The 128827-nt window shown below is 35.1% G+C and overlaps 3 protein-coding genes across 3 annotated transcripts; 1 reads left to right on the top strand and 2 right to left on the bottom strand.

Moving 5' to 3' along the window:
- Window positions 1-14059: 14059 nt before the first annotated feature.
- Window positions 14060-60713, bottom strand: LOC128997322 (DNA ligase 4). The gene is given in 18 exon segments (XM_054422956.1): window positions 14060-14927; window positions 15968-16089; window positions 16472-16585; window positions 17686-17951; window positions 33741-33990; window positions 34583-34720; window positions 35349-35542; window positions 35769-35895; window positions 36620-36746; window positions 37426-37621; window positions 37960-38117; window positions 38978-39192; window positions 40056-40231; window positions 41315-41469; window positions 42514-42566; window positions 42568-42672; window positions 45235-45398; window positions 60367-60713. Coding segments are annotated over 17 exon segments (2664 nt in total). The 5' UTR covers window positions 45343-45398; window positions 60367-60713; the 3' UTR covers window positions 14060-14767.
- On the bottom strand, window positions 53568-56192 carry LOC128997620 (general transcription factor 3C polypeptide 3). Its single transcript, XM_054423259.1, has one exon. It carries the CDS (start codon window positions 56190-56192, stop codon window positions 53568-53570), a length of 2625 nt encoding a protein of 874 aa, XP_054279234.1.
- Window positions 60714-63908: 3195 nt separating the features above from the next.
- LOC128997316 (maspardin-like) lies at window positions 63909-82692 on the top strand. Its single transcript, XM_054422949.1, has 7 exons — window positions 63909-64216; window positions 66263-66397; window positions 67668-67773; window positions 69375-69495; window positions 71240-71348; window positions 80555-80806; window positions 81396-82692. The coding sequence occupies exons 1-7, from the start codon at window positions 64121-64123 to the stop codon at window positions 81480-81482; spliced, it is 906 nt and encodes a 301-aa protein (XP_054278924.1). The 5' UTR covers window positions 63909-64120; the 3' UTR covers window positions 81483-82692.
- Window positions 82693-128827: the final 46135 nt, after the last annotated feature.

Here is a 128827-nt window from a genome sequence, read left to right as displayed (position 1 = left end):
TAGGCTCTAGAGCAGAGTTAGGATTTCCTTTCAGAGAAATAGCTGTAAACTAGTTTACAAATGATACACCACTGAACAAGCCACAGATGGTTTGAGACAAACAGATGTAATTGTGTGCCCTGCAAACTTAACATCAGACACAAATAATATTTTTATAGTTGGTTGTTTGTTGAGGTCAGTTTACTTTGGAATTTTGGTGTTTCCAAAATCATCGGACTTTGGACTTTGTCACTAGTTTTGATATTGATAATCTCTTTACAGTTCTTCAAAGCTTCATTAGAGTTTAAAACCCAATTCAATTTTTATGGACGGTTCACAATCCATTATTTTGAATACGTTTGAACAGATCTGTTTGTACACATCGGCCAAAGTTCTGTTTTGTCCTTTTGGATCTTTTGTGAATGGTAAATTGTTCTGTTTAGCTACTCAAAACTCAGAAATATGAACTTTATTATTATTATTTCCACAACAAAATGATACAGTATTATTGTATTAATAAAAGTTCAGCAAACGGACACATACGTTTCCGAAGAGCTTAATCCTTATACTATCAACCCTTCATACTTTCCACTCTAAAAATCTTCAGAGCACAAATACGCTTGATTCAGAGGCAACACCAATTTCACTTAGATAAAAAATAATATCAATCGAAGAAAATAACCTGTTAGATAAGAGGCGTGGTGAAGAGTGACAATATTTTGATATCTACAGCATTATCTATTTTGTGAAGATTGCCGCCAAAGACCAAAGAAAAGTCCAAGGACAGCTGATGCAAGTTCCGCGCGTGCGCGAAATGTACAATTCCCCCACCCCTCTCCCAAACTCAAACACACTCACACACACATACACAAACTACAAACACGTTCACGTCTTACAATTAACGTAACCTCAATAATGGAATTCCGCACTTTAAAATCTTCCACTACTAAAACTGGCTTCCTGAAATTTGGGAATTCGTTTTGTTGCGAATGTTCTTAGGAATGCGCCAATTAAAATGTGGTGTAATTAATTTCTGGCTAATAAATAATTTGACAACGTAATATATGTCGAGTTTTTATAGTATAATATTAAGGCAATAATTAAGCTTTTACATTCAGTATCAAGGCTTAAACTTCAATTGTGAACAATAATTAAAAAAATGGTGTTAGTAAAGTAATTTTGTTACCAATGAGCTACAGTACTTTAGATCGTGTTAATCTGGTTATATTGCATGTTAAATTTATTTGAATTCAGTAGACACTTTGTAATATAAGATACAAAAAAACTGGGAAACGTGATCAATTCACACTCCAAAACATAGTTGAATCCACTGGATTTAATTTGGATAAACAAATAATAGGATTTGGCGAATATTATTGAAGATTTGGTGCATTGTATATCCTTATAATATTTAAATGCATTGCAGCGAAACCTAAATAGTGTTCCGGGGGGAATTTTAATTCAATGTAGACATTGTGTACACAGAAGACTACAAGATCGCGCCACTCATCCTACACTCATCTCCATTCATAATACCTACTTTATATGGTCGCCATTTCATTGAAATGTATAAAAAGTATAAAGGAACAAAACTTTTTTTATAATAAAGAGGGTTTTTAAGTTACTTCGAAGTTTCCAGTTAACCTAAGTGTTAAGATTACTCGACAAAATAAAAGTAAACTCGACTCTTGACTCCCAAATCCTTCCATTAACGGAGTCCTGCTCAGGAAGTAGCTTGGAACGCAAGGAATGCAGGTGTTTTGTGTGTGTGTGCGTGTGTGAGTGTGTTACACGGCCAGGTGTTTGTATGAGGTCGCCGACACACAAAAAACTGAAGAGGTTCGAGGAATACGCGCAAACAAGTAGGATTTACCACCTCATCCTTGGACGCTAGTCCGGAACCGATACATTACTTTTGGCTAGTCCTAGAGCTCAGAGAGTAATATTACTGTGCCCAGAGGGATGCGGCATTATCACATAACTGCTGGTGATTGGCCGGATTTGAACCTGGGACCCTGGGTACCGAAGCCGTGTCCTATTACTAGACCGACTCTATCACATCCTTTAAGTTCTATAATTTTTTGTGGTATTATTTATCTATGATTCAATTATTGGTACTATCAAGTATTTTACATAATATTTATTTGTCGAGTTTAGTTTACTTCCGATGTTTTTCAAACTAGTGGACTTTGTCACTATAGTTCGGCCGCTTAGAAAGCGACCTCCTCCAGCATTGGTTTAGCATTAGCGCGCAGGTCGTTTTCTAAGCGGCCGAACTATAGTTGAATCATTATGAACACAGCTAATAACGACTGGCAATAGGAAAACTCTTAGTAAAACATTTATTTTCAAGATAAGTCACATAATAACGTCAAAATGTCCTTATGGTTTTGAAGCTATTACGTGCTTGGCCGAATGAAGCATCCATGAAATCATTGACAACAATGAAACCCAAAAGCTCTCAAGACTTATCATTCTCATTCATACAAATTATTAAACACCACTGCAAGTGTACACAAACCGCGCAAAAATAATTTCTGACAACTCCGCCGTACTAGAAAGTTAAATAACTATTTCATTCCTATTAATTTAATAACTAACTTAAACATTTGGCTATAGATACTGGTGGATATTCCACCAATGCTAAAATGTATACAGTTTTTTTAAATGAAAATGTTCGTAGTATAAATGAGATACCGACTAATTGTTTTGTTTATTTCTCGTGATTAGAGTTTGTAATTTGTTTTCCACATTACTTTAGGCTAGATAGTAGAATACGGCGTTGTCACTTAAAATTCATTGGTGATTAGCGGGATTTAAACCCGAGACCTCAGGTCTGAAGTTCCTATTGCTACCACTTCACAGACCAGCTCGCTCGCTTATCGACGGAATGAGCTTATAAATCACGAATTTCTGTCAATTACGTCAACTTTTTACCCAAGTAAAACTTAAAGGATAACTTATTGTGAACTTTTTAATGGAAATTTCCAGCATCTGGTCCATATGTGGGATGCCCATGCACTTCAGTATATAAAACATTTACTTTGATTATGTTAGCGAATTTCCCTATAGGGAAGTAGCTATTACCGTAGGTGGCACGGTAAGACCTAGACCCGGGACCGATTTACTTTTTCATTTTGATGTTCCCAGAGGCCAAAAACACCATTCGTGCAAATTTTTATATGTGTATATATATATATATATATATATATATATATATATATATATACCTATACGTCCGTGAACGTGATAACTTGAGTAATTTTTGTCCGATTTTGATGAAATTTGGTTTAAAGGAGTAAAGCGGGATAAACTTGAATGAGTTCGCGAACCAGCATGATCGGACCATGGGAACGGGGGGTTTTATGGGGTAAAAATTGGTTTTTCTCACTTTTGACCCTTAAAAACACAAAATTTCCCAATTTCTTTTTAGACCTTTTTAAATAGCTTAAAAAAACAATTAATTTAGTATATAAAAGTATTTTTGTTCGGTTAATAGTAACGGAGAAAATTTAAAAAATTGTAAATTTAAAATTCCCATGTTATTCTTATGGAGAATATTGTCAAATGTTGTAGTTTGCTTGTTTATGGATATATTTTGTATTTTGATCAAATTTATTTATTTTGTACTAAGCTATCAATATTTTACAAAAAAACACACTTTATTAGTTTCCTTGTAGCAGCAAACCTAGGTACTACTGGTTAAACCTAATGTTATTAAAATATCATCAATTAAGACGAATGGAAATTCGCTTAGTCGACAGGTTTGCTGCGGCGGGGGTATTTTTACTATGCTTAGATTTAGGTTAATGAAAAAACCAAATGCTGTAAAACATGAATTGATCATATACCAGACTATATTGTAAACCTTTGCAATATATTGAAAAAATACTGCTCAAGTAATTTCTGAAAACTCGGCGTTCTAGAAACCGATTCAGCTGATGTTGTACATTTAATAGTCTGACTTGATCAAATAGTATAAAAACCGGATGAGTAACTATTACCTCATCGGTCATTGCAGGGTTAGGGTAAGAAGAACGAGAGGTCAAATTTATAGTTTGGAGAAATTCAGCGATTTTTATAACTGGCCTATAACAATGAAAATGAAAATCGTCTTGGTGCAAAGTGGCTAAGTACGGTCACAGAAAACATACTACTGTATGTTTTCTGTGGTACGGTTCACGATCGCTTCAGGTTGACTATAGTCTGTGTGAAGGAACCTGTCTCCTGACAGGTCTACCTGGTGACTGGTAAATGAAGGCCCGCGGGCAAGTCCCAGATCGACGGAGGGTTTGAGACAGGTCCCGCCATACAAACTATAGAAATTATACTACAAATATTAAGATGACAAGTTTAAATATATGATCTAGATGTTCTTGATCATTAATAATATGGTCATGACTGAACCAGCTGATTTTAGTCAGTAAAGTAAGCGAGCGAGCGAGCTGGTCTAGCTCGGGATTTCGGTTCCTGAGGTCCCGGGTTCAAATCCGCCACATCATCAATGAATTTGATCTAATTGATATTGCCGCAACTCCTATAAGCCTGAAATAATGTGAAAAACGGCCCCGTAATAGAACCTAGCGTCCTAGGAAAAACAAGTCAGTAATGCGATCATATTTTCACATCACATCCATTTTGCTCAGGTTCCAATCACCTTCACATATAAATACGCAATTTGGTGTTAGTGTCGTACAAATACGATTTAGTCTATTTAATTGAACTAATTATTATAAATGGAAGTGTATCTTACAGCATCTTTTAGCTAAGTAAGGTCTAGAACAGGGAACTGTAGTTTTCGTCAACGTTCGTTCATGACACTTCTAACATGAGATGTTGGGTTGTCAGCTTATAATCGCTTGTAGAAGCTTATCTTAAATTTGTAAGCGTTCTTATCGTAAATTTAGCTTGAGACAGATAATTTGGTCAATTGCATTAAAATTCTACACCTTTTGGCTACCTACCAAATTCAAGAAAAATAAACGCGTTGTTTTTAGTTTGTCGGACATTAACTAGCTTAGGTAATATGGATGAATATTCTTTAAATCTAGCGAATTTCTTCAACAGAATTATCTATCTACTATACCTATACTATTACTATTATACAATTTAGGTGGTGTCTGTTTGTCCGTGGGGTTGTCATGACTAAAATACTAAACCGATACAGCCAAAATTAAACTCACCGATAGTCCACATCTAGGAATGTCGTAAGCCTATTCACTTCCCTCAGTTACTCTCGGTCTACGCCCCTTGGATGTCCAAAGTTTTGAGGTGAGGTTTTCAAAAGTAAATATTAATTGGTCTCCACGGGAGCATGATAAAATTCACAACCTTTGTTTACCTTTGTGTTGACTTTTTAATGTAAACAATCATAACTGTTAACAGCTGATAAAAATTACACAATTATTTCTAAAACTATGCCATTGATTATGGAATTAAAGGAAAATTCTACGACAATTATTTCTAAAACTATGCCATTGATTATGGAATCAAAGGAAAATTCTATAACCGTAAGTTATGACAATTTATGTTATTGATCCTGTACATTTTAATGCAGTAAGACAGTTCAATGTGGGTAATACTTTTTTGTATACATTTGGTGGCTTTTTGTTTATAAATTCGAACTAGTTAACAAGTGTTTGGATAGGCGGTATAGTACATCTTGCCGTTGCGAAGCACGGGTATAGAAGCTAGTTTTAAATAAAACAAAAACCACGTGTGTATTATGGTATTATCAAGAACCATATAAGCATTAGTCACTATAGGATTTCCTTTTCTCGTATCAACCCCTCGAAATGACGCAAATCCGGCAACTCTAAGATAAGATTGTAGCATTGACTTTATAACTACACAGTTAGTCAATAGTCTTTACTCGTAAAATTGAACCCAATACAGTACCATTAGTTTACTGATTTTTTCATAGCTGGTTTGTTTTATAAAAATCTACATTCTCTTTTGATACGTCTTTATCTTGTCTTTATGGTATGTTTTTCTGAGACTTCCTAACTACAATCTACTCGTTATCAAATTTCCCTAAACATTTCTTGCAAGAATAACTTAGAACTAAGTAAACCGTAGTGGAATAATTCCAAACCCCTCCAGAAAAGAAAATGAGGAGGCACTGCAAAGGAAATCAGCATGCGGTTCTATCTGAGATCTCCTACAATGCCCCAAAGCATTTCAAACTTGGACAACCAGTCTGGCACTCCTCAGTTCTACCACACCTACAACCTGAGCGAGTTCAACATACCAGCTTCGGGCAGAGTTGTTTGGAGGAATTGCTGAGGTTAGGTACCGAAGTAGACATGTAATCTATTTGGAAGAGTTTTAGCATAGACAAAAAGAAATAAATATAGACTGTCAGCTGTGTTGTGGTTATCATAAGTTCTGGCGCACACCACTGGGAGCGCCGTAGTTACGTAGCGCATAGGCCGTAACTACGTGGCGCTCCCAGCGGTGTGCGCCAGAACCTATGGTAACCACAACACAGCTGACGGTCTATATTTAATGATTTTTATCTATGATTTTAGCCAATGCAGTAGTAAATGAAAATAAGTACTTGTATGAAAATGGGGTCAGGGCACAGGTTCAATCATACAGACTATAACGCGGGTACCGGTTGTCCAACGCCGCCAAAAATTACTCCAATTCCAATAGACTCTGAGACCGATTGTAATTTGCCATACAACCGTTCACTTGTGTTCGTGTGTGTGCTTGTGTGTGTGAGGCGCCTCGTCCGCCATTATCACACTTTCGCCGACCCGGACCTCGCCCAGGCAAACAAGATGAGTCATCGAAGGAAACGACACGGGATAAGACACGCAAAATCTTACACGACGTAGGAAATGAGAGTGGCGACGTTGCACGTGAAATAGAAACACTTGTAGAGACGTTGACCTTTGTTTAGTTAAGTTGACAAAGCATCTTCTGTATATTGGAAAGTTTTAGTAAATTTTGTATTAAAAAAACTTAAATAAGCTACTAACAAAGTGTGCTAAGGTAAAGATACTATTTTCTCTAGTTCTTGTCACTGAAATAGTTGATGGGACAAAAAAGGTTCTATAACAATTTCTACTTTTGGTTATGCTTGGTAAAAAATTAGTATTCCGACAGAAATCAGTAATTTAAATCGATTAGTGCACTCGATCGGTGGCGTTGCGTTGTTTTATTCTATAATTGGCTAAAACCATTGGTTTTTGGATAGGTGCTAGACTACAATTGGCACAGAATGATAGAATTGCGAGACGTTGGCCGCCGTTTTTACTTGGGGATAGCGGATAGAGTAAATTTGAATTAGGGTATTTTAAACAAAGCGTAAAAAGGATACGCCTTGTACGCACATACATAAATCCACGAGCCTATGAGTTGATTCCCCTGTATCAACAACAACTATCAACATCAATAACTATCAAATACAGCGTCTCGATTTTCCAGAAGAGTTGCCGTGTCATTGCTAATACCTCTGTGTAAGAAATACATTCTATCCATATGGAGTTGTAGCCAATTATTTATTCACAGCAACGTGTAGTTAAATGATCCACTCCCAGAATGTACTATTGACAAGATCTGTTGTCTTCCTTAGTTGTTAAAGTTGTGATATATGATCGATGGATACATAAAAGATGCGATTGATGCGATAGTTTATGGTATAACCTTTGTCTGTTTAACTTTCATAGTTTCGCACGGTTAAAATGTTTGCGTACCAAACAAAAATTGGGAACTACGTTAATGTTTTATTGGAATGTGATACTTCAATAGTAAAAACTTCAAATTTAACGAAGAATGGAATTTCTAGCATTGCAGGCTAAATAAGGAAACACATTACAAGCCCGAGACTGACGATCTTCGCACGAAATTAAATTTGAAACATAAACATCTTCCACTGACTTAAGAGGCCAAGGAAAGATGCAAATGTTGAACGGGATGACGGCATAAAGGAACGGTGACGTCATAGTTATTGGTTATGATAATGAGAGAAGGGAGACAAAACAGAACGTGAGTTTACAAGGGCGGCTATTGGGGTCAAGGAGTTGAAGATAAATGGTGAAGGAACTGTTGATCTGTTGATCAGGCTGAGAAATATGCTGTCTATGAAATGTTCCATCGAAATCGTGCTGAACCTTTGATTTGCGGAATCATCATATTTTATCTGGAGAATCTTCTTATCCCTTGGTAAAATCGAAATCTGAATCTTGTTTTTATGTTCATGTTGGTGTCTAGCGCTAGTGACTGTGTACTTTTTCTCCATGATAAAAATAGGAATTGTAGCATATTGTTCAAATAATGGTGCAATATTACGAACAATATAGTTCACACGGGCGAAAAAAGAAAAGAGTCACATATTTATATGCTCTAGGCCCTAGTTATGAAATATACTCTTTGGTTTGGCGCCAGCTCAAGAAGCCATTTCAGCTGACATCTATTGGGAAAAATATGAATATTTTTATAAAGGCGAACATTGAGTTGACTGCACATATCTACTAGTGCTACTACCTGGTGGCGATTCGAGGTACTAGTACAAGGAGAAGTAAACAAACAATACTAGGTCAAAAGCAACAAATTCTTCAAATAATTTTATTTTCCTACGTTTTGGTGAATTTAGTTTAGTATAAATTGCTCAAAGACTACCGGTAGTAGAAACTATATCAGAGATATACTGTAGTAAAATTCTGAAACCAGCAAAAAAATGCATATTTCATGCCATTTTTGAAAAAATAGATACAGACATAATATAATTTTATTTTTACCATGTAAATTTATTGTTTAAACACACTAAACCAACATATCCAAATATATCCGTCGGAGTTTGCAAATAAATTATGTTCATAAAGTTGGTTGATAAACAAAAACCAGATTTTCTTTAGTCTGACATTATAATTTTAACACAATTTTGAATTTTAGGTTAAAACTTTATTCTGACAATTTGCTTAAATTCTACACCTATGAATTTAATAGGATGGCTTGAATCAAGCCGCTTGATAGGATATAAGAATAGAGATAAGAAATAACCAAATTCTAGTGAACTTGTGACACATTTAGAGCTGGAAAATCACCAAGCACTATATATCTTTTCAACATTTTGTAAAGATGTCTTGCCAAATGAAAATTTCAGGTGTATGAAACTCCAACACTTAACAGTTTTTATAGGTTCATATAAAAATCATCTGACTTATTGAATCACCATAAACTAACTAACACAAGTAGATTTCTCACCCCATTGTAAATCTTTGAATTAAAGCTCGGTTTTTGGGCCTAGTTCATGTGGTTTTTTGCACTTTTGTAACCTATGTATTGGTAATAATTATAGTGTAAATAAATTTCTTGATTGGTGTGGATGACACTGATCACTAGTGTTGACGATTTTTTTTCTTTTATTTTAGGGTTAATTTAATGATTTGTGCTTTACTGCTTGGTAATACGTGAGGGGGCACATTAGCTTATGATTAGACCGTTTTATTTGGTCGAAAAAGGTTTTAAATGACAAAAATAACAATAAACAAATTGTAAACAAAACACAACCTCTACGGTCCACCGGGGTAGCGGATTTCTACCCCCGGATATTTACCCCCATGAAAAAACGCCTACGTCATTTTGACGTCACGAGGGGCGGGGCCTATACATGGTCGAGAAACTGCCCGCGACTGGAAATTTACCCCCAATATATTATTAAATAGTCAACATGTAATTGTTTGATTATAAAGTGATTTGCCATAGCACGGAAATCTACCCCCGGACATCTACCCCCAGAAATCTACTCCCGGACATTTACCCCCGGATATCTACCCCCAGACATTTACCCCCGTATATATACCCCCGGACATCTACCCCCGGATATCTACCCCCGGAAATCTACCCCCGGACATCTACCCCCAGACATCTACCCCCGGACATCCACCCCCAGTGGTTAAATCATAAATATCTGACCCCGGAATTATATTCTCGGAAATCAACGGCTCTTCGGTTAATCATTGTCTTGTAATATCCAGTATAAAGCATGCGATATGTCATTGTCTTGTTTAACATTATCTATCTTCCTAAATCAATAAGCTGTAACAGTCCTTTTTCACCCGACCTACTTCGCCGATTGTTTCGATTGAGGTGTCATTTTAAAGCTTAAGATCTTACGCAGAGCAAAATGGTAATTAAAAATGATATTTTGATTAGGGCTTCAAAAGGTTGACCCCTAAGCCTTACATGTTAATTTTCTATTAGAAAGGCGTTAAAAAGCGTTAAAAACTATCTTTTTGATTGAATATCCACCATTTTTAATTTTTCAACTTTTCATCCTTCATAGCTGTTTGTTATTTCATAGATGTCGTATTCTCCAAACAAATTATTAGTATTTCATAAATTACTGGTCATTAGGAGTAAACTAGACTAATGCAAAAAATTGGGGGTTTGAACAAAATTTATTTTAATTCAAAAGTAGTGAGGCCATATTTTCGTGTCAATCCACCGAATCCAAAAAAACTATTTAAATCGAATCACGATCGATGCTCTAGTTTTTGAGGAGAAGGCCACGTAAAATGCCTTCTGGGCCTTGACAGACAAAGCAGAAATTGAGATAAAGACTTGTATATCCAATATATACAAATATCCAATTTTATTCTTTTACATTATTCTCCGTTATTTCACAACCAGCATTGACAACCAGAATCAATCATAAAATATGTTTATGTTTTATTTTTTACGATTAATTATTTGTGTAAGCAACTAGACTTTTTGCCCAATGTAAAACTCCGGATAGTGTCTACGACATAGGGATTATACTATTTCGTATTACTAGAAGGTAATTGATAGTGAAAAATTATTAATTCATTAATCAACCTTTGGCAGGCTTTTTATCAACATTTAATTGCATTTTTTACCACTAGTAATCAGGAAATAACCTTCTTCAGTGTTATGTTTAAAATTTCACGATCTGCGCTCGTACATGTGCTGTTAGCTATTAGTGTATGTGAAAATTGGTCAACCATTTAAATCACTGTCTGATAAATCAAATGCTTATGGGTTAAACCTTTGAAGCCCTTTATCCAAATATCCTTTTAATTACAATTTGCGTTGCACTGAATCTTAAGCTTAAAAATGACACCTAAATAAGTTACATCTTAATGAATTGGGAAGATAGATGACATTAAACAAGACAACGACATATCACATGCTTAATACTAGATATTAGAGGGTAATTATTAAACGAAGAGCCATTGATTATTTTTATAAACCAATTACTGAAATCAACTACAACAACGAATATTTGCCGATACGTAGTGTAGCACGGGGGGTAGATTTCCGGGGGTAGAATTCCGGGTTCGGACATTTATGATTTGACCACTGGGGGTACATTTCTGGGGGTAGATTTCCGGGGGTAGATGTCTGGGGGTAGATATCTGGGGGTAAATGTCCGGGGGTAGATGTCCGGGGTAGATGTCTGGGGGTAGATTTCTGGGGGTAGATGTCTGGGGGTAAATGTCCGGGGGTAAAGTTCTGGTGTCAGGTTTATAAGCATTTTGATTAATTACAACTGTTAAGTAAACCGTGAAATGCGAGTTGATTGAATACATAATAATTTATCCATCCTAAAAGTTCGCGGCCGGAAATCTACCCCCATACATGTGACGTCAAAGTGACGTAGGCGTTTTTTCATGGGGGTAAATATCCGGGTGTAGAAATCCGGCGACCCGGTCCACCGGACAGAACTAACAATGGCTTCAGCCAAGGCAACACTAAATTTAAGCTGTTCCATTAGGATGAGAAATCTAGTAAGGGAGTTTGTTTGATCTATGGTAATAGCTTATGGTAAATTCACTAAGAGTTAACTGATTTTTTAAAAAGACATTGGCGGCCTCTCTCAACCTTGCATTTGCCCGTCCACATAGAACACAGATCTGTGCGTGGAACGTATCCAGCAAAGCAACGGGCGAGCCAGTCCAGTATATGGGTGGACAGTAGAGGGTGGGATTTTGGTTTAAGGAATCCAGGAAAAACTTTAAACAAATAAAAAATAACATTTAGATTATAACATATCATAACATAAAATAACATTAAGGTATAACAATTTTATTCTGTTTATTTTCTTATTCTTATATGTGTAGCTTTGTTACTGACTAAGATCAGCTGGTTCATTAGCGGGGCTCATTTGATCGGGAACAGCTGGGTCCAGTTTCAAACCATCAAAGAACTACTGACTTTTGCAATACCTTCACTTGCAACTAACTATGAAATATAAAAAAAGTCTGAAAAAATGCCTTATATATAATGCACGTGAAAGAATTTTGCTGCCCCAGAGTGTGGGGGTGTTTTAATCAATAGCGGAGCGGTCTAAAGCGATGTCTCCCTGGCCAGAAGGCAGCATCTGGATAGTAGATATAGGGCTCAAACCCCTTTTAAGTCACATATGGTAGGTGTGCAACTTATAAGAAGTTAATCATGAGTTTATCATGAGGAGCCTATCTGTGACAGAGAAGTTAGTGGGAGCGGCAAATCTCAAAATAAGAGGTTAGTGGGCCTCGCGGCCCTGGGCCAAATTCAATCAAGCGGCCCTCGCCCCTTAGGTGGAACATCACCCTGATTGCAGCAAAATCGTTATCATCTCTAACAACTGCGGAGACATCATCATCGTCACCAAATGGCAGAGAAATTGTGAACATCTCCCGTAACCACGAGGAATCTTTATCGTCACACACAATCATAGACAAATTATGAACATCCCCTGCAATCATGAGGGAATACTCATTATAACCCTTGATCGTAGCCAGGCCCGTTTTTGACCTTGTCAGCGCCCTAGGCACAACTAATAGTAGCGCCCCTTTGCAATATATATACAGGGTGTCCACTGACGGGGAAAACCAGGAATCTGAGAACTAAGATTGAGTTTTTTAACCGGGAATTATGCGTAGATTTTGTATATCCAACTGGAATTTTCAATTTACCGCCATCGCAAATGACAACTGTGATGTTTTCGTGACCACGGGAGACGATAATATGTCTACACACAGCCGGGAGGGATTATCAGAATTTCCGCGATCTCAGAAGACGATGTTGATATCTACAGAGCCGTGAGGGACGATGATAATGTCCACATGAACTCGGCAATGATTAAAATTTGGCCACAACCACCGGAAACAATAATTACGATGTCTTCACGGCCAAGGGAGACGATAACGATATCTACAGGACCACTTGAGATACAAGAATGATTTCTACATGGCCGCGAGGGATGATCAGAATGCCGCGATCGCGCAAGACGATGATAATCTCCACATGCCCACGGGAAAAAATAAGAATTTTGCCTCATTCACGGAAGACGATGATCTATAAATTATGTGGCCAAGGGAGTGGGAGATGAATACTATTTTGCCGCAATCGCGGGAGGCGATTACTATGTACAAACGACCGCAGGGGACGATATAATGATGTCTTCATGGTCGCGAGGGGTGATCAGACTTTTGCCACTACCGCGAGACGATGATAATCTCCTCACGACCGCGGGATATGTTCATATATTGCCGCGATCATGGAAGGTAATAATTATGTATACACGACTTTGGACAATAGTCAAAATTTTGCCTCAATCGGACAGACAGTTACAATGTCTACACGGCCGGGTGGGATCATCAAAAGTTTACCGCGATCATGCAAATACAACCACCAATTCTTTTTATTTTCCAATTATTTGGCGCCCCCCAAAAATGCCAATTGCCTCGCGCCCTAGGCACGTGCCTAACGTGCCTATTTGGTAAATCGGCCCTGATCGTAGCAAACTGCTAATTTCAAAAAATAAAAATTAAATTTTTGTTTACATTGTGGCCCTAGGCTGCGGTCTAGTCGGTCTATTGGTAAATTCGGCACTGGTCAAAATTACACTGGACAACTCGACTCAGAAAAAATTACACAAGGGTGGATTTTATCTAAGCTACACATCTGTGATCAAGTATACTTTTTACATACTGTGTTTTGTCTACTAAACATTTGTTTTTAGGAAATTTAAATTTTTTGTTCAATGGGGAAAATAGTTATAAAAATCACACAAAATTAGATAAATATATTTTATATAAATTATGTGGTACAAAGAGTATAAAAACATCATTTCAATACTTCAACTATCACAATGTAAACACAACCACCAAGTCCTCTTACTAAAATATAAAAATACTGTCCTATAAAAATACACAAACCAAGCATATAGATGTGCTTTTCATATAGTTTGTGATAGTTTTGAGCAAGTATATTTACACAACACAGTTTTTATGATGTGGAACATTTCATGACCAACTATTGCATCAGTTTTCTTGATGCAGATATTTCATCAGATAATGGATAAGATATTGGATCAGAGTGTCCAAGTTTTCTAGACGTAGAAAATTTCACGACCAATTATTGCCACCTAGTTTTCTCAATGTAGAAATTTCATGTTCAGTTAGTATCCATAGTTTTATAGATGCAGACATTTGATGTTCAGTTAAGTATCCATAGTTTTCTAGATGCAGACATTTGATGTTCAGTTAGTATCCATAGTTTTCTAGATGCAGACATTTGATGTTCAGTTAGTATCCATAGTTTTCTCAACGCAGAAATTTCATGTTCAGTTAGTATCCATAGTTTTCTCGATGCAGACATTTCATGTTCAGTTAGTATCCATAGTTTTCTAGATGCAGACATTTCATGTTCACTGTCTTAGTTTTCTCGATGCAGAACATTTTACGACCAATCGGTGCCATAGTTTTCTAGATGCAGAACATTTTACGACGAATTATCGCCTCTTAGTTTTCTCGATGCAGACATTTCATGATCAGTTAGTGTCGTAGTTCTCTAGATGCAGGAGATATTTGTACTCATCCACCCGAGTGTTGTTGGAGACACACTGTGTTATCCAATGGTGTTGTACAATGTACGGAGTCTTGTCTAAGGCCTGAGATCGGATAATCCACTCCTCCAAGCGCTCCAGATCACTGGGGGATAAAACTAAATTATCACAAAAGAAATTGATAAGTTAACGATGTACTGAGTATGGTGTTAGTGAGTAACTTACTAAATGGTTGTATCATCAAATTCTTTGGTATCTAAATAAATTTATTTCTACAAATTAGACTAAATTGGTTCTGAGTGACAACAGGGCAACCAAATGCTAAATTTATTTACACGAAAGTACATTTGTTCAAAGCTACTACTGTAGACTCCCTCTTATCTGGACACCTTTTAACCTGACATCGGTTTAACCCGACTACACTCGGTAGAAATGACATCTCTTTAACCGGACAATTTTGATCAGCACATTGGCTTAATCGGACTAGATCAGCAGGAAGTGGGCAGTACTGAAATGTCTGTTCTCGTGGGAAAGATTTGAGACCAGTGATCACGTGTCTAAATACAATGCTCTCCTAAATTTAAGTCAAATATCACAGTAAACAGTCCGTTTTAACAAGTTTTTGGGGACATTGGTTTAACTGGAAAAACCGTTATGCGGACTGAAATCGGTCCCGAGGAGTCCGGATAAGAGGGAGTCTACTGTAGAACACAAAACAATAAAAGAATATCCTCATAGACAGATCACCCTGAAGTGGGACCATAATTGAACATCTTCTGCAGTCTTGCAGACAACATCATTGTCTCCTGAGGTGACGGAAACATCATCATAAAATTCCGTGATTGCGGCAAAATGGTAAATATATCGCACTGTCGTGTAGGCATCATAATCATCTTCAGTAATCACTGTGAAAGCGTGAGATTTTTTACTGTGAAATCTTTGCAGACGCGTTCTGTGATCGCAAAAGTAAAACATCCGCTTCACTCGGCCTATTTTCTGTAAAACACCCAAAATTTCAGGGAAAAAATCTATCCATTCAAATTTTTTACCATCTGATTGTAATATGTTCCGTATTATTTTTATGTAATTCATCCAGCGGGACCTCTAGTTAGCATTTGACTATTTTCTGAATTTAGGGGGATTTTGCATGACCTTGCTAAAAAACAAGGTTGTACATAAACGTACCTGGAGTTTAGTATTATATGAGTAGTCTGTGGAGTTAGATCGGACGTTACTTCACCTCCGTGGAACTCAAAATCATATCTCAACATTCTGAGGCTATCGTTCTTGGGGGCTGAAGAATCCTCCTATGACAAAACAAACGTTGACAACACTCAAACAAAAAGTTGTTTTCTGGGCTTGCTTGACCAGCGTCCTATAGTTTCATGACGTCCCTTCCTGGTTACTTTATGTTTATATATTTTTTCTCCTTACTGAATAAGTATTCGGTATTTATTAAATATCAATTTTATTTTAAAAGTTCAGGTCTGACACAAAAAATTTTAATTATTAGCAGTCAAAATGTAAAACTGTTGTGCTCTATGTTATTTTTTTTAATCAGCTGACTTATTAAATCAGCTGATGCATTTAGTCACATTCAATTAATCCACATACACTGAGCTATTTAGCAGTATCACAACACATTTGATCAAACATACCAGCTTTTGCAAGTGTAATGGTCGTACTAACCTCGGGACAGTCAAAGCACGCCACACAACCACGGAACACTGAGAACGGACTGTACTTGTTGAACAGTATCTTATCAAGCTCAACCATTTGTTTCAACGAGATGTCCTTCTTTCCCTGTAAAATAAAGTACAATTTTCAATCGATTATCAAAATGATAGCAAATGAATTAAGCCACTGACAAAGAGTGTTAATTGTTAATGTTAGTAACTGACTTTCGTTGAATACCCCAACTTTCAACCGGAAAGGGCAACCTTTGGTAAACATAAACTATAGAATCTTTTGTTTAAAAAACGAAGATGTTCCAAATGGATGTCTAACCTCAAACTGATATCCAAAACAATGTCACACATAGTAATCCATATTTTTAGAATTTTTTGGGAGGATATCGGGCTTACCTGAACAGGAAAGAGTGCAAAATGACACAAGAAACACAAAACTTAACACTATACAAGGGGTCTTGTAAATATAGCAAAACTTCAGTTTAGTTGTAAAATGAGTAGAATAAGGCTAAGCAGGTCAGATTGCACCTCAATTTGTCTTATTTTATTTTACAACCAAAATTGTGATATTTCAGCAATTTGTTATGTGATTTTTTTTAACTTTGCTTCCTTTGATAGGAAATTTTAGATGCTAAATAGTAAATTCCAAATTTTTTTTCATAAAATCAGAATTTTTTTTAATTTTAATTATAAAAATTTAAATGACCACCATTTTGAAATTTTGAATTGGACCAAGTTAATCTTTTGTTTTTAACATAGTTCTCTTTTACCTTAAGATAAGTAAAAATTTCATAAAGATCAGTTGGAACAACACAAAGGTAAAAATATTTATGTAAAAATATTAAACGGCAGATATTTGATTAATGATGCGATTTTGAAAAAATTTCATCCTTGACTTTTATTTTACCTCGTAGAACCATTTCCCTGAGTTCAACTGTTTACTTTCGGGACACCCTGTGTACTTATTGAAAAGTTCTTTAATGAAAATTGTCTGGCTTTTTGTGCCAGAAACTAATGCCAGAAACTCTTCCCCATTCAGGTAAGACTATACTATAATAACAAAATTTCTAAAAACCTAGACTGTGCGTCACATCCGAGATCACTATCCTATTCGACTAGTCTTGGAAAAATATTACAATTCAAATATTTTACAAAATTGTAAAAAACAACTTGAAAAAAGTTGCTTTAATAATATAAAAATAAAAAAAACCTCACCACTTGAGCCATAGTGTGTTTAAGGCTGTCTAGGTTGGCAGGGTCTGTGTAGCTGTCGCCGTACTGGTCGAACTGCTGCGCCAGCAACACGGCCGTGTCTGGCGCTGCGCTGATCATGTCACGTGGTGTCCAAGACAGACGTTGGCCTGCGTCTAGGCTGTGGACTAGCCAGCTCGCTCGGATCACGTTGTACGAGCCTTTCTTCAACACGTTAGTTACTCGAATATTGTTTTCCTCCCCAACAATAACACAGTATGTTGTCTTACCTGCAAAATTTTATAACAGTGCAGGCAAAGTAATGCACCAATAGGAGTGATGTTTTCTTGACTTTAAAGTGAAATAGAATATTTTAAAACTTATTTTCAACTTTGGAAATAATCTCTAATCTCTAAATTACATACATTCAGTTAATAAACGGTATCAGCAAACCAACATATACTTTCTCCCATTAGCTAGTCAAAAACCCTTATTTTCTCCATATACTATGTGTAGGGGGGAAGTAAAAATGAGCCTTCAAAATCAATACATTTCAACCGCAGGTATTCAACTCGTAGTGATAATACTGTATTTGTATACTCCCCAAACACTGTATGACTATAACATAAAATTCCATTGTTTACTGGACTGAGATTGTACAATAATCATTCCTCATGCTACAAGTTATTGAGTAAAAACAAGTTCAAAGAAATAATACATAGCTTACGCCAACAGTTACCAAAACATTGATACTGACCACTGAGCTAAAATTATAACTGGAGGTAGCACTGCCATGGCAGAAGTCTGTCAAAAGCGAGTCGCTGATTTTGTTAGGTTGGTATAGCAGTAAGTTTTCTTACCATAGCAATAACATGGCTTCTTATAACTAGGTTGGTATAGCAGTGAGTATTTTTGTCATACTTAAATACTTTTAATACTTTAATAATTTTCTTTGAAATGGCGACCATACAAAGTAGGTATTTTAAGCCAAGTATAATAATAGTTATAGCAATAATATGGCTTCTTATGACACCAGACTCACGCAAACATGGCGGCTGGCGACACGCATCTTTGACATTCAGTGCTACCTCCAGTTAGAATTATAGCTCAGTGATACTGACCCACTCGTGGTGTTATATATGCTGTGTTGGTTTAACCTATAGTCAATGGTTTAACTTACTGGTAATTGCCAGCTGTTGTCAATGTTAATATTGTATGCTTCATAATAATTAAAACACATGTTATTAATTTAAAGGAGAGAATGTAAACAAATGAGTTGAGTTTATGTTAGCTTATAAAGAAGATGTTAGTCAAAATGGTTCAAATAAATTATTGTCACTACTTTCACTGAGTACTCTTGTTTTTGTCAGTTCCATTCGTAACATTGTGGCGCCCAACGTGTTGGCATTGGTGGAAGTAAGTTATTTGTTGGAAAAGTATAGATTTTATTTGAATCATGGAAGCCTTGTTAAAAAGAAGGAAGGCATTGAGAACATTTAGTAGATCAGTATCAAAGTTCAATGAAGTTTGTCAAGAAGAATTAGATGAAGCTAATGCTCTTTATGACGTATTAGAACAAAGATACAATGAGTTGGAAGAAATTGATAAAGAAGTATTGAATCTAATGCTTGTAGAACGACCTGATGAAGAAATTGAAGCTGAACTAGCAAAACAGGATGAATACAAGAAGGCTTATGGATTAATTAAATACAAGTTGCGAGTAAGTAACAGATTAGAAGATGAAGCTCGTTCTCTCGGCGATTCTGTAAGTAACAACAGCACTTTAGTACCTAAGCACAACACAGTAAGACTTCCAAAAGTAGAATTGATCAAATTTGGTGGAGATCCGAAGGACTGGCTACATTTCTGGAGTCTTTTTCAAACAATAGATAGGGAACCGACCTTAAATGCTGCAGAAAAGTTCCAATACTTGTTACAAAGTATGATTCCTAGGTCTAGAGCATATGAAGTAGTAAAGAGTTTTCCACCAACAGCAGATAATTATCCTAAGGCTCTAGAGGAACTTAAAGGTAGATTTGGGCGGGATGGACTTCTAGTACAAGTATATGTTAGGGAGCTGCTAGCTTTGGTACTGAAAAACACAGAACATAGTTTGTCTCTGATGCAGTTTTACGACAAATTAGAATGTCAACTACGAGCCTTGGAAAGCTTAGAGGTAACAACAGATAAATGTGCTTGTGTTTTGTTGCCTTTAGTAGAATCCTGCTTACCAGATGATCTTCTTAGAGCTTGGCAGAGATGCAGTTTGTCTTCAGATGGAGAGAATAAAGAATCATCAGAAACAGAAGAGCAGACATTGAAGAGATTGCGGCAGTTCATCAAATCAGAAGTTGAAGGTGAAGAAAGAATTGTTTTGGCTAAGACTAGTTACGGTACGAGTAAGAGGGTAAGCCCTAGAAGTAATATTGATAAAACATCAAACAATATGCCTTCAGCATCTTGCTTGACTAACAAGTCAAAAGAGTTCAATTGTATATTCTGTTCAGAAGCTCACAAAAGTGCAGATTGCCTTCAGGCCAAAAAAATGGATTTTAGTAAAAAAAGACAAATTGTTTTGGATAAAAAAGCTTGTTTTACATGTCTATTTCAGGGACATACATCAAAATTCTGTAGAAGGCCTTTAAAATGTAGTATTTGTTACCGCAAACTCCCTACCTTGATGTGTAATAAGGAACAAGAATTGCAAGAAAAATCAAACAGGAGTACCGGTAATGAGGTCAAAGATCTATCTAACTTAGGACAACAAACAAAATCACAGATTTATCTGCAGACATTGAGGGTCAATCTGATCCATGAAGGTTTGATTCGTCCTGTTAGAGCCTTAATTGATACAGGTTCGATGAGATCTTATATTCTTGAGTCCACAGCATCTGAAATTGGTATGTATCCCGAGGGACAAGAGAGTTTAACTCATTCACTTTTTGGAGGTGTTAAGACGGATGTTGTTTCACATAACACGTTTAAAATCATTCTTGCCAATAGGAATAATGAATATAAGTGTAGGTTCAAGGTTTTAGATCAACCTCTTATAAGTGAAAATATCCCTAGTATTAGGAGAGGTCCAGAACTTAAGGAAATAGAAGCTGCTAACATTGTTCTTTCGGATGTGGCTGGATCAGAAGGTAAAATTGAAGTTTTAATTGGTGCAGATGTTGCTGGTAAGTTGTTCACAGGTAACAAAGTTCAGCTGAATAGTGGACTTGTAGCAATGGAAACCTTTCTAGGCTGGACAATAATGGGTCGCTTATCTAGTGTTGTGGAAACTGATAACAGTAAGGCAGAATGCAATACATCATGTGTTAGTATGTTTTCTTTTAGTGATCCTTCTGAGGATATTTCGATGTTCTGGAAATTAGAGACACTTGGTATTACTGATCCCGTAGAACAGAAGTCAAAAGAAGAGTTACACGAGATGACACTAGAGCATTTTAGGAATACGGTGAGTGTTAACAACGAAGGTCGTTATGAAGTGTGCTTACCTTGGGTCGAGGATTGTAACATGCTTCCTAATAACTTGGAACTTTCAAAGAAACGGCTTCAATCAACGATTGACAAAACTAAAAATGGTGGTTACTTCAATAAGTATCAACAAGTGTTTAGAAGTTGGCAGACTGAAGGAATCGTTGAATCAGTTCCGAGTGACGAGGTAGATCACATCAAGCACTTCATACCACATAGAGCAGTTATCGAGGACAGTGCGACTTCACCAGTGAGACCCGTATTTGGTGCTTCAGCACATGTTAAAGGGTGGGAGTCCAACAATCAACATGCTCCGAAGAGAGCTTTAAAGAAAACTAGTTTGAACAACGAAGAAATGTCAACTACATTATGCGAATGTGAAAGTGTCATCAATGCTCGACTGCTTACTGACATGTCGGATGATCTGAATGAGTTGAGTCCCATTACTCCATCAATGTTTTTGAAAGATATAAGCGATGTGAGACAACCCGACTTAGACGCTATTGAGGAGATCAATTTACCAAAGAAAGCTGTATACTGAGCCGTGACTATTTCCACCGGGCGAGTGTCACGACTCATGATCAATGGTTCAAGTGTTTTTTTATAGTAGGCTAGTTCAGTGTTTCTCACTCCACGACCCCGAACAAGGCTGTGGGTTTTGTTCTTATTACTCTTTTTCCGCCAGCAACTCATAGGTTGTGTGGCGTTGCTCGACTCCGGGTCGGCTCTTTTGGTTATCCGATTTCATCTTAAAGTTTGTGGCATGGTTTTAATGTTAATTGCCCCTATTTGGTTCAAGAGGAGACAAACGTCGACCATGGAATAAATTTAGTGCGCCACGCGCGCCTTTTGGGTGAGTTTGCACTTTTTTTTTCTAAACTTAGGTTAGCTGCACATGGTTGCACTAGGTCTGGAACCTAGTCTTGGGGTCGTGGAAGACTTTTGATAGTTAGTTTCCCTGTTCTCTGTTGTTTTGTATAATTCAGGGCTTTGCCCGAAATGCTAGGCCTAGAATTGACTGAGAAATGTTTGTTGGAAAGCCGCTATTTGAGAGAAACTGCCAAGTCAGTTTTTGGGTCCTTCTGACTGTTTTGTGGTAGGCCTAGGCTTACAATTTTTGCTCAGTAAATGTAATTGTCTTAGGCTACTACCTTTGGTAGCCCTTTGCTCTGTGTCCCGTACAATTTTTAGTGTTGTTTTGTCTTGTAAAATGTTCAGTTTGTGTTACCCAGTCAAGTAAGGTTAAAGTCTTTTATTTTGCTTTGTCCTTGCCAAACTAGTTAAATTAAGTTGTATTAACTGCTCTTTAAGCTCCCCAGAAAGTTTGAGTCATTTTACTCAAGTTTTAAGAAAGTTACAGTAATTTTTAGTTTGGCAATTCTCCATTCAGGTTTGAACTGGGTAACACGGAAGGCCACTGGTTTCAGCCTTTGAGTTAAGGTTTGGGATGGTCTGGAGAAGCTGCTGGAACATTTCCCCCAGCTTTTAAGACCATTCCGAACAAATTCGGATCACAACTTTTGGAGAAATTAGCAAAAATACATGAGTCGTTGCGTTAGGCCTAAAATTTTTGTATGGAACGTTTTTTGTCAATTTTAAAGTATTTTTCTGTGTTTAAATGTCAATTGTTTATTGTTAACTTGTTCTTCTGGCCACTTTGGACCAGGCAATTTAAATATTTTCTCTCTATTGGTGAAATTTACCACTGTCACATACCTGTCTGGCCTGCTGACGGTTTTACCGCAAATATTAATGTTACCATTCTTGTACTGTTTAACCTGTTAGTTGTTTTATTTAAAAATTGTTATTGTTTGAAATGTTTTATATTGATAAAGAGCTGTTAAAGAGAGATAAACCTTTTAAAAATTTATAATTTTTTTTGAAAAAATTATGTTAGGCCTAATCTGTGGATTTTTGGAAGTCAGTGAAAATAGTGAAATGTGTGACAGTGAATTTTGCGGATATGGACTTGAACTCTTTCTGGTACTACTGTGTTTCTGGGTTTGTTACTCAGGGCCCGTGAGGAGGACTAAGATGGACATGTTCTACCACAGCAGAGGGGAAGTTCGCAACACCCTGGCTGCTTCTTGAATTATGGCCCCCTCTCCGCCCTGCTGCATCTCCCCTCCGGTGCTGTCCGCCCGAAAGTAGTGACATTCTACACCGCCCTACCGCAAGTTACCATTGTTGCTGTTGTTGTTATGTTTTATAGTTTTATTCTACAAAAGGAAGAGACTATTTACAGTATTAGTTGTCATAGGCCTACAAAGTTATATTTATTGTTATCTGTTTAAAATTTTATTTTCAGTGTATTAGCCTATTTGTTGACACTTTTAAATTCTATCATATTATCAAATACATATTCTATTAAATTTCAATTTTGGGGCCCCTAAATTTTCTATAGTTACCATGAAATGAATTTATTAAAAGAGTCATTAGATATTTCATTGTTGTAATTTGTTAATTTAAAGGTTAAAACTGATTAAATTTACTTTGACTGAAATTAGCCTATTTTGAATTTTTTTTAAATTAATGTTGTAAGTGAGTAGGTCAGAGTGGTATCAAAATTTTTTAAAGTTTTATTGAGAGTATTTAATTCATGTATTATTGTTAATTATTGTTGTGTTGTTCTTTTAAATGGTTAATTACAGCTCGTTTCTCTCAAATGGCGTGTTGTTCTTGAGCCTCCATCCATGGTTCTCATTTTGTTTAGTAAAGTTTTGTGAGCCGCTCCTCGGGCCTGCGCATGGATCACGCTTCCATTTCGTTAGTCTGGGGGCAGGCTCGAGGGCATGGTTCATCTGGTAGCAGAGCGTGGTTAGTGGGTTGCGTCCTGGGTGCCTTGTCGTGAAACTTGGTTTCACGACTCGGATACTTAGAGATGCGATCACTGTCCGCGTTCTGTTTTTTGTTTTGTTTTGAAGAGCCGTGGATGGATTGGTTTCTTGGAAATGTTCTGGCCTGGCAGTTTTGGAAAAAGGTCGTGTTGTTGTTGTGGTGGGGCGTAAACACATTTTATTAGGAGCTCGCCCTTTGGCCGAGGCACCGGGTGGAATCGGTGGTAATGACTTGCATCCTTCGGGAGCAAGAGTGTCAAAAGCATGGTCATGTGTCAAAAAAAAAAAAAAAAAAAAAGGTTTGTGTGTACACCCCATCACACAAGTGTTAGGTGTTGTCTAGTGTATGTATCGGTGTATGTTTGTGTGTGTGTACGTTCGTGGGTCATTTGTTGTTGTTTTTTCTTGCGGTACTTGCGGTATGAATGGGCAGGTTCTTCTTTTGGGCCCCATCAGGTGCGTAGGCATCAACGTCCAGAAGCCTTAGGAATTAAATTTCTGTGTTTGTTTTGTGAAACAATTTTTGTTGTCTGTTTTGAGTCAAGTACTGGTTGAGACTCGGTATGGCGTCAATTGTGCCGGAATATTTGAGGAAGCCGGAGCTGGTGTACGAGGTGCGGTCCCGGGGGGAGACTCCTGGAACTGATGTACGCACTTTGCGTACACAGTTCCGACAAATTGCTAGCATGCCTCAAGCTTGGGTTGAGTCGCTCAGTTTGGATGAGGAACTGGAGGCATGTAAAGAGAGGATGGAAGAGCTAAGTGGGGAAATTGATAGTTGGAGTAGTTTGCCTACGGGCTCAGCTAAGGGTTCTGCTATCACACAGCTGACGCACTGGCGTAAGCGTCTACTCTTGGTTTTGGGGCAACCTGAAATCCAAGATGAGGACAAGAGCTGGGTGGAAGCCAGAATTCTTGAGCTGGAAGGAATTTTGGAGAGTATTAAGGCAGGAAAGTCTGTCAAAGAGAAAGTTGAAATTTTTGAAGACAACCGTTCTTTGGAAATTTCAAACGAAGTGCCAAAGTCTGTTGTTGAAGTTGTGGCTCCAGTGGGTACCCCCCAGGCTCCGCCTACGCCAAGTTCACTGCTCCAGTTGCCTGCAAATGTTCAAATGTCAAATGCAAATGTTCAAATGTCAAATGCAAATGTCACACCGTCCCCCTCTCACACGTCCACCTTGGCTGCGGCTACGCTGAATGTCCAGTCCCCATCTCCCTTTCCTTCTCAAGTTCATAGTTCCCCTTCCATCTCTAACTCCTTTGGCAAACTTCCCCATCCCCTTGCCTCTGTCCTGAGTGGTTTCCGGCCGGTGGACGGGTTAGATGTGAATGGTCTTTGTTTTTTTCTGGAGAGTGTTTTGCGCATGCGTGAATACCCTGGCATGTCAGACGCAACTTTGATGGAACTCATTGCTCCATACTGTCTGAAACCGTTGGGGGACAGATTGCTTGATTGTTTGCGCAGAGGCGTCACCTTTGATGTTTTTCATAAAGAAGTTTTGGAGCTTTTCATGCCCCGTCGGGTCATGGAGAAGCTGAAAGTTGAGAGAGTTTTTCGTCCTCAGCAGCCAGCCGAGTCTCTCAGCCAGTACGTGGGGGACATTCGCACGGTGGAAAGGGTCTTGCGTTTGGGGATCAGTGAGCTTGAGCTCATTGACATTGTGCTTCAGGGGTTGAAGCCTGAGGAACGCTCCCGTTTGGTTTTTGCACCACGGCCTTCATCTTTTGCGGATCTGGACAGACTTTCCATCCTTTCGAGATCTGTCCAGGACGCTGATTTTCAGAGAGACCAAGCGGCGGGGCATCTTCCCCTAGCTGGTCATCATGCTGTCGTAGCACCCGTGGGAGTGTTGGGTCCTGAACCGCCGCAGTGGCAGAGGCAACCTGTTGTTTGTTTTGGTTGTGGGCAACCAGGTCACATTCGGCGGCATTGCCGTCAAGGTGGAAATTTTGGACGTGGTCCAAAAAACTAGTTTGCTCACAGGAGGAAAAATTGCCCAATCCTTCCTGTGAGGTTGTTGGTGATAATGTAAAGGGCAATAATTCGAAAGTTTTTTCAAGTAAGTCAAATTCTAAGTTAAAGTCAGTTAATGTTTCTGTTGCCTCCCCTTCTGGGAGTGTTGTGCCTGTGACCGAGCCTCTGCTGCGGGGGATTGCGGGCCTTGCTACCATGGGCGTGAAAGCGGCGCGCTCAACTTGCCCACGTCTCAACATCTTCATAGGTTCCACGGTGCAGAAGGCCCTAGTGGATTCTGGGTCAGCCCGTTGCCTCATTTCCTTGTCCCTTTTTGAAAAACTTGAATCGTCTGGGCTTATCAAGCAAGTTGAGCGAAAAACCCCTATCTGCTGGACTGCGTCAAATTCACCCCTTCCCATCATCTATGAAGCCCGTTTCAAGTTCAAAATTGAACATTTTTCTTGGGTTTGGAGTTTTTGGGTGGCTAAGGACCTTTGTTTCCCTGTCATTTTGGGAGCGGATTTTATCAAGCACACTGGCCTAATTTTGGATTTAGGCAGAGGTCAGTGTTTTTTCCGATTTGCGAGGCGGGTATTAGTATCTTTTGCTGATGAAATTGGTGGTGGTGCTGCGGTAGTCGAGCCTGAGATACCCAGCAAGCCAACAATTGATCCGTTAGGGCATCTGACTACTTGCGAGGCTGAAGCCATCAGAACCTTGTGTTCTCGTTTCCCAGATGTGCTGACGCCAAAGCTTGGAGTCACTAACCTGTTAGAGTACGAGATTCGTCTAACAGATACCCGTCCCGTTCGCTCTCACCCATACAAATTAGCTCCACCCAAAATGGAAACTCTCAGAAAAATCATTGACGAACTTCTGGAAAATGGTGTCATTGAACCTTCCCGTTCGAGCTACGCTAGTCCAGCCTTTCTCGTCCCAAAACCCAATGGCAAGTCCCGAATGGTTTTGGACTATCGCAAATTGAATGCGCAAATTGAAATCGACTCTGTGCCTCTCCCCGATTTGCATTCTGCGTTTGATTGGTTCGGTAAGGCCAAGTATTTTTCTGTTTTTGATCTGAATCAGGCCTATCATCAGATTCCTTTGAAACCTGAGTCTCGACCTCTCACTGCTTTCTGCGTTCCGTGGAATTTGTATCAGTTCACAAGAGTTCCGATGGGTCTTGCTGTGGGGGCCCAGACTCTCACCAGACTCCTTGATTCCATCTTTCATGATGTCAAGTTCAAGTTTGTGTTCAATTACCTCGACGATCTCTTGGTGTACAGTGAGAGCTTCGAAGATCACCTGATTCATCTTGAAGAAGTCATGAGTAGATTGAATAGGGCTGGCCTTACCGTGAATCCTGACAAGGTTAGTTTTGCAAAGCCGGAAATTTCGTTCCTTGGTCATCTTATCTCTCATAGAGGCGTCTGCATCGACCCCGCTAGAACCCAGGCTATCAGGGAGTTTCCTCCTCCCAGAGATGTCAAGGGTATTGCTAGGTTCATCGGCATGGTAGGTTTTTACCGACGCTTCATACCCAATGTTGCTGAATTGGCGGCTCCTCTCAATGAGCTTCGGAAGAAGGGCGCCAAGTTTGTCTGGGGTGAAGCGCAGCAGACGTCTTTTGACCTTCTCAAGGAGGCTATCATGCAGCCCCCTGTTTTGGCAATGCCGGATTTCAATCAAAACTTTGTCTTGCAAACAGATGCTTCCTCCGTCGCAATTGCGGCTGTGTTGTCACAAGAGGTGGATGGTGTTAGGCAGCCAATTGCGTACGCCTCACGCACTTTGAGTCCCTGCGAAAAGAAAAGCTCTTCTGTGTATGAACTCGAGTGTTTGGCTGTCGTGTTTGGAGTCAATAAATTCAGACGCTTTTTGGAGCACAAAGAGTTTTTATTGGAAACCGACAACCAGGCACTCTCGTGGCTTCTTGCACATCCACGCCAGCTTGGGAAAATTGGTCGTTGGGTTGTCCAAATATCGTCCCTTAAGTTCCAAGTGCAACACGTTCGAGGCACACAGAACGTGATTGCGGACACACTATCTAGGATGTACCATTCACCCGACGATCCTCCTTCTGACCAAGAGCAACCGGGTTGTGCCGTGCTCTTGGAGTTTCCACTCGCCTTTTCTGATTTCATTCCCCATCAGCTGAAGGATCCTGAGCTGGCAAAGATCATTGGTGAGCTTCAAAATGGGGGAGCCCACCCCCCATATTTTCTGTCCCAGGGTGCCCTTTGCTGTCGCGCTCGGCAGCGAGGTAAACCTAAAGTTGTGCTGCCTAGTCTTCTAATCCCTATGGTCTTTGAGTATTTTCATTCTTCTCCTGTGGGTGGGCATCTAGGTATCCACAAGACCATTGCGAAGGTTAGGGAAATCTTCATCTGGAAGGGTATGGATCGGGATCTTGCTGCTAGGGTGCGTTCTTGTCAAACGTGCTCACTGAGCAAGCCCGCTCAAAACTCTAAGTTTGGTTTGTTGTCATCTGAGGTGGCGGAAAGACCTTTGGAGAAGGTTTTCATTGACTATGTAGGGCCTCTCCCGCGTAGCAAGTCAGGAAATAAGTTCCTACTTGTTTGTGTGGATGCCTTCTCCAAGTTTTGTTGGCTTTTCCCCTTAAGGAATGCCACTGCACAGCTCACCGTGCAGGTACTTCGAACTCACCTCTTCCAACATTTTGGAATACCCGCCACCATTGTTTCCAACAACGGAACACAGTTTGTTTCCCATCTGTTCAAAAGAATGTGCTTTGGGCACGGAATCCGCCATGTGACTACTTCCCCTTACTATCCACAGCCTTCTCATGCTGAAAGGTTCAATCGCAATCTTCGTTCCGCTCTCATAGCTTTCCATGCTGACAAGCAGACCACCTGGGATCAGGAACTCCCTTGGCTTCAGTTTGCTTTCAATACTGCTCACCATGAGAGTCACAAGGCGGTCCCTTTCGAGCTGTTTCTAGGCTATCCGCCTAACAACCCGTTAGCGAATGTGTGGGGAATTGGCGACCTTCTGCCACCTCCTGGTGCGGCTGATGTCAAGGCAACTTGGCAAGCGGCCAGGAGAAACTTGATCAGAGCTAGGGAATTGGTCCGGAGGAAGCACAATCGTGGTAGAGTAGACAACCCTTTCCAGGTGGGGGATTTGGTGTTTTGTAAAGCTCATCCAGCCAGTTCGGCTGTGGACAAGAGAGCTGCAAAGTTGTGTCATCGGTGGTCAGGTCCCCACCGCTTCCTGAGGTTTTTGACGCCTGTCACGGCGGAGCTTGGAGATCCGCGGACTGGAAAAGTGTTCCGGAGGGCGCACATTTCTCATCTCAAGCCCTTCCGCGGAACTCTTCCGTAGGCAATTTTCTTTCCTCTTGTGTCTGGGTGGGAAGTGCACTGGGCCAGAGAACCTGATCACTTCTCCTGTCCCCTGTGTTCTGCGAAGGAATTTCCCTCACAAAATTTTCCAGCTCTGGCCAGAGCAAACCCTGGGGGTGAGTTTTCCCCTCAGTTTGGAAGTCCCTTGGCGTTCCCCACCACAGACACTTGAGTTGTCTTTCAGGTCAATCTCTTTTCAGGAAGTGGGGGAGAGGCTTGTTTGTTTGTCCCTTTTGGAGAGGAGTGTCCTCTTTTGGGGAGGGAGGTTGAGCCGTGACTATTTCCACCGGGCGAGTGTCACGACTCATGATCAATGGTTCAAGTGTTTTTTTATAGTAGGCTAGTTCAGTGTTTCTCACTCCACGACCCCGAACAAGGCTGTGGGTTTTGTTCTTATTACTCTTTTTCCGCCAGCAACTCATAGGTTGTGTGGCGTTGCTCGACTCCGGGTCGGCTCTTTTGGTTATCCGATTTCATCTTAAAGTTTGTGGCATGGTTTTAATGTTAATTGCCCCTATTTGGTTCAAGAGGAGACAAACGTCGACCATGGAATAAATTTAGTGCGCCACGCGCGCCTTTTGGGTGAGTTTGCACTTTTTTTTTCTAAACTTAGGTTAGCTGCACATGGTTGCACTAGGTCTGGAACCTAGTCTTGGGGTCGTGGAAGACTTTTGATAGTTAGTTTCCCTGTTCTCTGTTGTTTTGTATAATTCAGGGCTTTGCCCGAAATGCTAGGCCTAGAATTGACTGAGAAATGTTTGTTGGAAAGCCGCTATTTGAGAGAAACTGCCAAGTCAGTTTTTGGGTCCTTCTGACTGTTTTGTGGTAGGCCTAGGCTTACAATTTTTGCTCAGTAAATGTAATTGTCTTAGGCTACTACCTTTGGTAGCCCTTTGCTCTGTGTCCCGTACAATTTTTAGTGTTGTTTTGTCTTGTAAAATGTTCAGTTTGTGTTACCCAGTCAAGTAAGGTTAAAGTCTTTTATTTTGCTTTGTCCTTGCCAAACTAGTTAAATTAAGTTGTATTAACTGCTCTTTAAGCTCCCCAGAAAGTTTGAGTCATTTTACTCAAGTTTTAAGAAAGTTACAGTAATTTTTAGTTTGGCAATTCTCCATTCAGGTTTGAACTGGGTAACACGGAAGGCCACTGGTTTCAGCCTTTGAGTTAAGGTTTGGGATGGTCTGGAGAAGCTGCTGGAACATTTCCCCCAGCTTTTAAGACCATTCCGAACAAATTCGGATCACAACTTTTGGAGAAATTAGCAAAAATACATGAGTCGTTGCGTTAGGCCTAAAATTTTTGTATGGAACGTTTTTTGTCAATTTTAAAGTATTTTTCTGTGTTTAAATGTCAATTGTTTATTGTTAACTTGTTCTTCTGGCCACTTTGGACCAGGCAATTTAAATATTTTCTCTCTATTGGTGAAATTTACCACTGTCACATACCTGTCTGGCCTGCTGACGGTTTTACCGCAAATATTAATGTTACCATTCTTGTACTGTTTAACCTGTTAGTTGTTTTATTTAAAAATTGTTATTGTTTGAAATGTTTTATATTGATAAAGAGCTGTTAAAGAGAGATAAACCTTTTAAAAATTTATAATTTTTTTTGAAAAAATTATGTTAGGCCTAATCTGTGGATTTTTGGAAGTCAGTGAAAATAGTGAAATGTGTGACAGTGAATTTTGCGGATATGGACTTGAACTCTTTCTGGTACTACTGTGTTTCTGGGTTTGTTACTCAGGGCCCGTGAGGAGGACTAAGATGGACATGTTCTACCACAGCAGAGGGGAAGTTCGCAACACCCTGGCTGCTTCTTGAATTATGGCCCCCTCTCCGCCCTGCTGCATCTCCCCTCCGGTGCTGTCCGCCTGAAAGTAGTGACATTCTACACCGCCCTACCGCAAGTTACCATTGTTGCTGTTGTTGTTATGTTTTATAGTTTTATTCTACAAAAGGAAGAGACTATTTACAGTATTAGTTGTCATAGGCCTACAAAGTTATATTTATTGTTATCTGTTTAAAATTTTATTTTCAGTGTATTAGCCTATTTGTTGACACTTTTAAATTCTATCATATTATCAAATACATATTCTATTAAATTTCAATTTTGGGGCCCCTAAATTTTCTATAGTTACCATGAAATGAATTTATTAAAAGAGTCATTAGATATTTCATTGTTGTAATTTGTTAATTTAAAGGTTAAAACTGATTAAATTTACTTTGACTGAAATTAGCCTATTTTGAATTTTTTTTAAATTAATGTTGTAAGTGAGTAGGTCAGAGTGGTATCAAAATTTTTTAAAGTTTTATTGAGAGTATTTAATTCATGTATTATTGTTAATTATTGTTGTGTTGTTCTTTTAAATGGTTAATTACAGCTCGTTTCTCTCAAATGGCGTGTTGTTCTTGAGCCTCCATCCATGGTTCTCATTTTGTTTAGTAAAGTTTTGTGAGCCGCTCCTCGGGCCTGCGCATGGATCACGCTTCCATTTCGTTAGTCTGGGGGCAGGCTCGAGGGCATGGTTCAATACAGAAAGAAAATAAGAGAAGGACTGAAGTCAAGATTCAGAATCGAGTATCTTGGTAAATTATCACACCATAATAATGTCAAAAGTTACCGAGAACCTGAAGTGGGGGAAATAGTACTCATAGGTAATGACTTTGACAAGCGGATAAACTGGGTGATTGCCAGAATCATTGAAGTAATGAAAGGAAGAGATGGAATTGTACGCACAGTAAGATTGAAGACACCAACCAATGAATTGATTCGCCCAGTACAACGTTTATACCCATTGGAAATAAACTCTAAAGAAGAGAGAAAAGTAGTTACAAGAAGAAGTACACGATCCAAAGTACAAGTTAATCAACCATAAGTTAATTAACTTGGGTGGGAGGATGTTATATATGCTGTGTTGGTTTAACCTATAGTCAATGGTTTAACTTACTGGTAATTGCCAGCTGTTGTCAATGTTAATATTGTATGCTTCATAATAATTAAAACACATGTTATTAATTTAAAGGAGAGAATGTAAACAAATGAGTTGAGTTTATGTTGGCTTATAAAGAAGATGTTAGTCAAAATGGTTCAAATAAATTATTGTCACTACTTTCACTGAGTACTCTTGTTTTTGTCAGTTCCATTCGTAACACGTGGGTTGCACAAAGAGATAAACATTAAACAAGTTTTCTTCATCCCGGGTTGCACAAAGAGATAAACATTAAACAAGTTTTCTTCATCCCAACCAGTAATTCAAATTTACTATCTCGATTGGGTGAGCACCAGAAATAGTACCCGGCAGGTAGAAAAGCGGTAGCACATAAAAATGCTTTGGGTGAATTAACAATTCTACACGAGTAACATGATGATAGTGACTGTTACACCTAAAATAGGTATTCAAATTCCAAATGTTTTGTTAATCGTTACTCCACATTTTTTGTGTGGATTTAAATAATTTTTGGATTTTTTTGACGTGAATAACATTCTTAAGATTGGTATAGTGGACATTTCAGATTGACCTACTGAAATAAACCCTTAAATATGGTTTGTATTCTAATCTTATCTCAGTTAAACAATAATAATTACAAGGAAAGAGGTTTTAAAATACAAGGTTTAATGGTACATAAGTTAAATGGTTAAAATAGGGTTACACAAATTGTTCAGGGGTGGGGATTCGTGCTGGCCGAATCAAAAGATTTCAAATTAAAATTTTCAATAAGTAAGTTATGGTAAGTTATGAATTAAATAATCTTTTAGAAACAATGAGTTAAATAGGAAGGATTTTGATTTTAATTAAGAGAGGTAAATTGGGTCCAAATGGATGCTTGAAGAGTATAGTCTGAGTCAATAACTTAATAAAAATGGATTGTTCTCACCAATCTTCTGTAATAATAATTTTCTTCTTAGTTTAAAGGCTTAAATTCTTCTTTCTTCAGTAAAATTTGGAAATTTTGACACTACTTTCTTTTATAATATGACAATTATTTTCACAATTAAGAGTTTAAACTTTTATGTTCTTCTTGGATGCTTTTCAACTGCACACTCTTTTTCATTGTTGTAAATCATATCAAGTTATGGGGTTCACATAAATAAAAACATGGTTGAATTTTATTAATAATCTTGAACCCAGATGGATGGTGTTCTGATTGGAGGATTTGTTTTTGAATAATAATTTTTGAATAAGCCAATGAATAAATTTTTGATTTTAAATTATATATATGTTGAGACAATATGGTTTTAATAATATTAACAATGGACATGGATAAATATTGAAAATATAACAAGATTGAGATTGAAATTAAAATAAGGACTATAATTATAAACATTGAATTTTGAGTCATTACACTACCTACTTCATTCTGGAATAAATAATCTTGAGAAATAAATTGACTAACCTCTTTTACCTTGAAACAAAATCATACCAAAGCGTGAAAATCTCACCTGGGTTCAACACAACAGTGCCACCACTTTCCTTGACCTTCAGTTCCAACTGTTGTTTAGACATTTCCGGTGTTCCCGTAAGTACACAGATCTCCAGTCCGTTTAACATCTGACTGAGTGACGACACTGAGTGCAACTGATTGTTAAGGAACTGAGTGCCAATCGAGCGCTCGTCTCTTGGAGCTCGACGCTTCCTTGCGCGAGGAGATTGCTGCGTGATATGGTCGTTCACCAGACTCCCGTACGCACTCTGTAGCGATACAAATGCTATCGACTAATGTAGAGACTATATTATACATCATTGGGAGTGAGTTGGTCTAGTGGTAGAGCGCAGGACTTCTATTCCCGAGATCCCAGGTTCAAATCCAGCCAATCACCAGTGGATATTTTTTAAGTGATAATGCCACAACCTCCAGGTCCAGCTCAAAAAAAAAAAAAAAAATACCGGGCTAGAGCCCAGCATCCTAGGACGAAAAGAAACTATACACTATATACAGCAAAATCACACACACATTTCACCTACAGATTTTTCATCAAAAGTATAATGGAATTAATTTGTTCGTAAGCCAAAATTAGAAGCATGATGGAAAAGCAATATTTATTGTTAATATTTTTTGATTATTTAGTAAATGACCAGTTCATGGTTTCTTAAATTAAAGGAACAACATAGATTTTCTATACCTAAATTCAAAAATTATGGACAATTCTTTGCAAAAGGTCACTGAAGTCACACATTTGTACTAAAGCTTAGCAAACATCCATATATGCATTCGCATAGAAAGGCAAGACACAGTTTTTAATTTAAAGTAATAATTCATATTATCCAAGAGGAAAGAACTGACCTCTCTTAACCGTGTAAACTCCACGGTGGTGAGACAGTCGGACCACGGCTTGTCGTATCTCACTTTCTCAATCCGGGGGAAACGCAAGGTGAAGCCAGTCTGGTAAAAGTCGCTGGGCACCACCTCGGACGCCTTCACCTGGGACAACACAGTGAGTTGACCAAGGATAATGATAACTAGACGTTCTATTCCAATGTTAAAGATGTAGGCAGTTTTGGAATAAAAACGAACATCACTGAGCCGTTGACAGCGTACTGATGTAAATTCCTGATTTATGTTGAATACACCAACTTTTTAGCCAAGCTTTACTGAAAGGATAACTTTATGTAAACTATAGTAACTTTTAGGTTCTGTGAAGGCGATTAGATGGGATAGCTAGGGATATATTGATAAGTAGTTGTTACGGTTATTCATAATATAATATTCCTTCAGGGTGGATTGAACTAGCTCTTTTGACTGCAACTGGATTTCTCAAGAAACCTTAATTAACAGGCAACCCTCGTATTTATTATGTAGTTAACTACTATGACGAGACTAATTGTCACATAGGAGTAGGAGTTGGCTAGAATAATGGTAGATGAAGTAAAGAACACAGTAACAGTGTCAAAGTTGAACTAGCTCGTTTTCCCCCAACTTTAGCCCTTTAGGCTAAAGGGCTAAAGTTGGGGGAGCTTTAGGAACCTTAATTAACGGAGATCGATGTGTATGTTATACCATAAATTATCTCTAGCAAGATTTTGTGAACATTGTATTGCTGAGACCTTACTTGGACAATGACAGAATCCATAGGTTCAAGCCACAGTTCCGGTCTCTCCCTTGTCCAAAGGTGTGACGGAGGAACGTAGCCAGGTTTGGTACGACGCCAGTGCGGCTCCAGTTTACGACTCAGTTCTGACAACTCATCCAGTGTACAGCCTGAGCCTACCCTTGTCACAGACTCAAACACTACTGGCACCCCTCCTGTTAAACATGGAGTATATTTAAATTTGTATACATTTTCAATATTTCAGATTCCAGGTCTCAAAGAGCCATAAAAACTTCCTATTTTTTAAACGTGATAGAAAAATGACACAGGTTAGACAGTTGTTTTAGTTTGGGTGTTATTATGAGAAACAATTTAACTGAAGCTTCAATTTAAAAACTTTGAATACAGTATCTTTCATAAACAGTGGTAAAGTTACGTCACCTGGACCATCAGGTGGGGGTTGGGCGACCCCTAGTAGGAAGTGACTGATGAGGCCCCGTCTTCTGCCCCCGCCGTAGTAGCCTCCCACAATGAGCAGATCCAACTCCACCATGGCTCCTGCAGTGTACTGAGACAAAAAAAGCAAATAAAAGTGATTGATTCTATAATAATATCGTCCTAAAAGATAACTGTGATTATTTATACATTGTTACTTTCAAACCATTGGCATACTGAAATTGCACTACTTTATTACATGCTGGAATTACTATTTTTAGCTCTTTTAGTGACTTACAAAAACAACCATAACTTCCTTATTCATTATTATTTGTCTTGAATCTTGGTCTTCCTGCTCAGAAACGATGGAAGGACAATAACCTATTTATCGGATTATTTCCCTTGGTCATAAGCAATAAGGTCACATAAGGTGCACAATAAGGTAAGGCATTTTGATCCAAAACATAACCTCAAATCTCCCACTTGTTTACAAATATTTTTGTTTTCCAAATCAGGTTAGGCAACCTAAGTAACACACCATTGCTATTGCAGATACAAATTATTGACCTGACAAGAGTTGCGATTCCTCGAAATAATGTTGACCATCCAGGACGGAACAATTTCATCTAGGAATGCCAGAGCGCATTTGTGGTTGGGGTAAATTACATCCAAAACATCCTGTGTCCAAGCAAATCTTTAAAACTTAATTAATACAAGGGTTTGCCTCTTATAATTCAGCCTTTTGGTTTTTAAACCTTTCGCATAGTAAATTATTGCCTCGAAGACACTTCTGAAGTCTACATTATTTTTTACCTACAAGTGATTTTCTAAAGGCCGAAAGAAACAGTGATGCCTACCTCTGGTTTGATTTTTATCCAGTCCTCTTTCCTGGAGTTAGGTTTATAGATGGAGTTCGGGTCTTTGACCACAATCCCTTCCTCCAGACGGTCAATGGCAAGGTTCAGCTCTTGCAAAACCTCTTCTCTGTAAACATTGAGAAACAAAAAATTAATAAATACATATTTTAATAGTTTAACTACTTTTTTGGGTGGCAAACAAGGGAACCCAGAGGAAATATTTCCAGGGGGCGGATGTGATATCTTGCTCAAATAATCAGGAAAAGACACATTTTTGCAAATAATTTTAATATAAATATTTTTAAATATTTTTAAATATATTTAAAAAATATATATTTTTGGCTGTCTAAAAGCCCAAACTTTGTTCAAAATTTACAATTCACACCAAGAGCGTGTAGCATATTTGCTCCAAAAAGTGTTTGTACAGTGGTGGTCCAAGGCAGCGATGTCGTGGGTTCGGATCCTGGTGACTGCCACTAAAATTTATCAGTACAGTTCACCTTTGTACTGTACCGGCTCACCCCTTGCTTTGCTGTAAACGATCCACCCACAGGTCTGTAGTCTATGTGGACGGGCAAATGCAAGGTTAAAAGAAGCCGCCAACCTCATAAAAAAAACCTTAGAAGAGTTAGAGAATACAGGGAATATATGGATTAGGACACTGTTGGAAGAGCAAAAGAGTGAAAATGGAAGGCATCAAGAAAGCTGTAACAGAATGAAGTGGAGTGGGATAGTGGAGGTACCGTACTATTCTCAAAGAGTCTACAGGATTAAATCATCAAATCCGCTTCGTAATTTCTACGTACCCGTTGTTGACGACGGTGCGAGGTGTGCTTATGAAGATGCCCTCGCAAGGTGTAAACACTTGCTCCAGAGCTGCCAACCTATCACTGAGTGGACGGTTCGTCAACACTGCACCGTTCAAGTACAACAGGTCAAACACACAGAAGCATGGCTGGTGGACATTTCCAACCCTTAAAGACTTCACGTCCAAATTCATTCCTGCAATGTTACGACTCGGTGAGAATCATTCATGAAACATTAGTGTCATTTTTTGTGAAGGTAAGTTGTTTAAGAGGTTATTGTGGGCATTTACCATCACAATTAGCAAAAAAGTTTTTACAATGTTTTAGGATCTGGAATTTGATTCGATCCTACCCTCATGGCATCAAAACTACCACTTTGTATACTTATTGTTACTTTTGAGTAAGGTATACTTTAAAAGAAAACTTTGCAAACCTACACATAGATATTTTTCTGACGGATTTTTCCCATTCATTATCGCAGTCTTTTTTTCACTACCTACTAATTTCCGATTATTGTGGAATGAACTAGTGTACCTTTGGTTCCAAAACACCTGTACTTAGTGTTCCAAGGCATCATTTCTCCATCCAAGATGCAATTCTTCACTCCGGATTTGAACTGTTTGATCAGATAAGGAGTAATAGATCCTGTCGCTTCATTGCTTCCGAATGCATCCGTAAACTCGTATCCATTCCTAAGAGGTTTTGATAACATTTAAACACATATATTCCAGGGTATTTTTGATCAAGGAAAGGCTTTTGGCCAGGATTTTGAATTGTAGAATACTTTTGAATTGAAGGGGATAGCATCTAGCTTACCTCAGAAGTACAGGTAGGCCATAGAGCACACAGAAGACACATAAAACATAAAATGTGTTGTCCTCTAGGAGACTTAATCAAGTGAAGAGAAGGAAAAAGAGAGTTCATACTGAAAGTTGAACAGTTCAAACTCTCTTTCTCTACACTTCAAAAAGTCCCCTCAGGGAACGAACATTTTGTGTTTTATGGCCAACCTGGACTTCTTCTATGATAAAGTAGCTGCTATCTTCTTTATTTCAGTTTATGATATTTTCTATTTTCCCTAAAACTCAATCGTCAGTCGTGTTGTGGTCAAGGAATTGTGATGATTCTAATAATTCCTTACCAATTGAAAATCTCAATACGTTGAAAATAATTTTACATGAAAAGTGAGGGCTTCAGAACATAAATGTGGGAAAATAATATAATTTTTTATCTAAGCACACTTGTCAACAAATATGATTGTAGCAAAAGCCCTAGATCCCTTGTAGGTGACGATTGGCCCTCCTTTGCAGGTAGAAAAGGAAGCGGGTTCTTGAACTTTTACCAACCCATAGTGCAACTGCATTTAAAATGAGTTGATAAAGAACACTGTAAAAGCAGTAAGAAGTACATATTTTTTTGAAAATTCTGTCTGATCTTTTTTACATGCAGAATCAATGTGGTGTTTGTAACATGAGTTCTTGACCAACCAAGGTGCTGACTTTTATGATTGAACCCTCGCGATATAAGCTTATCCAATTATATAAACATGTACCTGGAGAAGAACTTGAACTGTCCGTCTGCGTAGTGGAGCTGACTCCTCTCTCCGTCCATTTTTGTCTCCACATATCGTGGACCCGGACGTCTGTAGAAGTAGCGAGAAATGTTCTGTACGTCGCAACGCACGGCTAACATGGGATGACACGAGTTGAACAACGTTACTTCTACTTCGTGTAACGGCTGTGTAGGATCAGTTAGCTTCTCACAGACCTAAGAGAGTGATTTGTATGTTAGCTAAGGTTACAAAATACAGGGTGTGCAGTAAATAAAGTGCCAAATTCCGGGAAAGGGTTTTATGGGTAAAAATGAAAAGGAAATCTAGAATAATATTTGTTCCAGAAGCTCTCATTATTAAAATTGCCATCAACTAGTTTATTTACTGACAGATTTTTACATTCAAAGTGCCATTGAATTTGTATTTAAAACTTCTTTAGATGTGATGTGCAAAATTTTGATTGAACCACTCGTTTTTGTGGAGTTTGACTTTAAATGGATGCATTTTGAAATTTTACAGTGGAACAAAAAAATTAATATAAAAAATATCATTCTTGATTTTAATTAATTTTACCGAGTTACACAAAAATAGGGAATAAGTTATGGCCGTAGGTCTGTCTCATGGTAGGCCCGGGACTGATTTACTATTTCGTTTTGATGTACCCAGAGGCCAAAATCACACTCGTTTACATTTTTGTATTGTACTTAGTTCTTTCTGAGAGTGGTTCATTCAACTAGGTTCTTTTTTATAAAGAATGGTCTTTATGAGATGTTTTCAGTACCCAAAAGTCAAAGAATTTGAATTTGAAGATTTAACATGGTCTTAAAGGTTATACTAATGGCATACAAGCCCAACCACGGTTTGTACCTCAACCACTCTAACATCCGCCCATAGCAGGGAACGAGCACGACAACGAGTTTGAATGCCTAGTTTGCATGTCAAAATTCCCGAGGTTCCGGTTTCAAATCCCACCAACACTGGGATTTTACCTAAGAGGTAATTCTGCAAAACCTGTAGGCTTAGCCTGAAGTAATGTGAAAAACAATCCTGAGCTAGAGTCATGTAAAAAACCTGTAACCTGTTGGAGACTGTGGGTGAAATCATAGACCTCCTGGGCATCCGGATGGTACACGGAGAGTATCCTCTTGGTTCCCAGTCCCAGCTTCATATCCTTCAGGACTATCCGGATGAGCCACTTCTGCTCCAGAGCTGTCATACGGTGCAACATTGCCTCCAGCTCCCTGTCCACGTCTCCTGGCAAAACAAGGGAAGTTATCAAACTCCCAAATAGGTAAGAACCTTTTTTTTTAGGGATGGACGAGATTGGATTTTTAGTTCGAGACGAGACGAGACGAGATTTTTATTTCTCATAAAATTTCGAGACGAGATCGAGACGAGATTTCTCTTCTCATACACAACGGGAAATGCACGTTCAAAATTTTTACCTGATTTTGTAACATTGTTAGATGACTGTTTAAATACTAAAATAATGATAATAGGCAAGAATATTTACAATCTTTCATTAAATAACATCAGCATAACATTTTTTTATTAATCACGCCTAACTTATTAAAAATGCCTACGATTAGGAAACATGGTGATATCAGTTAGGATAGAGTTCAACTTATCCTAAAATAAAATAAATCATAAAATAAAAGCAATATTAATTTTTATAAAATAGTTACTTGTTTTGACTTTTTTTATAGTAATAAAACATTCCTCACACTGCTTACACCTAACAAAACTTCTCAAATGTTATTAAAGTAATATTATTAAAATAATGAAAGTAATATTTACATTAAAAGAATTAAAGTAATATTTACATTAAAAGAATTAATTAAATAAGAACGCCTTCGAAAAGGAAACGCAACTACAACACGCTCCTGTATTGCGGGTATTGCATTGACTTTCTGCAGGCGTTTTTTAATTTTTTTTTTTTTTTTTTTATTCTCGTCTCGATAAAAATCTCGGCCAAAAAGTAATCTTGTCTCGTGTAACAAGATTGAAAATTTCCCGAAAATTTCCCGAAATTTCGAGACTTGACCATCCCTACTTTTTTTATAGAGGTTGGGAGCCTCTTTTTAAGAAAAATACAAAAAACACTATATGTGAAATTTAGTAGGTTAAAATTTTAAATTAAAAACTTAATTTTTGAGGTTTAAGACAGATTTAATCATCCAATGACAAATTTTGTTCTGTGCTAACATGCGTTGTGCAGATTTTTTCTATGCTGAGAAAAGTTTGGACATCCAGTCAACAGCAGAAAAGAGATGTATAAAAGAAGTGTAGAACAGCTTTATTTTCGGAATACCATAGTTTTACCCTTTGTGAACTCACTTGGCTTCCTGTCAGCGTGGTGGAGAGCGATATTATCCAGATGGCGGTGGACATCGTCCATTGACAGTTCTCGCCCTGTGGAGCATCGGCTGCGCAGCACCCAGTAAGCTACGTCCCCAAAGTCGCCGGCACTGTCACCTGCATTCTTGGGCGCTCTACATCGTAGCAATATAAATGTGAGCTTTACTTAAATATCTACTTAAACATGATTATAGACCCCACCTATCAACTTATTAAGTATACAGTATTTCAAATAAATTTTTATTATTAAGGATTCAAGTACAGTATAGGGTGTTTTTTTAAACGCAACCCAATTTAATTAGCGAAGGACAGTGTTTAAGGACTAGCTCATAAATTGGTATCCCTATTTCCATAACTTTCATTGCCGATCAGCTGATACTGCATATGAGGTTTTTATTGTGTGAATAAGAATCAAATGGTATTTTTGCAAGCTCAAATTGTATGCATTGTAGAAAAATACATTGAAAGTAAATTGCTGGATTGAAGGGTTCATATTGCTCAGGGTATTTAAAAGTTAAAAATTCAGCAAACGTTCATCATTGACATTGAAAAATCATGGATGAAAACCATCTTATCCATGGGCGTCCATCTGGGGGATATGAAATAATTACCATTAAAGAGACTTGGGGTTCCTTCTTGGAAAATATTTAAAATTCAGGTAAAACATGGCTAATTTAGGCCTACTAATTTTGAGTTGTAAATTTATTGTTTATTTTTCTGCTTTCAAAATTGAGAACTTACTGCTGTGGCCACTCGTAGCCCAAGTGGTACTTAAGCTTCCTAAATCAATGTTTCCATTCATCCCTATCTCTTGCTTCTTCCATCCTCTTTTCCACTCACCTTAGGTGTACTACTTGGTCCTAATAGCTCAGCTATGGGCTTTCCTAGGGACCTTCTGCTTCTGAATTATTTTCCAGATTGACTTCCTGGAGCATTCTTTTTTTCTTCGTTATCCTGTCTATCTCATCCTTCGGCTACGTACCTGTGCTACAATAGCTGGGTTTTAGCTTATGAAGGGAGTCTTAACCTCCTCCCACCACTCAGCCTATATAGAGGACGCCCATGATCTTACCCTTCCCCAATCATCTAAATTCATTATTTTTATAATATCACACACCCAGCTATGATTGGTAATATCTGGAGTTTTATATTTTATGACAAATAAATGAAAATATTACCGAAAGTTTTTCAATTTGAGAGCGTCCGTACTGTCCGGATGTAGACAGAGAATTACGGATGTAAATCCTGGCAAGAACTGTCTCTTTGATTCCATACGCATCACGTTGGCGGTCAAACTTGGGCAGTAACAGACGCAGCACTGGGTAGAAGCTGGTTGGCTATGAATGACAATCATAACACAATGTTGTGTATAAACATAGTACAAATATATACTAGCTTCTCTGACTAGAATAATAATACTGTATTGACCTGGGTATTTTATGTAGGTGAGAAAACATGTTTAGGCGATTTGCCCAACTGGACTCAAAGAATTTTTTTTTAGGATGATTTAAAGAAACATCAAAATAAATTATGTTTTTAATAATCAGCAAGGAGTTTGGATAGGTACATGTTTGGACATTTAAAAAAAAAATATATATTTTTTTATTGTTTGTACAAGTACAATGGACGTGTATAACAAACAGTCATAAATCCCATAAGTTTTAGAGGAAAATCTCAAATTTTAGAAATTATGTTAGAGAATATTGAGGGATGTATTCAATATTAATCTCTATCATAATGAATTGGTTCTAAAGTTTTAAATGATACAAGAGTTTAACTAATTGCACCATTTTAGGATTTCCAGACTATCCAGTATCCACTTATAGATAAAACTTATTTTCCTTAACTATGAAACTAAATTTATGTTCCTGCTTATTAGAAAAAAACTGTTACTTTTTGGGAGCTTTTGGTTCTGTCACAAATTAAATCTTACAACCAAACCTAATCCTGTTGCAATTTTTTAGATTCTCCTAGAATCAAGAACTTTAAATTATAGTTACTACTATTTTTAGTGGATTTTTCCTATTGGAAAGAAGCTTTTAATTTATATGACCTTGGGAACAAATAAAATTTTCATTTTGATGTCCCCAGAGGCCAAAAACACTGTTGGTTGAAATTTAAATACATTATCAGTGTGTGTGTCCATGCAAACAACAAATTGAGCCTTGTGTTCTCATTTTGATGAAATTTGGTACCTATGAAAGTTGGTGAAGAAGCTAAACCAGTAATATCAGACTTTGGGAACAGTTTCAAGCAGTGAAAATTTTTCCCATTTTTTATAATCAAAATATCAAATTTAGCATTCTTAAAATACATTATGTTAAGAAAAGAAAAAGAAAGCAAATAATTAAGTATATTGAAGGGTAATTGTACACTCAATAGTTAGGGAGGAAATTCCAAACTACAAAATTTAAAATCACCTTATTCTTATTGAGAATAAACAAGTAATCCTTTGAAGTTTGCTTGTTTATAGATATATTTTGATAAAATGTGGCAAATTTGTTTATTTCACACCAAATTATGTATTTATATAAAAAATACCCCCGCCGCAGCAAACCTGCCGACTAAGCGAATTTCCATTTGTCTGAATTGATTTTCAGTTAAATATATTTTAATAACATTAGGTTTAATGAGTACCTAGGTTTGCTGCTACAAGGAAACTAATAAAGTGTGTTTTTGAGTAAAATATTGATAGCTTAGTACAAAATAAATAAATTTGCCAAGTTTGACCAAAATATATCCATAAACAAGCAAACTACAACATTTGACAGTATTCTCCATAAGAATAACATGGGAATTTGAAATTTACAATTTTTTTAATTTTCTCCGTTACTAATAATCGAACAAAAATACTTTTATATACTTAATTATTTGTTTTTTTAAGCTCTTTAAAAAGGTCTAAAGAGAAATCGGGAAATTTTGTGTTTTGAGGGTCAAAAGTGAGAAAAACCAATTTTTACCCCATAAAACCCCCCGTAAAGCCCCGTTCCCATGGTCCGATCGTGCTGGTTCGCGAACTCATTCAAGTTTATCCCGCTTTACACCTTTAAACCAAATTTCATCAAAATCGGACAAAAATTACTCAAGTTATCGCGTTCACGGACGTATATATATATATATATATATAAAAATTTGAACGAATGGTGTTTTTGGCCTCTGGGGACATCAAAATGAAAAAGTAAATCGGTCCCGGGTCTAGGTCTTACCGTGCCACCTACGGTAATAGCTACTTCCCTATAGGGAAATTCGCTAAAAACACATTTTCCTACTCTCTAACAGCAAACCTACGTGCTCATTAAACATGGTTATTTAAAAGGGGAGAAATTTGTTATGTTCAAGGAAATGTTTGAGTTAAGAATCCAATCAGACAAATTAAAATCGCTTAGTCAGCAGGTATGCTGTGGCAGAGTATTTTGTGTGTTTTCTTATATTTCATGTTATGTGTTCTAGGTTGTTTATCACCCTATGCAAATTTCACCACCAGTGTTGCATTTTCATGGGGTCTTATACTACTTACTTCACTAACACTAACGTCGATAACATTGCAAATAATTTACACACAAAGTCACTGGTATTGAGATCCAGCCGAACGGGTATCAGTATCACTACTCAGCCGCCAACCGTGGCAAATACCAACAACCCTTGCCAAAGAAATGTAACTAATGAAGAAACACCTTCGCCACCATAATCCGTTGTTGTTTTACCTGTTCAGCCCAACTGTGACACCACAAAACATTGTGTGTAAATGTTTTGTAATTTTAGAGGTTAGTGTTGCGTAAAGGTGTAAGAAGATAGTATAAGAAGAAGACCCCCTTGAAGATGCCACACGGGTTGATAAAACAGGATGGTAAACTACTATATCAAGAACAAAGAAAGGGTATTACTAAAATTATACTTACATTTGTAGATCTGTAGTCAGAAATAAACTTCTGTAAGACAGCAACTCGTTTATCTCTTCGAGCCAAGCTTATTTTTTCACAAATATCACTGAACTCGTAGAACATCATGTTTACAGAATGTTTGTGTTCAGAATCTTTGACTTTTTACGATGCTGATATTCAATCTAAAAATAGTTTTGTGATTCAAGAGTGGAATAGATTTAAGACTAAATCTATTGTTTATAACATGTGTTTTAGACAATCCAAAGATATTTTGGTTTTGTTCAAATTGTTTAAACAGTTTTTCAGTGTTTACAAAAGTAATTAGATTTTCGAAAAGAACTTGTGAACAAAAGTTTACTGTACTTTTTTAAAGCCAAGACTTTTGTTGGTAACATTCTGTCTACGACAAATGTTCAATATTTACTACCCTGATAATTAGACCAATACGTTAATTACAAGAAAAAAAAAACGTGGTTCGGATTCCACTAAAATAAGCACATAGTGGCGCCCCCCTCTTAAATAATGGATATAATTGATTGAATGTTTTGTTAGAGAATGAATTTTCAAAATTGGGGTTGGTAACAACTTTGTTCCAAAAGAAGTAGGCCTATTAGTGTAATAATGACATCCATTCAGACATATAAACAAAAGTGTTGTCACTTATAGTATGGGAGGCAATTAATATGATGGTTTCACAATTAAGTTATAAGTTATATAATAGTCATAAATCATTGTAATCTTTTAAGTATGAAACTGTCAAGTGAAAAATTTACATTGCCTACAGTGAAGCTGGAGGCCTAATTTTGGAGAGGAGAAAAACTAGGCTATTAAATAATGTATTGAATAAAAAAGTTTATTGAAGCAACTTAGGCATAAAAAACTTAAAACAAGAATCCTTCTAAGATGTTTAGGTTAACAAAAACCGCTTCAATGCGAGATAAAATTCAGTCACAACAGTATACATAAAAAAATCTAAATATTACTAGAGTAGAACCTCGATAACAAGACCCTTGGAAACAAGACATCCTTGATAACAAGTGTCATTTTCAAATCACCTTAAATTTATTTTAAACCTAATTACATGTTATTGCAAACATTGATATAAGAAGTCAACTTTGTCTTATTTAATTATCCCCATTACAATATTGTTATCGAGGTTCTACAAAATCAACAAACAGGACTTTAAAAAACTGTCCAGATTAATTCTTCTTGTAAGGATTAATACTTCATTGAGCTTAACTGGTTCCAATAGTACCACTGCACAGTTCATAGTCTTATTAAAAACTAACACCATTGATCAAATTTACCTATTACAAGCATTATCCTAATAGTAATAGTTCAGAATGAAGCTTTCCTGAACCTTAAAATAAAATATTTAACAAAATAGCCAAATGTTTTCAGAAAACTGGACTGGAGAAATAAAACAGTCTTTGTTAAAAATGAAATAATATGTTACACAAGATCATTATTGACATCTAATAACAGTTAGTTCTAATCACCCTTGATTGAATTTGGTTCTATAAAGTATTTCCAGTAGTTCATACTTAAGCATTTATGTTTACAATAATTCCCAACATTATGAGAACTCTTTTCAGCTTGGCTATTCACCATTACTTTCAAAATGATAAAATTAGATGCAATTATAGGTTCAAAAGTCTTTGCCCTGACAACTCCCCATGGTGAAATGGGATAAGCGTTGAGATATTTACAGACGAAGTTTAATAACAACATCAGATCTGCTAATCCCTACATTAAATGACATAGAGTAGAAATTTTCTGCTTGAAAACAAGCGGGAATGTTACGGTACTTGTTCCTTTCGGATATCCATTTCTCAGAGGGTTGATTAGATTCAGTGAATTGCACACAACTCCAAGGACGGACTTGTTCCCAAGGTTCTGAGCATTTTAGATTTTCTTTCCACAAGTTAAGACCATAGACAGCTGAAATCCCGACTTCCACTTGTGATTCCTTACTGTAGCAATGCATTGTCATCATCTGATCAGCGGCAGCGAAATCTTTATTATAATCCTCAAGGAGTGGATGGGCTTCTATCAGCTGTGCTATATTACCTTCACTGGTCAAGTCCGAGAAGCAAAAGTTTCTAAATGCATTAACCCGTTTCAAATAATCGGATATGTCCATTATTGTAGATCGGCAAATTCCAGTGTTTTCTCTATCATCTTTTGTTATACCGAAGGTTTGCAAAGAATACGTCATATCACATAGTCTCATAGTTGATAACTGCCTATACCCTTGAAGATTAAAGTTCACTTCGAGATCAGAAGGGGCAAAAACAGACGCATATTGTGACTCAACCGGATTTTTGTTAGATGCTTTTTCCCTTAGTTTCACTAACGCTTCGTAAGCGGGACCTATCACAGGGTAGTCTTCATACCAGTGGTGATTTTCTTCGTCAACAACACCGTACGAACCTGGAATACCATTTGTGCATTTTGTAGCTAGAGGGGGGAATGTCGGCTCAAAAACCACTCCTGTCTTCGTAGTAATCTTTCCGATTGCTTGTAATCCCAAAAATAATGGTTCTGGTATTGTTAGTTTAGCTGATCGAAATAATTCACGGAGATGATATTCTTCTTCAGTGAGTTTATGACGAAACAACACCTTAAGCTTGATAGCTCTCAGCCAGAACAAACAAGAGCCATAATAACTTAAAGCCTCAATTGGTATTACTCTGTCTAGATCTCCATTACTCTGCGATAACTGGTGATAAATGTCATTTATTAAACTGGTGAAGCCAGTAAAAGATGGGTAGAATCTGTGTTCACGCTTTCTAGGGCATAGCAATGGCGCCTCAGCAAAAACTTGGTAGTTATACTCGGTTATCGGTTTACGCATACTATTGCGATTCATGGTTTCGATGGCTACCTGAAAAATCAATTTTAAACTGTGTAATATGAAATAAAATAACTAAATTTGTTTGAATCTTAAGTCTAATCACTTGTAATTACTAGGTTATCGACAGTTAAAGTGTATTCAATAAAGCCAAATAATTGTCGCAACACCACCAAAACTTAAATTCAAGCTTAAGATTTTTTGACGTTGTTTTGTACATTGTGTGGGAAAAAGCATTGACAATATTTTGCATTCATTACTGAATTACAGAATTGAGTCTGTGCACGTCTAGTTTTGAAACTCATGGGGAACTAGCACATTTTTTCTTGTAATTTCTCTTGTAAGGATTAATAATTCATTGAGCTTAACTGGTTCCAATAGTACCACTGCACAATTCATAGTCTTATTAAAAACTAACACCATTGATCAAATTTATGTATTACAAACATTATCCCAATAGTAACCGATCAGAATAAAGTTTTCCTGGACCTTAAAATAAAATATTAAACAAAATAGCCAAACGTTTTAAGAAAAATGGACAACAGAAATAAAACAGAAAAATGAAATAATATGTTACACAAGATCATTATTGACATCTAATAAAATCTAATAATCGCCCTTAATTGAATTTGGTTCTATAAAGTATTTCCAGTAGTTCATATTTAATCATTTATGTTTACAATAATTTTCACCATCATGGGAACTCTTTTCACCTTGGCTACTGATATCAGGATAAAATTAATAATACTTTCAAAATGATAAAACTAGATTAAATTATAGGTTCTTTGCCCTGACAACTCCCCATGGTGAAATGGATAAACTTGAAGATATTTACAGACGAAGTTTAAAAACAACATTAGATCTGGTTTTTCTTGCATCAAATGACGGAGAGTAGAAATTTTCTTCTAGAAAACAAGCCGGAATGTTACGGTACTTGTTCTTTTCGGATATCCATTTCTCAGAGGGTTGATTAGATTCAGTGAATTGCACACAACTCCAAGGACGAACTTTTTCCCAAGGTTCCGAGCATTTTAGATTTTCTTTCCACTGATTAAGACCATAGACAGCAGAAATCCCGACTTCCACTTGTGATTCCTCACTGCAACAAAGCATTGTCATTTTCTGATCAGCAGCAGCAACATTCTCGTTATAGTCCTCCAATTCAGGATGGGCTTCTACCAGCTGTGCTATATTACCATCAATGGTCAAATCTGAGAAGTAAAAGTTTCTAAATTCTTTACGCTTACTCAAATCATCAGATATGTGCATTATGGTAGATGGGATGAATCCAGTGTCTTTGATCTTTTCTAATACATTTCCTGCAACACCTATGTATTTAAAATAATTTAGGATTTGACGGTTTATCTTAGATGATGACTGTTCATAGCCTTGAAGATTAAAGTTCACTTTGAGATTGGGAGGAGCAAACGCAGAACCATATAACTCTACAGGCCCCGGAAAAAAGGCTTTGTGAAATAACGCTTCGTAAGCGGGACCTATCACAGGGTAGTCTTCATACCAGTGGTGATTTTCTTCGTCAACAACACCGTACGAACCTGGAATACCATTTGTGCATTTTGTAGCTAGAGGGGGGAATGTCGGCTCAAAAACCACTCCTGTCTTCGTAGTGATCTTTCCAATTGCCTGTAATCCCAAAAATAATGGTTCTGGTATTGTTAGATTGGCTCTTGAACAATAAAAATAAAGGTCTTCTTCTTCTTCAGTGAGTTGAACATCAAATAAGTCCTTAAGCTTAACAACTCTCAGCCAGAATAAACAAGAGCCATAATATCTTAAAGCTTCAATTGGCATTAGTTGGTCTTGATTTCTATCCATCCTAATTAAGTGGTAATGAATATTATTTATTAAACTGGTGAAACCAGTGAAAGATGGGTAGAATCTATGTACACGCTTTCTAGGGCATAGCATTGGCGCCTCAGCAAAAACTTCCTCATAATTGGGTTTCGGTTTACAATTACAATTGTGACTCATGGCTTCGATGATAATACCTGAAAAATAAACTGTGTAACATGAAATAAAAAACTTTAAATTTGTTTGAATATTAAGCCTAATTACTTGTACTTACTAGGTTAACAACAGTTTAAGTTTATTCAACAAAGCCAAATAATTGTCGTAACACCACCAACCAACTTTAAATTAAATTCAAGTTTAAGACTTTTTTGAAGAAATTGAACTTAATCTGGAAAAAAGGAAAAAGTTGATTTCATGTCAATCGCAGTACTAAAATATAATTGAGTATGCTATAGCTAGTTTCCTTATGAAACACATGGGGAACCAGCACATAAAAAAAGAAAGGCAGGAAAAGATGACTTGACTTTTTTTTTAAGTACATTTTAGACCGTAGTTCTTCATTTATATAATTAAGGTAAACGCACCAGTAGCTGACAGTATAAGAAACTATACGCACTTAATAATCCGTGGTTTTGAATAAATAGGAACTAAAGAGATATTATGGATTTTATGTGATTCTAAATTTAGTGTAGTTTTCAAATTTGTCATACATAAAGGGGTTTTTAAATATATTTTATAACATTTTTAAACTTAATTCAACCTTTGTACGTGTTCCAGTGGCTGACAGTGAAAAAAGTGCTTGTACCAGTAGCTGACTGTCAGTTGTCCCAGTAGCTGACACTGGAACTATAAAATGTACTATTACTATATAACTGCTAAACCTAAGGGTTTTATACCTAATTAATAAGACGAATAAAATCTAACTTAATAATTAAATTATAAAATCATGTAAAACGTTATTAAGAAAATGTATTTTACATATTATAAAATAAAAAATATTTACATTAAAAAATATATATATATTATATATATTTTTAAAAAATATAAATCTTTTAAAATAATTTGGCTTATTATATAAAAAATTAAAATGTGTGAAATAGCATGCAAGTTTTGATGGGTAAAACCAATTTAATATTGTGCATGTAGCAAATATCCCCTGTCAGCTAGTGGAACTTGTATGGCTTTTGTGTACCAAAGCCTGACATTGATATAATTTTAAATCCAAAACCCCTAACACCCCAATTTTGTCATGAAATTGACAACAAAGGTATAAATGATAAAAATAATGAGCCTAATCATTAATACTATTTAAGAAATTTTGCGAAATGACAAAAAACCAAACTTATCTTCTTAACAATTTCATTGAGGGAATCGACTAAATGTGATGTGTACAGACAGGGTCGCTTTCAAACCACCACCATTCAGCGAGTATGGGCTAAATTTCACCGATTTGTTTGTAAACAAATCAAGAATAAACATATGTTCTTCTAACAATGCAATCATGTGTACATATTTTTAAGAGACCATATTATAATGTAAAGAAAGTCAAACTGTCAGCTTCTGGAGCACTGTCAGCTACTGGTGCATTTACCTTACTTAAAAGATTTTATTTCAATATGTTTGTGTATCGTTAAGAAATAATAATTAGTTTTTTTTAGTTATACCTTGAGCATGACTTTTTCCCAACAGTTATCCCATTTCCAAAAGGAAATTTGTGCAGTAGGCGTGGTACTGAAAAGACTGAACGTCTCTCTAAACTCTAAAGATGTAGTTAATTGATTATTAAAACCATTGTGCAAGTACACAATCACTTTACATAATTTCGTTGTTACTTTAGTACTTTATATTTTGTATAAGAAAAGATTGCAAACTAGGCATTGATAAAAAATGCAGCTGAATTTTTCATTCAAATGTGGCTGGGTAGCTGAGTGGTTATAGTGCTCGCCTAGTAAATGCTCGCCTAGTAAATCAAAAGGTCGCCGGTTCGATCCTGAGAAAGGTTAGTAGCTTTTTGATGGTTCGAAACTGGACCCAGCTGTTCCTGATCATTGGGCTTTAAATAAATGATCCTGACTAATGAAACCGCTGATCTTAGTCAGTAACAAAGCTACACAGGTCATCACACACCATTCTACACTCATATTTGGGTTAAAATACGCTCCTAGGTGGCGTCCCCATCTCAATAATTGATTGATTGATATCACCAACTCATTCATTTACAAAATATTAGCATGTACCACGAGGCTTAGCCCACGAGGTTAAAACCATAAATTTCATACAACACAAGAAATAAACAGAATATTACAATTTAATTCAAAAAAGATGACACCTAAGGGTTTTTTGCAGTTTCCCAATTTTTTTACTGCAACTTTTTACTATGGTCTAGATGCCTTTGGTTTTGTTACTGTCTTGCTAACCATTTTCTAACCGTTTTGCTAATCATCTGTAATCCAGAAGATTCCCTAAAACTGCTTTACCTACAACGGTTTTTTTTAAAGTAGCTGTTTCTTCACATAAAAGCATTGTTTTACTTAACAACACGGGCCAATGACGTTCAAGGATTGAGAGAGAAAAAGTAAAATTGCAATGATTTGAACTTCAACTAATCAGCTGTTCAGGTTAATTTAATTGTTGAGTGGTGTAATTAATGCTTGGTACAATGTTTTGTTGCATCACTGTCAGGGCCGGGTAATGAGAGGTTATAAACAGAAACATAACCTCTCTTAGAAGTTAGGAGTAGGTAGTGATTTTTTTAAACACTGTCGTAGGTAAAGTAGTGTACACAACTCACTTAAATAGTGTTAACGATGCTCGTAGACGTTTTTTAGGCACTTGCCAAGGCTATTACCTTACATTTTCTAATTGTGTCGTTAACACTATTTTTATGCAATCGTTGGGTTCTTACTTATGTTCTGACCCTTAAGGTTATATGACTCAGGCCTCATCGGTTAAAATTGTGTTCTGTACTAAATCGGAATAAAGGCAAAATGTTATGGCGTAATTATATGAAGGCTACTATGTATTCATGGAAATCGCTGTTTCTTATGGCAGGATGACTGAGTAATTACATTGCTCCCCTGAAATGTGTCAATTAGACGTTTGCTAGTTTAATCTTGAGAAAAGTCTATTTGAATATGAATCTTAAGAGTGTTGCTGTCGTAAAGTAATGATAATGAAATAATTATGAGCAAACATATGGTTTCACAGTAAAATTAAACATAGAACAATGAAAGAGATGTAATAAATGCTACAACATTCTTCCAAAATGAAATATTTTATTAAAACTGCTGATTGAATTCCAATCTTAAAATCATAAAAAATTACAAAACAAGAATAGGCATACTAGTCGATAAATATTCTAGCCTATTTGTAAAAAAAGATGATTGCTTTAATGATAAATAATGCATTTGAATGACATTTTCTACTAGATTATGGATAATAGTGAGTTTATAAAGCATTTTGTAATAGGGTGTGTTACTTACAGCTTACATACAAGTAAAATTCTGCCCATAATGATTTAAACACATATTGAACTTTAAGCTTAGCTTTTGGTTATAATTGATTAAGATGTAACAAATTTTCAGTTTTGTTTGAACACTTTAAACATCACATAAATTCTGAGTTAATTACTAAATTTTAAAATTTTTGACAATATAAAGATGACCTGGTGTGCTTTTTATTAGCTTCACACAACAACATACTTCTCCAAGTACATCCTGGCTATGTCTCTAGCACCCGAAGCCATGTATATTAAATGCAGATTGAACGCAGCTTCCCTCTGAAGGTTCAGATGTTGAGGGTAGTTGTCGATGAACTTGCTTTTGAACTCCAGAGCCTTCTTGTAATGGTGAATGGCAGGAGGCAGCAATCCCAACTGATGGAATGCTCGGCCAATATTGTAGTAGGACTCTTGCAAACCCTCCCTGCCCCTTAGATCTTTGTACTTCCAAAAGTAAGCCACAGCCTGAGTCACCAGGGAATGTTTCTTGGCTGAGAACTTCTGGCAAGCCATTTGGCAGAGGGTTACAGCTATCAGAAATGCCATCATTGCGGAGTTATCCTTCTGGAAGACGGAAGTGTAGTCATTCAACGCGTATTTGTATGTCCCTGCGACCAAACAGTTGTTGGCGTGGAGGATTGTCAATGCTTTGTGATGAGGGTTTCTGATCAACAGCCTCATGAGAAAACGATTGTGCCGGCTGTCGTCTGCTCGCAAGATCATCATATTGAACATATTCCATGATCTTTCACAGTTCAGATTCTTCAGCACTAACGCCCGTACCATGTTATAGCCGAAGTAGGCATCGGCATTGTAGTAAGACGAGCTTAAACAAAGAAGATCAATTTCTTGAGAAAACTTTGCTGTGAACTTCTGTGATCCTTGAGCGGAAAACGCAAGCCGTTGTAATGTATCGAATTTACCCATTTCCAAACACATTTCACACACACACCAAAATAGATGCCATTCTTCTTCGACCGAAGGTTCATTGAAAGTTTGGCTAAACTCACCTTTTACTTCTTCCCCTTGGCTGAAACATTTTTGAAGATTTTTATTTTCCTTCAACACTGTCCTCTTTCTGTCAGATCTAAGTGTGGTGAGCGCATTTAAATCTTCTCTATTGTTTATGTATACGAAATGGCGTGAAAGAAATAATTGGGCTACCGCTATAAACTGTTCTTTTTGATCCGGCATTTTTTGAAGCAACAGGCAACGTTCCAACAACATCGCTGTGTTCAACATCTCACTGTCTTCATCTTGTGTGAGGACTTCCAAAGCTTGGTCTTTCCTACCAAGACTTGTAAGTAGTTCACTAACAGCTAACCTTGCTGCTAGAAGCTGAGGAGCTTTCTCCACTACAACCATGTATGCAGACACAGCTTCTTCAAGACGATTTAGGGCTCTCAAACACTCTGCCATTTTTAACCATATTGCTGGTAAGTTGTAATTATCACTAACTGTAAGTGGTGTCAACAACTCTAAAGCTTTTGAGAATTTCTTTTCAGACAACAGTGCTTCCGCAACGTCAAAGTAGACATCACCAGCTTCTTCTGGATTCATGCTCTTAATTTTATCCAAAAGATCGTCCAATACATTGAATCCCCCTAAGTGTATAATAACCATGGTGAGTTTAGCAAATATATCAATTTCTATATTTTCAGGTACGTGACAGGCTTTTACAATACATTTACCATTTACCTCGTCCTTGGCAATATTCACCTTACAGTACTTGACCAATAAATCTATACAAGCGTTAAAGTCTTTTAGCCCCATTAATACTTCTAACATAATATTAACAAGCACAGAGGAAATAAGATGAGGACATTTGTGAAAAGCAATCTGAAGGGCTTCTTTTGCTTTTTTCAAATCACCGTCTTTATGGTACCTCTCGGTCAACATTTTTGCTATTTCAACAATTTTTTCACCATGATGAGGTTCTACTTTTTGCAATAGCCTCATGTACGCCTTCAAGACGGATTTGTGATCACCAATTTTCTCCAACATAGCAATAAGTCTCATATGTAGATCGAAATCCTTGACATCTGCTTTGATAGCTTTACTATAGCACGTGCTAGCTTGTTTAAAATCTTGACGGTCCTCTGACTTCTCTGCTAGATTAATCCAAAGATGTTTTGAAGATCTAGGATTTAAGTGAGCTGCTAATAAAGACACTTGAAGTGATTTTTCTGTGTCACCTTTTTCTTCATATAGACTAGCTAATGTCTCAAAGGGTTCTGGAGCCCACGGAAACTGTCTGATCACTTCAAAACACATTGTTATAGCCATTTCATGTTCTCCTTTGGCGTATCTCAAATTCGCCTCACCCATCAAGCCTTTTAAAGCTGGAGGCAGATTATTCCGACTTCTCATTTGCTTACCTTTGCTCCTTTTTTTTGCTGAACTGTTTCCCTTTATTTCTGCAATATTTTGTTCAAATGTATGAACAGTAGGTAAAATAAGAGGTTTTTTATCCTTTTCAACTTTTTCAGTACTGCTTAAAACTACACCTTCTTCATCATCCTCAAAAGGTTCTTCATTTTCACCATATTGTGCTGCATACTCACTGAATGTTAATTCACCTGTTAGAAATTTATTGGTGAGAAGTTGCTCTTCTTCCTTCGTTCTTCTCATGGGAGTTAGTTCATCTTCCGAATCAGAATTAGTTGTCCCAAAGTTGGCCGAAACATTCTGAAGCGGCAAAAAGGATGTAGATTCAGAGGGCAGATCAACATCCATTGTAACTTCAGCATCTTGATTCTCACCACCCTCCGTGGGTTGCCTGCCAAGCAGTATTTCTTCGTCGACATCCATTTTGTCTTCAACTTCAGATCACTCCTGAAGAAAAATTCTCTGATAAACTCTTCTTTATTTTGAAACGAACACATAGGCTACTCATTTTTCACATGTTTGTATCTACAATTCAGTTGCATTTTCAAAAAATAGGAATTCAACCTATTATCTGTTTGTTTATGACTATACTTAAGCTTCAGCCTAATGTCCTAAGAATATGCTATGAAGTTACTTTGACTCAGTGCATTCGAAACCAACTGTGCATGGAACTTGTGTTTTTCCATTATTTTCAAATAATTACTAATCCATTACAGTAGAATCTCTACTACATGACCTTTCCTGTGGACGATCGAGGAACGTGAAATCTATTTTTCCTACAGTCACCCGACAAAGTTGGCTTCCTTGTACTGTTTATAGTACAGAAAGCTGCTAATTGCTGCATATTTATACTTTGCAGTACGGTTTATACTTTGTCGTACGGTTTATACTTTGCCGCACATCATGATTCCAACGAAACAACACAAAACAGCGTGGTTCTATTATGCACGTAATCCGTGTACGCTTGGAAATAGGTTGGCAACACTTAAAGATAATAATACTATGAGCAGCTGATTGACTATTATAACAACTACGATTTAACCTGTCATTTCGTGTTTATAGTTTCTGGATTTTTCTTTTAAACGTTTTTAAAAAATTCCTACGATCTTAATAAACAAGAAAACACCTTTAAAGCATTTTTTTAGGCGCGGAAACCACTTCAAATTACAAAATCATACGGAACTATATTCTCAAAATGCGGAGCACATTTCTTGCTGAGGAAAAATAGCGGAGTGATACGGACCGTGGGTACTACTTTCTCTAGGGCACCATTTGTGTTGCCAGCTGAACCTAAAAACGTGTTGTATAGTGTTTGAAAGACTAATTATTTATATGCTTTATAGTGACTGTAGGAAAAATATAATGTGTAACACAAGTGAAAAAGGCCTTTGCTGCACACGAGAGCAATGTTTACGCACGAGCCGCAGGCGAGTAAAGGCGTATAAAGTGCCACTAGTTACACAAATAACTATTGTTATACAGTACTAAACTGCTATTTCTGTATAGAAGGCCTATCATGAGTGTTTTTACGTACTTTTTTGTTGCCTTTTAGTTTTTCCTAAGTTAGCCTATGGATGTACCAATAGTATCATTATATGTTTGGATATGAATAGGCTTATTTGATAAACCCTTCTTATGTTTTGAAGATAAATTAATATGTGGACACACATTTTTGAAGTTAAGGCCTAGTCTGAGTTTTAGTTCATGAAATTAATGTGTTCCAATACGGTATGTGTAATGTGTGTGTGTCGTAAGACAAAATAATATATTTAGATTAATTTTAATAAACGTGTTTAAAACTACATTTATATTTAAAAGAGTTCGCAATGGGACTATGGGAACAGCGTTTTTTAGGGTAGAAAATGTTTTTTTCAATATTGTTGACCTTAAAAATAGCTATTCTGTAGAACTGGAACTTAAAAAAACAGGAAGTGTCGTTATACGCTTAATGGTTATGGAAAAAATAAAAATTGTCATTTTAAGTTATGCCTATTCTTATGGAGAATAAATATAAGCTTATTGTAACTTAGGCCTAGTTTGCTTGTGATGCCTATAGATTATGGTACAGACAACGGTAAATATAGTTTTGTAAACTAACCTCTGCTTGGCATTACATAATAGATGAAGAGTAGGCCTACCTACATGATTTTAATAATATTATTTTCTGAAGAAATTTAGTAAAAGTACACATTTTGTAAAGGCAATAACATTAGAAATTAAATGAAGTAGGATTGTTCATGGAAATGATCATTACAATAAATCTTTATGAATTTTATAAATCTTGTATTTTTGTTAGAAAAAATACATTTTGTTAGCCTATTCAAACATGTACCGTACCTACATGATATATTATATATATATATTAATTTTGAACAAAAAACCCAAATACCAACTAACTTAGGCCTATATAAAATGAAAGTAAATTTATGCCCCTACATTAATATAAGTAGGTAGTTACAAGTTAAAGGAAAATATATAAATAGGTAAATATTTTATACCGTAGTGTTTTAAATCAAATTCTACTGCGCCGTTTTTATGTGGCGATCAAATAGTTTTTACAATGATGAAATGTTTCAAAAACGGGCTAAATGTAATGACCCAAACCTCAAGTTTAGTAAGTCTATGCTCAAGAAACAGTTTACAAACTAAATAAGTTATGTAGGCCTACAAATTACAACTAATAAATAGCCTATGATTCAAAGTGAAAAAGTCACAGTCACAAACCGCGATATTCGTTGTTGGTAAACAGTATATACAGGCCTAAGTTAAGTTCTCAAAAACGGCTAAAAATAGTGTCTCCAGTTTCTAAAAAGTAATGTCACATTTCAGTCAAGGCACAATAAATAATATCCAAACTAAACATTTGTACAAATTTAAAACGGATAGACTTCCGTATAAAAACAACCGAATGAAAATAGGCTATTGAATATTTTTTATCTGATTGTTTCATTCGATATATATCGTTTGGTTGGTTAGGTTAACCTAACCTAAAAATGAAATAATCGATGTATCAAAAAATCTTTATATCATTCGATATTTTCATTAAGTTAGGTTGTTTTTGACAACAGATACGGAAGTTACCCTTTAAAACTTAACATGATGCAAGTTAAACTAATACGCATCAAAACCCTATACTTTAATGTTAAGTAAAATCACATCAAAACTCAACTTGTTTAATTATTTACTTAAGTTAGTTGTTGGTCAACACAGATTGAGGTTAGTTAATCAGACAAACAGGCCTATTCACAAAAAGTCTATAGCTTCAGCACAAGTGGTGCAATCTAAAACAATTAGACTTAAATGCCACAAGAATTTCATGAACTTTCGAATGAGGTGCATTATCATATGGGATAATTATATATTTCAGTGAATAAAATGTGTAACGACTACGACTATTAAGTTATAGTTGCTCTGCCACTTCACGAACACATACGGTAACAATTGATTGATTTGTTTTGTTGTAAGATCATAATTATGTAAGTTAATTACGTATCGCTTATTTTTGCAGACAAATAATATCCCTTGTTGAGATTTTTTGAAACATAGCCTAAGTTACCATGTTTGTCAGTTTTGTGACACGTAAGTTACATGACTTCGCTCAAAATGTTCGTTCACTTTAGTGCTCAATTTACAGTGATCCCTTTGTGAGAAACTTAATGTTCATCTATGTCATGGGTAACCTTGAAAAACGTGACCATTATAGTCGCTGCCACTACAGAAACCACCTAGGTACTTACCGCAAATATTAAATTATAGTCACGCTGCCAGTTGGGGGGTTGTTTTATCTGTTATTAACTTAGGCCTAGGCCTAGGCTATAAGTTATTCCCTAGATTTGCATCAGTTAGCACTAAGTTTAACTTAAGTTACATAGAGGATAGGGCCTACACCTCCGGTAACCGGACGTGGATTAGGCGTCCGGCAGTGACGTCACCGGGTTGTGGGGGCCCAGAACGCCATAACCACAACGATACGATGTACAGCCATCGGTGTTCGTGGTGTAGTGAATAGAGTGCTCGGCTGATGTGCAATGGGTCCCTGGGTTCGAACTTTTTGTCAAAGATTTTGCTTTGAATGCCTTTCTTCTTAACTGTCCATCTTTTGTTAGGATTATTGGCATTTAACTTATAATTTTATTTTAAGAACAGAATTTAACCAGCAAGTTTGGTTGGTTAGGTTAAGACAGTAACTGTCGGACGCCTAATCCACGTCTGGTTAACGGATGCATAACTTTATCTGCAAACTTAACAACCATGCACTTTTCTATCTTGGCATATAATAGGCCTACCTTAAGTTACCTAGCCTACTTTGTATGGTCGCCATTTTAGTGAAAAAGTATTAAAGTCTTGGATCCTAATTTCAGTCTCCCATGTGTTTCAACTCTTATCCTATTTCTTAAAATGACCTAAGTTAGGCCTAGTTCTAAGTTATACTAAGCCTTTATTATTAATTGTTCTTCATTGGCTAGCTAACTTGCAGTATCCTATTAAGTAAAGGCGGATTCCCCGTCAAATCAAGGTCTAACATAGAAATTTAGGCAAGGTTGAGTAAGTTAAGTGTAGGCCTAAATAATATGAACAAGAAAATAAATCATCTTACCTTTACAAGTAACACATGAATTTGTCACCTTTCAACAATCAATTAGGCCTTAGCCTATAGAGAAATTTCCTTATCCTAAACCATGAACAATAACAATCGCCTATGTTATTTAAGTCTTTCTTTCCTTTCCTTTCCTTTATTAAATCCTTTCCTTTCCTTTCTGTGGTTATCAGTGTTGCCAATCCCTTTTTGGCAAATTACCCTCAGTCCTGCCCAAAATTACCCTCGAATACTCTCGAAAACCACCAACGTCGCAAAACTAGAAACTTTTACATTACTAGGCCCTGTTTCGAATATAAATTATTGATTTTGTATTGGAAAATCGAATATTCAAACAATTTATTCAAATCAAGGGTAAATGCAGGTATTAAGTGTTGAAAATATAAACAAATTACAGAAACCTAATGGAATAATAATTTACACTCGACGTTCTGCACCCACAGGCACCTCAGCTTGTGCATGCGCTTTGTAGCACTTTCCGAGGTAACTGTTACTTCTGATGTGTATTAGCTTCTCACAGATTGCCTGTGAAACTCTACAATTTCACACATAGCTCAACCTACCCTAGGCCTTTATTAACAATCACTCTTGTTTCTTGAGGAATCCGAAAAAAATAGATTTAGTGAACAGTTAAAACTTCATGTCATAAATAATTCATGCACACAGAACACACAACAATTTGTCAATACTTATTTAACAAATCACTTCAGCTTCAGAATACTCAATGCTCGTAGCAATTTCATTTTCATAAATCATAATATTGACTTTCATTCAAGCAGCTCACAAAACAAACACCGGAACACCTTCACATTCACAATGCACAGTTCGCAACTTAAACTGTTGAAAACTACTATCTAACCTGGTTCAAGAAAAGAAAGATATAGATTGAAGCTATTAAACAAATAGCTGGTATCCCAGGAAATGTTCTAAGTTCCAAGGCTTTCTGTGTAAGTGGAAGCATAGATGCCCTTGGGTACAGAACGAGTATAATTAATTTACTAATAGATCGTACAAACACTCATAAATCATGTATCAGACGACTGTGCAACACATTCCATAGAGTAATGACAATTATGAACATAAATTAATTATTATTACTGTATTAATATGTGTTGCACTCGGGTTGTTCAAAATACCCTTTTTTACCCTCGAAAATACCCTCGAAGGCCCAAATTACCCTCGAATTGGCAACGCTGGTGGTTATGTCGCTGTCGGAACGGAATCGGTCGGACGTCGGTGACGGTCGGGTCTGACTTAGGGGAGGTACGAATGAGGCATTAGTTCAAAATTCCTCCGTGAACAGCGCTGTAGTAGAGAGTACTTTGGCAAAGAAGGTTTACTAATCGCAAAAATAGTTCTGTTCATAAAATAAAATTATTATAAATGCCTCAAATTCAATATTATTATTTTTTAATTATAAAATTAAACTATCATAACCTAACCGAACTAACCAAACTTGCTGATAATGAAATAATATAACAAAAGTTTATTAATAGAAAAAATAATTCTGTTTATTAAATAAAACTAGAAATTGCTCTACTAAAATTTTATAATGACTTAATAATAAAATTAAACTGTCATAACCGAACCAAACCAACCAAACTTGCTGATAATAAAAAAATCTTGGACAAAAAGATAATACCACGAGCGGGATTAGAACCCGGGACCTTCAGCATATCAGCCCGGCACGCTAACCATTAGACCACCGAGGCCGATGACTAATGATCGTTTTGTTACGGTAATGGCGTTCCCTCAGCTAATAAGAAGCCCACAGCTGTCATCGTAGCCTCTTCTATACCTCCCCTGAGTAAATACCGTGACGGTCTGTCTTTTTTTTATTGCTTTGTACTTTTCTTTCTCGTTCTTTTTTTCAATTTGTGAAAAGAAAACGGAAAAGCTGGCACAAATAAAATAACATGTATCCACACTATTTTAACTAGAGTGGTACCACTATTTATTTATTTATTATTTATTCATATCAACGGTCAATCCAATACATAAATATGACAAAACGTAATATAACATGATATAACCATATAACTTAAGTTAGAAAGGGACATTTTTAAAAGCAATTAACAGCCAACTTGAATCAAATATTCAATAAATAATAGAAGAATAACATAACATAAAAAAATATCAAATATAACAAGATATGTGATCATGTACTTTCCTTCAACCATGATTATAAGTTAACAAATATAACAAAGCTATTACAATATAAATAGGAAATAAATATAACAATATAATAAATAACAATATAAATTAAATATGAAGTTAGACAATAGTAGGATGTAAAAAATTTATATCTATTTAATAGACAATGGAATTAAGAAATGAATAAATACCCCCGTCGCAGCAAACCTGCAGACTAAGTGAATTTCTATTTACCTGATTTAATTTTCAATCAAATCTATTCAAATAACATTATGTTTAACGAGTACTGCATCTAGGTTTGGTGCCTACAAGAAGGGTAAAAAGTGTGTTTTTTAGTAAAATATTAATAGCTTAGTATAAAATAAATAGATTTGCCAGGTTTGATCAAATATATACATAAACAAGCAAACTACAACTGTTTGCTTGTTTATAGATATGTTGTTTATGAATTTGAACGGATTGTGGTTTTGGCTTCTACTAAGGGGAAGGGACATTAAAATGAAAAAGTAAATCGGCCCCGAGTCCAGGTCTTACCGAGACTTACGGCAATAGCTTATTCCCTATATGGGAAATTCGCTAAAAGAAAAGAATAACAACTCTGAAAATCATAACATGGACAAGAACAACAAAATAATATCATATTTAAAACAATGAGGAACGCATGCTGTTAATAAGTTTTGTCTTGAATGTTTCATTGTCCATGGTATGAACTATATATATATATATATATATACCTATATATATACCTATATATATACCTATATATATATATAGTATGGTTTTACTTCCACCATGTATATATAGCACGGCAACCTACTGCAACCTTTAACTTCAGGTGACGGCTTGGTAGAATTGGCAACGTTGCAAGTTGCAAGTAATGTTTAGCACCAGTGCCAGACAGACAGACCCAGACCCCACTGGCACTGGACTGGACATCCCATAAGATAACAGATAACATGGCATAGGCATAATTGTGACACCAGCTCATCATTAATTCGCGTATTATTCATCTAAATTATTTAAATTACTTTTGATTTTCTAGCAGAGTTGCTGTGCCAGTGCCAGTACCACCTCCAGGTCCAGAGTCTAGACCCAGTTGTATTTCCATAATTTCTATCTCAGTTTCTCAATGTCTTTTATGCATTGTGGTGGTAGTAGTGGTAAATTGTTGTGGTCTTTCTTCTTCTTTGCGAGAAAATGTGACTGGTGGCTGGCTGTCTTAAGTGTCTACAAGATAGATCTCTATATAATATAGAGATCAATGGTCTACACACTACTAACTCCTACTGTACTGTCTCGTGTGTCTCCTTAGAGAGAGAGAGAAAAGAAAACAGGGAAAGAGAAGCAGAAGCAGTGAGGACTGTGGAGACTGGAGAGGGAGAGAAGAGAGTGAGAGAGCGATCTGTCATCAAAGATAGCCTGTTTCTGTCAATGTCAACTACTTTTGTTTAAAACTGTCTTCGTCAATTTTCGGCAAGGCGCGAATGTTACTTAATTCATAAAAATATACAATAGGCCTATTAAATACTTCTTCATTAAGTCAAGTCCAACATTAAAAGACAATTTAAGGCCTAGTTTAGTTTTTAGGTCCTATGTTGAAATGGCCTTTTTTGTGGACATTTCCAAGTCCCAAGAATATATTAGTTTTAGAAGTAGTATCCCTTTAAAAAAAATTGTAGTGGATACAAGCAGCAGGGTAAGTACAATTTTAATTAAGATGGGTTGATTTAATTTAGTAGTAACTTATATGACCCTAGTCTAAAGTATTCTTTAGATTAGGGTTAACAAGAGGACAACACAGAAATTATTATGCATAGTAAGGTGCATAACAATAAGGCTTTAGGTACCTACTATAAAGCACTAGCTTGTCCTGTTAAAGTTAGGTTTATAAACATCTGGATAGCTGAGTGGTTAAGTGCTCGCCTAACTATTAAAAGGTCGCCAGTTTGATCCTGAGTAAAGTCAAGCTTTTTCATGGTTTACAATTACAAACAGCTGTTTGGATAAAGATTCCTTTTTCTAGCTGTCACGTTTAGACCTCTATTAAATCGCATACATTAGATTGCAATTACAATAATATACGTTACTGTAAATTTAATTTAATAACTAGCTATGATCCAGGTTGGGAACTGAATATTCTGTATTACACATCTCGTGTGCTGTAGCTAGACCAGTTGTCTTGAGTTTTGAAAATCGGGAAAAAGACTGTGAATCAGTGTTGTACAGGACTGGGAAGCATACATTTTTTAAATCATCAGTGCCAAAAGCCTACAGCCTAGGTTTCCACTCATTAACGGCGTTTCGAATGCTGTTGTATCAAGTAAAATCGCTTTTCCAATATGTCACTTATATGGCTACCGCTGCTATCGCTAGACCATACCGCCAATAGGCCTATGGCCCATATCCTATTGATACATAGGCCAACCCAATTATCCACAACCAAATTTCGAAGACGACTCTTGGCACCGATACTTTTTCCAGGAACCAGTTTAATGTTAAGTTAATTATTGATTATTAAATGGAACAAAAAAGATTTAAATCCAAGTGACATTTAATTGCAAAGCATTTGGTTTTAACCCTCCGAGTGTTATGTGTCGTAAAAGCGGAAAACGTTAGAATACAACTCATAACACATCCGCTGTATAGTGTTATGTGTCGCTTATGCGACTCACAAACACTGTTTACGGCGAGGGCTCTGGGACTGACTGAATCGGACTGAACTGGATCGAGTTAGGTATCGTTTTTTTCAGCAGATTCAGAGCTTTCTCCTGATGTCTGTTTCTATACGCTTTTCATTTTAGTTCCGAAAATATTGTAGCAGACAGCTGACGTGCGTATTTGTAAACAGCTTGGTTAACCTCGCACCCATGGCTGATGTGTTTTATTACGTTTATCATAGTTTTAGTGTTAAAAATCAAAAGTAGTGATATACGTGGTGCATTATAAGAAGATTTAAGTGATTTTGAAGGGCTGGTTGATGATCCTGAAGAAGTAGGTAGTGATATTGATGTAAATTATCAGCCAGATTCCTAGCTATGGTTAGGCTATGCATTCTTACCGAAATCTGTTTTTTGCCCATAACTTATTTATTTGCAAACCTACTTTCTTATATTATTATATTTTTGGAATCCTCATAAAATTCTGAACAAAGTGGCTATTTTAAAATATTTGTAGACCTATAAATTATAACAATTTATTGAGCGCAAACATACATTTTTTTCATTTTATTTTATAATTTTTGAGAAATCTTAACCCCACAAAAATTGTTGAACATTTTTTTTGTAATGTTTTATAGGCCTATGTTACATTGAAGCCCATAATTTTTCAAATAAAATGATATATAAAACAGTATACTTTACATAGTTTTTAAGTTTCTAAGATACATTTTAATAAAACCCTGCGATTGCGCAATAAATGGGCGAACATTAAGACCAAAACTAGAGACACTTGGAGGGTTAAACTGTCAGATATTGTGTTTTCTAAGTTGTGAGTATACCTATTCCTATAATAGGTTTGCAAGCATATCTGGAAAACTGCACACTTAATATGCAATCCGTTAAACTGAATAGGGTATAATAATTTTTCAACTGAATACAAGATCCTCGTCCATAGAACAGGCACACAGCTAGTAGCCTATAAATTTGTAGTCATTATTTAGTTGTTATAATTAGATGGTTGGTCTTGTATGTATTCTTTAATATTTAACTACTGGCATTTTTAGTTAATTTAATGAAATTTTCAGGGTTGGATAATCTATGATTCTGGACCCAAGACTGTGAAAACTCCCCTGGTCTGTCTCCCACCTGCTAGCGGAACAGCTGATGTTTACTTTAAACAAATCTTAGCCCTAAGTGCCAAAGGGTATAGAGTTATTTCTGTAAGTATCCTATGCAATAGGCTAGTAAGTTATCTTACTCAGTATTAACATTGGCTTTTGGATTCCGTAGTAGACATTCCATCTATATGGACCAGCTGTGGAAAATGTTTGTATTTAAAAGACATGGTAGATTGAGTCATTAGAGTGCTCTACAAACTAAAATTCTAGTTTTTGCCTCAGTTTTTTTACAAAGTAGTTTTTTGTTAAAATGCTATAGGTAAGTCGTTTTATGTTACTTATCTGATACTATTGTAGTTTTCATCTTTGACCGTCACTATACATGAGTTAAAATACTACTGTACATCACATTATACACAACTAAAACCAATACAAATCAACTAAAACCAATCAAATATTTGTATGGTGATTAGATAGAATTTATTCCTTAAAAATTAACGTTGCCATAATTGTCAGGGTAGGAAAAGGTGGCTCTTCAAGCTCGGCCATAGCTTTTTGAGGTCCCTTCCGTACTTATGGTGGTCTTCCCTCTGCCAAAGCTTAACTTTTCTTCAGAAATATAAGGATGTTCTAGAAGTATTAGTTTGTCTTGGTTAACAAGCGGCGCTTTCAACAGATAACAGTATTAATTTAAATCAGCACAGTCTGTCGGTAACTCAATCAGGACTGGAACCCCTAAAAGAGTGCTGCCTTTCACTTAAAAGAGGGTGAAAATCATATGGCTCTAGCTCCGGGAGGTCTGGATTATTCCCCAGTGAGAGAGGGGCCTCTGGGGTCTCTTCCCCGTGAAATTATAAAAAAATAGTCTGAAAAATGTTATTTGAGCTATTTTTTTGCTAGGAAACTGTATGAACATACTTGGTCATTTATGGCTAGATTTTTTATAGGTTACGTTTCTTCCATTAAGTCTAACGGAGGGTGTGATTTTATCATTATTTGCTATGCCCCAATGCTCTTGGAACGCCTTATATAAATTACGCATTAATAAAATATTTACTAATTAGGCTTTTTAAAAAGACAAAATTGTCGGGTTATGAGTTTATTGAAACCGGCGGACCGGTCTGAGCCTGAACTAATTTTAACTATGATAATTATTATTCAAAAAATGGCAACAACTTCAACATCAGGCTGGAATGTCTAAATTCCCCAAAAAGAAATTAAAGACATCGGAACTATCCACTATTCTTGTGAATCACGGTTAATCAAGTTGCCTCTTAGTTAGCCCAGTGCTCTGCTTGCTGAAAATACATCACACGATAGGCTGTATGTGTTTAGTGTAAAGTTTTACATTTACGTATTTGTGTATTTGAAGGCAGAACATCCTGTATATTGGACAGTAAAGGAATGGTGTGAAGGATTCAAGAAGCTTATAGACCACTTGGAACTGGACAAGATCCATCTGTTTGGAGCGTCTTTGGGTAAGTGGGCGTACAGAATAAAACTGTTGCTACCCGCTGGGCTATAAATCGCAAGAAAAAGTTAGTATCAAAAAATTTCTCATATAAGGAAATAAGCTATTAGGTACTGTGTTTGTGATGGTAAGACCTAGATGCGAGTCCCATTTACTTTTTCATTTTGATATCCCCAAAGGCCAAAACCACCATCAGTTCCAATTCATATAAATCCCATGTCCGTTAACACAATAACTTAGATAAAACTCATCCAATTTTGATGAAATTGATTTAAAACGTATAAACCAACATTAATTTGAACGAGTTCACAAACCAGCATGACCATAGGAGCATGACCAGCATAGGAACCCCGGTTGTATCCCCGGTTTATGGTGTAAAAATTGGTTTTCCCATTTTTCACACACAAAACATAAAATTTTACAATTTTTTCACCAAGCCATTTTGTTGATCTTGAGGCATTGTTGTACGTTAAATGGTACGAAGAAAATAACATAATAGGCACTAGGCACTGTAAATTTAAAATTCCCAAGTTATTTTTATGGAGAATAAGTAAACTGTTTAAATTTACTTTTTTATGAATCACCCTATATGTATTCTGATCTAAATTGGCAAATTGGTTTATTTCATCCTATTCCTAAGCTATACAAATTTCACTAAAAACACATATTTTTTCTGTAGAAGCAAACCTAAGTAGGCTAATTGTTTAACCTAATATGCTATTTATATGGATAATGAAATTGTCATAATATTTAAGGGAAAATCCAATCAGGCAAATGGAAATTTGTTTAGTCTACAGGATTGCTACGGTGGGGGTGTTTTATATTTCAACATACAACTTATTCCATTTCACTGACATAAGAGTTATGTAATCCAGGCTTGTCTTGGCTCATGAAACCAGTTGGAGAAGAATTTTAAGGTCATCCAACTTTCGGTATTTTAGGAAAAGTCTGTTTGAGATTTGGCTGCATTTGATTGATTTATATTTTTTTTGTGAAAATCTTTGTGATCAATAATAGATGCCACTTTCACAATATGTATATCCAAAACACAATTTACTTTTCATAAATACTAGGCTAATTAAACACTTATTTTTTAAAGAGTGGATACATCACATATTTTTGGAATAAATCTTTTACTCTATTACACATTTGAAATAATATTACAAACTTTGAAATAAGCTAAAAATAATTAATCTGTAGATTTGTTAAAATTTTGTTTGTAAATATTTATTTTGCTAACAACCACATCTTTTTGTATTACAGTACTATTCTAAAAGTGTTCTCTTTAGTTTTAAAAAGTTTGTTTGTTAAGTATTAATGTGTTGGGAGTGAGCTGGTCTAGTGGTTAGAGCACAGGACTTCGGTCCAAGAGTTCCTAGGTTCAAATCCCGCAAAATCATAAATGGATTTTATCTAAGTGATAATGCCGCAACTCCTAGGTCTAGCCTGTAGTAATGTGAAAAACAATCCCGGGCTCATGCCTAGTGTTCTAAGACAAATAAGTGCTAATTTATCCAACTAGGCCTATTTGTCTTCAAATACACCTTTAAAGTTTTAACCTGTAAAATTATGTATATACATGAGTATTTATATAATATGTTATCGCAGGTGGGTTTCTGGCCCAGAAGTTTGCCGAGTACACTGCTAACCACCCGAGAGTTGCCTCCCTTGTGTTGTGTAACGCGTTTGTCGACACTTCCGTCTTCACATACAACGAGTCTGCAGCTGTGTAAGTAACAAGATGGTAAAGTAGACTTTTATGTGAACCAGCTGTAGCCTGTTGTTTAATCAACACGTTCACTGTGAATGATAAAGTAATCTCTTCACCACTAGTGCTTTCCAGTGTATACTCGTCAAAGTGCCGTTTACAAACTATTGTTCCAGTGTGAGGTTAAAAACTGCCGTGAGGCGTTGTTTCGCTCGCCAGTTTTATACTTCAATCTGGTAAAATTTGTTTTCAGATCCTACTATTTTATCGGTGGTAAGGATTGTTAAAAATTATTGTAGTCTGGGGTTTAGGCTTGGATCTAATGATATGCAATAGAATAATGATAATGAATGTACTGTAGCATTGTGGATGGAACCTAACCTTAAAGTTGTGCTTGGCAGCCTTTTTGTGGTATTTTTTTATGGTGTATCCGAATATTTTACCCCTGCTTTTTCCCTCCACTTGGTAATACTGAGGGCCGGCTAGCAGTATTGTTTAGTGCTGCTATCTGTTGGGTTCTTGTAAAACAACGTCTACAATGACTGGCATGCAGTATATGCATCTCATTTGGAAGAAACTAAATTTAAACGTTTTTGCGCACACATCCATGCAGCACATTAGCTGTTCACGCCACTAGCAGTGGCCAGGCATCGTGCATCGAGTCACTCACAGAACCACTACAAACAGTCTTAAATTCTAGGCCTATATTTACCTTTGATTTCTGTACAGTAACTTAGTTGAAGTGACATTAAAGATGCTGATTAATAAGTCGTCCTATCGGTTCAGTTTGACTGGGTTAAGAAGTTGTCGTATACGACAGAAACCTGTAATTGACATCAGAAACCCCCTTGTGACCCAATTGTGTATGAATTTGGAATAGAAACAAGTAGACATCCTTGGCTAGAAACTAGAAACTTTTTCAATTATCTATTGATTTTTAAACAGTGCATTGCTATTAAAATGAATTCTCAAAGAAATTTGCTTTCTAATTGCTGACAGATTCTATTTATGACGCCTACAAACCATCATTCATATTTTTACTCTTCCTTTAAAAGCAATGAATGTAGCCTATACCATTTTATTACAATAGTTATTTATGTACGAAGAAGTGTTTTACACTTATTTTGAGTATAATTGTGTGAAAAGATCCCCAAATTTTAATCAATGTCTTTCATTTTTTGCCTGCACTAGGCTATTTAACCCGATCCGGAATGGTTAAGGCGAGGATGAGTGTTAAATGATAGGAATCATTGTTTTTTTTTTTAAGAGGCTGGTGACCTCTTTTAACTTTCCATTTGTCCGTCCACATAGACTACAGATATGTGCGTGGAACGTATCCAGCAAAGCAAGGGGTGAGCCGGTACAGTACAAAGGTGAACTGTACTGATAAAATGTTTGTGGTAGTGGCCAGGATCCGAACCCATGACATTGCTGCCTTGGGCCCGAATTCCGTGATGCTACCAAGTGAGCCACTAACTCACCACTGACCAACTGACTTGATTTGTTACTGACTAATGACTGCTGAGTCCAGCTCTGAACAGTTAGACATTTTCTGACTTTTCTCAGGATTCAACTACCGACTCAATTACTAGGCGAGTGTTGGATTTACTCATCTACCCGGCTATACCTTTCTGCAAGTCTACATTTATCGACGTAGATCTGAAAGCTGTCAGTCCTGGTTCATTTTAATGGCTCGAGTATTTTGAATGTCACTTTGTTGATTTAGATCATTTTTCTTGCCTGTAATAGTTTCATTTGCTTGTAGATTTTGGATGTTGCCTTCTCTGCTTCTAAAAAAGATGGTGATGGGAAACTTCACCGCTGAACACGCTGATCCTCGGATAATAGAATCCGTCGACTTCATGGTAGAACGGGTAAGTCCATGTTAATAGTCTCAGGGTATCTGCAGTTGTTAGACTTAATGGTTCAACAATTGTCATATTTTAACGTTGGTTAATTTTTTACTAAAAGATAAGTTAAGCAAGAGGGTAGACAGTTTCGAACCATATCCCCTTTCTTTTTTAAATCCAATTGATTAATGTATATCAGTGCTGGTCTCAGTATTCTATTTGGGGGGGGTGCTCCTCTTTTCCTCAGTAAAATGTTAAAACGTTCAGACAAAAAATATGGTCCACTATTTCGGTTGTGATGGGGGGGGGGGGGTCGTCGTCCCCAATCCTTTCCTGGGACTGATTGCTGTTGCTTGTTTACTGATGCTGATTCTACAAAAAGAACTACAATATTGAAAATTTATTTGGGTGCTCTAGATTCTTGCTTGTGGATTTCAGTGGAAGAAGTTGTATATTTTATTCCTGAGATTACTGATAAATATATGATTTTGTGACCAAATTTAATAGTTTATTTGTACCCATTAATGATCTACTTTCCTGCATTTGAACAGCACAACTATCTGAATTAAATTTTGAAATTTTGATAACGATTAACTCTTAAGTTCAATATAAGAATATCAGAGTTATATTCTTAACATCACATGCAAACTTTTATATTCATCTTTGAAGTCAAGTAACTATGCTCGTCAATTTAAACATACTATATGCTAACATATTTACATGAGTAGGTAGTATGTTTTTGTCATATTTTAATCAGGCCAAACGAACCACATTTTTTTTATTTTGGTCATCAAAGATCTCCACGTTTTGGATATAAAAACGTTTTTAAAATGCTTCAATAAACTGTACAATGTTTTTGTTTGATCGTCTAAACAAACAACTGTGTTTTGTGAGCAAGGGATTTCTCCGAAGCAGCTTTTATCAGCATTGATAAGACTTTAGGGTCAACTCAATCTGGAACTAATGGAGACTAAATTGTTATTAGTTTACTCGCTATTTTTAGAACTGTTGGAACAATTTTCCGTTTTAAAAATGGTAATAGCCACATATTGTAGGAAATTTTTTTCCGTTTTTGTTTCTAAGTGTTGTTTTGTACGTAACTTCTTTTGATATGTTGATTCCCATCTGATCACCAAAGTCAAGAAACATTGTGTTAAGTACTTTGAAAATATTGAATAATTGTCGCCAGTAGAAACAGATAAGATTGAAACCCTAATCTTGTTTTAGATACAAAGGAAGAACAATCAATATTTTCTATGTAAGTGAGTGAGAGTTCCTTATATTTATCGGGGAATGATTGGCAATTCTATCTGTGTTAGTTCCTGTCAATGTTCTTGGGGTTTCCAGGCAATATTTATACACTTGTTTTAGTTGTTTTGCAAGTAATTAAATTGAAAACCATGTTTCTAGCCCTTCCATCTTTGTCTTCTACCATGGTCACAAATACACTGTCATCTTTTCCTCAGCAATCGCAGCTAATATTTTAATTGCATAATCATTGTAATGTAAATACTGTAGCAACTAAAATACCACAATTTTTTCTAAAATTTCCTAAACTATATGAATTCCTACCATCCGAAAGTGGTATTGTATGGCCACAATCAATTCCGATGATTGGAGATCTACTGTAATGATATTCAATACAAATTTATATAGCAAATCCATCATTTGCACAGCACCAATCTTCGGTTAAAAGTGTTAAAGGGTCCGTTTTCTTCGCAATGTCGCTGAAAAGAATTAGTTGTTTTCAATTCAGGAAATATTAGTAACAACACTAACAACTAACAAGACTTGTGGCACACCCTGGAAATAATTGTGGGGGGGGGTCTGGTCATTTACTCAAAATGCTAAACTGAAAAATGCCAGGTGATTTGTCCCAATATAAGGATTATAGGTATAACTATGAGTTCAATATAGAAAATTAAAAAGATTACAAGAAGATTGCGAGGTTAGGTGAAAAGTCATATCTATCTTATTTTCCTCTTTAAGACAGATAATAGCACAAATGGTAAACGTAACTGTTTTTATTCAGTCTTGGAAAAATTACTAAAGAACAATACATAATACAGGTGGCTGCTAGTGAAAGTGAAAGAGCTGAATGAACCTGCAATTGATCATTTGAACATTTCCCAGCCAATATTTCCACTGGATTTTTGTGTACTATAAGAATTGCAAAGTTACTCTAGCAATACGCACTGAAGCCAATAACTACATCACTACTGTGACAGGAATTAACATTCATTGCAGTTTTACAGCAGATGTATTTCTTTTTTGCTCCATTGTAGAGTTTTTTGGGATTTTTTTATAGGAGAAGAGAAAGTGTGGTTATCAAACATTTTTGGGAAAGCGGTAACTGGGTTCTGAACCCATATTATTTGTGGGCGCTGCTACACACCATAAAGCTTTCTATAGGCTATTCATTAACTTAGGCCTACAAAATTCCTTTGGCTACCAAGTTAGCCCACATTGAACTGAAAGTCATTTTTATTTCTTAATAAAGATAATTCCTAATTTGTGTTTTGTTTCTGTCTAATAAGGTAAGTCTTTATCTTAATCTTATAATAGGCCTATATGAATTATTGAATAAAGAGATTTGGTATGTTACAATATATAATTTATTAATGAAATACAAAAGATAAGTTATTGGTTGAATTAGCTACAGGGTAAGTTAACAATGATGGTAAATTTTCAAAATGGTGGGGTTCCAAAGTGGATAAAAGATTCTCTAGGCTTATATTGGGCTGGTTTCTTCTAAAGTACTAATTAATATTCAAATAGATGACCTCTTAATCTCAGGGAGGGGTGGTCGTGCCGGTTCGAATGATATATCAGGCTTCTTTAAAATGTAGATAGGCCTAATTTAATTTAGTTATTATTCTGAAATACTAGGTTCGTGATGCTATTAATATAGGCTAATATGTTGATGTCCAAAGAAAGATTCCAAATGGTTTCACTGAATTTAATGAAATAAAATAGAATTTGAAGATTAAATTTTGAATAAAAGTTCAATTTGAAATATGTATGTCTTGATGAGTTAAGTTAATTAGGTCTATTAGGCTATGCTGATCAAATGTCCAATGAAGATTAAATTTGTCCTTAGTTAAATAAGATGAATGATGGTTACCAAATTTGGAGTGTCTGTCTTCTTAAAATTTGGTACTCTTCAATGCACTTGTCCAATACTTTTGGATGATAAGAAATTTAAAATATAATACTTTAGGATTATGAATTTAGTTTAAATCACACAATATCCAATAGAATGATGTTCACACTGTGAAGAGTTGGCAGGATCTGGGGAGAGGCAATGGTAGAAGCTCAGGAAGTCCATGTCCATTGTTGAAGTGATGTACAGCTGGTTAATTTACATGAATGACACTTGCCACAGTAATTTTGATTTTCTTTGGATAATTTTGAAAAGTGATACTATATTTAAGATGTTATTAATATATTGCAATTTTCTTACAATTATATATTATTCTAAATAAATGATTATTGTTGGTTTTTGATGAGTAATTAATAGGTATGGAGAGAATTTGGATAAATATTATATTGTAACGTAAAATATGATGATGTTTCTGTGGGGTGATGGGATATTATATAACATTGAACACAATTGGATAAAATAACACATTAACAAGAGGAACATATTAAATAACCGATAACACATTATCAGGGGCATTAACAGACATTGTGAGAGAAAATATACAAAATAAAGAGAAATTAATGTTAATGATGAATGAATGACATGTAATATTACAAATTATCCCCACAGAAATCTGTATGCTATGAAATGAAATACAGATTTCGACAAAATATGAAATGGAATCATGAATCATTAATATGAATGATACTTAAAGATAGGCATGAATAACATTAAATGATTGATTTTCTGGATGATAGAACATTGAGTGATAATACAACAAAATTATAATCTAAGTTAACAAATATGTAAGACAATAAAATTAAAATGGGGAAAATAGAATAGAGTGTTCATGGCCTGACATGGGAAGAAAGGGATATTATGGCTGTTCCATACTGTTCAATATCAGATAACTTTATCGTTTCTTTGTTATTAAGGAGATCACAGTTTATTAGTAAGTGAGTATTGTTTATAAACTTTATCACCTGGGTATCAGTTTATGGAAAACACAATTTATGGGGTCACGCACTCGCGATTAAGGTCCATGGCACAATTTGGTTAGAGATGATGATGCACAAAAGTCTGTTGATGGATGAAACACATTATGAAATTTATTGATATAGAATGTCTTCGAAGGTAGGGTCATCATTATCTATCTCGTCGATCACAGCTTCTATTGCTCGGGTTGGTTCCAAATATTTCTTGAGGGCTGATATATGGTAGGGGCCGTATAAAACATCTTCGTCTTCTTTAGTTGGTATTTATTTAATAAACTGCTTAATGTTTCACGTTCTTCTGCGGTTATGTACGTATATGTTGCTAGGGAATACTCTATTTCTTCTTGGGTCAATGTTTCGTCTTCGATTGGATCTGTTTTTCTATTTTTGAAGTTATTTATTGTGCTGTTAAATTTATTATATATTGGATCATCGTGATATACATCAAACGTTTCATCATTAAAATATTCATTATTTGGCCTATGGCTATCATTAACTATTAAGTGACATATTTGTCCCTCTTGGTTGCACATACAAAACTTCAAAGTAACATTGTGATTATTTATCTGCATATCTATTTCATTTGTGTTGAAATTCAGATCCATTTTAAGATTAGACAAAACATCTACTCCTAGTATTATAGGTTTTATTAGATTTGGTACAATAAGATATTCCAATGGCAAGGTGTGTTCTGCAATTGTGGTGGGAACGTAAATAATTCGAGAGACTCTTTTAGATCGCTCAGTTGTAGCAGTTTTGATTACTGTGTTATTAACTGGAAATTCTTCAAATGGTGAAATTTTGGATTTGTTTTCATTGAACCAGGATTCTGATATACAAGTTATTGATGAACCAGTGTCGACTAATGCGTTTACTCTAATATTATTAAGTTTGATGCTAATTTCTGGGCAACTTATTTGAGTGAAATTTAGAGATTGATTATTTTCTGAATCATTTTCTAATAAGAAGTTCTTATCGCACATTATACTTTGGGATTGAAGATGATTTATTTCATTACCGAGACTTTCATAAATAGGCGCTGTAATTTTAGAGTTAACTAATGATAATTGACCCTCTCGGTTGTCGCTTACAGCGCCGAACCGTTTTCCTGTATATTTGGTGCAGGATGAGTCTGTGGCTCGTAACTGTGTGATGATTGGTTGTTTGGAGGAGCACTTGGCACGTAGTTATTTTGTCTCATTACTGCGCAAAGCTGAGCTTGTTCTTGGGTTGGGTGGTTTCTGTAGGTCCGTTGGTTGTTGTCACCGTTACGAGGAGGATATTTGTCTCGTTGATATGGTTTGTTTTCATGGTTTCGGTCGTAAGTAGGATGATTGTAGTTAGGACGGTAATTTTGATGATTTGGATAATTTCTGTGTTGGTGATTGTTGTTGTATGGATTGTTGTGATATGAAGGTATCTTGGGTTGGTACGCTCTCTGATTCTCGTAGCGGCCGTTTTGATGATAAATGTGTGGTTGTTGATTTGGAGTTGTCGGTCGGTTGTTGGATGAGCTGTTGTGATTCTGGTTGTTGGTGCGTGTCTTCTTTGGTCCGTCTTTGAGGTCTTCACGTTGTAGAAGTCTTTCTAATGCACGTACGGTGGTTATGTTTTGTACATTGATGCAGTCTTGTATGATGGAGTCAAATCTCTCTGCCATCAGTGTCACAATTTCTTCTTCGGTTAGGCAAGGGCTCATAGATTGGAGTGAAATTACACGTTCTGTAAGGTATTCGCTGCGGCTGAGGGTACCATTTGACCGGTATTTTTCTGATTCGATTTTGGCTCTTAAGCTGCGTTGTACTTCTCTTGACCAGTATTTAGCTTCGAATTCGTTGGAAAATTGTTCCCAGGAACTTAAGTCAGTCTTTACAAGTTGTAGCCATCTTGAGGCGGGACCTTCGAATGAAGTTTCTAGCAGGTCTTTGAGATATTCAATCGGGTCATTATTACTGTTTCGCTCAAGTCCTCTGTCGTAATATCTTTTCAATTTATTAATATATTCTTTTGGGTTGCCACTTCGGCCGTTGAATTTTGGTAGTTGTCGGTCTTTCTCTTCATTTCCATTGCATATAATTTTGATTGGGCCTTGGAAGTTTTCAAATGTTTTGCTCTGTTTGAGGGTTTCCACTTCTTGTTCACATTTTATTAGATTGTGATTTAAATTTTCTATTTCAGCTTGCTGAGATTCTAAAGTTTTGTTTTGGATGGTGAGTTTTGGGAGAATTTTGTTTTGTATAATAGCCAAATTAGCTTTAGAATTCTGTTCGGATTCTTGCCTGGTTCGTTGAGAAAGTTCTTCAATTTTTTGGTCAAAATTCTGTTCATGCATTACCAATTGTGTTTTGACAGCAGATAAGATGTCATTTTGTCTCTGTTGATTTTTATTATCAGATATTGATTGTTGTTGTGTGAGATTATCAATGACGAATTGTCTCATTTGATCTTGTGATTCATAAATTTTTTGTGTGAGTTTCTCATTAAGTTTAATGATTTCCTCAGCTTGTGTTGTCTGAGTGATCTTAATTGAGTTTATTTCGATCTGGAATTTATTTTGACTTTCACGATTTTCTGAAATTTGAGTTTCTAGCGCGTTTCTGCAAGCTTGAATTTCTAGGCTATTAGCATCAATTTTATCATTGAAGCTTTGAGTGAGTTCAACTTTTAATTCATTGAGTTTGCTGTTGATTTTACTGTTAATTTTAGCATGGGATTCATTAATTTTGCTGTCAATTTTAGCATGGGATTCGTCAATTTTGTTGCTCAATTTAGTGTCTAGTTTAGTCATGAGGGCAATTAAAGTATTAATATCTGATGGTGCAATTAGTGTTGATGTGACAGTTGCTGTTGCACCGACAGTTGCACTAGGGTTGTTCCGTTGCCGTGTTGTTAGGTCTGGGTGACGTTCGTCGGCGTCGGCTATATTCGGTAACGATCGGCTGTGTTCGGGTGCGGGTGTCTGAGTTATTGATCCGCTAATGTGACCTTGGCTATCACCTGGCATTTGGGAAACATTCAGACTTTGTTTACTGGACAGTTCAGTGGCAACATTTGCAAACAGACTTGTAGGAATGGGGATACTAGTGTCTGATTGGTCCATGGACTCGTTGCTCTCTTCCTCTGTGAGTTCTGATGTCTGCTGTGGATGTGTTTTTTGTTCTGTGTCCGTGCGTGTGATGTCATCAAAATGGCGACCTTCTTCTTCAATCTCGCTCTCGCTGTCAGTGTTGTTGTAGTCGTAATTTGGGTTTAGGTTAGAATGTTTACGGTTGGGTCTTAAATTATAACCTTTCTCGGCCATGATTAATTATTGTACTAATTATGCGAATTGTGCGTGATTAGTTAGTGTTTTGTATAACGGCTTTGTGTTGTTATTGTGGTTGGGAATATTAATTACGGGACGTACAATAGGCTATGGGTTCTTACAATCTAGTACAACTTAAGGTTAACTTAGCTTAAATCGAAAATTGCAATATTTTATGACTACCGTAATATATCATTCGAAAGCCGACACGTTGGGTCGCCAAATTTGCTACACACCATAAAGCTTTCTATAGGCTATTCATTAACTTAGGCCTACAAAATTCCTTTGGCTATTAAGTTAGCCCACATTGAACTGAAAGTCATTTTTATTTCTTAATAAAGATAATTCCTAATTTGTGTTTTGTTTCTGTCTAATAAGGTAAGTCTTTATCTTAATCTTATAATAGGCCTATATGAATTATTGAATAAAGAGATTTGGTATGTTACAATATATAATTTATTAATGAAATACAAAAGATAAGTTATTGGTTGAATTAGCTACAGGGTAAGTTAACAATGATGGTAAATTTTCAAAATGGTGGGGTTCCAAAGTGGATAAAAGATTCTCTAGGCTTATATTGGGCTGGTTTCTTCTAAAGTACTAATTAATATTCAAATAGATGACCTCTTAATCTCAGGGAGGGGTGGTCGTGCCGGTTCGAATGATATATCAGGCTTCTTTAAAATGTAGATAGGCCTAATTTAATTTAGTTATTATTCTGAAATACTAGGTTCGTGATGCTATTAATATAGGCTAATATGTTGATGTCCAAAGAAAGATTCCAAATGGTTTCACTGAATTTAATGAAATAAAATAGAATTTGAAGATTAAATTTTGAATAAAAGTTCAATTTGAAATATGTATGTCTTGATGAGTTAAGTTAATTAGGTCTATTAGGCTATGCTGATCAAATGTCCAATGAAGATTAAATTTGTCCTTAGTTAAATAAGATGAATGATGGTTACCAAATTTGGAGTGTCTGTCTTCTTAAAATTTGGTACTCTTCAATGCACTTGTCCAATACTTTTGGATGATAAGAAATTTAAAATATAATACTTTAGGATTATGAATTTAGTTTAAATCACACAATATCCAATAGAATGATGTTCACACTGTGAAGAGTTGGCAGGATCTGGGGAGAGGCAATGGTAGAAGCTCAGGAAGTCCATGTCCATTGTTGAAGTGATGTACAGCTGGTTAATTTACATGAATGACACTTGCCACAGTAATTTTGATTTTCTTTGGATAATTTTGAAAAGTGATACTATATTTAAGATGTTATTAATATATTGCAATTTTCTTACAATTATATATCATTCTAAATAAATGATTATTGTTGGTTTTTGATGAGTAATTAATAGGTATGGAGAGAATTTGGATAAATATTATATTGTAACGTAAAATATGATGATGTTTCTGTGGGGTGATGGGATATTATATAACATTGAACACAATTGGATAAAATAACACATTAACAAGAGGAACATATTAAATAACCGATAACACATTATCAGGGGCATTAACAGACATTGTGAGAGAAAATATACAAAATAAAGAGAAATTAATGTTAATGATGAATGAATGACATGTAATATTACAGCGCGCCGGGACTCAAACACGCCCCTCCCGCAGCGAAGTCTGAAATGTAACTCGTGAACAGTGTTTGTTAGGTGATCTGTGCAGTATTGGCAGATATAAAGGCTTACAGCTTGGAGGTTGGACAGTTGGACAACCTGTAACAGCAATACTTTTATTTATCAATTATCGGTGGTAATTTTTGTTTCGACAGTTGGACAGCCTGTCTCAGCAAGACCTGGCCAGCCGGTTGACGCTTAACTGTGTCACTTCGTATGTGGAGCCGCACAAACTGAGGTACATCGAGCATGTCACCATCATCGATGTGTTTGACGAGTACGCACTCTCCAGCCCTGTTCGGGAAGAAATTTACAAGTTTTACCCCAACGCCAAACTTGCCCATTTGAAAACTGGCGGAAACTTTCCGTATTTGAGTCGAAGCGATGAAATCAACCTCCATCTCCAGGTAGTGTCACATATTTTATCACTTAGCTATAGTGTTCCAAATATATTGTAGGTTAAGAATATACTAAAATAATTAATCTTGACTTCCGCAACCAAGTAAAAACTTTTCACTTTTGGATACCTTGACATTCCATCTACATGGACTAGCTGTTGCAAATTTTTGTTGAAAGTTTTCCTTTGAGTTTCGATTCATTACAATTTTGGTGTATCGAATCAGCAATTGACACTAGTGTATTTTGTCAGAGGCTCATTTATTAAGCTAGGTTCATTTTTATTTTAACTCTGACTATAGCTCTAACTAAAGCTTACACTAACTAAAGCTTACTGGTTGCTTACTTTTATCAGTGGTCAAAGATACCAATTACTTAACTTGCTAGATACATTTTTACTCTGTTAACTATCATTTAAATAAACCAGGTTTTAACTAGTTTTAGATTTCCACATTATAGGAATCTTTCTATTTCTATCTTGTAAGCCTAGTTTAGACTCTTTTGGGAATAAAAAATACCTAATAGCATTTATTTTACGTACTTTAAACTACAAATCGTAATTAATTACTGTAAAAAATTTTTGTCGGAAATTCGTTTCAGATTCACCTCAGGAGGTTCGAAGGCACTCCTCTCACTGCCAGGGAGATTGATCAGAAACAAATCGGAGCATTAGACGCGACGGACTGATAGCTACGCAAGCCACTCGTTGCCTTTTCTCATTGTGATCTTTCGTCGTGATGCTGCAGTCGATGCCTTTCTTTGGTAAACACGTTGTATTGTTAAATAGTCAAACTATTTTTATAGCAGATTTATTATAGCTGTATTTTACTCGCTACGAGGTGCTGTAACTCTCTAGTCGTCACAATCGACAGATATTTAACCCTCGGGTTTGCAAAGATTTGTGGTTTTTTGTTCTGTTGGAAATCGGTTAACAGTGGTTTCCTGTGCTGGATTTTCAGAGCTAGTGAAAATGGTAAATATTGTCTTGTATTGTTACTGTATCTAGGATTTTTTGTGTGAAAAACATGTTATTTTTTATATGTTGGAAATATATATTTAGGCTATTTGGGGCAAAGTATGATCTCTAAGAGGTAATGTTGAGGGGTAATTATATTTTAGGATTCGTTTTAACATCTTTTGCTGTTCAATTCAATCTGGTTGGCCTACATACAAGAAATAATTTCAATTTAATGTTAGTAGAATAACTGTAAAATAGGTAGGTAACCATATATTTTGTGTCAACAAAATGAAATAGGCCTACTTTAATTGGTTGTTTCAACGAAGAGCATTTTGTTAAGCAATTACACAGTGGAGTCCAAAATTATCTGAATAAAAAATTGTTGTTCAAGCCTAACCATTCTTGAAATAAGCATTATTATGAAAACATGATGTTTTTACAAGCTCATTATGTATTGTTGGTCTACGTTTTTTCTTCTATATATCTGATTTCCTTAACCCTCCAAGTGTTATGTGTCGTAAAAGCGACTCATAACACACTTTGTGTAGTGTTTTGTGTCGCTTTTGCCACTCACAAACACTGTTTACGGCAAAGACTGAAAGTATGAAATTTACACAGCCGAAAGCTAAGAGACACATTTCCTAAATTAGATTACTCATTAGAATCTTTAAGCCCCTGAATAAATTAGAGACACCCATCATTGAAAATTTATGCGTGAGTAATTTCACACAATTGGGTATGATATAGTTGGGTTGCTGGTAATGGCAATATTACTTATAATAGTTATTACTTATAATATAAAAGTAAATGGCTCTATGACTGACTAAATCGGATTAAACTGGATAGAGTTAGGTATCGTTTTTTTTCTAAGCTTTCTCCCGAGTTCTGTCTCTAAGCGCTTTTTTTTCTCGAGCCGATCATAATTGTTGTAGCAGACAGCTGACGTGCGTATTTGTAAACAGCTTGGTTAACCTCGCACCGATGACTGATGTCAGGGGTGCCCATCCCCCCCTAGACTCATGACGCACCCCCCCCCCAATTGAACAACAGCCCCCCCACCATAAATGAGGGACACAACAAATGTGAAACATTATTCCCCCACCCAGCATTATTTGTAAAACTAAAAGAAGTTTGATACATTTTTTAGATATTGAAAATTCAAACCCAGTTAATCTATATAAATAAAGTTATAGTTTCGTCTATACATTGCTGAGAATTATCCATATTTTGGGTTTTTTTTTGTTTTATACATTGAAGAAGTTGAAACATGTCTTATCTCAATTTATGTCTGTCTGCCTCGGCCCAGAAGGCATTTTACGTAGCCTACTCTAAAGAAAACTAGAGTACTAAATATGATTGTAATGGTTTAATTGTATTCACAGGATTGGCGAGAGTGTCCTTAGCCATTAAAATATGTCCTCACTATTTTGGAAATAAAATAACGGACGATCAAAAACCCAATTTTGTGTGATTTTCAAGTTTTTTTTCTCTATGTTTACTACATACGTCATTTATGAAATACTGATAATCTGTTAAGAGAACACGTCATATATGAAATTACGAACAGCTGTTTTGATCAAGATTCCTTTTTCTAGCTGTCACCGATATGTTTACATAAATGTTGTTTACGAATACTGTGTAGGTAGGCCCTAACCATTTTCGATCACGTTTGTAACCATTTCCGATCAAGTTTGTAAGCAAATCCAAAACCAAGTGAGATTAATAACCGTGTGGCTTTGGGTTAAATATCTAGTTTGATTTATCACGGGTACTAATATGTAACTGTAAATTAAATTAAATAACTAGCCATCATCCAGGTCGGGAACCGGAGATTCTGTGTATCAAGTTGTGCTTGAATTTTGATTACCGGGAAAAGTCCGTGAATCAGTGTTGTAGGACCTGAAAACTCATCTTTCTATATAAATAAAATTAGAGTTTTATAAGTCACCTCAATTTAAGGAATTTTTATTGCCAGAATATCTGTATAGCGTTCTTAACCTCTGCTTAACGTATTGTCAGCGTCTTTCTCTTGATATAACGACCCCCTCTCCCTCCCTTTGGAAACATCACAGCTCCTTTGATGAAAATTAAATGGAAACAACGCTTGCGCCAACAATCGTCTGCTCCGTTTTAAACTTCTGTCTGCTGTGCGCTATGTTACAACAGATTTCAGATAAAACAGCTGGGGAATGATGACGATATAATGCTTAGTAAACTGTGATTGATTGATTAGTAACCATGGTACCTAACATAAGTAAGGCTGTGATTGGGCAATGATAGGCCTAAATATGGCGACTTGTTGAATTTGTGTATGAATTAAAGAGAAACCTAATTAAGAACATAAGAACAAAGAAAAGGAATAACAAGATTGTTCTCGTTACATACTTTTTTAAGAGTGTTTTTATTATCTCTAAATGTAATTTTACACTTTTTTATTACTTATCTATTAATTTCTATGTTGTGATACAGCACCTACCGATAGCCTATCTGTCTATCATGAGCAGTAGTTTATAACGCTTTCTAAGGTTTAATATTTACATTATTTATAGCAATGCAGTGTTTGGCCAGTTATTAGTTGAGCTTGAGTGAGCTATAATTTTAAACGTTGCCGTTTGTACAACTGAACCAAGATAATTTGAATATATATAATAATTTGAAATATCATTATTGCATGATAATAAATGATTGTGCAATATTGAATTTTGTTTATAAAAATGCAAATCGTGACGTTAATGGCTGTTTAAAACGTTTTAATGGGTTTGTCATCTGTTTTTATACTATATTCGATTAACCGTATTTTTGATTACACCCCTCCCTATTAACTCAGGTAATCGAGTATCTACACAACAGTGTAAAGAATTGTAGCCAATGCTACTTGATTGTATTTTAACAAGCTTTATGTCAAAAAGCGTTCTGTGCTAAGTCGCGGTGTAGCTGGATGTGTCTGTACCACGCGTTATCTTTATCTATCTCAGCAGTTGAGCCATTCCGTGTCCTCCCTCTTAGATCTCACGTCTTGTTAATCTTGAATAATAACTTCCTACACGAATCCTAAACTATCCTATTTTAACTAACTGAATTAACTAATTAGTTATGTCATTAATTAATCGACTTTCTATCTGGTGACTTCGTAATACATTTTTGATTGTAGTCACGTTGAACACTGTTGCTATTAACGTTAGCCACCCCCCCCCCTTTTGATTTTTTGCACCCCCCCCAAGAATTTCAATGACGCAGTCTGCGTCACAGCCCCCCCTTGTGGGCACCCCTGCTGATGTGTTTTATTACGTTTATCATTGTTTTAGTGTTAAAAATCAAAAGTAGTGATATACGTGGTGCATTATAAGAAGATTTAAGTGGTTTTGAAGGGCTGGTTGATGATCCTGAAGGAGTAGGTAGTGATATTGATGTAAATTATCAGCCAGATTCCTAGCTATGGTTAGGCTATGCATTCTTAGCTAAACACTATGTACCGAAATCTGTTTTTTGCCCTAACTTATTTATTTGCAAATCTACTTCCTTATATTATTATATTTTTGGAATCCTCATAAAATTCTGAACAAAGTGGCTATTTAAAAATATTTGTAGACTGATAAATTGTAACAATTTATTGAGCGCAAACATAAATTTTTTTAATTTATTTTATAATTTTTGAAAAATGTTAACCCTACAAAAATTGTTGAACATTTTTTTTGTAATGTTTTATATGTTACATTGAAGCCCATAATTTTCCAAACAAAATGAAATATAAAACAGTATACTTTACATTGTTTTTAAGTTTCTAAGATACATTTTAATTAGGCCTATACCCTGCGATTGCGCAATAAATGGGCGAACATTAAGACCAAAACTAGAGACACTTGAAAGGTTAAATTTTTGACAATCTATAAACAGGTGATTTAATAGGTACTGGATTTACACTTGGAAACGTAATTTCTAACCTCTCTTGCCAAAAAACCAGTGATTTACTTTTAACGTATTTTTCTACAAAACATGCTCCTTGAGCTTGCAAAAACACCATGTTGAGTCTTATTTGCGATAAATTCCCAATAACACTAAACCTCATAGATAAGTGATAACTATGCAACAATGCATATTAGCTGATCATGAAGTAAAACAGAGATACCAACATATGAACTTGTTTTGTTGTTAAAAAAGTGCCTCGTGGTACTAGTAATTTGGATTGTGTTAAGAAAAATCATCCTTCTACAATGTGTAACAACATGAAGTAGTGAAAGATGGTGTGATAGTTCAGTTTATTGTATTTCATCTATCTGAACATAACCAATTGTGCGTGTGAAGTGGGTATTTGTGACAAGGCGAAATGATTTTGTGTCGTAAAAGCACTTTTCTGAGTCTATAAGATTTTAAAATACCAACATTGTACCCATGCAATCTATTGCACATAACCTAATAATAACATACTCAGGAAACTATTTTACACCGATCTCCAAGCATTTTAAATGTTTTTGAGCTTGAAGCAATTTACTTAATGACTTTGGTTTTGGTTTATTGAAGTTTGAATTATTTGGACTCCACTAGACTGATTTTAGATTCCCTAAATTTACGAATTCCTTTGTACTTGTGGCGCAAACCATGGCTGTACTAAAATTAAGCCGGATTTCCCTAGGTATGGAAGCAGAATGCGCTAGGTAAGCGATTATCATGGCTTTCTACTCCGTTTCTAGGAAATTAAATTACCTAAGACAAGAGATGTCCGTTCTTGTAAAAACGTTGCTTTAGGATTAATAATGATTGTTAAGACTAGGCTTATTACATTCATTTAGGGATTCTTATAATGCAGGTTGTTTTTTATTACATGGATTAATTAACTTCTAATAATCCATACGATTTATTATTAGGATTTTACCGCATCGAAAAGTAAGCATTGTATTTTTACCTCATTGTTCGTTGAATTTGTTACTGTTTTAAATTTTAAAATTGTTAACTACGATATAATATGCTGCCTACAGTAATGTGCTATATGGTTGTAAATGTAACTAAAATGTTCTTGTGAATTTAAAATTTAACTGTTAGGTTGTTTAGAAATATTTTTTGTACTGTCTTAACCCTATTAAGTTTTTTCAAGGATATGTTTATACATTATATTTCCCTTTCACAAGCTGACTAACAATTTTGATACCTTGCGATATATAATTTTTTGTTGAATGGGACTGAAATAATCAGCCTTTAAAATCAAAAATATTATTTCTCTCACTCAATTCAAATATCAGCTGGTTCCCCTCCCCCCCCCCCCGCCCCTCTAGAGATGGTCCTAGTAGGTAACTCCCCTCAATTCACTTCCATTAATTTATCCAACATTAAACAATTCGGGAAACAACTTAAATTTTCCATACATTTCACAATAATTTGTTGATAATAGCAGAAAAGACAAAAGATAATGATTCACTAAGTCTAGTTGTTTGTTGTTATAAAATATTAGTTTTATTCAAGCTTTTGCTATGCCTTGCATCTGTCTTTAAAGTAGTTGTTGGTTGTAGTGATAAAAAATATGTTATCATTTTAAAACTTTTATCAGGCTTGTAATTAATTGTTTAAAACTTTACTTATCAACCTCCTCAGTTAGTTTCTATGTTGTATTGTAATCATTGCATGGATTTAAATAATTTCCCTTGTATAATTTTTCAATTGAAAAAATGCTTATCTTTCAGAAAATTCTTTGCAAATATTGTTATTGGTACATCCTATCTTAATATTTTGTGCAGAAATCATGAGAGCATTTATTTTTGTGTGATTTAGCTCGTAAGTAATTTTAGCTTTTCTACTGTTTGTATTGTAATTTTGTACTTTTGCTTATTATTATCGACTAAGGGTATTTTTGTGTATAACACTTAGTAATTTAGTTTAGGTCCAAGCTATATAATAATAAAAAGTGTGAAATAGTACATCTAAAATTTGGTGGATTTTAGAATCTATTTTTACTCTTTTGCATCAAAGTATGCCTTTTAACGTTTTAATCTAGACAATTTTTGCATTTAATGTTCTAGCATTATTTCTACCAGAATATTCCAATAAAAACCACCAATGAGAAAAATTTGTTGTTTAATCAATTGTATTAATTTTAAATTTACAATTTGTTTTCATGTCCAATAATCTTTTCAATTTTATAAATGGGTCAAAACTTCTGATTATATGGGTATAATCAGTATAATCTAATTTAATGTGATCCATGTTAATTATAGGCAGTTGGTTTTATACATTTTTGTTGTATGTTATTGCATAATTATATTTCACTATATTACATGTAAATAAATTTTGTTTACCACTTACAATATAATTTACTTTTTTGTCCAGTGTTGCTCAAAATTATTTCACCATTATCATGCCCTCCTGTTGTACAAGGCCGTGGCGAGACGAAATTGGCAACACCACTGTCTCATCAAACCGAAACAGCTGTTGTACTAATTTATAAGGGACTGTATAGACAATGTTTATGTTCACACTTTTGTTATTTCTGTTTTACCATTGCAATAGGCATGATGTTGCGATGTTGCCTCACACCAACGTCTTTATATATTTCAAGTAATCCGGAGGCTAACATCGAAAATGAAACCTCAGGGTTTTTAAAAGCATTCAGTCATTCTCTGTAACTTAGTAGGTCAAACATAAAAGGCTAGAATGACAATTGATTTGATACATGAGTGGATAGTATGATTAAGTCAACATCAGTGAACGTAAACCAAATCGTCCTTAAACAGAACTAGACAAAAAATAGACAAAATCTGTTTTCAAACCTAAAAGCTACATAATTAATCAATATCTAGTCCTCTAGCTGTTATTGTATAACTGTCATCCTACTAATATTATAAATGAGAAAGTTTGGATGTATGGATGGATGAATGTTTGTGACAAGTGAACGCGAAAAATACTGGTCGGATTGGGCTGAAATTTGGCATGATGATAGCTCACATTCCCGATTAACATATAGGCATATTCTAATTTCAAAAATCCTTTCGGGCTCCGCCCCAGTGGCTCTGGAGTTTCCTATGTTAACCTTATGAGAAATGGAATTATTGAATCTTAACAGCTGTTTCAATTAAACAAGTTGGTTCTGTTCTATGATGTTCAATAGCATTAAAGTTACAAGGATTAACAACAGGGTGCAGCACTATTATTTTTTTAAATTTATGACTACAGCCAATTTGCAACCAAAAGGTGAGTGAGCGTAGCGAACAAACTTCAACCTGGAAGCGAGTTAGCGTAGCGAACAAGCTAACCTGAAGGCAAGTGAGCGGAGCGAATGAGCTCCAACCTAAAGGTGAGTGAGCGTAGCGAACAAACTTCAACCAGCGAACGAGCTCACTTGTGAAGTTAAACGGGGCAAAGCCCGCGGGTACAGCTAGTATACTCATATACTGTGATTCCTATCTATCTTCATTGTAACAGCTGTACAAATCATTGTTTTTGTTTATTCTGCAGTTATTTGGGTCATATATTGTTGGTTTTATTTCATGCTAGATTATTTGTTCAATAAAACCTAACAACGAATACTAGAAAAAACCCGGTATGGATCATAAACATATACAAATGACGTTTTTGGCCGTAAGTAAACAATATTTAACATTGTTTAAATGGAACCGTCTAAACCATAATGCTATTAGTATAGGAATCGGGCCAAAAAAGTCATTTGTTTAAAGTCATTTGTTTATGTTTTTGATCCATACTGGGGGTTTTTCTAGTATTCGTGAGCCTAACTAAAAGTAAATCTATATAGTAATTACGTAAGGCGATTCTTTGTGTAAAAATTGTGGGCGACTGAGAAGTTGTAGAACGACGGGAGAGGGCTCAAATTAAAGGTCTCGATCCCGTAACGGCGGGATAAATAGCAAAATTTCCCAAATTTTAACACAAAATTAGATATAGCGTAAAATGTTCTCCATAAGAATAACATTAGAAGCCATTTACTGCTGATTTTATTTATACTTCAATCAAGCCAGTGAGAAATATTACATTAGAATACTCATTTGCCAGTCAATTCTGCATTGATACTGTATACTATATGAAACCAGGTATAACGTTACCTATAATAATTAAGACTTTTTAGTTACTCTAAGAATGTTAAAAACAATTGTTTAACTGTGCAATTTGCGAACTTGTGTATTTCTATTTCTAAGCAAATTAGTTCAGCAATGGCCATTCTTAGAAGAAAAAACTGGGTATAAAGATGAAATAGGTTCATACAGGCAATATTGAAGTCTTTTTGCAGTATTCAAAGTCAAATGTTTAACTTTGCGTCTCATCTATATCTATAAAAGGAGGAACTATGTATGTGTGTGTGTATGTATATACGTTATGGACTCCGAAACCGCTCGACAGATTGTAATGAAACTTTCAGGCATTATTAAGCATCTTTCAAGGATGGTTCGAGTGAAGTTTGGTGCAGATCTATCAAAAGGGCTCTGCCCCAGAGGGTTTTAAGTGGGCCAATGTCAGACTTTTTGATCTACAATGTTTACAAATAAATATAATTTAAAAGCAGATGTTTACTTTTACCAACTGTTTTGTAGGTTTGAATAATTACAACATTCTGTATTAGCATTAGTCATGATTTGAAATAGTGCCACAGTGTTTCTACAGAGTGCAGCACAGAAAACTATTTTACTTTTGAATAAGTCCAAATGTATTAAACCCCAATCGCAGCACACCTGTGCACTTAACAACGTTTAAATTCTCCAATGTTAAATATTAAAACATAAAAACCTTTATCAAAGTATTATAAACAATTAAAAGGGATTACTTTTTAAAATTTATGACAACAGCTAATTTGCAATTAAAAGGTGAGTGAGCGTAGCGAACGAACATCAACCTGGAGGCGAGTTAGCGTAGCGAACGAGCTAACCTGAAAACAAGTGAGCGCAGCGAACGAGCTCCAACCTAAAGGTGAGTGAGCGTAGCGAACGAACTTCAACAGGGACGTGATTGAGCCATGCGAATACTTATGAAGTTAAACGGGGCAAAGCCCGTGGGTACAGCTAGTTAATTATAGAGGAAATTATACTGATTCGGACAAACAAAACCAAAACGTGAAACCTAACATTTCAAAAGATCGAGAAAGCTGAAAAAGAACTGTTTTGAAATTAATTTCAACTTGAGGAACAAGCTTTGCTCGGGGAAAGGTAGTTATAAGTAAAAGGTTAAATTACTACTCAAAGGTTCTTAAGGTGTCAAGGCTATGGGCAGTTTCGAGTGAACCCATATTACAATAGAAATTAATTAGAATAGAAATTCATTTAAGTTAGAAAGATAAGTTTTCCAGTCCTGTGTAACACTGATTCACGGTCTTTTCCCGCAGTGTTTTAATTTCCCCCTTTTAATTAGAATTACAATAGAAATTCATCGGTTATTAATCTATGGCACTAACAGCAAGAAATACTCGCCATCGTGGAATTCAAATTAATCCATCTATATAGGCTAGTTAATAAAATAAGAATTTCCTCTGCAACATACCTTTTCCAGCTGACTTTTACGATTGAGGGGTAATTTTAAAGCTTATAAACCAATGCACCTGCAAATGGTAACGAAAAAGGTAATTACCAAAAGGGTTTTGTCCCATTTATTTCTAGAAAGATCCAGTGATTCTGATTGACATACTTTGTAGGGTTAAATAATTGAAATTGTAGACCTAATTCAATTCAACAGCTGATCCTTCCCCAATCCATATTCAGATTCTCAATTTCCCAACTATAATTAGTAATTCAACTGGTATATTAGTTAGTCGACTACAACTACAGGTAGTCCACTTGTTACTATTTTATAGATAATATTAAGCCAATTATTGGTCCCAGGCTAGAGACTCAACTCTCGGCTTTACAAATAATGTTGTTTTGTTAGTTGTAAATTAATAAGGTATATTGGTATGAGGCCGAGTAAAGGTATCGTTGTTCGAGCCACCCAAAATCACTGCGAGAGTCAACGGACACAAAAGTGTTTCTTACTTAATTATCATGGCTTTAAATAGAAATTTGCACTTAAAAGTAAATGTACAGCTGATAATGTCACTATCTTCAGCCATTTATGTTTATAATTTTGTTTACAGTTTAAATAATTTATAAGTATATGTTAAAAACTACGGCGGATTGAGTATGTCGATACCAGTGACACCTAGTGGTGAATAGGCGAACCTCGAATGTACCTGCGACTGGTGGAGACTAAGTGAACTGTTGGGAACCTCGACGGCAGTGTCATCTAGTGGTGATTGACAGAATTAGCGTTTTAGAACTATACCAACTTTGTTTATTTAATATATTTATTTTGAATAGGAAATATATAAGATTTGTAACTACATTTTTTACATAAATTGACATTACAACCGTCAAAAACTAGATAAAACGGACAACAGATTTCACAATAGCGCGAGAAGTCGAATTACATCATTTAGAGTCAATGGCGTTTACTTTGCACCAATTACAGGGACAAATCTACTGTTCCTGACGAACACAATGTAAATACCCAACATTGCATAACATCGAGAGACCTGAAAATAAACTGTATCAGCAATCTAACCTAACAACCTAATTTAAAGTTCTTAAGATCTTAAGGCTATGGACATTTTCGAGTGGACCTTTATTAGAATAGAAATAGATTAGATGAAATTAGTATGAACCTACTTGTTTATTGAACTATGACACTATAAAATCCGTCAAGCCCAGCCGGACAATGGAGTTGTGACTGTGAAAAGAAAACAGCTTGCGTATTAAGATATAGATACTTTATAATAACTGTAGGAAAATATAATGTGCAACACGAGTGCAAAGTGCCTTTGTCGCACGCGAGAAACTTCCCACTTTCACCTGCGGCACGTGCGTAAAAGATATTAGCCATCCTGATGAGTTTTGTACCAATTTGATTTGTATTTGTATTGTAAAATGGAGATGTTCATTGGTGGAATAAATAAATACATCTCTCTCATGTGCAGCAAAGTACCTCTTTGTCTATTTGTAATAAATTTCATGTTATAAGCCGATTGTCAGTCTCAGGTAAGAGACACAACTCTCGGCTTGTCAAAGTCATTTTTTAATACGTACTTATGTTTATTATTTAATTTGACGAATTGTTTGAACGAATTTAGTTTGTGCGTAAGAGTTACACATTGTTTCTTGCTCCACTAGAAAGCCAGTAAAAGTGACGAATGACGCCAGACATCACCGCTTCATGCTAGCTAATTCAACTTAGCTTCTTGGCTGATAAATATTACTATCTAAATTAAGCCAATTGTTAGTCCCATGTATGAGACACAACATTCGACTTTTCAAACAATGAACAGATTTTTGAAATATATTGATAAATCAATAGGTCTGTTGAGGTGACGTACTTGTATGAGCAACCCAAAATCAATGCGAGAGTCAACTAATACAAAGGTGTTTCTTAGCTAATAAGCACGGCTTAAAATCAAAATTTAAACTTTAACTTTAATGTATAGCTTATTTTCTTTCTATTCAAGCACAATTATGTTTCTAATATGTTTATAGTTTAAATTAATTGTAAATAAATTAAAAACACAACGGACGGATTGAGTATGTCGACGTTAGTGACATCTAGCGGTGACTGGTCAAACTGTTACGAACCTCGATGGTAGCTACACCTAGCGGTGTTTCGGATAAACATAACGTAAGACCCAACATGTCAAAAGAGCAAACAAGCTAACAAAAACAGATTTAAGTTATGCACGTGAATTAACTAATTTACATGGGGACCGAGCTTTGCTCGGGGAAAGGTATAAATAAATAAGTTAGCAACCTATTAACAACCTACTTTAAGCTTCTTAAGATGTCAAGGCTATGGACATTTTTCGAGTGGACCTTTTATTAGAATAGATTAGATAATAGATTATGATTTGAATAATATATTAGATTATTAGAATAAATTAGTTTCATCCTAATTGTTTATTGAACTATGACACTATAGGTAAGAAATACTCGCCGACGTGTAGTTAAAATATAATCTATCTATTTACTTAATACAATAAATAAGTGGGTTTTCTGTAACACTCCTTTTCCTAGCCATCTAACCGAATTTTAAGATAAAGGTGTCATTTTAATTAAATCTTGTGATCAAGCTCACCTGCGAATGATAAACGAAAGAGACGTAAGTAATTTCCTTAAGGACTTCGCCCTTCCAAGTTAAATTCATTTCTAGTTCAATTTCAAGGATCCAGTGATGATATGACATGCTTTATAACGGTGAATTATAGACCAATTTAACAGCTGGCATTTTGAATGATTAACCATAGTCAGGTAGTAAACAGGAGACGGGACGGTTTATGAAAATGGAAATTAATAGGCTACCTAATTTGAAAGATTGTAACTTGAATCACTCTTTTGTTGTACTTCTATAATTGACAAATTTAATTTATTATAATTTAACTTAGTAGTTTTATTTACCTAATTCTATCGTAGTATTTTTATTTTTATCTTAGCTTTAGAAATATTATTTGCACATTCACGGGAAAATACCTTTAATTAGACCAAACGTTAAATAAAATCCATTAAGCCGTTATGGAGTTATGATGATTAGAATTTCATATTATAAGCCAATTGTCCGTCTCAAGTAAGAGTAAGAGACGCAACACTCGGCTTGTCAAATAAAGTTAACACATTTTTCACAATAATAATAATTGATATTGATAAATCGATGCACGTATGGTTGTATGAGCCACCCAAAATCACTGCGAGAGTCAAAGTTTACAATTGTATTTCTTACTTAATTATCATGGCTTTAAATTGTAATTTGCGCTTAAATTTAAATGTAGAGCTGATTATGTTTCAATCTTCAGCCAATTATGTTTATAATTTTGTTTACAGTTTAAAAAATTTATTAGTATATTTTAAAAACATCGTTGGATTGTGTGTGTCGAAACCAGCGACACCTAGTGGTGAATAGGCGAACCTCGAATGTACCTGCGACTGGTGGAGACTAAGTGAACTGTTGGGAACCTCGACGGTAGTGTCATCTAGTGGTGTTTGACCGAATTAGCGTGTTAGAACTATACCAACTTTGTTTATTTAATATATTTATTTTGAATAGGAAAAATATAAGATTTTTAACTACATTTTTTTACATAAAATGACACTAAAACCGTCAAAAACTAGACAAAACGGACAACAGATTTCACAATAGCGCGAGAAGTCGAATTACATCATTTAGAGTCAATGGCGTTTACTTTGCACCAATTACAGGGACAAATCCACTGTTCCTGACGAACATAATGTAAAGATCCAACATTGCATAACATCAAGGGACCTGAAAATAAACTGTATCAGCAATCTGACAACTAATTAGAAATTCTCCGATTAGCTCGCCAACGTAATTTGCACAGCAATGTGGTGTTGTCATTTTGGATTTAACATGAGTGTAACAAATAAATGTTAGTTTTTCAATTTCCGTTGTTTTATGGGTTTGTATAGAAAAATCACCGTAAAAATCTAAAATGAAAAAATCTAGAATTACCACGAACACAAATACAAAATTTCATCAAAATCGTACAACAATGTACAATATTGTTTGTTTATATCTACACAATGGTTTTAATGAAATTGGGAAAGGGTCAGGTAAAGAGTTTGAAAAGGCACTCAGTGAAAGATTTGTGTTGTTTGTTTTTTTTTTTTGTTTACTGTCAAATTTAAATTAAACATAAATTATACCTGGAAATTATTATAAGATTAGGCATACTCTGTTCTAAAATAATAGAAAATGAGAGAAAGCATCCGTCGACTTCAGTTATCTAGAAATGAACTAGGCATAAACACAATAAAAGCCTTTAACACATCGAAAAGCTACATAATTACACAAATTACCTTTCTTTTGTTATTATATCATAACCAAATGTTAAACACAAATCGTAAAATATTAAACGGTACAACTGAATAATTTATAGTTGACATATGCGTATAGTACAATAATAATTGTACTAGTCACAAACATGATACAGATTGTACATTTTACAATAGGATGATAAGAAATTTTGCAGTATTTAAAGTAAATTAATTGTGAACTGTGCGCCACATTAGTATAGAGAATATTATACTGTTTCTAATAAATACGCAACATGTCAAAAGAACGAGACAACAGAAAAGGATTTAAGTTATGCACATGAATTAACTTTAATGTACACGGGGACCGAGCTTTGCTCGGGGAAAGGTATAAATAAATAAGCTAGCAACCTATTAACAACCTAATTTAAAGTTCTTAAGATCTTAAGGCTCTGGACATTTTCGAGTGGACCTTTATTAGAATGGAAATAAATTAGATGAAATTAGTATGAACCTACTTGTTTATTGAACTATGACACTATAAAATCCGTCAAACCCAGCCGGACAATGGAGTTGTGACTGTGAAAAGAATACAGTTTGCGTATTAAGATATAGATACTTTATAGTAACTGTAGGAAAAATATAATGTGCAACACGAGTGCAAAGTGACTTTGTCGCACTCGAGAAACTTCCCACTTTCACCTGCGGCACGTGCGTAAACGATATTAGCCGGATGAGTTTTGTACCAATTTGATTTGTATTTGTATTGATGTAAAATGGATGTTCATTGGTGGAATAAATAAATACATCTCTCTCATGTGCAGCAAAGTGCCACTTTGTATATTTTATTATTATTTAGTTACAACTTGATTTTCATGTTGTTTCAAGCCAATCGTCGATTTCACTGTAATGATAGTTTGGTATCATATCAATACAGTTGTAGTTGTATGTATTACAGTAAGCATCGACTTTTGTATACATTAATAGTCGAAGGTAATAAGCCAATCGTTGGTCTCAGGCAAGAAACGCAACTCTCGGCTTTTCAAAGAAAGGTTTTATTTAGTTATTATGGAATTGTAAAGTCAATTGAAATCGAGGCAGGTATTGTTGTACGAGCCACTCAAAATCAATCCGAGAGTCAACTGATACAAAGGTCTCTCTGTTAAATACCACGGCTTTAATTTGAAAACAAGTGTAACATTTTTTATCTATAACTTATTATTATCTTTCTAGCTGAATGAAATTTCTTTTGTAATAATTATATACTATAAATTAATATTAAATAAACAAACTGCAGCGGATAACCAGCGGAGACAAAGCAAACTGCTAGCGCTACACTTGTAAGCGGAGAATACACAAACTACTACGGAAGTTGCCTCTAATCGCCGCAGAAGCGCTAGCTGTTTCCGTCTTGTCTCTTAGTTCAGATAAAAAAATACTACGATATAATTAAATGTAAAATATATCCAACAAAATAATTTAATAAATAGATAATTTGCATAAAATTTACTTCCTTTCAACATGAAATAAACATGTTTAGCCTAATATACTCGTACAGAGTTTAGGTATATTAAAGATAAGAATATTAAATCCATACGAACATACATAGTTAGCACAATGACTTGAACAAGACTTCCGATTTTAATTAATTTGGTAAAAACACGTAAATCAACATGTATTCCAACGAGTATAAAAGTAGTCAACGCCTTGAGAAGTAGTTTTGAGAGGCTATATTTTTAAACGCAAACTTAGTTTTGTGAAATCTTTTGTTCAAATTATGATGAAAAATATAGTTCATCACACGGGCAAAAAATTGTCTTTAGACCCTAGGGATATAATATACTACTAAACAGCTGTTAGTATATTATTTGGTTTGTTAATGTTTTACATGTAGTCATGAAGTTTTGATTGTTTCAATGAACAATATGTTTGCTGTTCTTAACAAAACATTATTTAAATTAGAGAAAACAGAAAAATAAACTTGAATTGATTTAAAATAATTATTTTACTAGGGTGGTCTGCCGTTACACTTTAGACGCATAAATGAGCAGAAATGGCTAAAGCAGCTAACAACCTACAATACGTTCCCTTTCAACAGATTCGCCATTTGTTTGCCCGATATTATTGAAGTTCTAAAGCAGACAAATTTATCTGTTTGTTTTTTTGGATTTTTTATTCACAATGTGATTTGGACTACCTGCAATGTCCTGTGTGTCAATAACAAGATGAAAGTAAACATTGAAATGTAAACAAAACAGTTACAAACAATTAACATATGTTTATCTTATTTAAATGAAACGGGATAAGCCCATACGTCATAAACTCAATATAATTTTTCTTTTAACATATTAGCATAGATAAAACATACTCCCTTAGTAGATTTCTCATCCTTATGGAACAGCTGAAGACAATTTTATTGTTAGTTCTGTACGGTTTTCTGTAGAGGTCGTGTTTTGTTTACAATTTGTTTCCCGTTATTACAGCCATTTAAAACCTCGTTTAACCAAATAATACGATCTAATCATAAACAATAACCTGTCCCCTAGTTATATAACCAAACAGTAAAGCACAAAACAAGAAATTAACCCTAAAATAATAGAAACAAAGTTTCGTCAACACTAGCGCCCATGTGTCACGTACATGAACTAGACACGAAAAACGTGGTTCAAAATTTACAATGGGATGAGAAGTCTACTTGTGTTGGCTAGTCTATGATATTAGTAATCAAACGGTATTTAACAAGCCGAGCGTTGCGTCTCTTACCTGAGACGGACAATTGGCTTATATGAAATTGAAATCATAACGCCATAACGACTTAACGGATTTAAACTTTCGAGGTGATAGTTTAACAATCGCCGATTTCACTGTAATGATAGTTTGGAATCAAATTGTATCATATCAATACAGTTGGAATTGTAATAAGCCAATCGTTGGTCTCAGGTAAGAGACACACTCTCGGCTTTTCAAACAATGTTTAATCTATTGTTTAATCTTAGTTGTTCAATTGAGAGATCGTTGAGGTGACGTACTTGTATGAGCAACCCAAAATCAATGCGAGAGTCAACTAATACAAAGGTGTTTCTTAGCTAATAAGCACGGCTTAAAATCAAAATTTAAACTTTAACTTTAATGTATAGCTCATTTTCTTTCTAGTCAAGGCCAATTATGTTTCTAATATATTTACATGTTAATTAATTGTAAGTAAATCAAAAACACGACGGGCGGATTGAGTGTGTCAATGTTAGGGACACCTAGCGGTGACTGAGCAAACTGTTACGAACCTCGATGGTAGCTACATCTAGCGGTGTTTCGGATAAACATAAAGTAAGACCCAACATGTCAAAAGATCAAGCCAACAGAAACAGATTAAAATTCTCAATCCTTAAATTTACCTGGAATTTCTCAGAAGATATTGTTACTTTTTTGGATGTTGACGTTTTTGTTAGAGATGGTATGTTAAAATCCAAAATCCATGTAAAGGATACGAATACAATGGATTACTTAGCTTACTCAAGCTGTCATCCTGCACACATGAAAAAATCCATACCAAAAAGCCTATCAATACGAGCAAAAAACCTTTGTTCTGAAAATCGTGATTACCAAAATTATATTGAAAAACTCAGCAATTCACTTAACAGAAGAGGTTATCCTAAAAATTTAATAGACAGTCAAATAAAAAGCTCAAAAAATCCTAACACAGATAATTTCAAAAAAGATCCAAAATTCATCACCCAATACTTTCCTGGCCTTTACAAAGTTAATAATGTTTTAAGAGTGGCACATAATATTCTTTCAAATTCACCTCTGACCCATAATTTGTTTTCCAAACCCCCAAGACTAATATACAAAAAAGCTCCTTAATTAATAGACATTCTTTCAAAACCCAAACTACCTCCCACTTCCCAACCCTCAGCAAAACCTTCGGGCTGTAATCAATGCAACAAACCACGATGTGCCACTTGCAAATTAATCATCCCATCAAAAACTTTCACAAGCAGGCAAACAAAAAGATGTTATAACATAAATAGTAACATCACCTGTGAGTCTACTAATGTACTAATGTAATTTCATGCAAAAATTGTCCTAAAGACTACATTGGCAAAACCACCAATGCTCTAAGAGTTCGTATGAATGGCCACAGATATGATGTAAACCATCCTGATAAACTAAAACCTGTGGCTATTCATGCGAGAGAGCATTCTCAAAATTTTGAACAATGTTATTCATTAAAAGGAATAAGAAAATTGGCAAAAGACGCACCAGACTTGAAATTAAGACAGCTTGAGCAAGCTCATCAATTAATACTTAAATCTAAAACACCTTCCGGTCTAAATTTGAGATAGTATATATATACATATATATATATATAAAATTTTTTCTTTCTTTCTATCAAAACATTTTCTTTTTTACTTCTTCATAAATTATATGTATTTTGGATTTATACTAAAACCATATGATTCAGAGTGGTAAACACTTCTATTTGTTATTGTGTTTGTTCCTGAAGAAGGCTAATGCCGAAATATAGAAATTTCTATAAAAGTGTGTGATAAGTTTATTTTGAAAATGATTAAGCCGTTTGGCAATTTTATGAAGAAACAATGTAGAAACAGATTAAAGTTATGCACGTGAATCAACTAATTTACATGGGGACCGAACTTTGCTCGGGGAAAGGCTTAAATAAATAAGTTAGCAACCTATGAACTACCTAATTTACTTCTTAAGATATTAAGGCTATGGAGATTCGAGTGAACCTTTATTAGAATAGAAGTAAATTAGATTCATCTTAATTGTTTATTGAACTTTGACACTAACGGTAAGAAATACTCGCCGTCGCGCGTGTCGGTAAAATTGAAGTCTATCTACAGTATATACCTAATACGATAAGTGTATTTTCTGTAACATTCCTTTTCCAGCCATCCTATTTAACGGGTTTTAAGATAGATGTGTCATTTTAGGAAGTTAATAGGCTACCTACTTTTAAAAGATTGTAACCTGATTCACTCTTTTGGTGTAGATCTGTATTCGACGAATTTAATTTATAGTAATTTAGTAGTTTTATTTACCTAAATCTATCGTATTATTTTTTATCTAAGGTATTCTTAGACGTATTTACACATCATCGTAAAGACCTTCAATCTGACTCGTCTAACGGTCAATCCGTTATGGAGTTATGAACTGATTTTCATGTTTATAAGCCAATCGTCGGTCTCAGGTAAGAGACACAACTTTCGGCTTGTCAAACAATTTAATAATATTAGCTAATGTATTCACATTCACCATCAGCGCCGGTTAAACTTTCACGACTGCAAGTGAGATACTTATCTTATAATAACCAAAATTCACTCCGAGATTCAACTGATACAAAGGTGTCTGTTAAATAGCACGGCTTTAATTTGAAAACAAGTGTGACATTTTCAATCTATAACTTATTGTTATCTTTCTAACTGAAGCCAATTTTGTTTCTAATACTCATGCACTATAAATTAATATTAAATAAACAAACTACAGTGGATAACCAGCTTAGACAAAGCAAACTACTAGCGCTACACTCGTCAGCGGAGAATACACAAACTACTAGGGTAGTTGCCTTTCATCGCCGCAGAAGCGCTAGCTGTTTCGATCTTCTCTAAAGTTGAAATACAAATTCAGTACTATGATATAATTAAACGTAAAATTTAAACGTAAAATAAAATAAATTCCAACGAAATAATTTAATAAATAGATAATTTGCGTAAAATTAACTACCTTTTAACATGAAATCAACTATGTTTGTTCAAATATATTATCTGTACAGTTTAGGTATATTAATGATACGAGTATTAGATTCATATATCATACACAGTTAGCACAATGACTTGAACAAAACTTCCGATTTTAATTAATTTGGTAAAAACACGTAAATCAACATGTATTCCAACGAGTATAAAAGTAGTCAACGCTTTGAGAAGTAGTTTTGAGAGGCTACATTTTTTAAATGCAAACGTAGTTTTGTTATAGTTTTTGTTCAAATTATGATGAAAAATATAGTTCATCACACGGGCAAAAAGTGTCTTAAAACCCTAGGGATGTAATATACTATTAAACAGCTGTTAGCATATCATGTGGTTTGTTAATGTTTTACATGTAGTCATTAGGTTTTTTTTTTTCAATGAACAACATGTTTGCTGTTCTTAACAAAACATTCTTTAAACTAGAGAAAACAGGAAAATAAACTTGAATTGATTTAAAATCATCATTTTACTAGTTATATATTGGTCATTGGTTATTAGTTATATATAATTAGATCGAGTAACCTATATCAATCATTCGCCTATGTTTAGGTATTATTAACAAATAATCGCAATGTTATATAATATTCAGATAAATAAATTACACATACAGTGACACAGTTGTGCAGGGTTAGGAAGTCTTGTATGAGCATTAGTATTATAATGGTTTTGCATCCTTAGTCCTTAGTCAGGTAGTAAACAGGAGACGAGGCGGTTTATGAAAATGGATGTAAAATAGGATACTTTTTAAAGATTGTAACCAGAATCAATCTTTTAGTCTAGATCTATAATACACGAATTTAATTTATTGTAATTTAAATTTGGTAGTTTAATTTACCTGGTGAATGTTTCTACAACCACTGACATTTGAAAGGGACAGCATTGTATTCCTTTTGCTATTCAAACTGACGTCCAGCGATTTATATTGGCGCCACTAATATGTCGAAAGTCGAAACATATATCATGTGGCAGTGGTGTCACTTCCGATCCGATTGCGCCATTGGACCTTAAATTATAAGGGTTTACTAGTCAGTTACGTTTTAGTGCCATTTCCCAAATTATAGTCAGTTTAGAGAGACGCCTGACGCCATCGCTTCCAGCTTGCTAAATAAGTTTAACTAGCTAATCACAATTTATAAGCCAACCGTTGGTCTCAGGTAAGAGACACAACTATCGGCTTTCCAAATAATGTTTTTTTTTTTCAAAATTATTCACAATTCAAATAAGAGTTTGTCGTTGAGGCGGCATACTTGTATGAGCAACCCAAAATCAATGCGAGAGTCAACTAATACAAAGGTGTTTCTTAGCTAGTAAGCACAGCTTAAAATCAAAATTTAAGCTTTAACTTTAATGTATAGCTCATTTTCTTTCTATTCAAGGACAATTATGTTTCTAATATGTTTATAGTTTAAATTAATTGTAAGTAAATTAAAAACACAACGGGCGGATTGAGTGTGTCGATGTTAGGGACACCTAGCGGTGACTGGTCAAACTGTTACGACCCTCGATGGTAGCGACATCTAGCGGTGACTGGGCGAACTGTTACGAACATCGATGGTAATTTAAATTTCCGTTGTTTTATGGTTTTGTATGGGAAAATCTTCGTAAAATTATGAATTAAAAATCCGGAAATACCATGAACACAAATACAAAATTCCATCAAATTAGTATAACAATGCTTCAATGTACAAGATTGTTTGTTTAGCTCTACACAATGGTTGTAATGAAATTGGGAAAGTCTCAGGTGAAAGTTTTGTAAAGGCACCCAGTGAAAGATTTGTGTTATTTGTTTATTTGTTTACTGTGAAATTCAAATAAACATAAATTATACCAGGGAAATTATTATAAGATTAGGCACACTCTGTTCTAAAATAATATAATAGATGAGAGAATGCATCTGTCGACTTCAGTGATCTAGAAATGAACTAGGCATAAACACAATTAAAAGCCTTTAACACATCGAAAAGCTACATAATTACACAAATTACCTTTCTTTTGTTATTATATTAAAACCAAATGTTAAACACAAATTGTAAAATATCAAACAGTACAACAGAATAATTATTTTATAGTTAACATTGGCGTATAGTACAATAATTGTACCAGTCACAAACACGAAACAGACTATAAATTTTACAATAGGATGATAAGAAATTTTGCAGTATTCAAAGTCAATTAATTGTAAACTGTGCGTCACATTAGTACCTATAGAGAAAATTATACTGTTTCTAATAAATATGTAACATGTCAAATGATCGAGACAACAGAAAAGGATTTAAGTTATGCACGTGAATTAACTTTAATGTACACGGGGACCGAGCTTTGCAAGGGGAAAGGTATAAATAAATAAGTAAGCAACCTATTAACAACCTAATTTAAAGTTCTTAAGATCTTAAGGCTATGGACATTTTCGAGTGGACATTTATTATAATAGAAATATATTAGATGAAATTAGTATGAACCTACTTGTTTATTGAACTGACACTAAATAAAATCCGTCAAACCAAGCCGGACAATGGAGTTGTGACTGTGAAAAGAAAACTGCTCTCGTATTAAGATATAGATACTTTATAGTAACTGTAGGAAAATATAACGTGCAACACGAGTGCAAAGTGCCTTTGTGGCACTCGAGAAACTTCCCACTTTCACCTGCGGCACGTGCGTAAAAGATATTAGCTATCCTGATGAGTTTTGTACCAATTTGATTTGTATTTGTATTGTTGTAAAATGGAGAGGTTCATTGGTGGAATAAATAAATACATCTCTCTCATGTGCAGCAAAGTGCCACTTTGTATATTTTATTATTATTTAGTTACAACTTGATTTTCATGTTGTTTCAAGCCAATCGTCGATTTCACTGTAATGATAGTTTGGTATCATATCATTACAGTTGTAGTTGTATGTATTAAGCATCGACTTATGGATACATTAATAGTCGAAGGTAATAAGCCAATCGTTGGTCTCAGGCAAGAAACGCAACTCTCGGCTTTTCAAAGAAAGGTTTGATTTTGTTTTTGAAGATTTGCAAAGTCAATTGAAATCGAGGCAGGTATTGTTGTACGAGCCACTCAAAATCAATGCGAGAGTCAACTGATACAAAAGTGTCTCTGTTAAATACCACGGCTTTAATTTGAAAACAAGTGTGACTTTTTCAATCTATAACTTATTATTATCTTTCTAGCTGAATGCAATTTCTTTTGTAATAATTATATACTATAAATTAATAATAAATATATAAATTACAGCGGATAACCAGCTGAGACAAAAAAACTACTAGCGCTACCCTTGTAAGTGGAGAATACACAAACTACTAGGGTAGTTGCCTCTAATCGCCGCAGAAGCGCTAGCTGTTTCCGTCTTGTCTCTTAGTTCAGATAAAATACTACGATATAATTAAATGTGAAATATATCCAACAAAATAATTTAATAAATAGATAGTTTGCATAAAATTGACTACCTTTTAACATGAAATAAACTATGTTTGGCCAAATATTTTGTTTACAGGTTAGGTATATTAATGATACGAGTATTATATTCATATATCATACACAGTTAGCACAATCACTCGAACAAGACTTCCGATTTTAATTAATTTGGTAAAACACGTAAACTATCATGTATTCCAACGAGTTCACGAACCAGCATGATCAAACCATGGGAACGGGGCGGGTTTATTAGGGTATTTCTTTTTAGTTTTTCCCTTCAAAACACAAAATGTTTTTATTTCTCTCTAAATAGGCCTAAGTATAGGATAGTTCGACATATCGATAGTATTATGTACACAAACGTAATATTTCTAATATTATAAATCTGAAAGTTTGTGAGTTTGTGTGTGTTGTGTGTTGCTCAATCACCCATAAACTACTGGACGGATTGAGCTGAAATTTCGCATGATGATAGCTCACATTCCCGATTAATATTAAGGCATATTCTTATCTCAAAGATCCTTTCGGGCACCGCCCCAGTGGCTCTGTAGTTCCCCATATTAACCTTATGAGAATTCATATTTAAAGGGAAGAATTTGGCCAGCTGTTTCAACTAAAAAAGTTAGTTCTATGATATGAAAAGCATTGAAAAGTTATAAGATTTACCAACAGGGTGCAGCACTATTATTTTCTTGCATTTATGAAAACAGCTAATTTGAACTAAGCAGTAACAAAAAACTGTGATACGCAATGAGAACTGACAAAGTAGGATTGTTTACAGTTATATTTATGATTTCAATTTCATTAACAATTATTGTGTGATACTTTGCAATTTTTTGATAATTTAATATTCTCTATTGTTTATGTAAGTTGGTAGAACATTATGGCTATGGTAGATGTGTATGGTATAGTATACTGTAAACTTAAAGAAGTAAATTTTATCAAACTGTGTTCTCTCCCATTGCAAATGCAAAGCTTGAGTATAACTGCAATAAGCATTTTATACTTATATGCCAAGCCCTTACGAAGGACGGGTATTCTGCTAGTATATTATAATTGGTGACTATAAAACGATTGAATCACCAAACAGCTGTTTGTTTTTATTAGCAAATTAAATTCATAAAAGTAGTCAACGCCTTGAGAATTAGTTTTGAGAGGCTATATTTTAAAATGCAAACTATTAGTTTTGTAAAATGGTTTGGTCAAAATATGACGAAAAATATAGTCATCACACGGGCAAAAAGTGTCTTTAGACCCTAGGGATATAATATACTACTAAACAGCTGTTAGCATATCATGTGGTTTGTTAATGTTTTACATGTAGTCATTAAGTTTTTTTTTTTCAATGAACAACATGTTTGCTGTTCTTAACAAAACATTATTTAAACTAGAGAAAACAGGAAAATAAACTTGAATTGATTTAAAATAATTATGTTACTATGGTGGTCTGCCGTTACACTTTAGACGCATAAATGAGCGAAGCAGTATTTAAAGATTGTTAATGGCTAAAGCAGCTAACAACTTACAATACGTTCCATTTCAACAGATTCGCCATTTGTTTGCCCGATATTATTGAAGTTCTAAAGAACGACAAATTTATCTGATTGTTTTTTTATTATTTTTTATTCACAATGTGATTTGGACTACCTGCAATGTCCTGTGTGTCAATAACAAGATGAAAGTAAACATTGAAATGTAAACAAAACAGTTACAAACAATTAAAATATGTTTATCTTATTTAAATGAAACGAGATAAGTCCATACGTTATAAACCCAATATAATTTTTCTTTTAACATATTAGTAATCAAACGGTATTTAACAAGCCGAGCGTTGCGTCTCTTACCTGAGACGGACAATATGGCTTATATGAAATTGAAATTGAAATCATAACTCCATAACGACTTAACGGATTTTAACTTTCGAGGTGATAAATTAGAGGCATTTTCTCGTGGAATTGCAAATACTGTACGTCTGAGAATGGCTAAGATAAAAATAAAAATACTACGATAGAATTTGGTAATTTAAAATACTGGCACTCGAGAAACTTCCCACTTTCACCTGCGGCACGTGCGTAAACGATATTAACCATTCTGATGAGTTTTGTACCAATTTGATTTGTATTTGTATTGTAAAATGGAGATGTTCATTGGTGGAATAAATAAATACATCTCTCTCATGTGCAGCAAAGTGCCACTTTGTCTATTTGTAATAAATTTCATAATGTTATAAGCCGATTGTCAGTCTCAGGTAAGAGACACAACTTTTGGCTTGTCAAAGTCTTTTTTAATACGTACTGATGTCTATTATTTAATTTGACGAATGGTTTGATCGAATTTAATTTGAGCGTAAGAATTACACATTGTATCTTGCTCCACTTGAAAGCCAGTAAAAGTGACGAATGACGCCAGACATCACCGCTTCATGCTAGCTAATTAAACCTAGCTTCTTGACTAATAATAAATATTACTATCTAAATTAAGCCAATTGTTAGTCCCATGAGTGAGACACAACGATCGACTTTTCAAACAATGAACAAATTTTTGAAAAATATTGATAAATCAAGAGGTCTGTTGAGGTGACGTACTTGTATGAGCAACCCAAAATCAATGCGAGAGTCAACTAATACAAAGGGGTTTCTTAGCTAATAAGCAAAGCTTAAAATAAAAATTTGAGCTTTAACTTAAATGTATAGCTTATTTTCTTTCTATTCAAGGCCAATTATGTTTCTAATATGTGTATAGTTTTAATTAATTGTAAGTAAATTATAAACACAACGAGCAGATTGAGTATGTCGATGTTAGTGACACCTACCGGTGACTGGGCGAACTGTTACGACCCTCGATGGTAGCTACATTTAGCGGTGAATGGTCAAACTGTTACGAACCTCGATGGTAGCTACATCTAGCGGTGTTTCGGATAAACATAACGTAAGACCCAACATGTCAAAAGATCAAACAAGCTAACAGAAACAGATTTAAGTTATGCATGTGAATTAACGTTAATTTACATGGGAACCGAGCTTTGCTCGTGGAAAGGTACGAATAAATATGCTAGCAACCTATTAACAACCTATTTTACTTCGTAAGATGTTAAGGCTATGGAGATGTTCGAGTGGACCTTTATAAGAAAAGAAGTAAATTAGATTCATCTTAAAATATAATCTATCTATATAATTAATACAATTAAGTGGGTTTTCTGTAACATTCCTTTTCCAGCCTTATTATTTAACGATTTTTAAGATAGAGGTGCCATTTTAATTAAATCTTGTTAAAAAGCACAGCGAATATAAATTATAGTAATTTAGTATTTTTAATTACTAAATTCGATCGTAGTTTTTTATCTTAGCTATTCTTAGATATTCTTTCTTCTACGTGAAAATACCTTTAAATGACACCTTAAACGTTAAAATCCGTTGAGCCGCTATAGAGGTGTAATTTGATTTTCATTTCATGATTTTATAAGCCAATCGTCGGTCTCAGGTAAGAGACACAACTTTCGGCTTGTCAAATAATTTTATAATAATAGCTTAAGTGATTCGGCGTTTGTCCAACTTACACGACTGCAAGTGAGATACTTATGTGTTTAATCCCCAAAATTCACTGCGAGAGTCAACTGATACAAAAGTGTCTCTGTTAAATACCACGGCTTTAATTTGAAAACAAGTGTGACTTTTTTAATCTATAACTTATGATTATCTTTCTAGCTGAAGCCAATTTCGTTAGTAGGTAATATTTATACACTATAAATTAATATTAAATAAACAAACTACAGTGGATAACCAGCTGAGACAAAGCAAACTGCTCGTCAGCGGAGAATACACAAACTACTAGGGTAGTTGCCTCTAATCGCCGCAGAAGCGCTAGCTGTTTCGATCTTCTCTTAAGTTGAAATAAAAATTCAGTACTATGATATAATTACACGTAAAATTAATCCAACGAAATAATTTAATAAATAGATAATTTGCATAAAATTGACTACCTTTTAACATGAAATAAACTATGTTTAGCCAAATATATTATGTTCACAGTTTAGGTATATTAATGATACGAGAATTATACTCATATATCATACATAGTTAGCACAATGACTTGAACGAGGTAATTTGGAACGAACGCGTAAACCAACATGTATTCCAACGAGTTCACGAACCGGCATGATCGAACAATGGGAACAGGGTTGTACGGGGCGGGTTTATGATTGGAAATTTAATTTTTTTAATTTTTCACTTCAAATCATGAAATGTTCTGATTTCTAACTAAATAAGTATAGGATAATTCGACAAATCGATAGTATTATGTACACGAACTTAATAGGCTATAATTGGTGACTATAAAACGATTGAATCACCAAACAGCTGTTTGTTTTTATTAGCAAATTAAATTCATAAAAGTAGTCAACTCCTTGAGAAGTAGTTTTGAGAGGCTATTTTTAAATGCAAACTATTAGTTTTGTAAAATGGTTTGCTCAAATTATGACGAAATATATAGTCATCACACGTACAAAAGGTGTGTTTAGACCCTAGGGATGTAATATACTACTAAACAGCTGTTTGTATATTATGTGGTATGTTAATGTATTACATGTAGTCATAAGGTTTTTTTTTCAATGAACAACATGTTTGCTGTTCTTAACAAAACATTCTTTAAAATAGAGATAACAAGAAAATAAACTTGAATTTATTGAAAATCATTATTTCACTAGTTATATATTGGTCATTAGTCATTAATTATATATAATTAGATCGAGTAATCTATATAAATCTAATTCACCTATGTTTAGGTATTATTAGCAAATAATCGCAATTTCATATAAGATTCAGATAAATAAATTACACACAGTGACACAGTTGTGCAGGGTTAGGAAGTACTGTATTGTATAAGTATTAGTTTCATAATGGTTTTGTAACCTCAGTCAGGTAGTAAACAGGAGACAAGGCGGTTTATAAAAATGGATGTAAAATAGGTTACTTTTTAAAGATTGTAACCAGAATCAATCTTTTAGTCTAGATCTACAATCAATGAATTTAATTTATTGTAATTTAAATTTGGTGGTTTTATTCACCTGGTGAATGTTTCAACAATCACTGACATTTGAAAGGGACGGCATTGGATTAGTTTTGCTATTCTAACAAGATTTAGATTCAAACCTTTGTACAGTGTGCAATATACGCACAAGTCCACTCGTTAACTGACGTCCAGCGTTTTATATTTTATGACCTTAAATTATGAGGGTTTACTAGTCAGTTACGTTTTAGTGCCAATTCCCATTTCATTTACCAATAGGCCCCTGAATATATGGTTTGACCTAGAAATAATTAGAACACAGATGAAACCATTGTTGTTCGATAGTGAAAAGTATTGTGAATAACATATCAAAAGTCTCCAAAAATATCTTTGGTGGAACACCACCATTTTTCCAAAATGGCGGCCAAATCCAGTAGTTTTTTGCTTTTTATTGAAATTCTGACTTTCCAGTCAATATTGGTGAAAAGTCGTCAATACATTTAATGTTCCTCCTGAAATTACCTTTAAAATGATACCAAATACATGTACCTACAACAAAAAAAAAACCCCGTAGAAATAATAAAATATTTCAAATAAAAATATTTGTTATAAATTAATGTAATAGTCCATAAGCAAACTAAAAATAACGTACACAGGGATCGTATAAAAATTTGCAAGTAAACATTTTATGGTTTTATTTTTATTGTTGTGGTGTGCAGAATGTGACATACCAAAAGTTGCAAAAAATCAGTCCACCGGAAACCCCTATATTAAGGAAAAAATGGCGGCTTATCCCAATATTGGACAAATTTTGCAAAAAAAAAAGATATCACATGTTTTTTGCACATTTTTCGAGATATTGACTTGGAACCACAACCGATATTTTTTTGGATGGTCCGTACTTAATTTCAATAGGGGACGCTTTTTGGGCCACCATCTTGGATCTGCCATATTGGATTTAAATATTTTTAAATGTAGACTAATTATAGTGTTGTGACACAACATTATGAACTAGATTTCCACGCTGATTTCAATGCTGAAATCCGTTTTTAAATAGGTTTTTTCGTTGCTTAAGATATATTAAAACGAAAACTCTCCCCTATACATCACTTATGGACGTATCGTACTTTGAAAATGTGTTCGGATTATTCTTCTCCATGTATTATTAATGCTTGCAGTTCGTTCTAGCCTTAAAATATTCAGTGATAAAAGAGCTGTCATTTTAGTTAGCTTTCATTTTGTTTTATTTATAGTTAAAACAGACTAGTTGTAGACGAGGCACAAACCCAAACACAAAATTAAATTTAACTTTTTTTATCAGTTTCTGTTAAAAGATTTATATGAGTTGTTAATATGTTAACAAGTTCGTTCTGGTATCAAAGTATACTCAGTAAATGTTTGGCTTTAATTTTATTGATTATTAAATGACACATGACAAATTTAAAACGAATCATGTAGGCCTACCTTCAATGAACTATTGAATGAATTATTGTTATTTTGAAATTTGTCTTTAGTTAAAGACATTTATCCCCAATTCTAAATAACTCCCAATAAGGAATCCATAGCTAAAATAAATGTCAATACTTGAACGAATAGCTATGGCGAGTTTTTCCCCTTTTCACTCTGCACAACACTACAAAATAAAACCATAAAACGTTTGTTGAAATTTTTTAAAGGCCATATCCTATGTTTATCTAAATATAATTTCCAAGTTACACAGTTACAGTTATTTATAAGTACAGTTATTTATAAGTAAGTTAGTTATAGGTACCATCAGTCAACACCACTCCCAATCTGTTGGATCTGCTGGTGAACTATTTCCACGCCATACTTGAACCTGATGGTACACCCTTAGGCCGTGGTAGTTTTCAATGTGTTTTTAAATTGTCAAAGTACGAAACGTCCATAAGAAATGTATGGGGGAGAGTTTTCGTTTTTATATATCTTAAAATCGTAAAACGCCATTTAAAAACTGATTTCAGCATTGAAATCAGCGTGGAAATCTAGTTCATAATGATGTGTCACACTATAATTACATTTAAAAATATTTATATCCAATATGGCTGATCCAAGATGGTGGCCCAAAAAGCGTCCCCTATTGAAATTAAGTACGGACCATCCAAAAAAATATCGGTTGTGGTTCCAAGTCAATATCTCGAAAAATGTGCAAAAAACATGTGATATCTTTTTTTTTGCAAAATTTGTCCAATATTGGGATAAGCCGCCATTTTTTCCTTAATATAGGGGTTTCCGGTGGACTGATTTTTTGCAACTTTTGGTATGTCACTCTGCACACCACAACAATAAAAATAAAACCATAAAATGTTTACTTGCAAATTTTTATACGATCCCTGTGTACGTTATTTTTAGTTTGCTTATGGACTATTACATTAATTTATAACAAATATTTTTATTTGAAATATTTTATTATTTCTACGGGGGTTTTTTTTTGTTGTAGGTACATGTATTTGGTATCATTTTAAAGGTAATTTCAGGAGGAACATTAAATGTATTGACGACTTTTCACCAATATTGACTGGAAAGTCAGAATTTCAATAAAAAGCAAAAAACTACTGGATTTGGCCACCATTTTGGAAAAATGGTGGTGTACCACCAAAGATATTTTTGGAGACTTTTGATATGTTATTCACAATACTTTTCACTATCGAACAACAATGGTTTCATCTGTGTTCTAATTATTTCTAGGTTTTGCTATTTATTTTCTTATTTTAAGGCGCCTACAAATTAAAGTCAGTTTAGAGTGACGCCTGACGCTATCGCTTCCAGCATGCTAAATAAGTTTTTCTATCTAACTAACTGATCACAGTTTATAAGCCAACCATTGGTCTCAGGTAAGAGACACAACTATCGGCTTTCCAAATAATGTTTCTTTAGTTTTCAAATATATAGCAATTAAGAGTGTGTCGTTGAGGCGGCATACTTGTATGAGCAACCCAAAATCAATGTGAGAGTCAACTAATACAAAGGGGTTTCTTAGCTAATAAGCACGGCTTAAAATCAAAATTTAAAATTTAACTTTAAAGTATAGCTCATTTTCTTTCTATTCAAGGACAATTATGTTTCTAATATGTTTATAGTTTAAATTATTTGTAAGTAAATTAAAAACACAACGGGCGGATTGAGTGTGTCGATGTTAGGGACACCTAGCGGTGACTGGTCAAACTGTTACGACCCTCGATGGTAGCTACATCTAGCGGTGTTTCGGATAAACATAACGTAAGACCCAACATGTCAAAAGATCAAGCCTACAGAAACAGATTTAAGCTATGCACGTGAATTAACGTTAATTTACATGGGAACCGAGCTTTGCTCGTGGAAAGGTACGAATAAATATGTTAACAACCTATTAACAACCTATTTTACTTCGTAAGATGTTAAGGCTATGGAGATGTTCGAGTGGACCTTATTAGAATAGAAATAAATTTAATTCATCCTAATTGTTTATTGAACTTTTACACTTAAGGTAAGAAATACTCGCCGTCGTGTAGTTAAAATATAATCTGTCTATATACTTAATACAATAAATAAATGGGTTTTCTGTAACACTCTTTTTCTAGTCATCTTATTTGGTTGATTTTTAAGATTGAGGTGTAATTTTAATTAAATCTTGTGATCTAGCACACATTGCAAGTGATAAACGAAAGAGGTGTAAGTAATTACTTATTACAATTACAACTGTATTGATATGATACAATTTGATTCCAAACTATCATTACATTGAAATCGTCGATTGGCTTGAAACAACTTAAGGACTTCGCCCCCCTCGAGTTAAATTAATTTCTAGTTTAACTTCAAGGATACAGTGATGCTACGTGAAAACCCCTTTTAATTTGACACCTCATCCTCAAACGATAAAATTCGTTAAGCCGATTTAGTTACAACTTGATTTTCATGTTGTTTCAAGCCAATCGTCGATTTCAATGTAATGATAGTTTGGAATCAAATTGTATCATATCAATACAGTTGTAATTGTAATAAGCCAATCGTTGGTCTCAAGTAAGAGACACAACTCTCGGCTTTTCAAACAATGTTTAATAATGTTTTCATGAAATTGTTAAAATGTTAGATCGTTGAGGCGACCTACTTGTATGAGCAACCCAAAATCAATGCGAGAGTCAACTGATACAAAGGTGTTTCTTAGCTAATAAGCATGGCTTAAAATCTAAATTTGAGCTTTTACTTCAACGTACAGCTTATTTTTTTTCTATTCAAGACCAATCATGTTTCTAATATGTTTATAGATTAAATTAATTGTAATTAAATTAAAAACACTACGAGCGGATTGAGTGTCGATTTTAGTGAAACCTAGCGGTGATTGGGCAAACTTTTACGAACCATGACGGTAGCTACATATAGCGTTATAATATATACTCAGGGCTACAGATGTACTATTCCTTTTAAAATTATTTTATATTTGTGCCTTACGTTCTAATAACTGTCGGTATTTGTTGTTACTAAAATGAGGTTATTAAAATTTGCAAAATCGAGGTAGTAGAAATTAATGTATTTTTTAACGAATTTCCCAGGGAATAAGCTATTACCGTAGTATTCATGGTAAGACCTGGACACGGGTCCGACTTAATTTTTCGTTTAGAGGTCCCTAGAGGCCAAAAACACCATTCGATCAAATTCATATATATATATATAGGTATAAGATGTTACAAAAAAGTGTGATGGAAAATACAGGACCTAATTATCCATTAGAAAATAAGTCAAAAATGAAGGATAATATTTTTTTTCGGCTTAGTTTAGCCGTAATCCGCCATTTTGTGTTTTGGGGAAAATATTTATTATTTCAAAACCCCTATGAGATATTTTTACGAAACTTGGCAAAACTGTTGACACTATCGAATCGTTAAATCTAATGTTATTTTAATCGGGAAGAAATATGTCTGATTTATGGAAATATTTTAGTGAAAATGTAATCGGACAAGTTGAAATTCGCTTAGTCTGCAGGTTTGCTGTGGTGGGGGTATTAATTTTTGAATGTTAAAAATCGTCCAAATATTTTTTTTAGGTATACATACATGATGATTGATAGAATCCAGGGAAACCATAGGGAGATAGGGCTAAACTCTATTTTATTCTCCAAATAAGAGAAATCATAAATAGTCGACATCAGTGAACTTGACCATTTCTAGTTCAATTTCAAGGATCCAGTGGTGCTGACCGACATGCTTTATAACGGTGAAATATAGACCAATTTAACAGCTGACAAAGTTTAATGACTAACCATAGTCAGGTAGTAAACACGGGACGGGACGGTTTATGAAAATGGAAGTTAATAGGCTACCTACTTTTGAAAGATTGTAACCTAACCTGAATCACTCTTTTGTTGTAGTTCTGTATTTCGTATTTGACGAATTTAATTTATAGTAATTTAGTAGTGTTATTTGCCTAAATCTATCGTATTATTTTTTATCTCAGGTATTCTTAGACGTATTTACACGTCATCGTAAAGACCTTTAATCTGACTCGTCAAACGGTAAATCCGTTATGGAGTTATGAACTGATGTTCATGTTTATAAGCCAATCGTCGGTCTCTCTCAGGTAAGACTGGTAAGAGACACAACTTTTGGCTTGTCAAACAATTTTTTTATTAATAGCTATTGTATACAGCATTCAGCGACGGTCTAACTTACACGACTGCAAGTGATATACTTATCTTTATAATCACCAAAATTCACTGCGAGAGTCAACTGAAACAAAGGTGTCTCTGTTAAATACCACGGCTTTAATTTGAAAAAATTGACATTTTCAATCTATAACTTATTATTATCTTTCTAGCTGAAGCCAATTTCGTTAGTAGGTAATATTTATGCACTATAAATTAATATTAAATAAACAAACTACAGTGGATAACCAGCTGAGACAAAGCAAACTGCTCGTCAGCGGAGAATACACAAACTACTAGGGTAGTTGCCTCTAATCGCCGCAGAAGCGCTAGCTGTTTCGATCTTCTCTTAAGTTGAAATAAAAATTCAGTACTATGATATAATTAAACGTAAAATTAATCCAACGAAATAATGTAACAAATAATTTGCATAAAATTAACTACCTTTTAACATGAAATAAACTATGTTCGGCCAAATATATTATCTGTACAGTTTAGGTATATTAATGATACGAGTATTATATTCATATATCATACACAGTTAGCACAATGACTTGAACAAGACTTCCGATTTTAATTAATTTGGTAAAAACACGTAAATCAACATGTATTCCAACGAGTATAAAAGTATAAAAGTAGTCAACGCCTTGAGAAGTAGTTTTGAGAGGCTATATTTTTAAACGCAAACTTAGTTTTGTGAAATCTTTTGTTCAAATTATGATGAAAAATATAGTTCATCACACGGGCAAAAAAGTGTCTTTAGACCCTAGGGATATAATATACTACTAAACAGCTGTTAGTATATTATTTGGTTTGTTAATGTTTTACATGTAGTCATGAAGTTTTGATTGTTTCAATGAACAATATGTTTGCTGTTCTTAACAAAACATTATTTAAATTAGAGAAAACAGAAAAATAAACTTGAATTGATTTAAAATAATTATTTTACTAGGGTGGTCTGCCGTTACACTTTAGACGCATAAATGAGCGAAGCAGTATTTAAAGATTGTTAATGGCTAAAGCAGCTAACAACCTACAATACGTTCCCTTTCAACAGATTCGCCATTTGTTTGCCCGATATTATTGAAGTTCTAAAGCAGACAAATTTATCTGTTTTTTTTTATTTTTTATTCACAATGTGATTTGGACTACCTGCAATGTCCTGTGTGTCAATAACAAGATGAAAGTAAACATTGAAATGTAAACAAAACAGTTACAAACAATTAACATATGTTTATCTTATTTAAATGAAACGGGATAAGCCCATACGTCATAAACTCAATATAATTTTTCTTTTAACATATTAGTAATCAAACGGTATTTAACAAGCCGAGCGTTGCGTCTCTTACCTGAGACGGACAATTGGCTTATATGAAATTGAAATCATAACGCCATAACGACTTAACGGATTTAAACTTTCGAGGTGATAGTTTAACAATCGCCGATTTCACTGTAATGATAGTTTGGAATCAAATTGTATCATATCAATACAGTTGTAATTGTAATAAGCCAATCGTTGGTCTCAGGTAAGAGACACACTCTCGGCTTTTCAAACAATGTTTAATCTATTGTTTAATCTTAGTTGTTCAATTGATAGATCGTTGAGGTGACGTACTTGTATGAGCAACCCAAAATCAATGCGAGAGTCAACTGATACAAAGGGTTTTCTTAGCTAATAAGCAAAGCTTAAAATAAAAATTTGAGCTTTAAATTTAATGTGTAGCTCATTTTCTTTCTAGTCAAGGCCAATTATGTTTCTAATATATTTACATGTTAATTAATTGTAATTAAATCAAAAACACATCGAGCGGATTGAGTATGTCGACGTTAGTGAGATCTAGCGGTGACTGGTCAAACTGTTACGAACCTCGATGGTAGCTACATTTAGCGGTGAATGGTCAAACTGTTACGAACCTCGATGGTAGCTACATCTAGCGGTGTTTCGGATAATCATAACGTAAGACCCAACATGTCAAAAGATCAAGCCTACAGAAACAGATTTAAGCTATGCACGTGAATTAACGTTAATTTACATGGGAACCGAGCTTTGCTCATGGAAAGGTATAAATAAATAAGTCAGCAACCTCTTAACAACCTACTTTACTTCTTAAGATGTTAAGGCTATGGAGATATTCGAGTGAACCCTTATTAGAATAAAAATAAATTTAATTCATTCTAATTGTTTATTGAACTTTGACACTTAAGGTAAGAAATACTCGCCGTCGTGTAGTTAAAATTGAAGTCTATCTATATACATAATACAATAAGTGGGTTTTCTGTAACACTACTTTTTCCAGCCATCTTATTTAACCGATTTTTAAGTTAAAGGTTTATCAAACCTGCGAATGGTAAACGAAAGAGATGTAAGTAATTTCCTTAAGGAGTTCGCCCCTCAAATCATTTCTAGTTCAACTTCAAGGATCCAGTGATGCTATGACATGCTTTATAACGGTGAATTATAGACCAATTTAACAGTTGACATTACGTTAAATGACTAACCATAGTCAGGTAGTTAACAGGGGATGGGACGGTTTATGGAAATGGAAGTTAATATAGGCTACCTACTTTTGAAAGATTGTAACCTGATTCACTCTTTTGTTTAGTCCTATAATAGACAAATTTAATTTATTGTGATTTAGTAGTTTTATTTGCCTAATTCCATCGTAGTAATTTTATCTTAGCTATTCTTAGACGTATTTGCACATCTACGATAGAATACCTTTAATTTGACCCTCAAACAAATCCGTTATAGAGCTAGGTTTTGATTTTCATAATGATGTACGTCAATCGTCCGTCTCAACTTAGAGACACAACTTTCGGCTTGTCAAATAGTGTTTTGTAGTTTTACAATAAGTGATCCAGATCCTGTTCTATGGTGTATTTCTATAATTGTTAAATTTAATTTATTATCATATAGTCGTTTTATTTACATAATTCTATCGTAATATTTTTATCTTAGCTTTAGACATATTTTCACATTCACGTGAAAATACCTTTAATTAGACACCCCAAAGGTTAAATAATATCCGTTAAGCCGTTATGGAGATATGATTAGAATTTCGTGTTATAAGCCAATTGCACGTCTCTAGTAAGAGAAAGAGACGCAACTCTCGGCTTGTCAAATAAAGAAAGAAGTACCTGGGGACCGAGCTTTGCTCGGGTAAATCGTTAGTTTACTATTAAAGCAGTCTTAGTATTGCAGATACATTAATCCATTCCCAAAATCCACACTCCTCGCCTTTACTAATTCCTTCACCACTTCCTACGTCGTGGGCCTGTTCCCTCCCTTCCCATAGCATTTTAAGATTGCAGATACCTTAATTTAATTGTCATAAATAGTTACCACACTCCGGACTACTCGCCTTGACTACTTCCTTCACCACTTCCTACGTCGCGGACCTGTTTCCCTCCCTTTCCATAGCATTTTAAGATTGCAGATACCTTAATTTAATTGTCATAAATAGTTACCACACTCCGGACTACTCGCCTTTACTACTTCCTTCACCACTTCCTACGTCGCGGACCTGTTTCCCTCCCTTACCATAGCATTGTAAGATTGCTGATACCTTAATCTAATCTTCAAAAACAGTTCCCACACTCCGGACAACTCGCCTTGACTACTTCCTTCACCACTTCCAACGTCGCGGACCTGTTTCCCTCCCTTCCCATAGCATTTTAGGATTGCAGATCCCTTAATTTAATCGTCATAAACAGTTCCCACACTCCGGACTACTCGCCTTGACTACTTCCCTCACCACTTCCTACGTCACGGACCTGTTTCCCTCCCTTCCATTAGCATTTTAAGATTGCAGATACCTTAATCTTATATTCAAAAACAGTTCCCACACTCCGAAAAACTTGCCTTGACTACTTCCTTCACCACTTCCTACGTCGCGGACCTGTTTCCCTCCCTTCCCATAGCATTTTAGGATTGCAGATACCTTAATCTAATCGTCATAAACAGTTCCCACACTCCGGACTACTCGCCTTGACTATTTCCCTCACCACTTCCTACGTCACGGACCTGTTTCCCTCCCTTCCCTTAGCATTTTAAGATTGCAGATACCTTAATCTAATCGTCATAAACAGTTCCCACACTCCGGACTACTCGCCTTGACTATTTCCCTTACCACTTCCTACGTCACGGACCTGTTTCCCTCCCTTCCCTTAGCATATTAAGATTGCAAATACCTTAACCTAATCGTCATAAACAGTTCCCGCACTCCGGACAGCTTGCCTTGACTATTTCTTTACCACTTCCGACGTCGCGGACCTGTTTCCCTCCCTTCCCTTAGCATTTTCAGATTGCAGATACCGTAATCTAATCGTCATTAACAGATCCCACACTCCATACACCCTTGACTACAATGTATCGAGTAATCTTCAGTATAATCTTTGCTCAATAGTAACAACTGATGTTTTTCCTTTTGTACTGTATTTTATTTTGCTAGTATACTGTGGATAGACAACTTACAAGTCTTTTGTTTACTTTTTCCTTGTTATTTAATTCAGCCAAGATGGTTACTTAGCAACCCATAAGACTAATGTTAAAAAAATGTGACTTTCAGTTTCGTTTTTCTACGTAATTAGATTTTTGTTGGCAGTTCCAACTGCATGAAACTCGTTTTTAGGCCAAAAATAAACTATTTACAAGATTTGAAGAAAATCGTCGGAGCCGTTTTCGAGATCTTTCTGCAAGCAAGCAAGCAAGCAAGCATACAAGCAAACATTGCTCGTATTAGAGTATAGGATTTGTTGGTAATGGTAGTTAGTAGTAGCATTGACTATAGTAGCCTCAAATCAATGCAGGTATGGTTGTACGAGCCACCCAAAATCACTGCGAGAGTCAACGGACACAAAAAAGTTTCTTACTTAGCTATCATGGCTTTAAATTGAAATTTGCGCTTAAATTTAAAAGTGCAGCTGATTGTGTTTCTATCTTCAGCCAATTATGTTTATAATTTTGTTTACAGTTTAAATAATTTATAAGTATATTTTAAAAACTACTACGGATTGAGTGTGTAGATACCAGTGACACCTAGCGGTGAATAGGCGAACCTCGACTGTACCTGCGACTGGTGGAGACTAAGTGAACTGTTCTACCACGACGGTAGTGTCATCTAGTGGTGATTGACAGAATTAGCGTTTTCGAACTATACCAACTTTGTCTATACGGTATATTTATTTTGAATGGGATGAATATAAGATTTTAACTACATTACTTTACATAAAATAACACTATAACCGTCAAAAAGAAAAACATGAATATAACAGACTTCAGATTTCACAATGGTGTAAGAAGTAGAATTACTTAGGGTCAATGGCGTATACTTTGCACCGCATTAAATATCAATTACAGGGACAAATCTACTGTTCCTGACGAACATAATGTATATACCCAACATTACATAACATCAAGGGACCTGAAAATAAACTTGATCCACAATCTGACAACTAATTAGAAATTCTCCCATTACCTCGCACACGTAATTTGTACAGCAATGTGGTGTTGCCATTTTGTTTGGATTTTAGGAGTATAACAAATAAATTTTAGTTTTTCAATTTCCGTTGTTTTATGGGTTTGTATGGGAAAATCACCGTAGAAATCTAAATTAAAAATCCGGAAATACCACGAACACAAATACAAAATTTCATCAAAATCGTACAACAGTGCTTCAATGTACAAGATTGTTTGTTTAGATCTGCACAATGGTTGTAATGAAATTGGGAAAGTCTCAGGTGAAAGTTTTGTAAAGGCACCCAGTGAAAGATTTGTGTTATTTGTTTATTGTTTACAGTGAAATTTAAACTAAACATAAATTATACCTGGAAATTGTTATAACTCTGTTCTAACATATTAGAAAATGAGATAAAGCATCTGTCGACTTCAATAATCTAGAAATGAACTAGACATAAACACAATTAAAAGCCTTTAACACATCGAAAAGCTACATAATTACTCAAACTACCTTACTTTTGTTATTATGTATAACCAAATGTTAAATATAAATCGTAAAAATATCAAACGGTACAACAGAATAATGTTATTGTTAACATCGGCGTATAGTACAATAATTGTACCAGTCACAAACACGATACAGATTGAACATTTTACAATAGAATGATAAGTATTTTTGCAGTATTCAAACTTCAAAGTCAATAATTGTGCATTTTGCGTCACATTAGTATAGAGAAAATTCTACTGTTTCAGATAAACATAACGTAAAACCCAACAAGTCAAAAGATCGAGACAATTGAAAAAGATTTACAAACGTGATTTAATATAAATTCACATGGGGACCGAGCTTTGCTCGGGGAAATGTATAAATAAATAAGTTAGCAACCTATTAACAACGTACTTTAAGGTTCTTAAGATGTTAATGCTATGGACATTTTCGAGTGGACCTTTTATTAGAATAGAATAGATTATACATTATAATTAGAATAATATATTAAATTATTAGAATATATTAGGTTCATCCTAATTGTTTATTGAGCTTTGACACTTAAGGTAAGAAATATTCGCCGTCGTGTAGTTAAAATATAATCTATCTATTTACTTAATACAATAAATAAATGGGTTTTTTGTAACACTCATTTTCCAGCCATCTAACCGGATTTTAAGATAAAGGTGTCATTTTAATTGGATCTTGCGATCAAGCTCACCTGCGAATGATAAACGAAAGATACGTAAGTAATTTCCTTAAGGACTTTGCCCTTCCAAGTTAAATTCATTTATAGTTCAATTTCAAACCAATTTAACAGCTGACATTAAGTTGAATGATTAACTATAAGTCAGGTAGTAAACAGGAGACAGAACGGTTGATAAAAATGGAAGTTATTAGGCTACCTACCTACTTTTGAAAGATTGTAACCTGAATCGCTCTTTTGTTATAGTTCTATAATCGACGAATTTAATTTATAGTACGTGTAATTTAGTAGTTTTATTTACCTAAATCTATCATATTATTTTTTATCTTACGTATTCTTAGACGTATTTACACGTCATCGTAAAGATCTTCAATGCTGACTCGTCAAACGGTAAATCCGTTAATACGTTATGGAGTTACGAACTGATGTTCATGATTATAAGCCAATCGTCGGTCTCAGGTAAGAGACACAACTCTCGGCTTGTCAAACAATTTTATAATAAAGCTAATGTATTCACAATCAGCCAGCATCATCGTCGGTTGAACTTTAACGACTGCAAGTGAGATACTTATCTTTATAATAACCAAAATTCACTCCGAGATTCAACTGATACAAAGGTGTCCTTGTTAAATAGCACGGCTTTAATTTGAAAACAAGTGTGACATTTTCAATCTATAACTTATTGTTATCTTTCTAGCTGAAGCCAATTTTGTTTCTAATACTCATACACTATAAATTAATATTAAATAAACAAACTACAGTGGATAACCAGCTGAGACAAAGCAAACTGCTAGCGCTACACTCGTCAGCGGAGAATACACAAACTACTAGGGTAGTTGCCTTTCATCGCCACAGAAGCGCTAGCTGTTTCGATCTTCTCTAAAGTTGAAATAAAAATTCAGTACTATGATATAATTAAACGTAAAATTTAAACGTAAAATAAAATAAATTCCAACGAAATAATTTAATAAATAGATAATTTGCATAAAATTAACTACCTTTTAACATGAAATAAACTATGTTTGGCCAAATATATTATCTGTACAGTTTAGGTATATTAATGATACGAGTATTATATTCATATATCATACACAGTTAGCACAATGCCTTGAACGAGGTAATTTGGTACGAACACGTAAACCAACATGTATTCCAACGAGTTCACGAACCGGCATGATCGAACAATGGGAACAGGGTTATACCATAGATGTTTATTCTATGGTTATACGGTGCGGGATTATGATTGGAAATTTAATTTTTCCCTTCAAAACATGAAATGTTCTGATTTCTATCTAAATAAGTATAGGATAATTCGACAAATCAATAGTATTATGTACACAAACTGAATAGACTATAAATGGCGACTATAAAATGATTGAATCACCAAACAGCTGTTTGTTTTAATTAGCAAATTAAATTCATAAAAGTAGTCTACGCCTTGAGAAGTAGTTTTGAGAGGCTATATTTTTAAATGCAAACTATTAGTTTTGTAATATGGTTTGCTCAAATTATGACGAAATATATAGTCATCACAAAAAGTGTGTTTAGACCCTAGGGATATAATACTACTAAACAGCTGTTAGTATATTATTTGGTTTGTTAATGTTTTACATGTAGTCATTAAGTTTTTTTTCAATGAACAACATGTTTGCTGTTCTTAACAAAACATTCTTTAAAATAGAGATAACAGGAAATAGTTATTTGTGCAACTAGTGAGCAAAGTGAGCGATTGACTCACTCGAGCTCGGAGACGAGCTCACGCCTCGTGAGCCTCGGAGACGAGGCGGTTTATGAAAATGGATGTAAAATAGGTTACTTTTCAAAGATTGTGACAAGAATCACTCTTTTAAATGTATATCTATAATCAACTAATTAAATTCATTGTAATTTAAATTTGGTGGTTTTATTCACCTGGAGAATGTTTCAACAATCACTGACATTTGAAAGGTATGGTATTGTTATAGTGTTCAATGAAATGGCGACCATACAAAGTAGGTATTTTAATCCATGAATGGAGATGACAAACATTGAAATATGAAAGGTATTGCATTGGATTCCTTTTGCTATTCAAACAAGATCTGGATTTAAACCTTTGTACAATGTGCAATATACGCACAAGTCCACTCGTTTACTGACGTCCAGCGATTTATATTGGCACCACTAATACAGTATGTCGAAACTCGAAACATATACTGTATTAGTGGCAGTGGCGTCCCTCCCGATTTTGAAATTGGGCCTTTTAAAGGGGGACGTAATGTAATGAAAGGGGTTAAATATTGTAAAGAGGAAGTGTTTCGAAATGTTGTGTGAGTAGGCTGGAAAAGTTAAACGATAACTTGTTGTTGAACTTGAAGGCTGTTGCTTTTGGTAGGCCAGTGCACTTGATCAAGGGGTCAGTTTTGTGTGTAGTGGTAAAAGCTGCGTTGTCCAAGGCGCGTCTGTTGCGTCTGACGCAGAGCGATGATCGCCGAGCGATGATCGCTGGGCGTCGATCGCTTGGAGGCCCGTTGTCCAAGAACGCGTCTATTCAGTTCAACAGTTGGTTGCTGACTGTGTTAAAATTTATTTTGCTCTCACTATTAGCGTTAAGAGCCAAGTCTTGAAGATCCTATTCATCGAAGAGATAGAAAACGAGGAAATCCTGGACCTTTAGTGAACCTCGATTGTGTACCCACAGTGTTTTCAAAAAGAGAAGTGAGGAAGGATATTTTAGAATACTTATCAAAAACCACTTTAATGCAGACAAGAGTCTGTTAAGTGGGTTTTTTTTTTTACTTTTAATGGAAACAGTTTAAGTTCCGTTAAATCCCTTGAAGTTTAAATTGTAATAATTTAATTTAACACTAATTTATTATTATTTTGAAATTTTGTCTTTACTTAAATACAGATATCTCCTATTCTAAATAACTCCCAATATGTAATCCATAGCTAAAATAAAAGTCAATACTTTGGTGAATTATTTTAGACTGTAATTTTAATTTAATTTTGTGTTTTTCTTCGTAGCGGGTCTCTAACTCGTCTGATTTTAATTATCAATAACTCAAATGGAATCCCTTACATTACTGAATATTTTAAGGTTGATACGAACTGCAAGCGTTAATAAGAGCTGGAGATATTAAAAAAAATACCCCCGCCGCAGCAAACCTGCAGACTAAGCGAATTTCCATATGTCTGATTGGATTTACACTAAAATGTCCACCGGTACTTAAAAATTTAACATTTATTTTCTATTTAAATAGAATTAGTTTAACAGGTACTTAGGTTTGCTGCATCAGGGAGGGTAAAACTGCTTTTTTTGTAAAATGTTAATAGTTAGTAAGAAATAAAAACATTTTCCAAATTTGATCAAAATATGTTTATAAACAAGCAAACTACAACAGTTTACTTATTCTCCATAAGAATAACATGGGAATTTAAAATTTACATTTTTTTGGAATTTTCTCCGTAACCATTAGGCGCATAGTAACGCTTCAATATACTAAATTATTTGTTTTTTTAAGATCTACAAAATAGTTTGAAAAGATTTTGCAAATTTTTTTGTTTTTTGGGTCAAAAATGGGAAAAACCTATTTCTACCCCATAAACCCCCCATAAACCCCCGTTCCCATAGTCCGATCATGCTGGTTCGCGAACTCGTTCAAGTTTATCCCGCCTTACACCTTCAAACCAAATTTTATCAAAATCGGACAAAAATTACTCAAGTTATCGTGCGGATGGACACATATATATATATATAGATATATAAAAATTTGAACGAATGGTGTTTTTGGCCTCTGGGGACATCAAAATGAAAAAGCAAATCGGTCCCGGGCCTAGGTTTTACCATGAGACCTACGGTAATAGCTACTTCCCTATAGGGAAATTCGCTAAAATGATAAAAGTACGAAACCTATAAGAAATGTATGGGGAAGGGTTTTCGTTTGAATAACTTTAAAACGAAAAAAAATAAAAACGGATTACCTTATTGAAATTAGCATGAAAATCTAGTTTTGTAAATGATGTGTCACAAAACTATCATTACATAAAAACAATATTTATATCCAATATGGCGGATCCAAGATGGCGGCCATAAACGTGTTTCCTATCGAAATGAAGTACTAACCACCCAATAAATACTGGTGGTAGTCTTAAGTCAATATCTCGAAAATGTGCATAAAAAATGCATGTGGAATCATTTTTTATTATTTTTCCAATGTTGGGAAAAGCTACCATTTTTTATAATGATTTTAGGGGGTTTCCCATGGACCGATTTTTGGCAATTTTTAGTATAACACTCAGCAGACTCAACACTACAAAATAAAACCCTAAAACATTATCTTGCAATCTTTTTAGGTCATATTCTATATTTCTTTGACTATAGCCATTACATTAAGAATCTGTATATTATGGAGTATACGGGAGAACACAGAAACAACAATGCAATAGACGCAATAGACGCTGGCCGTCAGCGATCCCGTCTGCTCCCGGAGCAGTGCCCTGCGTCAGACGCTCAAGCGTCTCAAGCGTCTGACGCTAGAGACGCTCCCTTGGACAACAGGCCCATAGAAACCAATGCTTAGCAGTCACTGAGCGTCCATCGCCAGCGTCTATTACCCAGCGTCAGACGCAACAGACGCGTTCTTGGACAACGGGCCTTAAGTGTGGTCCACCAGAGGACGGGGTCCTGTTGGGGGAGTTGGAGCCCAACCCCAAGGCCCTTGTTAGGCCTTGGGCCCAAGTAAGAATTTCTAAATTGGGGTTTCAGTTTCGAACTAAATGATTTATACAGTTCCAGTCTACTCTACCTTTTTGATTGTTAGTTTAGTTTATCCTTGTGTTCTTTGTTTTGTTTTGAGTAATTAGTAATGTTGGGTTTTGAAAGCGAGTGCTGAGTTTCATTCCTGACGTCACCCGTAGTAACGGTGAGTACCTCCTTTGAGGAATACCTACCGGCTACCGTTATAGTAAGGTTTACAACACGTTTTTAGCGCCACTTGAAAGCCAGTAACAGTGCACCGCTGCTAGTTAACTAAACCTAGCTTTCTAAGTTTCTAATACCTAATAAGCCAATCATTGGTCCCAGGTAAGGGACACAACTCTCGGCTTTTCAAACAGTGATAGCGATATTACGCCTTGCTAGACCAGCAACAAACATTGAATAACTCCGGATCGTTGAGGTGACATACTTGTTTGAGCAACCCAAAATCAATGCGAGAGTCAACTGATACACAGGTGTTTCTTAGCTAATAAGCAAGGACTAAAATCAAAGTTTGAGTTTTAACATAAATGAAAAGGTCATTTCTTTCAAGTCAAGATCAAATATGTTTCCAATATGTTTACAGTTTAAATTAATCGTAAGTAAATTAAAAACACAACGGGCGGATTGAGTGTGTCGATGTTAGTGATACATAGCGGTGACTGGCCAAACTGTTACGAGCCTCGATGGCAGCTACATCTAGCGGAGACTGGGCGAACTGTTACGAGCCTTGACGGTAGTTGGATCTAGCGTGATAATAATCAGGGCTACAGATGTACTATTCCGTTTAAAATTATGTTATTTTTGTGCCTTACGATCTAATAACTGTCGGTATTTTTTGCTACTAATATGAGGTTATTAAAATTTGCAAAATCAAGATACTTTAGTAGAATTAATGTAGTTTTCAATTTGGAATGTTGAAATCGTCCAACTATTTTTTTAGGTACCGGTATACATACATGATTGATGGAATCCAGTGAAACCATAGGGAGATAGGGCTAAACTCTATTCAAACTCCAAATAAGAGTAATCATAAATAGTCGACATCAGTGAACTTGAATCATTGGCCTTAAAAGGAACTAGACATAAATAAAAAGTACAAAAGACTTTTTTGAATTGAAATGTTTTCGTATTAGTTTTATTTCATCCTACCACTTAAAAATGTTTCATAGACCTATAGTACTCAAAGTTCTACCTGATTCTGAAAATTACTTTCTTTTCTTTGGGAAAACCCCTTAAAAGTAAACTATTAATACGCTTATTCTGCGCAACGGGATGAGTGAACGTGGGCGCAACAGGTCTTCCACCTAGCAAATATCCTACTTACCAGTGTCACTGGTGAACACAATGTAATTTGTATAGGCAAATAAACCAAATCTCAGTGATCAAAAATCCTAACTTCTCGTCCATTAATTAACGAAAGTCATACTAGTTGGTATACGTAATGGATTTCCAACAGTTATCGATAGGAGGTAAATCCATCGTTCCTTTATAAAATGTCTTTTAATTAAATTAACCCTACCATTTCACGATTGCCTTTTGAGTTTGTAATGATGTCCCTGCTTTTCAAAGTACTTAAACCAACATTGCTTATGACTTGAAGGGGTTCAAGTCATAATGTAGCAATCTGTGATCTCAGGGACTACTTTATGAACTATAGTAGTTTTTATTGCTCTGAAGATGGAAGCTACTACACATCTAAATCGTCAGCCTCCAGTCTAACTGGTTCACCTGAAGACCTGGATTTGACATCAAACCTTCAGGTTGTGATCCTAGATTCAGTTACAATTAATTTTACTTCAAAACAGTTATTTAAAAATTAATAATTATATAATGGCATTTAGTTTTTCTTCAGTCAGACAGCAACAGACCGTTAGTCAATGCTGTAACTAAATGTCAGTGAACTATGTCATGTTAAACATTCAGTAAATAGAATTTAGTTATTTAGTGGCGTGGATTTAGCAGCAAAGTAACAGACCTGTAAAAGCATGTTACTGATCTGGTCCTATACAGGGTGAATAAAAAGTCAAGACCCCCCCTCTAATATTTTTCCAAGTAAATATACAGAGATATCCTTTTGGTGGTCA

This window comes from Macrosteles quadrilineatus, unplaced genomic scaffold, assembly GCF_028750875.1.
Source record: "Macrosteles quadrilineatus isolate MER2022 unplaced genomic scaffold, UCM_ALF_1.0 Scaffold_6__1_contigs__length_79288215, whole genome shotgun sequence".
Taxonomy (NCBI): Eukaryota; Metazoa; Arthropoda; class Insecta; order Hemiptera; family Cicadellidae; genus Macrosteles; species Macrosteles quadrilineatus.
The sequence above is the reverse complement of the archived record's forward strand: the minus strand, read 5'-3'. Positions and strand labels throughout refer to the sequence as shown.

Coding starts and splice junctions, on each gene's coding strand:
- LOC128997620 (XM_054423259.1), bottom strand. CDS start 56,192: ATGGATGTCGACGAAGAAATACTGCTTGGCAGGCAACCCACGGAGGGT.
- LOC128997316 (XM_054422949.1), top strand. CDS start 64,121: ATGGCCTTTTTTGTGGACATTTCCAAGTCCCAAGAATATATTAGTTTT. Junction 67,774..69,374: donor TCTGTTTGGAGCGTCTTTGG/GTAAGTGGGCGT, acceptor ATGTTATCGCAG/GTGGGTTTCTGGCCCAGAAG. Junction 80,807..81,395: donor AAATCAACCTCCATCTCCAG/GTAGTGTCACAT, acceptor AATTCGTTTCAG/ATTCACCTCAGGAGGTTCGA.